At 46.1% G+C, this 104,195-nt stretch overlaps 1 protein-coding gene across 11 annotated transcripts; it reads right to left on the bottom strand.

Annotated features, from left to right (window-relative positions):
- Window positions 1–29,663: 29,663 nt before the first annotated feature.
- On the bottom strand, window positions 29,664–98,936 carry IL1R1 (interleukin 1 receptor type 1). 11 transcript variants are annotated; one of them, XM_036355318.1, is made up of 12 exons: window positions 86,057–86,139; window positions 65,822–65,888; window positions 49,638–49,739; window positions 46,518–46,752; window positions 46,220–46,409; window positions 43,977–44,145; window positions 42,602–42,667; window positions 40,485–40,602; window positions 39,354–39,505; window positions 33,594–33,737; window positions 32,739–32,906; window positions 29,664–32,212 (listed from the first exon to the last, which is right to left on the bottom strand). In XM_036355318.1, exons 2-12 carry the CDS (start codon window positions 65,880–65,882, stop codon window positions 31,821–31,823), a joined length of 1,797 nt encoding a protein of 598 aa, XP_036211211.1. In that variant the 5' UTR covers window positions 65,883–65,888; window positions 86,057–86,139; the 3' UTR covers window positions 29,664–31,820. The 11 variants fall into 11 exon arrangements, with proteins under 11 accessions (XP_036211211.1, XP_036211210.1, XP_036211213.1 ...); XM_036355317.1 differs by lacking the exon at window positions 86,057–86,139 and adding an exon at window positions 85,636–85,765; XM_036355320.1 differs by lacking the exon at window positions 86,057–86,139 and adding an exon at window positions 85,636–85,765 and having other exon boundaries at window positions 49,638–49,736.
- Window positions 98,937–104,195: the final 5,259 nt, after the last annotated feature.

Raw genomic sequence — 104,195 nt, 5'->3', positions numbered from 1 at the left:
ACTGTTCTACAAACAACTGCATACTCATAGCCAATATTTGGAAATCTCTTTAATGTCTCACCTAATAGAAGAACGCAGGGTTCTCGAACCTGCTTCCGCATCTAATTGCTTCTGAGGGAGCATGTCTGTGTAGCCCTGCACCCCCAGGTGCACTGGAGAGCGCTGGGTGGCAGTGAGTGGAGGCCTTATTCTGTTCCTGCAGCACTAGGGGAGTTCCTCTGCACAGACACAATTTATAAGGCGGATGCCCCCCGCACACGCCCCAAAACAAAACAAAGGTGTTACTATCAAAAACAGTCCAGTCCTTGCACTTAGAGCTGTTGTTATAAGCAGTGTTGAAAGATGTTCCTAAATCTTTTTATTTTGTCCTTTTCAGTTTCTACTTTATGAAGAGACAAACTTGTGCCCCATCTTGTTACGGTTTGAGGGTGAGCATTGTGCCAAGTCTAACCAGTACAGGGCCCCAAAGTGTATGAAGTTAAGAAGGGCCATCCCAGCCCCTTCAGTATCTCTCTCTTACTGGATATTCCTGACATTTCACTTTGCCAGTGAAGCTATGGGCCTATCACTTGGGGACTGTGAGCTTTGCAATTGAAAAACCAAAGTCCAAAATTTACTACAGGTTCTCAATTACGTTGGAAAAATTGGAGAAACTGGAGCGTTGTTTGCAAGGAGAATGGGAAGGAAGGAATTCAAACAGAATTTATTTATGGAGGTCCCAGGTGAAGACACTCAGGTTTGCTTTGTTCTGACCACAGGAATGCTGTTTCATGCTGAAATTCCCTAAGTTGAATTCTTTATTTTTTCTCTCTAATTTTCACTTTTGATGTTTTTAAATACAATATTTAAGAGCTAAATAACTCGCCCTGACCGGTTTTGCTCAGTGGATAGAGCATCGGCCTGTGGACTGAAGGGTCCCGGGTTCAATTCCAGTCAAGGGCATGTACCTTGGTTGTGGGCACATCCCCAGTAGGAGGTGTGCAGTAGGCAACTGGTCGATGTTTCTAACTCTCTATCCCTCTTCCTTCCTCTCTGCAAGCAATCAATAAAATATATTTTTTAAAAAAGAGCTAAATAACTCAAAACAGGTCATAGGTTATGTAAGCAAGACCCAGCAGCAGAAATAAGAATTAGCAGTTTTTCTCTATACACTTCTCCCACCCACTAAATGTACTATCCTCAGCATGATGCTGCTTATCTTAAAATGTGTGTGTGTGTGTGTGTGTGTGTGTGTGTGTGTGTGTTTCTTAAGCAATACAAAGTATTGTTGTTAGTCTTTACACAACTCTACACTGGTAACTTGCTTTTCTCACGCGGCATTCTATCTGTGAGACCAAGCACTTGGAGGAGTATAGCTCTCATTCACTTAGAATGCTGTATCATATTCCACTGCATAACTAGACCCCATTTATATATCCACCGCCTTTGGACATTTAAGTTGTTTCAAATTTATATGTTGCTCTTAAAAGTAGTGCCGTGGTGCAGGTTTCTGTAATGTTCTGTGCGGGTTTTCAGAGTGAAATGGCAGGATCATTGGGCAGGTGCATCTTCAATTATATTAGAAAATCCCTGACTTTCTCCACATCTGTGTCCTTTGAACGATAAGGGTTTCCCACTTCATGTGCTTGCCAACATAGTTGGTAATGTCACACTGTTACATGTTGCTAGTTAAGTCAGCCCAATGCTGTAAAAGCTGTCATCTGATTTTATTTTGCATTCCACTATTCACTACTCAGGTGGGACATCTTTGGCCAAGTGAGTGTTCTCTGTAAGAAATTCCTTCTCATATGTTTGCCCTTTTGCCCACTTGGCTTGTCTTCCTCTCATTAATTTGTAGAAAACTCACTGAGTTCTACCTTTGATGTCGCATGAGGGCACGTCCCAAGGGACATGCAGACGTGCGTCCTGGCCTCTCCCTGAAGGAGCGCAAGCCAGCAGTGCCTCTTCCTTACAAGACAGGTGACGAGGCCCACTTCTCAGAGGTGACATTTGGGAAACGTCCTTAGCAGAGTGTCTGAGGTTACAGATCCCCGATGAACCAGGCTTCTTTATCATCATCTTCTCACCAACTCCTCCTGTCGCAATCTTTCCAGTTGCAGATGTTTTTGCAAATATTCTTAGAAGCTTATGCTGTTAGTCACAGGGATGGGTCGTTTCCGCTGTTAGTCACAAGCAGGTGAGGGACTCTTCCCATTGGTTGATGTTTTTAATGAAGTGAAGCAACTTCCTCTGCAGGTCATCACCTCCTCTGGAGAGCAGGCCGCAGCGTAAAGCAGTACCCTGTGTGTTCTGGAGTCATTGCTCAGTTCAGGTTTGTTGACTTTTACCTTCAATCTATTTGATCCTCAAACCAGGATATCATACATATTCAGAAGAGTTGCAAGGCAGTTATTTATATTAGAGATTGTATACTCTGATGTATATTTTATACATAGTACCTTTTATTTGTTTTAACTAAACATCAGCGATTTCCCAACTCTAAAGAGAGAGTTTATAGTGAGAATGAAGCAGAAATATGTTTGCGTGTCGTGGTCAAATCAGGCCGGGCCGGGAGGTCGGGGCTCCACAAAGCTCTCTACACCTTAAGGCTCTCCCTCCTCCCATTTTTCCTGAGACACTTGAGAATACACAGCAGCAACTCTATAGCATCCTTTTGTTGCTGAAATGAATGAACTTCTAGAGATGTAAGAAGTACAGGGGTGACAGAAGAATAATACTAAAAACATTTGGTTTCCAGGGGTTCTAGGCCTAATTTCTCCCTCAGCTTCCATTCATCAGTCCATCATTCACTCAAGTATTTGTACCGTTCCTCCAATGTGCTGGGTACTCTGTGTGCCAGAAGCCATGCTGGGGAAGAGGCGGCCCCCTCAGAGCTTGCAGTCTAGAGTTGAGCCTGTGGAGTGGGGAATGGGAAGGTGTAGGGAGGGGGGACACTGAGTAAGAAAACTTAGAAGATTTCAGGTTAGTGAGAAACATGAAAGATATGGAATCTGGTGAAGGGGTAGTGAGGGTGTTTGGAAGGCTTTCCTACGTAATTGACAGCGTAGCTGAGGCCTGAGTGATGAGGAGCCACCAGGTGGATGAGCACACGGATGAAGAGCTCTCCTCACAGAAGAAACAATAAATCTCCGAAGGAAGAAAATTTGGAAATTTTAAAATAATAGAAATGAAGTCTGTAGAATACAGTGACTAAGCAAGAGTGTTGATGGATACAGTCACTGAGGCAGGAGGAAGCCCAGGGCCTGTGGGCAATAAAAAGAAGATTAAATTTTATTCTAGGCAAAATTAAAAACTATTAGGCAATTAAGAGCATAAAAGAGATATCATGCTGATGATTAAAATCTCACTAGAATGGCGAGTTACAAAGAGTGACAATACCAAGTGTAGAGAACATGGAATGACGGAAGTTGCCACGCAGCACCTAGGAAAAGGATTTGGTATTATCTACTCCAGCTAACTCAGCTAGTCCCTGAGGGATACACCAGATAGAAGTGCATACATACTAGTATATTCAACAAAAGAGATACTTGCTAGAATGTTCATGGCAGGAGTATTCATAACATTAAAAAACTAGAATTTACTGGAGCAACCAAGATGGCGGCATAGGTAAACACCGGAGTTTGCTGCCTCGAACAACCACTTCAAAAATACAACTAAAAGATGGAACGGACATCATCCAGAACCACAGGAAGGCTGGCTGAGTGGAAATTCTACAACTAGAAGGAAGGAGAAAAGCATACCAAGACTCAGAGGAGGCGCAATGTGGAAGTAAAATACTAAGGTGCGGAGGTGCATGCGGAGCAGGCTGGCGGCTGAGGGCTCGGTTGTCGTTTTCAATCGGGAGGGAGTCTCAGGCTCTGAGCTCCAGTTCCGGGCGAGTCTCTGTGGACCCAGACTCATATGGGAGAAGCGGGACTGTCTGGCATGGGTCGGGACTCGAGGGCAGCTTTCTCTCCGAGGGGCTTGCAATGATTACCGGGACACTGAGAAGCAGAGCCTCTGAGGGTAGGACTGAGAGCAGCCATAATTGCTAGCCCCACCCTGTTGATCCCCTGGGACCTGCCCCACCCAAGCCCTGCAGGGAGGTTTTTGCTGGATAGCCTCAGGCAAAGGCTAGATTAGCACCTCCCTAGAGATCAGGAGCCAGTGTACCCAGAGGTCAGAGTGGGACCATCCAGTTTGCAGCTCTGTGGAACCATAAAGGACACACTCAGGGGGCAGACTCAGTGAGCACCAAAGCCCCATTGAAGCAAGCCTTGCCCCATAGGGTGTCTCCAGCACAGAAGTTCTTCCACTGCAGACACAGCTGATTCTCACAGCCAATTGGCCTGGAGGTCAATTCCTCCCAGTGATTCCTACAACAATCAAGGCTTAACTACAACAAGACTGTGCACAAAGCCCACAAGGGGGTGCACCAAGAGTGTCCTCCTCAGGTAATTTGGGAGGCTGAACCACTGGGCCCTAGAGGACACTTAGCACAGAAAACCACTTTATCAACACAGGGAAGCATAAAAAATGTGGAGACAAAGAAAAAGGACATAAATGACAGAAATGGAGGAAAGCAAACTACTGGATATAGAGTTCAAAACCACACTTTTAAGGTTTTTCAAGAATTTTCTAGAAACTGCCAATAAACTTAATGAGACCTATAAGAAATCTAATGAGACCCTCGAGGTTGTGATAAAGGACCAACTAGAAATTAAGCATACACTGATTGAAATAAAGAATATTATACAGACTCCCAACAGCAGACTAGAGGATCGCAAGAATCAAGTCAACAATTTGAAATATGAAGAAGCAAAAAACACCCAACCGGAAAAGCAAAATGAAAAAAGAATCCAAAAATACAAAGAGTGTAAGGAGCCTCTGGGACAGCTTCAAGCATACCAACATCCCAATTATAGGGTTGCCAGAAGAAGAGAGAGAGCAAGATATTGAAAACCTATTTGAAGAAATAATGATAGAAAACTTCCCCTACCTGGTGAAAGAAATAGACTTACAAGTCCAGGAAGCACAGAGAACCCCAAACAAAAGGAATCCAAAGAGGACCACACCTAGACACATCATAATTAAAAAGCAAGAGTTCTTCCAAAATGGGGACCAGCAGGAAGGTAGGGAGGGAGAGAGTGTGAGAGCACAAGGAAGTGATAGAGGAGTGTGTGGACATGTGTGGTGTGTGTGTGTGTATGAGCTAGGGACAGTTAGATTCTGCAGGTCTTCTAAGGGGCTGCTAAACCGGGCAGTCTTAGGCGAAGGAGTCCTGCTCCCTGCGCAGACACTCCTGGGGGGCCAGCACAGGCACGGCGACCACGCCATCTTGGGAAACAGAGCTGCTTGAGACTACAATCCTGGCCTCAGCACCACCCAGTCTGATCTCAGACACATACCAAGACCTTGCAGCCACCGGGGACAGAGACCTGTGACCACAGCTACAGACCTGCGGACACCAAAAGTTCAGAAATCCCCGCGGCAGATCCGTGAGTAACAGAGCCCATCCCCCCTTCCTGAAGGCTTGTGGGCAACGCCAGAGTAACTAACTGATAGACCCACCCCTTGCCGGGGCCTCAGCGCTCCAGGAACTTTAGCCTGGAAGTGCCCGAGCACCTTGGAACTGAGCCTAGGCGCACTGCCGGCTTCTGAGCCCTGGGCTGGGAGCAATCGCGCGAACAGCCGGAATTTGTCCCACATATCACAGGCCCAGGGACACCGATTCTCTGGGCAGGTGGCAGCACCAAGCACCAGGGACTTGACTGTGTTTCTTTTCACCTGCGCCTGAGATCCTGATTTCCTGTGCATTCATACTAATCCAGTGACTCCAATTCCTGGTGCAAGGGCACACAGGGACCCTGATTCTCAAGGCAAGGTCGCGCGAAGCAACAGAAACTCTGATACTGGATTCTGGGGAACTCTGACTCCTGGCGCACACTAGGGGGTCTGGTTTTCAAAACGCTTCAGGGGGGTCTCTATTTCAGCATGGTGCAGGCAGGGTCCCTGATTCTAAGGGCGAGTACAAGGCCACAATGAGCGCTGACAACACTGACTCTGAGCGAGCCTGGTTCCTACCAACCCACAACAACCACACATCTTAGTGTCAGAGCTCTTCAGTGACACTAGGGTGGTGGGAGGCTCCCACTGCACACGGCCCAGGCCCACGCAACTCGACGTTTGAACCATCGGGAGATAATCAGAATGAAGAGACGAACCAACACCCAGAGAAAAGACAATGAGGAGTCACTAAGAAAGGACATTAATGAAGTTGAAGCATGCAACATGACAGAAAAAGAATTCAGAATAATGGTTGTACAATTCATTCACCGGATGGATGAGAAAATCAACAACCTATGCAAGAATCAGGAAGAAATGAAAAGTGATATAGCTACAATCAAAAACACCATGGAAAGTTTCAACAGCAGACTAGAAGAAGCAGAGGACCGAATTAGTGAATTAGAAGATAAGGCAGAGAAACAAGCTCAATCTGAACAGCAACTGGAGAAAAGAATTAAAAAGCAGGAGGAAAGCCTAAGGGAGCTTCGGGACAACATGAAACGAAGTAACATACGCATAATAGGGCTGCAAGAAGGACAAGAAGAGCAGAAAGGATTAGAAAATCTATTTGAAGAAATAATGTCAGAAAACTTCCCTGATATGGGGAAGAAAAAAGTTACACAAGTACAGAGAGTCCCAGGCAAGATGAACCCCAAAAGACCCACACCAAGACACGTAATAATAACGATGGCAAATGTACAAGACAAAGACAGAATCTTAAAGGCTGCAAGAGAGAAACAGAGAGTTACCTACAAAGGATCCCCCATCAGATTATCAAATGATTTCTCAACAGAAACACATCAGGCCAGAAAAGAATGGACAGAAATTTACAAAGTGATGCAAAGCAAAGGACTGAATCCAAGAATACTCTATCCAGCAAGGCTATCATTAAAAATTGAAGGGGAAATAAGAAGCTTCACAGACAAAAAAAGGCTAAGGGAGTTTATCACCACCAAGCCAGCAATGCAAGAAATGCTAAAGGGACTGGTGTAAAAAGAAGAACTAAAAAGCCCAGAAAGAAAACAGCCACACAAAAAAATAGAAATGGCTACAAACAAGTACCTTTCAATAATAACTTTAAACGTAAATGGACTAAATGGTCCAATCAAAAGACATCGAGTGGCTGAATGGATAAAAAAACATGACCCATATATTTGCTGTCTACCAGAGACCCACCTCATTAGAAGGGACTCACACAGACTGAAAGTGAAGGGATGGAAAAATATCTTTCAGGCAAATGGAAATGAAAAAAAAGCTGGGGTAGCAATACTTATATCAGACAAAATAGACCTCAAAGTGAAGGCCATAACAAGAGATAAGAAAGGCCACTTCATAATACTAAAGGGATCAATACAACAAGAGGATATAACCCTGATAAACATATATGCACCCAATGCAGGAGCCCCCACATACATAAGAAAACTCCTGGAAGATATCAGGGGAGAGATCAACAACAATACAATCATAGTAGGGGACTTTAATTCACCACTGACATCACTGGATAAATCAGCTAGACAAAAACTCAGCAAAGAAACAGCAATCCTAAATGACTCACTAGATCAGATGGACTTAATTGACATCTTCAGAACACTTCACCCCAAAGCCACAAAATATACGTTCATCTCAAGTGCTCATGGGACATCTTCAAAAATAGACCACATATTGGGTCACAAACAAAGTCTCCCCAAAGTCAAGAAGATTGAAATCATACCAAGCATCTTCTCAGACCACAAGGCCATAATATTAGAAATAAACTACAACAAAAACAACTCAAAATACTCAAACACTTGGAAGCTGAATAGCACGTTATTAAATATTGATTGGGTTACCAATGAGATCAAAGAAGAAATCAAAAACATCCTGGAAACTAATGACAATGAAAACACAACAATCCAAAACCTTTGGGATGCAATGAAAGCAGTCCTGAGAGGGAAGTTTATAGCTCTACAGGCCTATCTCAACAAACAAGAAAAAATGGTAGTAAATCATCTAAATCTACAGCTCAATGAATTAGAAATAGAGCAACAGGAAAAGCCCAGAGTGAGCAGAAGGAAGGAGATAATAAAGATTAGAGCAGAAATAAATGACATAGAGACCAAAAAAACAATACAGAAAATCAATGAAACAAAGAGCTGGTTCTTTGAAAGGATAAACAAGATTGACAAACCTCTAGCCAGGCTCACCAAGAAGCAAAGAGAAAGGACCCAAATCAACAAAATCAGAAATGATAGAGGCAAAATAACAACAGATCCTACAGAAATACAAATGATTGTTAATTAATACTATGGACAACTCTACTCCAACAAACTAGACAACCTGGAGGAAATGGACATATTCCTAGAAAAATACAACATTCCAAAACTTGATCAGGAAGAATCTAAAAATCTCAATAGGCCAATAACTATGGAAGAAATTGAAGCAGTCATCAAAAAGCCTCCAGCAAACAAAAGCCCAGGACCTGACGGCTTCACAGGGGAGTTTTACCAGACATTCAAGGAAGAACTAAAACCTATCCTCCTCAGACTACTACAAAAAATCCAGGAGGAAGGAACACTTCCAAGCTCATTCTATGAAGCCAGCATCACCCTAATACCAAAACCAGGTAAAAACAACACAATGAAAGAGAATTACAGGCCAATATCCCTCATGAACATAGATGCCAAAATCCTCAACAAAATCTTAGCAAATCAGATCCAGCAGTACATCAGAAAGATCATACACCACGACCAAGTAGGATTTATCCCAGGGATGCAAGGATGGTACAATATCCGCAAATCAATAAACGTGATACATCACATAAACAAATTGAAAGGAAAAAACCACATAGTCATATCAATTGATGCAGAAAAAGCGTTTGACAAAATTCAACACCCATTTTTGATAAAAACTCTCAGCAAGGTGGGAATTGAAAGATCATACCTCAACATAATAAAAGCCATATATGACAAACCCACAGCCAACATCATACTCAATGGACAGAAACTAACACCATTTCCCCTAAGAACAGGAACAAGACAGGGATGCCCACTCTCACCACTCCTGTTCAACATAGTACTGGAAGTATTAGCCATTGCAATTAGACAAGAAGAAGAAATAAAAGGCATCCAAATTGGAAAAGAAGAAGTAAAACTGTCCTTATTTGAAGATGACATGATATTATACTTAAAAAACCCTAAAGACTCCATCAATAAACTATTAGACTTAATAAAAGAATTCGGCAATGTAGCAGGATACAAAATTAACGCCAAGAAATCTATGGCATTTCTATACACCAATAGTGAATGTGCAGAAAGAGAGACTAAAGAAGCAATCCCATTTACCATCACACCAAAAAAATTAAGCTACCTAGGAATAAACTTAACTAAAGAGGTAAAAGACCTCTTCTCAGAAAACTACAGGACGTTGAAAAAAGAGATAGAGGAAGACATAAAGAGGTGGAAGAACATACCATGTTCTTGGATTGGTAGAATCAACATCATTAAAATGTCCATACTGCCCAAAGCAATCTATAAATTCAACGCACTTCCCATTAAAATACCAATGGCATATTTCACAGACCTAGAACGTACTCTCCAAAAATTCATCTGGAATGAAAAACGACCCCGAATAGCTGCAGCGATCCTGAGAAAAAACAAAGTAGGTGGTATCTCTTGATACCAGATATCAAGCTGTATTACAAAGCCACTGTTCTCAAAACTGCCTGGTACTGTCACAAGAACAGACATATAGATCACTGGAATAGAATAGAGAGCCCAGTAATCAGCCCCAACCAATACGCTCAATTAATATTTGACAAAGGAGGCAAGAACATACAATGGAGTTAAGATAGTCTCTTCAATAAATAGTGTTGGGAAAATTGGACAGATACATGCAAGAAAATGACACTGGACCACCAACTTACACCATACACAAAAACAAACTCAAAATGGATAAAGGACTTAAATATACGATGGGAAACCATACAAATACTAGAAGAATCCAAAGGCAACAAAATCTCAGACATATGCCGAAGCAATTTCTTCACCGATACAGCTCCTAGGGCATTGGAAACTAAAGAGAAAATAAACAAATGGGACTACATCAAAATAAAAAGCTTCTGCACAGCAAAAGAAACCGTCAACAAAACAATAAGAAAACCCACTGTGTGGGAAAACATATTTGCCAATGTCATATCTGATAAGGGCCTAATCTCCAAAATTTATAGGGAACTCATACAACTTAACAAAAGGAAGATTAAACAATCCAATCAAAAAATGGGCAAAGGACCTAAATAGACACCTTTCAAAAGAGGACATTCAGAAAGCCAAGAGACATATGAAAACATGCTCAAAGTCACTAATCATCCGAGAGATGCAAATCAAAACAACAATGAGGTACCATCTCACACCTGTCAGACTGGCTATCGTCAACAAATCAACAAACGACAAGTGCTGGAGAGGATGTGGAGAAAAAGGAACACTCGTGCACTGCTGATGGGAATGCAGACTGGTGCAGCCACTATGGAAGACAGTATGGAGTTTCCTCAAAAAACTACAAATGGAACTCCCATTTGACCTTGTGATCCCACTTCTAGGAATATTTCCCAGGAAACCAGAAACAACAATCAGAAAGGATATATGCATCCCTATGTTCATAGCAGCACAATTCACCATAGCTAAGATCTGGAAACAGCCTAAGTGCCCATCTGTAGATGAATGGATTAGAAAACTGTGGTACATCTACACGATGGAATACTATGCTGCTATAAAAAAGAAGGAACTCTTACCATTTGCAACAGCATGGATGGAACTGGAGAGCATTATACTAAGTGAAATAAGCCAGTCAATGAAGGAAAAATACCACATGATGTCACTCATTTCTGGATAATAAAGACCAGTATAAACTTATGAACAAAAATAGATACATAGGCAGAGCTGCCTCGAACAGACTGTCAAACTACAGGAGGAAGGCCGGGGAGGGTGGGAGGGTAGGAGGGGGGTGGGTAAGAGATCAACCAAAGGACTTGTATGCATGCATATAAGCATAACCAATGGCCATAAGACACTGGGGGGTAGGGGAGGCCAGGGGATTGTCAAGGGCGGGGGGAAAAAAGGAGACATATGTAATACTTTTTGTAATACTTTAAGAAATAAAAAAAATAAAAATAAAAATAAATAAAAAGCAAGAGCAAAAGACAAAGAGAGAATCTTAAAAGCAGCAAGAGAAAAACAGTCAGTTACCTACAAGGGAGTAGCCATAGGACTGTCAGCTGATTTCTCAACAGAAACTTTGCAGGCCAGAAGGGAGTGGCAAGAAATATTCAAAGTGATGAATGCCAAGAACCTACAACCAAGATTACTTTATCCAGCAAAGCTATCATTCAGAATTGAAGGTCAGATAAAGAGCTTCACAGATAAGAAAAAGCTAAAGCAGTTCATCACCACCAGACCAGTATTATATGAAATGCTGAAAGGTATCCTTTAAGAAGAGGAAGAAGAAGAAAAAGGTAAAGATACAAATTATGAACAACAAATACACATCTGTCATCAAGTGAATCTGAAAATCAAGTGAATAATCTGATGAACAGAATGAACTGGTGATTATGATAGAATCAGGGGCATAGAAAGGAAGTGGACTGACTATTCTTGTGGGGGAAAGGAGTGAGGGGGATGCGGGAATAGACTGGACAAAAATCGTGCACCTATGGATGAAGACAGTAGGTGGGGAGTGAGGGAGGAGGGTGGGGGAGAACTGGGTGGAAGGGAGTTATGGGGGAAAAAAGAGGAACAAATGTAATAATCTGAACAATAAAGATTTAACTAATCAAAAAAAAAAAAAGAAAAGGGAAATAAAACCAAAAAAAAAAAAACCCAAAAAACAAACAAACAAAAACTAGAATTTACCAAGTTGCCATCAACAATAGAATAGGTAAGATGACATCAGTACCATCCTGGGGAAGTCAGACCCCTTCTGTATCTCCCTTTCCCTCTACAACTAGTTGGGCATTTCTAACCCAGCAAAGGCCCCTCTGCTCAGGACATCGAACCACCTGAAAGATCCTCACATCAATACCTTTAAGGCAGGTGTTTGGGCACACATAGTGGGGGCAGGAGAGGCGGAAGGACAAAGATGAAGCCTGTATCCCCAGTTCTTTTGGCTTAGACTCAGCCTCAGCAAACGTGATAGCAAAGGAGTTGGTGTACAGCACCCACACCACAGCCGAGCAAAGGGTCAGCAGGCAGAGTAGTGTCAGCACACAAGAACCCAGTGCCCTTCTTTGATTGCAGTGGTGCTCACATCACCAAAGAGCCTGGCAGCAGTGGCCATAGACACTAGGGTAGCAACATAGCAGGGTTGCAAACGCAGCTCCTACACACACACACACACACACACACACACACACACACACACACACCTGTCACATCCCCCTCTCATTATGCTGGTGGTGCCCCAAGTCCCAGACAACCCAGACACATCTGGTATTCCCATCCCCTTGGTCACCCAGGCAGCCAGGGAACTCAGAGACACAAGTAAGAGAAAACTAAAAGTTGCACTATAGCACCATCTACTGGGAAACAAATAAAAAGACCTTTATCAATCTGCTAAATCATTAAAAACAAAATGGTACCTAAATAAGAAATGAGTTCACTACTTCAGATGCTTTGACACACTTCGAACAGAGGAGAGGACACACTATTGCAGAAAGCAATGCCAATTCTCCAGAAACCACTCAAAGCTATGGAAGATTGTGATATAAACAATAGAGAATTCAAAATAGCAGTAATAAAGAAACTCAACAGGATACAGGAAAACTGAGAAAGGCAGTTCAGTGAGCTCAGGAATGAAATTAATGAAGATGAGTACTTTAACAGAGATATTAAAACTCTGAAGAAGAACTAAGCAGAAATTTTGAAGCTGAAGAACTCAATAAATGAGATAAAGCAGATCATATGAAAGACATAATTTGTGAGCTCAAAGATAGAAATCTAGAATTGATTCGTGTGGAAGGGGAAATAGAACTAACACTTTTTTAAAATGTAAGAATACTAGGGAGAGATTAAAAATGGCAGCAGAGGCCCTACCCAGTTTGGCTCACTGGATAGAGCGTCGGCCTGGGGACTGACGAGTCCCAGGTTCGATTCCGGTCAAGGGCATGTACCTTGGTTGCAGGCACATCCCCAGTAGGGGGTGTGCAGGAGGCAGCTGATCGATGCCTCTCTCTCATCAATGTTTCTATCCCTCTCCCTTCCTCTCTGTAAAAAATGAATAAAATGTATTTTAAAAAATGGCAGCAGAGTAAGTGTAAGCCACACTAACACTCTCCCAGGACTAAACTGGAAATACAACCAAAATACAGAAAAATCAACTGTTGATTAGCTGGAGAGAAGCTGGGAATCAAGGATGGAGAGTGAAGACCGCACAGACACGGGTAGGACATGCAGAGGGGTGAAAGGGCTGGCTGGGCTCCCACCGACAGCAGCGGGAGGTCCAGAGGGCTATCTCAGCTGTGGGGGTTCCCACTGAGAACTGGAAAAGAAGCCCACAGAACACCTGGCTGTGAAAAGCAGCAGGGTTGCTGTCTGCCAGCCAGAGATGCTGGAAATGCAGGCACCCTTTTAAGGGGCCAATGCAAAAATTTGGTGTGCAGCTACTCACCTTGGGCTCCAACAAAGGGGGAGCAGAGTGGACTGAAGCTGTGTGAGGAGAGTTCAGGGTTGGGGGCTCTGGGATGAAGCTCAGAGGGCAGCCACCCAGTTTCCTGTGCTGAGTCATTCCTTCACTCTTTGGAGGACATCTTTCTCGGGCAGACCTTTCTTATCCAGATGGCTTTTGCTGGAGGAAAGGCAGTTATCCCACCCTGTTGGAAGACCAATGGCCCCACCCTGTGGTCGATAATGGGAGCCGAATTAAGACGCTGAGAATAACAATCAGACTGCAGGCAGAGGCGGACCTCTGGAGGCTTTGAGTCTTGTCTGATCTCCTTCTGGGCCCGGGGCTAAGAAACGCAGAGCCTGGTGCACAACTTGGCCCTTTCCAAGGCACTCAGCCCAGCAGAGGGAGCCGCAGCTGTGGTTTGCTGATAGTTCCAAACAGGACCCAGGACCAATCAGAAACAGCGTCTGACATTGTCCTGCACAAGAGATTGGGAGTCGTAAGATATGGACTTAATACATAGACACAGACCCAAACAGGCATCCAAAATGGGGAGACAAAAATAACCCAAATGGAAGAACAAGAGAATTCTCCAGAAGAAGAAATAAACGAAATGGAGATAAGAAATTTATCAGATATAGAGTTGAGTATAATGATGCAAAGTTGCTCAACAGCGTGAGAAAAGATATAGTAACTGTGAAAAAAGAACAGTCGGAAATAAAGAATGACATAGCACAAATAAAGAACACATTGGAAGGAATGCACAGCAGATTAAGGGAAGCGGAGAATCTAATCAATGAATTTGAAGACAGGGTCTTCTAGAAAAAAATTACTCTATCAGAGAACAAAAAAGAAAAAAAAAAAACAGGAGGGCAGTTAACCCATTGTACGCCATAAGCATCTATAGACAAAAGCAGTGGACCTTCCCCGCACGCCACATGCGTCTATAGCTACAAATCTCGCACATCAACTCTGGTCACCCAGTTTTGAAATCAGACTTGTTAGTGACATCTCTGGGTTTGTAAGGAAAATTATGGTAACTTAAATTGGTAAATATTCCAGCACATATGGAAGAAATTCCAATATCGATATACAGGGCTGCCACTCAGATGCATGAGAGATAAACACTGCGACACTTGAGATTTTTTTGTTCATTGTGACACTTGAGATTTTTTTTTTTGTTGCCATGAATTTCATGCCTAAAATGGTAAACATGGTGTGCATTCTTCATTATTTTTTTATAGATTTCATCTTTGGAACATCAACAAAATTTAGTGTTTTGGGGGCTTTTCGTGTCAATGGTTTATTTTTATTTTGTGTTCGCTTTTGTTGATATTTCCATGGAATTGAAAATTATCATTATTTTATTATTGAATTTTTCGTTGTAATCTACACTAATAAAAGAGAAACATGCAAATTGATGTCACTCCTCTATGCCCACCAGCCAATCAGAGTGAGTATGCAAATTAACCCAAGTAAGATGGCAGCTAATTTGCATACACAGACACTGAGTGAAGACTGAAGGCTCTGGCGGGACTGAAGACTGAAGACTGAAGACTGAAGAGGCTTGACTTTTCCGCTGCGGCCGGACCAAAGGCCTGGGCCCTGGGTGCCAGAGGAAAACCAGTGCTGGCAGCCAGGGGAAGGAAGGCCTATTGCATGAAGCTTTGTGCAACGGGCTTCTAGTCTCTAATAATAAAAGTGTAATATGCAAATTGATTGAACAACTGAACAGCAGAACAACCATCCGGATGACCATGCTATGGCACCTACTGGCACCAGGCCAGCTAAGGCAGGTGTGATGCGATTGGTTGGGGCTCGGCCATTGCCCCATGATCGCCCTGCAGGGGAAGGCCCAGGCTACCACTGGCGGGCTGCAGTGGGTGGGTGGGGCTCCCTCTGTGGGGCGATTGATTGTGGGGCTCCTGGACTGTAAGAGGGCACAGGGAAGGCTGAGGGTCCCTCCCTCCCAGAGTGCACAAATTTCATACACCAGGCCTCTAATATATTATATTGTGCAAATAAAATTCAATCCTCATAAATGGCATCAGATGAAGAAATAATCAAACCAAGCACCTTGCAAGAAGAAAAAGATGACATCCTTTATTCACTCCAGAGTCAGATGATTTTTTAAATTAAATTCAAAATATTACAGGTGTACCAGAAGAAGAAACAGTAAGCAAGAGATAGAGAACATGTTTGAAGAAATAATGGCAGACACCTTCCCCAACCTGCTGGCGTAAAAAGTCAGACAAGTACAGGAGGCATAGAGAGTCACAAGCAAGAAGAACCCAAACAGGCCCATGCCCAGACACGGCATAATTAAAATGCCAAAAATTAAAGACAAAGAGAGAATCTTAAAGGCAGCAAGAGAAAAGCAATTTGTTACCTACAAAGGAGCTCCTATAAGGCTGTCAGATGATTTCTCATCAGACTCTATAGGCCAGAAGGAAATGGCATGAAGTACTCAAGGTAATGGACAGCAAGGATCTGAAACCAAGCTTACTCTATTCAGCATGGCTATCATTCAAAATAGATGGTGAAATAAAGAGCTTCCCAGACAAAAAAAATAAGGCTAAAAGAGTTTATCACCACCAAATCAGCACTGGAAAAATGCTAGAGACTGCTGTAATGAGAATAAGACATAGAAAGAGAGATGTAGGCATACAGAATTAAAATGGCAATAAATAAGTACCTATTAATAATAATCTTAAATGTAAATGGATTAAATGCTATAATAAAACACATAGGGTAGCTGAATAGATAAGAAAACATGACCCAACTATATGCTGTCTACAAGAGACCTGCCTCAGAACAAAAATCTCACACAGGATGAGAATGAAAGGATGGGAAAAAAATTTCCATGCAAATGGAAATGAGAAAAAAAAAAAAAGCTGGAGTAGCAATACTCATATCTGACAAAATACACTTCAAAATGAAGGCCATAACAAGAGACAACAAAGGTCACTACATAATACTAAAGGGATCTATCTAACAAGAGAATATAACCCTGGTATACATATATGTGCCCAATACAGGAGCACCTAAATATATTTTAAAAACTTCTGGAGGATTTAAGGGGAGAGATCAACAGCAATACAGTCATAGTAGGGCACTTTAACAACATGCTGACTTCACTGGATAGATCTTCTAGACAAAAAAAATTAACAAGAAAATAGAGACTCTGAATGACATACTGGATCAGATGGATTTAATCGACATTTATAGAACATTTCACCCCAAAGCTGCAGAATATATATTCTTCTCAAGTGCACACGGGTCATTCTCAAAGATAGACCACATGTTAGGATGCAAAACAAGTCTCTACAAGTGCAAGAAGATTGAAATCATATCAAGCATCTTCTCAGATCACAGTGGAATGAAATTAGAAATCAACTACAGGAAAAACACTCAAACACATGGAGGCTAAATACTATGTTATTAAATAATGAATGGATTATCAATGAGATCAAGAAAGAAACCCAAAACTTCCTGGAAATAAATGAAAACAAACACACAACAACCCAAAATCTCTGGGACACAGCAAAAGCAGTTGTGAGAGGAAAGTTCAGGACTACCTCAAAAAATAAGAAAAAGCAACAATAAATTATTTAAACCTACAACTTAGAGAATTAGAAAGAGAACAAGAAAACCCAGAGTAAGTAGAAGGAAGGAAATAATAAAGATTAGAGGAGAACTAAATGACATAGGGACTAAAACAAACAAACAAACAAACAAATAAATAAATCCAAGAGCTGGTTCTTTGAAAAAATAAACAAGATTGATGAACCCATTAGCCAGACTCATCAAGAAACAAAGGGTGAGGACCCAAATAAGTAAAATCAAAAACGAAAGCAGAAATAACAACTGATACAACAGAAATACAACGGATTATAAGAAAATACTCTGGACAACTATATGTTAAGAAGTTGAACAATGTGGATGAAATGGGCACATTCCTAGAAAAATACTGAATCAGTGAGAATCAGAAAACCTTAATAGGCCAATAACAACTGAGGAAATAAAAGCAGTAATCAAAAAAACTCCCAGCAAACAAAACCTCAGGTCTGGATGGCTTCACAGGGGGTTTTTACCAAAAATTCAAAGAACTAACACATATACTCTTCAAACTATTCAAAAAAAAAAAAAAATCCAAGAGGAAGGAACACTTCCAAGCTCCTTTTATTGAGGCCAGCATTATCCTAATTCCAAAACCAGATAAACATACTACAAAGAAAGAAAAATACAGGCCAATGTCCCTGATGAACATAGATGCTAAAATCCTCAACAAAATATTAGCAAATCAGATGCAAGAACATATTAAAAAGATCATACACCATGACCAACTGGGATTTATTTCAGTGATGCAAGGGTGGCAAATCAATAAATGTAATACATCACATAACAAAATGAAAGGCAAAAAACCACATGATCATATCAATAGACGCATATAAAGCATTCAACAAAATACAACACCTGTTTTTGATAAAATCTTTCAGCAAAGTGGGAATAGAGGGACCATACCTCAACATAAGACAGCCATATATGAGAAATACACAGCCAACATCACACTCAAAGGGAAAAACCTAAAACCATGTTCTCTAAGACAGGAACAAGGCGGGGTGCCCACTTTCACCACTCTTTTTCAACATAGCACTGGAAGTCCCGGCCACGGCGAGCAGATCAAAGGAGAATTAAAAGGCACCCAAGTTAGAAAAGAGGAAGTAAAACTCTCATTATTCACTGACATGATATTGTACATAGAAAATCCTAAAGACTCCATCAAAAAGCTATTAGATTTAATAAATGATTAGGCAACGTAGCAGAATATAAACTTAACACCCAGAGATGTATGGCATTTTTATACACCAATAATGAACTCTCAGAAAGAGAAACTAAAAAGCAACCCCATTTATCACTGCAATAACAAAAAATAAGATACTTAGGAATAAACTTAACCAAGGAGAATTACAGGATATTGAAAAAAGAAATAGAGGAAGATATAAACAAGTAGAAGAATATGCCATATTCATGGATTGGTAGACTCAACATCATTAAAATGTCCATACTACCCAAAGCTATCTATAAGATTCAATGCAATCCCATTAAAATACCAACAGCATACTTCAAAGGCCTAGAACAAACTCTCCAAATAGTATATGGAACCAAAAGAGGCCCCAAATAGCTGCAGCAATCCTGAGAAAGAAGAACAAAGTTGGAGGGATCACAATACCAGATATCAAGCTATATTACAAAGCCACTGTTCTCAAAACTGCCTGGAACTGGCACAAGAACAGACAGACCAATGGAACAGAACAGAGAACCCAGAAATCGACCCAAGCCATTATGCTCAATTAATATTTGTCAAAGGAGGTAAGAGCATACAATGGAGTCAAGACGGTCTCTTCAACAACTAGTGTTGGGAAAATTGGACAGATACATGCAAAAAAATGAAACTAGACCACCAACTTATACCTTACACAAGAATAAACTAAAAATGGATAAAAGACTTAAATATAAGTAGTGAAACCATAAAAATCTTAGAAGAAACCATAGGCAGCAAAATCTCAGACATCTCTTGTAACAATATGTTTACGGATACATCTCCTAGGGCAAAGGAAACTAAGGAGAAAATAAACAAATGGGACTGCATCAAAATAAAAAGCTTCTACACAGCAAATGAAACCATCAACAAAATGAAAAGGGAGCCCACTGCATGGGAGAATATATTTGCCAATAATATATCTGATAAAGGGTTAATTTCAAAAATATATAAGGAATGCATACAATTTAAGACAAGGAAGACAAACTATCCAATTAAAAAATTACCAAAGTATCTAAATGGACACATCTCCAAAGTGGACATACAGATGGCCAAGAGACATATAAAAGCATGCTCAAAGTCACTGATCATCAGAGAGATGCAAATCAAAAAGACAATGAGGTCTCACCTCAAACATGTCAGAATGGATATCATCAATAAATCAATAAATGACAAGTATTGGCAAGGATGAGAGAAAATGGAACCCCAGTACACTGATGGTGGGAATGCAGACTGGTGCAGCCACTATAGAAAACAGTATGTGGTTTCCTCAAAAAATTAAATATGGAACTGCCGTTTGACCCAGTGGTCCCACTTCTAGGAATATATCCTAGGAAATCCAAACACTAATAAGAAAGAATGTATGCACCCCTGTGTTCATAGCAACATTATTCACAATAGCCAAGATCTGGAAACAGCCCAAGTGCCCATCAGAAGATGGGTGGGTAAAGAAGCTGTGGTACATTTACACCATGGAATTCTATGTGGCTGTAAAAAAAATAAAGATCTCCTATCCTTTGGGACAGCATGGAGAGACCTGGAGAGTATCATGCTAAGGGAAATAAGCCAGTCAGAGAAAGGCAAGTATATGATCTCACTCATATGTAGACTCTAATAAACAAATAAACTGCTGAACAAAATATGTCCAGAGACATAGAAGCATGGAACAGATGGATGAATCTCAGAAGGAAGTCAAGGGTGGGGGCGGTGGGAGAGATTAACCAAAGAACTTGTATGCATACATGCACAGCCCATGGACACAGACAATAGTTGATGAAGGCCTGGCAGGGGTGGGTGCGGGGAAGAGGGGGGTCAATGGAGGGGAATATTAGGGGCCATCTGTAATACTTTTAACAATAAAGATAAATTTTTTAAAAATTTTATCTATTTCATGAAATTGGATACAAACAAACAAAAAGATGGGGTAGCAATACTTATACCAAACAAAATAGACTTAAAACAAAGGCTATATCACAAGAGACAGAGAAGGGCCCAATATTTCCACTTACGGGTATTTATCCAAATGCACCCAAAATACTAAATAGAAAAGTCATTGACAGCCATATGTTCCCTGCAGCATTATTTCCAATAGCCAAGATATGGAAGCCACCTAAGTGTCCATGTACAAATAAATGGAAAAGACAGGCGGTGCAATGGAGTGTGACTCAGCCATAAAACAGAATGAGAACTTGCCATCTGCACCTGCATGGGTGGGCCTAGAGCAGCCGTGGGCAAACTACGGCCCGCGGGCCGGATCCGGCCCATTTGAAATGAGTAAAACTAAAAAAAAAAAAAAAGGACTGTACCCTTTTATGTAATGATGTTTACTTTGAATTTATATTAGTTCACACAAACACTCCATCCATGCTTTTGTTCCGGCCCTCCGGTCCAGTTTAAGAACCCATTGTGGCCCTCGAGTCAAAAAGTTTGCCCACCCCTGGCCGAGAGGGTACTGTGCTGAGTGAAATGAGCCAGACAGAGGAAACCAAATGCCTTATGATTTCACTTATATGTGGAATCTGAAAAATAAAAGAAACAACTAGAAGAACAGAAACAGATTCTTAGATACTGAGAACATTTTTACATTTTCCACATTGGAAGGGGGTGGGGAAAGATGGATGAAAAAAGTGAAGGGATTAAGAGTACAAATTGGTTGTTACAGAATAGTCATGGGATGTAAAGGACAGCCTAGGAATATAGTAAAAAACATTGTAATCACTATGCATGGTGTTTGATGAGCACAAAATTTATCATAGTGATCACTGAGTATGTTATATAATGTCTAATCACTGAGTTATACACCTGAAACTAATGTAATATTGTATGTCAACTACAGTTGAAAAATATACAATTATTTAAAGTCAAATTTAAAAAACACAATAGAATATGCCTTGGCTGGTGTGACTCAGCAATTAATGTGTTGGCCCGTGCACCAAAGAGTCATGGGTTCCATTCCAGGTCAAGGGCACATAGCTTGGTTGCAGGTTTGATCCCCAGCCCAGGTTGGGGTAATGTGTCTCTCTCACATCAATGTTTCTCTCTTTCTTTCTCTCTCCTATTTCTCTCTCTCCCCCCTCCCTCCTTCCCTTCCACTCTCTCTAGAAATCAATGGGAAAAATATCCTCGGGTGAGGATTAACAACAACAATAACAAAAAACACATTAGGATAGATAAAACAAGTGTGCTAGATCACACAATGGAATATTATGGAGCCATGAGAACTATGTACAATATAGACAATTATAATATGATGAATATCACAGGCAGAGTGTTGAGCAAAAGAAAATAGGTTTTTTAAAAAGTTCACAAGACGTGATTCCATTTACATGAAATTCAAAATCAGGTCAAATGAACGTATGCTGCTGAAAGTCAGGATGGCGGCTTCCCTTGGGGCAAGGGCACTGAGTAGCTTGAAAGGCACAGGACAGGGATACAGGACAGGGATACAGGACAGGGATGCTCGATGCTGGTCATCTTCTCCCCCTTCCCCTTCCCCTTCCCCTTCCCCTTCCCCTTCCCCTTCCCCTTCCCCTTCCCCTTCCCCTTCCCCTTCCCCTTCCCCTTCCCCTTCTCCTTCTCCTTCTTCTTTTTTCTTTGTTAATCATCACCCGAGGATATTTTCCCATTGATTTTTAGAGAGAGTGGAAGGAAGGAGGAGACACAGAGAGAGAAACATCCATGTGAGATGCATCGATTGGTTGCCTCCTGCATATGCCCTTGACCAGAATTGAACCCAGGACTCTCCAGTCCGTGGGCCACTGAGCCAAACTGGCTAGAGCAGCCATGGGCAAACTACGGCCCGCAGGCCGGATCCGGCCTGGTTGAAATGAATAAAACTAAAAAAAAAAAAAAGACCGTATCCTTTTATGTAATGATGTTTACTCTGAATTTATATTAGTTCACACAAACACTCCATCCATGCTTTTGTTCCGGCCCTCCGGTCCAGTTTAAGAACCCATTGTGGCCCTCGAGTCAAAAAGTTTGCCCACCCCTGTGCTAGAGCCACCTTCCCTTCTTAATATGGGTGTTGGCAGCTTGCATACATCCTGTGAAATTCTATGCAGCTGTTCTCTTATGTGCTTTTTTCTAAATATAGGTTATCTATAATAATAAAAGGGTAATATGCTAATTAGACCAGACGTCTTCCTGGTGTCCTTCCTGACCAAGTTGGGGCCAGAGCGAAGCCAGCCTGGGTCCCAGGTGCCTGCGGGTGGCCCGAGAGAAGCCAACCCGGGTCCCAGGTGCTGGAGGATGGCCAGAGGAGGGAAGCCTGGGTCCGGAGTGCCGGCAGCTGGGGGAAGGAAGGCCTACTCTTGCACAAATTTTCGTGCATCAGACCTCTAGTACTTCAATAAAAAGGCAAAGGAAATTCACTCTCGATGCTGTGTAAAGCATTGTTTTTGAGGGTTGGGGTGGCAAGGGGAGAAACATGGATGCAGCTCCGAGGCTCCTAGAGGAGACGGGGAGAGTCGAATCCCATGACAGTGGGGAGAACATGTGGAGGCCTGTTTGGGATCCATTTGAATGTTTCTCTGTTCCTTTTTAATCTTAAATAAAATTGAGAGAATCACAAAATCACAGGATGGAATCAAACCTAAGGTGCAACTACCATTTGGGTACAGTGAACACCCTCCTGTGCACGGACACTGCATGGTGCAGCGGTCACCACTTACAGCCCTCACAACGCCATGACTTGTATGTTTCACACACACACACACACACACACACACACACACACACACACACACAGCTGTGACGGCACCCCACGCTCCCAGCACTGGTGATCTGCTCAGGCACAGACCCCTTTAGAGTCATTCCTGCTATAAGACGCCTAGTTTAATCTCACATCCGGTGTGTAGGTCTCTTCATGGCCCTGCCAAGACTATTCAGCTGAGGCTTGAAGGAACTCATTTCTCCAGGCAGCCGTTCCATTCGGCGACCTCTGAGCAAACCAGTCCCTCCCTGTGGGAGGAGCACGCACCGCCAGGAGGCCTGTGTCCTGCACCTTTGGGTCCAGAAGCACCTGGGCTCCTCAGTGCCTCGCGCCCAGTGCTGCTGACGTTCCTGCAATGACTCCTGTCCAGGCCAAGGCCCCTCGGCTGTGGGCTCGCCTCTGGCCTCTCAAGCATGGCGCTCATCGGAGCTCGCAGCTCGTTAGATTTGTGTTCGTGGGTTTGTGTCACTGGTTTGGGCTTGTTTTGCCCCACCTTGCTCATTCATCCTCCCAGGATCACTGCACATAATATCCTAAAACTGGTCACCTCACTGCCGCTAAGCCGCGCCTCCGGCCCCTGTGCTGGCACTTCCCTTATCGCTGGACTTACACCGACCCTCTGCAAGGCCATCTGGTGACAGTGGTTGTTTAAGAAGACCCTTCTCCTGGAAGCAAAACTCACGGCTCGATTCTCAGGCCTCTCACTAACTAGCTGAAGGTTGTAATTCATTTAGGGGCCATGGGGGCCCAGGAACTATTGATGTGAATTGAAACTTTCAACCACATGCTTTAACTTGCAAAAAATTTATCACGCAGGATACATTTTTCTCTATTAAATTGGCAAAGATTAAAAAATGAGTGTTACAGAACACAGTCAAGAGCCTGCCAAGGTCCACTGCCCTCTGCCCACTGTTCTAGGACTTTGTGCCACGCAGATCACCAGGCAGGGGACCAGCCTGGGCCAAGGGTGACCACTTCACCCGACCTCTGAGAGCAAGCATCATGACTTGTATGTTACACACACACACTGGGTATATGTCCAACCAAAGCAGACAAGCTAAATTATGGACCATCCATTTTGATAGGCTTAGTGATGGCTCAGAGATCATATTTCGAATAATATTAATAGTTATATTTATAGGAATACAATAAAGTGTTAGTACTTATCTTTAGATTGTGAGGTTGAGTGACCTTTTTCTTCCTTACAGTTTTCAGAAATTTCTACATTTTCTCCAACTAATATTGTTTCCATAATACAGAAAGGTTTTTTTCAGTTTACTTAAGGAAATGTTTCTAATACGATCAACTCGCAAAGGGATGACATACCAGCTTCCTACAGCCCCCTAACCTTCACTCCCTCCTATTTACGCTGCAAACAGGGCCCCTCCGTGGACTTGATTCCTAATGTTCGCCCAGCCAAGCGCCCCCCTCCCAGGCACGGATTCCACGTGGCAGACGGCGTCTGTGTGCCGCAGCCGAGGCCTGGCCTGCTCCCGCAGAGGAGCCTGTTTCCGGAGCAGCTTCCTCTCGGCGCTGCTCCAGCTGCATTGCAGTTGTGCTCACTTTGTTGTTTTCAGTGTCTAGTGTAGCCCTAGGCACCTGGGAGGCACTTTTTAAACGACCAAAGGTAACCTGAGAGCGAAAATACTGCCCCTACATTTTGGAATTTGAGGGCAGAGTTAGGGCTCAGTGAGAATTCAGAAGCCGTCAGGACAGTGCGGGAGGCAGGCTTGTGGAGTGTCATGCAAGGGGGGGCCGTGTCCAACAGACGGCATTGTCCAGCACCATCCCCGAGCACCGTCCATGGCCACTGCCCAGGCACTGCCCACGGCCACTGTCCAGGCACTGCCCACGGCCACTGTCCAGGCACTGCCCACGGCCACAGCCCAGGCACTGCCCACGGCCACTGTCCAGGAACTGCCCATGGCCCCTGCCCACGGCCACTGCCCACGGCCCCTGCCCACGGCCACTGCCCACGGCGGGAGCAAAAGGGGCAGCAGGGCTCAGCCTCAGAAGCAGCGAGAGGCAGGGCAGGAGGTTGAGGAGAGAAGGGTGTGGCCAGACTGACATACTGGGGCGAGGGCAGAGTGGGGTTCCCATAGGCCGTTAAGCCGGCCGTGTGTCCCCCCAGCAGCTGAGGGCTCCTCTCAGGGGTCACGGGGGGAAATGCAGGGACCCGGGAGCCTAGCCGGTGCCTCTGGGTCACCTCCGGGCGAGTGTTCCAAGGACCACAGGCTCCGTGACTTTCCGCCTTGAGGGAAGGGATCTGGAAGCGGCTGGGCGGGTGCGAGGAGTCGGCAGGTCCTGCCGGTCTGTCCCAGTCCAGGCGCCCTGCGCATCCTCAGCACTGGCCTCCAAGCCCAGGGAATGCCCGGGACTGAGGAAGGCCAATCAGCCGTGCCTCCCTCAGGAGAAACCTGAGCATGTGAGTTCCGTATTCATTCTAAATAATGTCACCCATTTCCTGTAACTCTTGCTCTCCCAAATCTCTCCCCCACCCCCCTCTCTCACACACACACACACCTTCATATGTTGGTTGTAAAATATATGTTATTACACCAAAAATAGTTCCTTCCCACCTGGATTCCCATGCACATTTCTTCAGGCATAAATCTTCTATAAATTACAGCTTCCTTTTGCTGTCATGTTTTATCTGCATTTTTAGTAAAAAGAAACAACTTTCCCCCTTCAAGGCTGAAAGGGTTAAAGAGAATAAAGCAGGGCAGAGAAAGACTTACTGTGCTTAGCAGATATCTTGCAGGAAGCTTGCAGCCTTGAGCACAGCACAGCTCAGGTAACCAGAAGACACCTGGCATGGGAGGAACCAAGGAGGGACTAGAGCAGTGATGGCGAACCTATGACACACGTGTCAGAGGTGACACGCGAACTCATTTTTTTGGTTGATTTTTCTTTGTTAAATAGCATTTAAATATATAAAATAAATATCAAAAATATAAATCTTTGTTTTACTATGGTTGCAAATACCAAAAAATTTCTATATGTGACACGGCACCAGAGTTAAGTTAGGGTTTTTCAAAATGCTGACACGCCCAGCTCAAAAGGTTCATCCTCACTGGACCAGACCCTTACGTCAGCAGAGCAGCTTGCAGCCAGCAAGGATTAATAAAAACCTCTCTCTCCCTGGTCTCTTCACTGACGCCTTTCTCGGTCTCAGCCCCCCTGCACCCAGGTGTCTGGAATAAAATCTCTTTGGATACATTATGGCCTCATGTCATAGGTGTGCGACCCCAGCCCACTCCAGACCTTTCAAAGGCCCAGATCGTTCTCTGCCCCGCCTGCTACCCCCTCTGTGGGCTCCACACAAGCCAATTGCCACACGCACAGATTCTTGCCCCCAAAGGGAAAAGATTTTCTTCTGACAAATGAGCTTGAGGAAATCTCTGATCTTATAATTGTATAATGATTATACTTCAATTAACATTTGGGGAACCCACTATGTCAAAATATCAAGACAGGATTAACTCACTAAAATTGTATTAAGTAAAAGCTATCATCATTTTAAAAAGTTAACACCAAGATTATACAACCTGCTCTCCCTCCACATCCTAAACCCTAGAATTTGAAAAAAGATACATTTTGGATAAATAAATTTTTCTTTTATCTGTACTGACCAAGAGCTATAATTAAGAAAATATATTTTGTTTTGAGATTCCACCTAAGTTACTGTTCAGGGGCTTTGTCACATATAAAACCGTGAAACACTGGAAGTCCCATTTTACAGATTAGAAAACTGAGGCTCAAAATAGCCAAGTGCGTTGCTCCAGTTTCAGAACTGTGACAGTGAAGGAATGTATTATACTCAGGTCTCCTCCCACCAGTTGGAGAAATTATTCCAAAGACAAAAAGAACATGAAAGCTATTCTAAGGAATAGTTATCTGGTAAAAAGAGGAATAAAAGTCCTCACAACAAAAATAAGACTTTTAGATGGCTGTTAGTATTGACTTTACTGTTTGTTAAAAGAATACATTAGCTTGTAAAATAACCAAAACACTATCTTGGAAAACTCTCTGAATTCTTCCAGGAGAAATTGTTCATAAGCAAGCTTTCTGAAGAGCTGATTCTAACATGTTTATGTTCTTACTAGAGGCCCAGTGCATGAATTCATGCACCAGTGGGGTCCCTCAGCCTGGCGTGCAGGATCAGGCGGAAACCAGCTCTCTGACATTCCCCGAGGAGGGTGCAGGCCAGGCTGAGGGACCCCAACCGGTGCATGATTGGGGCCAGGGAGGGACACGGGAGGTTGGCCAGTTTGGAGGGATTGCGGGAGGGCTCCAGGGTGTGTATGGCCCGATCGGCTGGACCCCAGCAGCAAGCTAACCTACCAGTTGGAGTGTCTGCCCCCTGGTGGTCAGTGCACATCATAGTGACTGGTAGACCAGTCAACTGTCTGCCACCTGGTGGTCAGTGCATGTCATAGCGAGCAGTTGAGTGCCCTTAGCATATAATTAGCATGTTACGCTTTGATTGGTTGAACAGACGACTGGACACTTAGCATATTAAGCTTTTATTATATTGGATATTTTTAATTTTTATTCAAAAATCTTTTAGGAATGTATCAAATCTTTTTTTTTTTATTTAGACCATCAAACAACCTTTAGAGCTGGGGGCTGGCAGAGAGTCAGTGTGAGTGTCAGTTCCAGCCATGAGTGGCCAGTGACCACCTCCTGGGCTGTGGGACCCGAGCTCCCAGCGCCCTCACCACCCAGCGTCAGTGGCTGTCTTCTCCGTTGTCCTTAGTTCCACAACGGCTTTGCTTCCTCTCGTGGTATCAATGGTCACCCCTAGTTTTAACTCCTCTGTACCCATTCTTTCTGCAGATTCTACTATGACTTGAGATAGCAAACTTTATGCATAGAGCTGCTTCTAGCAAAGCTACCATTTTCTGTTTGCTAGGCCCTGTGTGCGTCATAACCTATTTCATCCTTTTTAATCCTTACACAATGCTATGAATTAGGCATTTTGTCCACTTTATAGGTGAGGACACCGGGGCTCAAACTGTTTGTCCAAGTGTTGATACCAAGTGAACGGTGGAGGCGGGTTGAGGGAGGCCCACACCATGTGGAGGTGGAGGAGGGTTGAGGGAGGCCCACAGCATGAGGAGGGGGAGGCGGGGTGAGGGAGGCCCACAGCGTGTGGAGGGGGAGGCGGGGTGAGGGAGGCCCACAGCATGTGGAGGGGGAGCGGGGTGAGGGAGGCTCACAGCGTGTGGAGGGGGAGGTGGGGTGAGGGAGGCCCACAGCATGTGGAGGGGGAGGGGGGGTGAGGGAGGCCCACAGCATGTGGAGGGGGAGCAGGGTGAGGGAGGCTCACAGCATGTGGAGGGGGAGCGGGGTGAGGGAGGCCCACAGCATGTGGAGGGGGAGCAGGGTGAGGGAGGCTCACAGCATGTGGAGGGGGAGTGGGGTGAGGGAGGCCCACAGCATGTGGAGGGGGAGGGGGGTGAGGGAGGCCCACAGCATGTGGAGGGGGAGGGAGGGTGAGGGAGGCGCACAGCATGTGGAGGGGGAGGGGGGTGAGGGAGGCCCACAGCATGTGGAGGGGGAGTGGGGTGAGGGAGGCCCACAGCATGTGGAGGGGGAGGGAGGGTGAGGGAGGCCCACAGCATGTGGAGGGGGAGGGAGGGTGAGGGAGGCCCACAGCATGTGGAGGGGGAGCGGGGTGAGGGAGGCCCACAGCATGTGGAGGGGGAGTGGGGTGAGGGAGGCCCACAGCATGTGGAGGGGGAGGGAGGGTGAGGGAGGCCCACAGCATGTGGAGGGGGAGCAGGGTGAGGGAGGCCCACAGCATGTGGAGGGGGAGGGGGGTGAGGGAGGCCCACAGCATGTGGAGGGGGAGGGGGGTGAGGGAGGCCCACAGCATGTGGAGGGGGAGGGGGGTGAGGGAGGCCCACAGCATGTGGAGGGGGAGGGGGGTGAGGGAGGCTCACAGCATGTGGAGGGGGAGGCGGGATGAGGGAGGCCCACAGCATGTGGAGGGGGAGGGGGGTGAGGGAGGCCCACACCGTGTGGAGGTGGAGTCGGGCTGACGGTGACTCCACAGCGCTCTAGCTGACCAGCACTTGGCGGACCTGCTCTGAGCGGACAACTGCAGGTGCTGGAAGGGAAGGGCCTGATCACTAGAATCTGTGCTCATTGGAGCTTGCAGTTTGACACCACATTTGCCAATTGTAGTTACCTCCTGGTCAAAGAAGAAAATGAAAAGAAACCTTTGTAAAATGTGCAAGTCTATACAGTGTTGTCTGGCCTTGCTGCACGGGTACAGGGTTCATAACCCTAAGACCTGCATTGTTCTCCACAGAGAAGCAAGCAGAGGGAGCACGGCTGAGGCCCCTGGCGGGAGTCGGGGCTCTGTGGGCCCCCAGGCCCTGACCCTCCCCGGCTGAAGGTGCCCTCGCCCCACATCGGGCCTGGCCATGAGAACCCTCGATACCAGGTTTTGACAATTTTATTAGAAAACAAGTACAGCCCACTAATCAATGATACACGCTGTACGTGAATTGGTGTTTTTACTACAAAAATATGTGGTATCTGCTGCTGACATACACACGAGTCTGTAAAAAGCTCCTCATCACTGACCGTTACAGATATAATCATCACAAGCGCCCTTTCACGCCGGCTCCGTACCTGCAACTGCAAATAAGAGAGTCGGGAGGATGGAACAGAAACCCAGCTAAGCCAGTGGTAGCAGCTTGAAATGCAACACTGCAGTGCACGTGCAAACCGCCGTAAGCATTCAGGCTGGAACCTGTTCCATCAGAAACGCAGTGAAATCTAATCACCGAGGAGCCCTGAAAGGACGAGCTTAAAAGAGGTTTTGGGGGAATAGTTTCCAGGGAACTCGGGGGTACGCCTTCCTCTGGGGCTCTCCGCCCTCCTCCGGGCGTGGCCGGGGTTCTCGCCCCTAGGCCCCAGGTGCCAGCCGCTGGCCCTTCCTGGCTGTCCGCCCTCACCCTGTTCCTGGCTAGTTCTCGGGGTCAGAGCGGCCTTCCTGGGACTCACGTGCGCGTATTTCTACAGCTGACCGACTGAACCTCTCAGCACGATGTGCCCCAGCTGCTCGGCCTTTGGGGAGAGGACAGTCCTCCCTGGCACCCCCAAACTGCTGGCCGGGTCTCCCAGGTGAAAAGAAAGCGCTTTCTTTAAAAACAGCAGCTCCAAAGCCACGCTGTGCCCACGACTGCCAGACTGAATCCAAGAGAAATAGGTGGGAGGAGGCGGCAGCAAATCCACTTCTGTCCAGTTCTGATTACTTTTGAGGGAAAAAAATACCAAAGGAAAGTCTGTGTTCGCTTATGATATTAAATATTAAAAACACAAAAACAAAAGGTCTGCCGTGTCCATGTGACCTACCATGTCCCTGTGACCTCAGGAGGGAGCTCACGGCTGTGGCTGTGCAGTGTCCGCGTTCCTCTGAACTGTCCTGGGACAACTATCAAGTGTTAACGTGCTCTTCTACACCAGCAAAACGCAAACACAACTTCTCTCGTTTTTACTTACCAACATGCAGTTACTTTAGGGGAAGAACATATGGAGGCAGAAACTTTTCCGTAAAAATCTACCGTGACTTTTGTTAATTCCAACATTTACAAGAATGAGCTGCGTACCATCCTGGAAACTACCATTTCCTCCAACAAAAGGCAGGGGGCAGGGCAGGTGTGGCCGAGGTCACACCCTCGGCCGCTGCCCTGGAAGCAGCCCGGCCAGCCCCGCGCTGAGTGGCTGCCTTCGGCAGCTGCCGGCTTTATAAAATCCAGGCATCAGGCGGGCACTCTGCAGGGAGCACCGCGCAAACCAGCCCGGAGCCCCCAGTGGGCAGCACAGCCCCGCAGTGAAATGCTAATGGTAGCCCGGCTTTGCTCCTGAGCCAGGAGCGCCGGCGCTGCCGCTGAGAGGAGAGCAGTGGTCAGGAAGGTGGTTAATCTGTGGGTCGTGTGCGTGACCCAGTGGAGGAGGAAGTGACCTGGAAGTTGTCCTTCCAAAGTAAAGAGCCAAGTGAAATGCAGAAGAACAAGGTGGGGCAGCGTGGCCATCCCAGGGGCAGCAGGAGAGGATCCCTTCTCTGCTACTCTTGCTTTTGACCTCTCCCCAGTGGAAAGCTAAGGTTATTTTAAAACCTTCAAATCCTGGAGAATCTCTTTTTTTGTTGAAATGGCAGTTTTAAAGGTCTAAACAATGAAATTCAGTCTTTGGAAACGGCTGCTGGCTGCAGATGTGTGTGAAAAATGCAAGGCCAGTGGCCAGTTCTCCAATGTCTTCGCACGCCCCGGCCGCTCAAGGGGCCCTGCAGTCCCGTCTGGGCACAGCCCCTGGAACTGTGAGTGACTCCACAAATGCATTTCCTGAATGTTCTTTCCAGTTGTTGGCTCTCCCGGGCCTTTTCTCGGCAGCTCACACGTCCAGAGGGCAGCGACGGCCTCTGGAAGGCCTTCCCCGCCCCTCTGCTTTGAGTTGCCCGGGCTGCTGTTGTCTCCGTCCTGCCCTTACCCATCCGACTCCAGGTGGCCTGGGTGAAGGAAGGGTCATGCAAGTGCACCCTGTGCCTGTACATCAGCGAGGCCAGCCCAGCCCAACGCCACAGGACAGGCATCACCTGCTCCCCGAGAGGCACGGGGCCCTCCCCTCGCAGTCTCTCCCTGGAGTTGGGCCTTGGGGCTGCTGAGCAGGCATGTGGTAGCGGACCTTCTTCCAGAACCTCGTCTTTGCAGACTGTGACCTCTCCGCCGTCCAGTCCCCTGGCCAGCGGATGGACCCCTGCTTCCGCTTGAGGAACTGGATGGACGCGGGCATTTTCTCATAGTCCTGGATCTCCTCCAGCTCCAGCAGGACGACTTTGACCCCTTCCTGAACGAGGGCGTTGTACAGCACGATGTGCTCTTCAGACGAACTCCCCAGCCAGCTGAGTCCCGACGTCTCTCGGACCAAAATAATAATCAGCCTTCTGCTCTTCTTTATGTTTTCATTTGTGACCTCAACAATGTCTGAGAGACACAAAGCACGGCAGAGTGAGGGCAACTTCTATTTACAGTCATTCTTCCCGGAGCCAAACCCCGTGTCCCCTAACACTTGCCTTACTTAGGGTTAAAGGAGGGTCCCACTTAGAGACCAGCTCTAAACACTGGCCCCAGAGGCTGAGCCTTCTCTTAGGACTCAGAGCACTTTCAGCAGGAATTTAAAATCTGGTTGGTAAACCAGTTGACCTACTCCTCTTTTATTTTACTGTATCGGCTGTAAAGCAATTTTCAGATCTAACTAGCAATTACGTTTTCCAAAACGAAGTACAACTTAATTAATTGTTGTTTCAACAAAATATGAGAAAAGTAAATATTTTGCATTAAATAATGTGAAAATCATCATTATGCACCACTGAAGAGGGTCTTAAAATTGTCAAATATGTTACCTATGCTAGTCATCTAGAAAGATGAAACCCAATTTAATTAACCCGGTTAATTTAATAGATAAATTAGTTTCAAAATGAGATTTTTACTTCTCCCTTTACGTTCATACCTTCCCCAGCGTAGTCATCCCTTCCATAAATGAACAGCTTGTATCCACACTGTTTTTCTAAGACCTCAGGTAAGATTTTAAACACAAAAATATCTGAATTAGAGGCGGACGCTTCCCCAGGGGTCTTTGGATACAGTATGTATGCGTCATAGGTCTTTCCGTCTGAATCTAAAGGGGAAATGTGATATTTTAGAACCACAAGGGAGAACAAGAGGTTTGGTAAAGTCGATATAGCAAACACGCACTTCCGAATGAATTACTATTTCATATGGTGGTATGAATGAAATTTCAATACAAAACACAGCACACCTTTTCCAAATGCTGTACCCTGACAAGTGTCTCTTTGCTGAGTTTACTGTAAAGCTGTTCTTATGTTACTGAGGGCCACCCACATGCAGCGCCCTCCACCTCTCTGCGTGGGCATGACCTCCAGTTCCCGTCTCCCTCCCCACGCCACAACACCCAATTCTACCATTCTCCCATCTATGTATTATTGCAGCTTCATTTTTTGCAAGATTTAAACAAAAGAGAGAGTGCATGCATGAAAATTGAGTCCTTTCTTTGATTTGATAGCAATCTTGGGTGGTCTGTGTTCTGCCCAGCACAGAGCGGGTCCTGAGTGACCGGGTTTATGAAGACGCTCTCAATACCATTGACCCCACCACTATGAGCCTAAAGCAGTAACTTGGAAAACAATGTCAGTCTGCTCAGTTATGAAACTGTAATTATATATAAGAATAACTACTATTTTTATATATGTTACATTTCATTTTAAAATTTAAGTAAAAACTCTCTTAGTTATCTTCTATATCTCTTAACTATCCCCTCTCTTCAACAAGAAAATAAAAATTGTACCTTTTTTCGGGAGAAAATCATAGCAAGAATCCCTGTACCAAAGCACAATGTCAACCTTGAAGATTTTATAGATGAAAACAGAGCTGGTAATAACTACTGTTAACATGACGAATATACCAATCAGGTGCTTCTGGAAACTGGGGACTAGAGCAGAAAAGAGAGGAAACCAAAAGGATTTATTAGAACCAAAAGAATTAAACATTTGAGCACAACAAATTAAACATCATCATCCCAGAGAAACCATATTTGGGACTGGCCTGTAATCCCAAATTTCAGATAGTATTAATCCATTCATTACCACTTAAGAATGGATATTAACGTACAAAGACATCTAGAATGGATACCATGTAGAAAAACTACAGTGCATTGTACTAAATTTCCACCTAAGTAGTATAATATACAATCTCACAGAAAAATAACAAAGACCATAGGATAGAGCACAATATAGTAAAAAGAGTCTAAGTTACTCAAAAGCCAGCAAAAGTTCCTAGAGGTAGAAGAGTCAGGAGGGAAAGGTGAAGGCTAGGGGGAAAGAGAAGGGTGAGGGATGCCACACAGAATGTTTAATACTTGGATATTCTCCAGGCTTCACTGGCTAATTATTCATCCAATGATTGATTACAGAGTGGGGGGCAGAGGAGGAAAGTGAAGGAAAGGTAAGGAGAAGGGGGTAGAGAAGAAGAAACAAGAAAGGGACTTGCAAATGTCAGGGGTCAGGAGGAGAACCAAGATGGTGGTGTAGGTAAATGCTGGTACTCACCACCTCAGATAATAACATTAAAATTACAACTAAAATACAGAACAACCATGAAATCTGGATGAATAGAAATCCTATAATGAGAGAAGTAAATAAGAAAGTACACTGAGATGGTAGGAGGGGTGGAGACATGGAATGGGTTGGTCCAACACCTATGTGTGGTGTGGTTTTAATCAGGAGGGAGGTCATCTCTGTGGAGGCCTCCCAGGAGGAATAAGAGTCCCACCCCACATCAGACCCCCCAGCCCAGGGTTACAGAGCTGGGAAGAGATGTCCCTGTAATTTCAGGTTGTAAAACCAGTGGGAATTGTGGCTGAGTGACTCATAGGCAGCTGGAGACCCACATGTTCTTCTTAAAGGGCCAGAGCACGAACGTACTCGGACTTGATTTCTCTGAGCTCCAGCACTGGAGCTGCAGCTTGAAAGGAACCTGGGACATTCAGGGAGGAATTGGATTATCTGGCCTCAGGGCAAGAATTCAGGGGCCGTTTTCTTCCAGACAGGAGGGCTCATAGAGGTCATTGTCCCTATGCTGGGACCTCCCCCTTGCAAAACTGACTGGCAGCCATATCTGATTTCCATCAGCCTGGCTCACACTGTTCAGTCTGCCGTGGTGATTTCCAAGATCCCGCCCCATCCAATTTGCAGTGCCATCCAAACTGTTTGCAGTGGCTTTTCTATAGGAATGGCCTATCCTGGCTCAGGCTTCAGACTTTCTTAAAATCTCTTAAACAAGCAGCATCTGACATCAGTGTGCCCCAAATCGATCAATAAGAAACCTAAGACTGCCTTGCTTCACAGCTTGACCTTGCCTGGGCATTTCCAAGTAACAGCCATCTGCAGATCTCTCTGTAGCTCCTGCCCAATGGCCCCAGGCGGTGGTTGACAGTTCCAGACCAAATTAGATTACAACTCTACACATCCACAGTGACACACTCAAGGGACAGACTCAGTGAACACCAAAGTCCCACTAAAGCAAGTCCTGCTCCATAAGGGTGTCTCCTGCACAGCAGCTCTTCCACTACAGTCACAGCTGGTCTCCACAGCCAATTGGCCTGGAGGTCAGTTCCTCCCAGCAACACCAATAGCAATCAAGGCTCAACTACAACAAGATTGTGCACACAGCCCACACAGGGGTGCACCTAGAGTGCCCAGCTCAGGTGACTGGGGAGGCTGAGTCACTGGGCCCTATAAGACACCTACTACACAAGGCCACTCTACCAATTCCAGGAGACATAGCAGCTCTACCTAAGACATAGAAACAAACACAGGGGAGCAGTCAGAATGCAGAGACAAAAAAACATGTCACAAATGAAAGAACAGAAGAAATCTCCAGAAAAAGAAGTAAATGAAATGAAAGCATGCAAACTACTAAATACAGAGTTCAAAACAATGGTTATAAGGTTGCTCAAGGATCTTAATGACAACTTCAAGGGACTTAGTGAAACTTTCAAGGAACTTAGTGAGAATTTCAAGAACCTTAGTGAGAACATCAAAGACATAAAAAAGGACCAGTCAGAAATTAAGCTGAAGGTGGTGTCTGCCAACTAAACTGAAGGTGCAGGATTTTAGACGTTCACAGATTGAAGTTTCTACAGTATTGCTTGCTAATGATCTGAGTGCATTGGTGATTATTTGTGTCCTCACTCTCTCACCTGAGAGAACGAGACCTTTTCCAAGTGGTGTTTCTCAAGTCCTTTGGACCCGCAGACATGTGGGTCTGGGTGGTGCGTGTGCCCTTCCCATTGTGCCAGTTTATTGGTGTAGACGTGCTGTGTTTTCAGCTGTATTTATTGCTGAATTTCTCAGCATAAACTTATCCCATTGTATTTTTTTTAATATATATTTTATTCATTTTTTACAGAGAGGAAGGGAGAGAGATAGAGAGTTAGAAACATCGATGAGAGAGAATCATCGATCAGCTACCTCCTGCACATCTCCTACTGGGGATATGCCCGCAACCAGGTACATGCCCTTGACCGGAATCGAACCTGGGACCTCTCAGTCACAGGCCGACGCTCTATCCACTGAGCCAAACCGGTTTCGGCCCATTGTATTTTTTATAAATAAATATTTTCAACATGAAAAAAAGAAATTAAACATACACTAACTAAAATAAATAATAATTTATAGGGATTTAACAGCAGAATAGATGATTCCGATAATCTAATCAATGATTTGGAATATGAGGTGGCAAAAATCAACCAATCTGAACAGCAAAAAGAAAATAGAATCCAAAAAATATGAAGATACTGTAAGGAGCCTCTGGGACAATTTTAAGAGTATCATCATTCACATTATGGGATGCCAGAGAGAAGAGAGAGACAAAGATATTAAAACCTATTTGAAGAAATAATGACAGAAAACTTACCTACCTGGTGAAAGAAACAGACTTGTAAGTCCAAGAAGCACAGAGTCCCAAAAAAGAGAATCCCAAAGAGGCCCACACCAAGACACATCATAATTAAAATACCAAGAGTTAAAGACACAGAGAAAATCTTAAAAGCAGCAAGAGAAAAGCAGTCAGTTACCTACAAGGGAGTACCCATACGACTGTCAGCTGATTTCTCAACAGAAACTTTGCAGGCCAGAAGGAAGTGGCAAGAAATATTCAAAGTGATGAGTAGTAAGGACCTACAACCAAGATTACTTTATCCAGCAAAGCTATCATTCAGAATAGAAGGTCAGATAAAGAGCTTCACGGATAAGAAAAAGCTAAAGGAGTTCATCACCACCAAACCAGGATTATATGAAACGCTGAAAGGTATCCTTTAAGAAGAAGAGGAAGAGGAAGAGGAAGAGAAAGAGGAAGAGAAAGAGGAAGCAGGAGGAGGAAAGAAGAAAAATAGGAACAATAAAATGGCAGTAAATACATATATATCAACAATTAAATCTAAAAATCAAAATACATGAACAAGAAATCTAATCAACAAAATAGATTGATGGATAAAATAGAACCAGAGGCATGGAAACATGGAATAGACTGACGAATGAATCTCAGGGAAGGGAAGGGGGGACAGAAAGAGATTAACCAAAGATCTTATATGCATATATACAGTACCTATGGACACAGACAAAAGAGTGGTGAAGGCCTGGAGTGGGGTGGGAGCTGGCTGGAAAGTGGTAATGGGGGGTTGAAAGGGGGGTATCTGTAATACTCCCAGCAATAAAGATTTTTTAAAAATAAAATAAAAAATAAATGTCAGGGGTAAGTAGGCATCAAGAAAGAGAACCTGTCCAGACAATGTGCTCAGTGGTTGAGCATCAACGCATGCACCAAGAGGCCATCAGTTCAATTCCCGGTCAGGGCACATGCCTAGGTTGCAGCCTCGGTGAGGGGTGCATACAGGAAGCAGCCAGTCAATGTTCTCTCTCATTGTTGTTTCTAGCTCACTCTCCCTCTTCCTTCCTCTCTCTAACAACAAAACAAAAACAAAAAAACAAAACAAAACAAAAAAACACAAAGAAACAATAGAAACATATTTTTTAAAAAGAAAAGAAAAGAGAACCTAAAAGCTCTCTTATTTTACTTTTTCAATTTAGGTCTTTGACCCATCTGCAATTGACTTGGGTATAAAGTAGAAATCAAGATATACCATTTTCTAGACCAATAGCTAATTGGCTCAATTGATAGGTTATGTTTACAATCTTCAAAACTGTAGCTTCATACAAGATCATGGTATCTATAGTATAAATCTTATAAACTTGTCATTTTTAAGACCATCTTGATGTTCTTGACTCTTTACATTCCCATATGACTTTTAGAATAAGCCTGCCCATAACACACACACACACACACACACACACACACACACACACCCATACTTGCACAAACAGTGCTGAGATTTTGAGTGGGATGGTTTTTAATCTATAAATTCACTTGGGGACAACTAACATCTTTACAATATTGAGTCTCTCAATCCATGAACATTGTGTATTCTTCCATTATTGAGGTCTTCTGCAATTTACTCAATAATATTGTTGTTGTTGTTAGTTTGTATTACAGAGGTCTTGAACAGCTTTTGCTAGCTTATTCTATGTCTTTGATAATTCTTGATGCTACTGTAAATGATACTTCTAAATGTAATTCTATTGGTTTGTTGGTATTTATAGACATACATAGAAATACTAAATATATATATAGACTAGTTTTCTTGCTAAATTCATTTATTAAGTCTAATAGTTTGTTCAGATTTTCTCCCATGTACACATTCATAAATACCCTATTTTAACTACAAATAATCTTAAAATATTTCACAAATACTCTCAATACTGTGTCTTAAGATTATATAACTCATGAAAATCAATAACTTCTGACACTCTCTCTGGAAAGTGGATATTTAAACTTCCCCTGCAGTCCTAGCTGGTTTGGCTCAGTGGATAGAGCATTGGCCTATGGACTAAAGGGTCCATGTTTGATTCTGGTCAAGGGCACATGCCTGGGTTATGGGCTTGATCCCCAGTAGGGGGCATGGAGGATGCAGCCGATCAATGATTCTCTCTCATCATTGATGTTTCTATCTCTCTCTTCCTCTCTGAAATCAATAAAAATATATATTTTTAAAAACAACATTTAAACTTCCCCTGCACATCCATCATTCACCTAAAAATATTCATTAGATACCTACTGCGACCAGACTTAAGTTGCTACTAGTTTTGGAAATAGGATAGTTAGGAAGATAAGTGGTCTGCAGCACCTCAGGAATTACAGTCAAATAAAGAAAACTAAGTCTGACAACTCCCGTGGCGGGCAGGGACCAGAGTGCCAGGGAAGCACGCAGCAGAGGCCCCCCCCACTTCCGTTCTGGAAGAGAGCAGCACAGAAAGGCTCCCCGGCAGAAGAAGCAGCTCAGCGGAGAAGTGAGAAAGGGAAGCTGTTCTCCAGGTTAACAGGAATCCCAGAGCATTCTGGGCAGAGGGAATGGCCTTGCAAACCTCAAGGTCACAGGATCTTACCATGGTAAAATAAAAGCACATTTCCAATAAACAGTTTTACTGTTTACCTGGGTGTATTAATTGGATATATGCTGCATTTATTCCATATTTATTCCTGGCTACACAGATAAATGGATACAGATAAAATTTACTTTTCACTTCTGAAATATTGAGTATTAGGATGACCGTGTTCCTGTTTTTGGATGCAGGATTTTCCACTCTGTTCAAAAGAGAGAGAGAAAGAGAGAGAGAATAAGTTGTTTTAAGTAAACTGCATTAACAACAAGTAAGCCACGTGCATGGTCTTTCTCTTTATTTGTTGCATAAATGAAGGCAGAAACAACCACCAGCCTACGCACAGGTATAACCATCAGGCTGTTAGCAACATTGATCGAGATGTTATGGACCTACGTCCATTACCAGTAAAAGACGCAGTAGGAGAGAAACTGAATAAAAATCACCAGCTTCCAAGAAGAAAAATATGAACATATGCATTTTGGTCTCCATGGGGCACAGGAAGGAATATATGGAACAAGAGTAGAGTAGGCAGACGGCACAGGGTTTGAAGGTGAGGCTAAGGAGTCAGGAGTTTATCCCTAGAGAGGTTCCAGGAGCCCTGAGGACTTGAGCAGCGGAAGGCGTGATTCTTGGCCCATTTTATGCGTCCTTTTTAGGTTACTTAAAGAGTGGAATAACATGAAGATTGCTTCACCGGAATGTTGCAACATATGTAACTAATTTAACAGAAAGCCTTCCAAGTTGTCCTGAATTTGCACCACGATGACATGCATTTTTATCTTAAATGTACAAGCTCTTGTAAATCCTGTTTAGCTTAACGAAACTCAATATGGGTGGCAAAGGGTTAAGAACCAATCAACCACCAAGTAACTTTTGCTATTCCAGTGGTCGTCAAACTGCGGCTTGGCTCGCGAGCCACATGCGGCTCTTTGGCCCCTTGAGTGTGGCTCTTCCTAAGCCTTAGGAGTACCCTAATTAAGTTAATGACAGTGTACCTACCTATATAGTTTAAGTTTAAAGAATTTGGCTCTCAAAAGAAATTTCAATCGTTGTACTGTTGATATTTGGCTCTGCTGACTAATGAGTTTGCCGACCACTGGAAACCATCAAGACTGTATAAAGTATGACGTGCAATTTAACACCAAAATGTCTCTGCTGTGGTTGGCGCTCAGCATGCTTACTGTATGTAGTCTTCCGCCAGCACCGGGTCGTCATCATCAATCAGTGACCCGTTCCACTTCCAGTAGACAAAGTTAGTTACAGGGCCAGTGACGTTGCATACCAACTGCAGCTGGGATCCTGCGAAGCAATGCATTTTAAAGCCTAACATTAATTAATTTTCAAGTGATCCATTTATCTATATTAACAAGTGGCTACTGAATAAGAATCTTAAATTATAGGAAAGCACAAAGAAAAAGAAAAATCACCCTTACACTTACCACCTATAAATAATCACTATTAGTAAACATTTTGTATCTCATTCCTTATCTTCTCTGTGTACACATGCAATTATTTAAATGGGTGTTATTATCTACTATTTGTAATTATTATTGGGTTGGGAACGTTGGCTCACAAGATTAGCCTTCCAAAATAGGCCCCTTCGTGGCTGGCTCAGCATTCCACAATCAGACAGAATATGATGATCATTTTCCCAGTGCTAAACACAATCTGTTCCTAATTTTTCATTATTATGATTACTATTCCATGAGCATTCTTGTACACCAATATTGTACATTTTCCAAAACAGCACTCCGAGTGAAAATCCAGACGTAGAATCCAGTTAAAGGAGATACATTTTAAAAGCCAGCCCCTCTCGCCCACACAAGACTGCACTTCCCACTCGCCCGGCATGAGTGCCATGCGTTCACCCCAGGTGCCCCCACGAGTCAGTGCCGACTCAGAGAGGAAAAACATTCCATTCACATTTCGCCTGCGTTTCTTGAATTAATGGCAAACTAACATGTTTTTTATAAGCTTAGCGTTCCTTTGCCTTTAAGGACTGCTGGTTATCCCTGCCCGTTATTTCCTGGCATCACTGTGGTAACTCATCACACACGACAACTCAAAAACCCTCGGTGTTGCTTGCTTTCATTTCATTCTTATGGAAATCCTTTGGTAAAGATATTTTTATTTTTTGTTTGGTCAAATTTATAACTGTTTATCTGTTTTCACTATTTTTTTCTAAAATCTCCCTCTACCACCAAATCAGGAAAATATCATGTACATTTTATTTGGGGCATGTCATACTTTAATTGTTTTATCTGTTTAAGGGGCCAAGGAAATCTTAGCTGTTGCAAGGGTTTGTGGCCCTCAAAGGGCCATAGTACATCGACAGACAGACAGAATCTATGATGTAAGTCCTGAGAGAGGAGCAGGGCTGAAGGGAAATGTCTTTTTAGGCTCCCAAAGGGGCACAGTCATGAGAAAGGATTGGGAAATTCTGCTCTCGATTCTACAGGCCCATATATAATTATGAGTTACACATGTTTGTTAGCTTATATCTAAGAATTTCTTTATATTACCATACATCCTGAGTAACAAATTAACAGAACCCACAGGTCACAACTCTACCTTCTAATCCTTGTCTTCTTGCAGTTACTATTACAGACGAGAATTTTGTACACTAACATGATTTTTGATCCTCTGGTACCAAAACCTGCTTTTATGCTTAGACCAGCGGTTTCTCATGGAACAGTCAGTGATGATGAAAATGTGCTCTATTTGTGTTAACCCTGAAGTCACTGGTCACATGTGGCTACTAAGCTCTTGACTGAGAAACTAATATTCACTTGAACTAAATTAACTTAATTTAAATTTACATATGCGTAACTACATGTGGCTTGCGGCTATTGCACTGTATGGGGCTGGGCTGGATGTTTATAAGATTTTATTCTTGGACTAAACTATGTAGAAGTTAACTAACTTGTGACAGTGTTTTTCTAGAATGACATCCTTTTGCCTGCAGTCTAGCTCTCCTGCCTAAAAGCACCAGAGGCGCCCTGTGCACCGGGAGTCACACTTCCCACCCTCGGCCTGCTGAGGCTGGCCTCTGGCTGGGGTTCTTGTGCGTAATCAGTCTCCGCAGGAAAGCAGGGACAGCCCAACCAGGTGTGGTTCGATGTGTGCCATAAGAGGCAAGAAATCCAAAGGAACATTTAATATGCAGCCTGAGCCACTTTCTCTCTAATTACAGGCATGTCCAGTGAACAGCTTAGGCTCTGTGCAGTAAAGGCACAATTTATCTTCACCTCGAACTCAGAATAATTACCGCAGCCTGTCCTGACCAGAGGCTACTCACCCGGGACCACTTCCATCGTCTCGTTCACCGGACTCACAATCTCAGGGCTCTGGGGCCTGTTCTCCTCTGAAATAAACATCCACAGGCTCAGTCTCGCACAGATCAGCGTCTCAAATGATACCCACACTTGGCAAGTACACCAAGCTATACATGGCGTCCAGCAGATATTCCCTCAAATGTCGGGAGCAGGAGACAGAGGCAAGAAGTGAAAGAGGGAGCCAGCACGAAGGCCACAGCCAAATCATGACAACCCACTCCAAGCCTGCGCCCTCTGAGCCCAGCAGCTTGGGCCCCGGCTGCAGACAATGGCTCTCCCAGAGCCAATCAGGACGAGGAGGGGGCGGTGCTTCCCTGGGGAGCACCACTCCCCAGAGGGCCTTCGGTGCTGGACCTGCTCATACACAGGACCTTTACTAATGACCCAAGAATAGAATGTCAAGCAATTTGGCATAATTTATTAGAACAGGATAAAAATAGTAAGTAGCTCCAGAAATTAATCTGACTGTTATTTACAAGAAGATTGGCTTCAAGGGGTAACCTGTGGCCAACCCTGAGAAACTATGAACTTAAATGCCAGCTCCATAAAGCAGGATCCTGTCTCTTTGGTTTGCTAATACACGTACATCTAGAACAGTTCCTGGCACGTAGTAGATGCTCAATAAATAGTTTTGAATCTTCCTTTAGAAGAATATTTAAAAGTGACCTCACCCCTGATTAAGTACAGTGTGTCTACACAAGGGCTCAGAAAGGGAGAGGAAGAATAGGTCTGCTGGTCTGGTTGCTACAAGTCAGGAAGAACCAACCAGAGCTCCACAAGGACCAGAGGGAGGCTGCTCAAAGCTCAAGACGGTTGTGACTGTTGAAAACTATGATTCCCTGATACTAGTGGGAATTAACTCTGATTCAACAAAATAACAAACTTTGAAAAAGTAAAGTATGATGGAAGTAAGAAAGCTCCGCTGTAAGTCAGGCGGTCCGGTTCTGGGTCCCTGCCCTGGGACACGCCCTCCTGTGCGTGATTCCCAGCATGATTCGCAGTAGAGACCCCTTTAACTGTCAAACCCCCGCGAGTGACCGTTATCACATACAATTTATGGAGCTCTCAGAAAGAACCATCATCAGCCATCCCAAAGAATGAGCCCCCTTGGTCAGATGGAAACCCGACTCATATCCGTCTATTTAATTAGCACTTCGTCTGAAGCAGGAGGGAAGCCATTTACATAGTATTTAGCAACAAAAGTTAAAACCAGGTGACTTTTGGCAAGTCATCCAGCTTCTCATGGCTTCAGCTCCTCCGTGGACATGCAGATGATAGTAGAATCCTGATCCCTGGGCCTTCCCTGGTGGGAAGTCTTAGGACAGAGCCGTGACTCACCAAGAGTTAAAAGCTTGATCACCCGGCTGATGTGATACTGCTTTCCCAGGAGCATGTAGGATGCGCGGCAAGTGTAGTTCCCTTTATGTGCTTCAGTCACATTCATGATGATGAGTTTATTTGATTCTCCAATGAAGTTTGCATCGTCAAGAAGTAGAGGTTTGCAGTCCTAGATAGAGAGCAACAGGAAGAAAGTATTGAAAACCAATTAATAACTTTCTCCAGTCTGCCAGGAGGAAACATTCCACTTTTCCATATCAGCAAATGTTTTATACATATGCAAAATGTACATTATATTTTATATATATTCATACATATATATACAAATATGTACTTACACACACACACACACACACACACACACACACATATATATGAAAAGAAAGATTCCTTGCATAACAAATTTTAATGTGATTTTTGTGGCAAAAGTCATAATTATACTCCTAGGATATTAAATGCTTACACCTATGAGCCTTGCACTTGGAAAACAAATTTATTTGGAAATAAAGAAAAACACAGTGGAGGAAAGAACGCTCACACTATATAGATTGTCTGTGATGCTGTACTTCCTTTCTTCACAGATATTATTGACTTTGTGTTTCTTCCCCTGCACAGCATGATTCCCCAAGGAAGCCCTAACAAGCTCGGTAGATCAAAGGTAGCAAACTGATAGTTTCCATGGAGTGCGAGCCAATCTCTTCCAAGACAGTTACAGAAACTACTGCCCTGGGCGCTGTGGCTCAGTGGTTTGGCACATCCTCCCGGACACCGAAAGGTCGCGGTTCAGTCCTCGGTCAGGGCTCAGCCCCAGGTTGTGGGTTGAATTCCCGATTGGGGTGTGTGCAGGAGTCAACCTATTAATGCTTCTCTCTCTCAAATCAATAAAAACATATCCTCCAGTGAGGATTAAAATAATAGAAAGAAACTATTAAGTTATTTAAGGACCACTTTTTTAAAATATTTTATTGATTTTTTACAGAGAGGAAAGGAGATGGATAGAGAGTTAGAAACATCGATGAGAGAGAAGCATCAATCAGCTGCCTCCTGCACACCCCCCACCAGGGATGTGCCTGCAACCAAGGTACATGCCCTTGACTGGAATCGAACCCGGGACCCCTCAGTCCGCAGGCTGACGCTCTATCCAGTGAGCCAAACCAGCTAGGGCATGGACCACTTGATATTTTAATAAAACACAAAAGAATAAATTTTGTGCCCTGGCCTGTGTCACTCACTCGTTAGAGCATGGGCCCATGTACCAAAGAGCTGCAGGTTTGACTCCCAGTCAAGGACATGTACCTGGATCGCAGGTTCGATCCTTGGCCCCAGCTGGGGTGTGTATGGGAGGCAACAAGGGATGTGTCTTTCTCACATTGATGTTTATCTCTCTCACCCTCCCACCTTCCACTCTCTATAAAAATCTATAGAAAAAATATCCTTGGGTGCCCAGCCGGCATGGCTCAGTGGTTGAGCGTCGACCTATAAACCAGGACGTCACCATTCAACTCCTGGTCAGGGCACATGCCCAGGTTGCAGGCTTGATCCCCAGTGTGGGGTGTGCAGGAGGCAGCCAATCAATGTTTCTCTCTCATCATTAATATTTCTATCTCTCTCTTCCTCTCCCTTCTTCTCTGAAATCAATAAAAAATATATATTTTTAAATGTATCCTTGGGTGAGGATTAACAAATAAATAAAAAAGAATACTTTTCAAAAAATAGTTATCTCTTAAAAACCCTAAATTTATACTGCCTTATCTTTAAACTTCTTTTATTCTTACTATACTCTTCTTCAACTATATCTTCTTAAGAAAAATAACAGAAAGTAAGCTTTTAGTAAGGCTGCAAATTAAATATATGCAGTCTTACAACTTTTTTCAAATGTCCTATTAAGTTTCACTACTCAAAAGTAAATGATATGCCAAATGAAAATGTACTTTGCAGATTCAACATATTGTCTGTGAAAGAAAACTACTTTATTTGCTGGAAAAGTAAAATACTATATTTAATATAACATTGCGTGAGACATAGAAGCATGAACAAACTGTTGAACCTCAGAGAGAAGGCAGGGAGGGTGGGTGGGAAGAGATCAACCAATGAGCTCTTGTGTATATATGCGTGGGGTGGTGAGGGCCTGGGGCGGGGGGCGGGGACAGGAGTGGCTGGAAGAAGTTAATGGGGGAAGGAGGGCCTATGTAATACTTTCAACAATAAAGATTTAAAAATATATATATATATTAAGACATTACCTTATCCCACTCTATCTTGGGTAACTCATTGTTTTCATCCTTAAAATAATCCAAATAAGGACACACAAGTTGTCCATTTCCTGCAATAATTAGTTTCTGTTCGAATATAGCTTGTGCACTGTAACACAAGTCAGGTTCATGTTGTACAAACTTTGCAGTTACTTCAATCTTGAGGCAGTAAGTTGAATTTCTAAAATAAATCAAAATAGGTGAATCAATCATTATTAAAGGACATTTCTGTCTTAACTATTGTAGGTACACAGAACACATGTCTGTATCAAAGTAACTTCTTCCTTACCTCACTGTGCAATAGTAATTTCCTGAATCCTCGACCTTAGCTGGAACAAACCAAAGCCTATCTTTGTACTGATGGATCCGGGAGCCTCTTTCCATAGGTATAGATGTGTTGCTGTCATTTTTATACCAATTTATAGTGCCTTTGTTTTCATTTGGGTTAAGAGGACATGGACGAACAGCAATTTCATAAGCAGAAGAAACTAAAATTATTGGTCCTTTACGTTCCTCACATTTACCTTTAAAAGGGAGAAAGGAAAAGGAAATTCTATATGAAATCTGTCAATGTCTCTTAATATAATATCTACATATAAATGTATCAATTACTCAATACATTAATTCATATTAAATATTTACCAGCCTTATGGTTAACACCGTTATCTTTGAAGTCTGAAATATTTATATCCAAATTCAATTGTATTACTTACTACCTGAGTGCCCTTGAGCAAGTTATGTAACCTCTCATCCCCTCTTGAGCCATCTAAAAATGGGTGAAAATTCGGCAGGTAAGAGACATGCTTCAGTACAAGATGGGAGTGGATTTACCCTCCCACCTGAACAACTGAAAAATGGGCAATGTTTATGAAACAATAATGTTCAAGACATTGAACATAAAAACAGAAATATCAGAAAGGTGGGAGTCAAAGGAGGGAAGCCCTAGAATCTTCCCAAATTGCTGCCTAGCGAGACCAGGACCGTGGCGTTGCAAGGAGGAAAGCTAGGCAAAGTCTCCTGATCTCTGAGTGAGGACATGGAGCTGGGAACCCAAGGAAACCAAACGTGTGCAGGGCAGAGCACCAACAGGCCCACCCTGCACACAGAGCGAGCGCGAGAGGAAGTGAGCAAGCACTCTGCTGACCTACAGAGCCTCCCTCAAATTTTCAGCTGAGTATTGATTAGTTTAAGTTATATAAGAAAAACCACCCAAGGTCAGAGTGAGAACTGCCAAAAGGATTAGAGTAAATTATACCTAACCCACACACAATTCTGGAAATAGTTGCTGTTTACAGCTGGAATGGAAAACCTCAATAATCATGGGGCATCAGGTAAAATATCCAGAAGGGTTTTGACTCAGTAGACGGGGAAAATCAGGCCTAGAATAAAACTTTTTCTGATCATAAGTAATAAAGTTTGAAAGCAAGACCTGAAATGACAATAATAAACCTATGATAGAGCAAACTCAAGAACATTTTTCATAATACAAAAATATCCAGCAACCAGAATGGTGGAAATAACAATGTCTAGCATCTATTAAAAAAATTACTAAGCATGCAGAGAAGCAGGATAATATAACCAATAACGCAGAGAAAATAATCACTGCTGACCCAGAAATGACAGAGGTGATAGAATAAATAGAAAATTAAAATAATTATTACTATTGTGTTTCGCTTGTTTGAGATACTAGATCAAACCTGTTGAGAAGAGACGTGAGAGTTGTTTTTAAAAAACTTAAATCAAATTTCTAGAAATAAAAACTACAATGTTGACTTAAACACGCTGGATGTGATTAATGGCAGATTTGACATTGCAGAAGAAAAGCTTGGTGACTTTTAAGACACGGCATTAGAAACTATTCAAAATTAAACACAGAGAGAAAGAGAAAAGAACAACATTAACAGGGCAGTGTTTAGCTGCTGGACAACTTCAGTACATGACATAGGAATCCCTGAGGTAGAGGAAAGGTGAGTGAAACAGAAGAGTATTTGAAGTCACACAGGTGGAAATCTTTCAAGATTTAATGAAAACGAGGAGCTCACAGACTCTAATATCACAATGAAACCCAGGCAAAAGCAGCATGAAGAAAACTCCACCAAACAAAGAAAAAGTAATGCAGCCTTCTTGCCAGAAAAAATACAAGCCAGAAGAAAGTGGCATAAAGATAAATACTGAAAGATAAAAAGTCAACCTAGAAGTAATACTCAGTGAAAATATTTTTCAAAAATAAAGACAAAATAAAACTTTTCTGTGTATTTATAAAAGCTGTAAAAATTCATCACCAGACCTACACTATTAGGAAAATATAAGAAGTCCTTTGGAGATAAAGAAAATAATATTGGATAAAAATGAATCTACACAATGGAATAAATACACCAGAAATGCTTACTACATGGGTAATTATAAAATGACTAGTGACACGGTGCATGAAATCACGCAGACCTGCCTACCCACGCCCCCTTTGACACCCTAACCTCTCCACCCAGAGCTCAAGCGTGCCTGGCCCCGCCCCCGACCCCCCTGGCCTTCTCTGGCTGCTTCAAGGCCCGCCCTCAGTCCTGCGAGCCACCTCGGCTGGTCCTGCCTCCTCCGGGAGCCTCCCAGCTTCCGCCCGTCTCTGGAGCAACCACCTCGCAGCACAGGCGCACGCCGCCTCCTGCCGATGGGCTGTTACATGTGAGGGCGTCCTGACCATTAGCATATTAGCTCTTTATTATATAGGATTTTTCTTACTCTTTAGATCTCCTTTAAAATAACTGCATGTTTAAAGCAAAACCGATAGTGTATAGTAAGATTTATAACATATTAGTAGCCCTGCACACGAATCTGTGGGCCAGTAGCTCGCTGCCACCCTCCAGTAGCTCTCCGGCCGCTGCCCCGCTCTCCTGTAGCTCCCCCTGGCCCCTTCCCCTGCCCCGCCCCATAGCTTGCTGCCCTGCCCCCTCCTGTAGCTCTCCACCGCCCACTTGTAGCTCACTGCCCACCCTCCTGCTGACCCGTGATCCGGTTCTATGTGGTCGGTCATTACACTTCACAGAGTAATGACCATTTGCATATTGCATTTTTACTATTTAGGATAAAGCTGTAAAAGGCCTGGGAACAATGGGGCTAAGTTGTAGAATGGAAGTATACTGCCTTATGTTTCTTATACTCTGTGTGAAATGGCATAGTATTACTTAAAGGTAAACAGTAATAATTAAAGATGGATACCAGAAGCCTGAGAGCACTTATTTTTTTATTATTAATTTCAGGGAGAGGAAGAGGGGAGACGGGGTGGGGGGGGGAGAGAGAGAGAGAGAGAGAGAGAGAGAGAGAGAGAGAGAGAGAGAGAGAGAGAGAGGAAGAGAGACATAGATGTGAAACATCAAACAGTTGCCTCCTGCACCCTGACCAAGGATCGAACCCATACCTGGGAATGTGCTCTGACTGGGAATGAACCCGCCACCTTCTGGTGCATGGGCTAATGCTCCAACCAACTGAGCCACACTGGCCAGGGCTCCAATAGCACCTACTTAAAACAAAAAGTTACTTAGTATAAGCCAACACAGGAGATAAAATGAATCATGAAAATTCTCAATCAATCCAAAGGCCAGCAAAAAAAGAAAAAATAACAAAGAATTAATGGGACAAATAGAAACTAAAATATGATCCTGAAATTAAATCCAAATGTATTAATAACGATATTTTAAAATATTAATGGTCTAAACATCCTAATTGAAAGGCAGAGGTGGTCAGATTAGATAAGGTGAGAAGAATCCAACTGTATGCTGCCTAGCACAGATGTACACACATACATGCATGCACACACGCCATCATGCTTACACACACTTTAAATAGAAAGATGCAAAATCATTTCAAGTAAAAAAAAAATGGTAGGAGCCCACACCAGGTTAACACTAATCAAAAGAAAGTTTACATGGTTGTTACATTGATAACAACCAAACTAGATTTTACAGTATAGATTATTAACAGGGATAAAAAGGGTCATTTCATTATGATAAAGAAGTCATTCATCAAGAAGTACATAGTAATCCTAAATGTTTACTAAGCTACTACAATGCTTCAAAATACTTGAAGCAAAAATATTAGACTGCGTCCTAGCTGGTTTGGCTCAGTGGATATAGTCTCGGCCTGTGAACTGAAGGGTCCCGGGTTCAATTTCAGTCAAGGGCACATGCCCAGGTTGTGGGCGTGATCCCCAGTATGGGGCGTGTAGGAGGCAGCCAATCAATGATTCTCTCTCATCATGGATGTTTCTATGTCTCTCTCCTTCTCCCTTCCTCTCTGAAATCAATAAAATATATATATTTTTAAAATGTTAGACTGCAAGGAGAAATAGAAAAACCCACAATTATAGTCAGAGATTCCAATACCCTACTCAAACAATAATTGATAGAACAAGTAGAACAATTAGATAAATCAGTAATGATATAAAAGATTTGAACAAAAATTTTGGTGTAATTGATATTTATAAAAAATCCTACTCAACAATAGCAGAATACACATTTTTAACACAAAAACTTTACCAACATATACAATATTCTTGTTCACCACCAAATAATTGATGTATTTAAAGGGATTCAAATTAGACAAAGTATATTTTCTGGTGATAATAGGATTCAATTAGAAATCAAAAACCAAAAGCTATCTAGGAATTCCCAATATGTTTGACAAGACATTTTAAATGAATATGAAATACAGTGTTAGCTGGGAAGCCATACTACCCTAATTTATCAGTTCTATAAAGTATCAGCAGATTTGAACATAACTTCCAGAGTGTGCAGAATGCAATCATAAAAAAACATTATTTGTAAAATAATAAAATAAAACTAAAAAACACACTTCTAAATAACCATGAGTCAAAGAAGAAATAAAAAGAGTAGAAGGTATTTTGATTGAATGGTAAGGGAAATACATGTCAAAATTGATGATATTCAATGAAAGCAGTGGGTAGAGGAAAACTGACAGCACTAAATGCCTATAGAAGGAAAAAGATCTCAAACTGATGACTTCAGTTTCCACCCAATAAATTAGAAAAAAATGCACCCAATGTAAGTAGAAGATTAAAAAAATAACATGAATCCAAAAGACAATCAGTGAGCCCTGGCTGTGTGGCTTCGGGGTTAGAGGGTTGACCTGTGCAACAAAAGGTCACAGATTCGATTCCTCGTCAAGGGCATGTACCTGGGCTGCAGGTTGATCCCTGGCCCTGGTTGGGGTATGTGCGGGAGGCAACCAATGGATGTGTCTCTCTCACATTGATGTCTCTCTCTCTCTCTCCCCCCCCTTTCCTCCCTTCTTCCCTCCTCTCTGTCTCTCTCTCCCTCTGTACCCCCCCCCAATCCCTTCCTCCCTTTTACTCTCTCTAAAAATCAATGGAAAAAATATGCTCAGGGGAGGATTAACAAAAAAAATCAATGAAATGGAAAATGAAAAATAACAGAGAAAAATCAGATACTAAAAGCTTGTTCTTTCAAAAAATATGATTGATAAAATCTCCATCCAGAATGACCAGGAAAAAAGAAAGGTGTTATCTCTCAAAGGAGTAATAAGGAAATATTAAGAACAAATGTATGCTAATAAATTCAATAATTTATGTGAAACAAGAAAATTCCTTAAAAGGCACAGACTATAAAAGCTCCCTCAAAAAGAAATAAATAACCTCAATAGCCCTACAGATACTAAGGGCTATTAGTATCTGGCCTTTTAAAGAAAATGAATTTGCAGCTAAAATCTTACAACAAAGAAAATTTGGGGCCTAGATAGCGTCACTGGAATATTTATGGAAGAAATTTTAGGTAAACTCTTGCAAAAAATTGAAGAGTCAGTAACATGTCCCTATTCACTCTATGAGGTCAACATTACTCTAATAATAAAACCTGACAAAGGCATTACAAAAAAAAGAGAAAACATAAGCCAATCATTATAAACATAGATGCAAAATTTCTTTAAAACAGTTTATCAAACTAAATCTTACAATATATTAAAAAAGGATAATATATTGTGATGTATATAACATCATAGAAATGCAAAGTTGGATTCACATTCAAAAAAATCAATCAATGAAATTCCATATATCAACAGAGTTTAAAAGAAAATCTATATAATCATCTCAATAGACCCAGAAAAAAAAAAATGACAAAATCCTACATGAGTAAACTAGGAATAGAGGTAAACTCTCAGCTATGAAAAACCTACAGCTTTTATCACAGCAAGATTAGGAGTGAGGCCAGGATATCCACTCTAATCACTTCTATTCAATAGTTTAGCAGTGGTTCTCAGCCCTCCTAACGCCGCGACACTTTAATGCAGTTCCTCATGTTGTGGTGACACCCAATTTCATTGTTACAAATTGAACATAATTAAAGCATAGTGATTAATCGCAAAAACAATATGTAATTATATATGTGTTTTTCGATAGACTTAGGTGACCCCTGCAAAAGGGTCGTTCGACCCCCAAAAGGGTCATGACCCACAGGTTGAGAACCGCTGGTTTACTGGAAGATCTAATTAGTACATTAAGTCAAGAAAAAAATAGATGGCACCCAGTTTGAAGGGTAAAGTGAAATAGCATTATTTGCAGACAACATGATCATCTATGTGGAATATACTATAGAAATCTACAAATGATCTAGAGCAGTGGTTCTCAACCTTCTGGCCCTTTAAATACAGTTCCTCATGTTGTGACCCAACCATAAAATTATTTTCGTTGCTACTTCATAACTATAATGTTGCTACTGTTATGAATTGTAATGTAAATATCTGATATGCAGGATGGTCTTAGGCGACCCCTATGAAAGGATCATTCGACCGCCAAAGGGGTCGTGACCCACATGTTGAGAACCACTGAGAGGATTAGTAAATTATAATGTAACTAGAGGCCCAGTGCACAAAAATTTGTGCACTCGGGGGGAAGGGGGGGGTTCCTCAGCCTGGCCTGTGCCCTCTCGCAGTCTGGGACCCCTCGGGAGATAACGACCTGCTGGCTTAGGCCTGCTCCCGGGTGGCAGAGGGCAGGCCCAATCCCTAGGTGCAGCCCCTGGTTGGGCTCAGAGCAGGGCCGATTGGGGAGTTGGGGCGCCGCCCCCTGTCACACTCAAGGCAGGGTCGATGGGGAGGTTGCGGCGCCACCCCCTGTCACGCACAGAGCAGGGCCGACCGGGGGTTGGGGTGCTGCCCCCTGTCACGCACAGAGCAGGGCCCATCAGGGGGGTTGGGGCTCCTTACCCTGTCACACACAGAGCAGGGTCGATCAGGGGGTTGGGGAGCTCCCCCCTGTCACGCACAGAGCAGGGCCCATCAGGGGGGTTGGGGAGCTCCCCCCTGTCACGCACAGAGCAGGGCCCATCAGGGGGTTGAGGAGCTCCCCCCTGTCACTCACAGAATAGGGCCGATAGGGGAGTTGGGGCACCGCCTCCTGTCACACACAGAGCAGGGCGGATCAGGGGGTTGGGGCACCGCCCTCTATCACCCACAGAGCAGGGCCAATCAGGGGGTTGGGGCGCCGCCACTGTCACACTCAGGGCAGGGCCGATGGGGAGGTTATGGCTCTACCCCATCACACACAGAGCAGGGCCCGTGGGGGGGGGGGGGAGGTTGGGGCGCCGCACCCTGTCACACACAGAGCAGGGCTGATCAGGGGGTTGGGGCGCTGCACCCTGTCACACACAGAGCCGCAGGGCGATCAGGGGGTTGGGGAGCTCCCCCGTATCAGGCACACAGCAGGGCTGATGATGAGGTTGGGGCGCCTTCCCCTGTCACGAACAGAGCAGGGCAGATAGGGAGGTTGTGGCCCCGCCCCCTGTCACACACAGAGCCGCAGGGCGATCAGGGGTTTGGGCGCTGCCCCCTGTCACGCTGATCCTGGTGCTGGGAGGCCGCTCGGCTCCGCTGATCCCGGTGCTGGGAGGCATATTACCCTTTTACTATATAGGATATAAGCCTGGTGCATGGGTGGGGCTGGCTGGTTTGCCCTGAAGGGTGTCCTGGATCAGGGTGGGGGTCCCCACTGGGATGCCTGGCCAGCCTGGGTGAGGGGATGATGGCTGTTTGCAGCTGGTCACACACCCTTCAGGGTGGGGGTCCCCACTGGTGTGCCTGGCCAGTCTGGGTGAGGGGCTGAGGGCTGAAGCTCCCAACTGCTCCTTTTTTTAAAATTCTGGGCCAGCTTTAGCTCTGGCTCCAGCTCTGAGGCCTCTGCTGCTCAAAGCAGGTATCTGGTTTGTTTGTGTTCTATAATCGAAACAATGTATAACTCCAGCTCTGAGATCCCGGCTCGCTGAAAGCAGGTTTCTGGGGTTTTGTTTAGCTTCTATATTTGTTACAATGTTTCAAACTGCAGGCTCAGAGGCCGGCAAGGCAGGTGGGGAACGTTGGTTTCCTCCGTCACTGAAGCAAGCAAGCCTCATGTTAGTTTCAAGCTGCCTGGCTGCCGACTGCCATCTTGGCTGGCAGATAATTTGCATATTGCCCTGATTCGCCAATGGGAAGGGTAGCGGTCATACGCTAATTACCATGTTTCTCTTTTATTAGATAGGATATGAGTATGCATGATTGAATGGGTTTTCAAATACTAGCTAAGAACAATTAAAAACTGAATTTTTAAAAATACCTTTTCTAATGACAGTAGAATATATGAATAGAATATTAAGGATAAATCTGACAAAAGATGCATCAAAGCTATCCAATGAAAAATATAAAACAGTGCTTAAATAAACTAAACAAGATCTAAATAAATTATCATGGATCAGAACACTCAATATCATTAAGATGTTAGTTGTCCCCAAATTGGGTTATATTCAACTCAATCCCCATTAATATCTGAGCAGGACTTTTTGTACTAATTAACAAGCTGATTCTAAAATTTATATATAATTAGTCAAAATAACTTGAATTTTAAAAAGAACAAAGTTGATTTACACTGCCTTAATTCAACATCCTATCTAATAAAAGACAAAAAGGGTAATTAACCATACCTCCGCTACGCTTCCCATTGGCTAATCAGGGCGATATGCAAATTAACTGCCAAGAAAGATGGCGGTTAATTTGCATATGTAGGCTCAATGATGGGAGGCGAAAGGGGAAGCATGGAAGAACGGTGCTTTTTCCATTCTGCCTTTGCCCTGCCCCCTGCCCTGGATCCGAGAACTGGGGCAAAGACCCAATCCCCAGCTGGTGATTGGTGCCCCGCAAGGCAGGGAGGGACCCAGAACGGGGAAGCCGTCCTGCCTGGCCACTGGGGACCAGGTCACGTCCCTTGCTGCGAGACAGGGAGGGACCCAGAACACGCAGAAGCCATCCTGCCTGGCTGAGGGGGACCCAATCTCATCCCTGGCGGCGAGGCAGGGAGGGACCCAGAACATGTGGAAGCTGGGTCTTTTTTTTTTTTTAGATTGTGTAATTATTTATTACAAATAAATGATGGTTTCACATCTGTCAAAAACGGGTCCTGTTTTTACATGTGTGTGCAGATTCTGATGTACAAGAAAGGGTCATGTGCTTAGTTCGTCCATGCAAAGCTCACAGGTACATCACTAAATACTTTAAAAATAGAATGATCTCTTTTTGAACCAATCTGTTTAGATTCAGGATTAGTAAAACAGTATGAAACTAATGAAATACAGTGACAGGAATTAGGAAGTACAACACTGATGGTTCTGGGCATGTGAAGGGTGAGGGACAGAAGGGTACACATGGTCTTCCCTTCAGTTCTGCTGGAGAGATGAGCTCTGAGGGCCGGAGCTGCTCCATGCCCAGAGGAGGTGGGTGTGGTCAGTGGCTCTGTTTCAGAACTTCCTGCCAAGCAGAGAGCTTACCCGACCCACAGGAACCTTTTTACTCCAGAAAACAGAAACAGCCAGTTCCCAATGGGCATGGGAAAACCAGTGTCCCCTCCTGTGCACTGTGTCCTGATGGGGTGACGGGGGAGGTGGGCGAGGGGAGCAGTGCAGAGTTGTTAGGCAGCTGGAGTGGGAGTGAAAAGGCCATGAAATGTCCACAGTCCTGGCTGTGCCCACGGCCTGGACTGCTCCTCCAGGCCCTGGCTGAGGGTTTAGGGCTGATTCTCTCAGGAAGGGAATATTCCATGGGTGGAAGATTTACAGGCTCAGGGTGGGCCGTGTGTTAGTTTGGGGCAAATCCCTCAGCATTCCTGCTGCCAAGCCATCCAAGGAATGAGGCAGAGGCACCCCTCACTCCCAAGACCCCTTCGTGGACATTTTAGCATCTACATGATTTTTAATCCCTTCAGGGAGACTTTCTATCCTGCAGTCCCATCCTACCCGACTGTTGCTGTTTGTCTGCCAGCTGGGTCGAGCATCAAGGGGAAGAGGGGTTTATACTTACTGAAAGACTACTGATCCTACTGGGAAACCAACCTGTTTACTGTACTGTTGTAAATATCGTACCCATTATATCCTGTATATTGGCTTCTTTTAAATAAAGTGAAATGTCTTAGAAAAAAAAAAGGCAAGGCAGGGCGGGACCCAGAAGACCCATATAGGGAGTGCCACTCAGCCAGAAGCTGGCTCATGGCTGGCCAGTGCAGTGGTGGTGGCAGGAGCCTCTCCCACCTCCGTGGAAGCACTAAGAATGTCCAACTAATGGTTTAGACCTGATCCCGTGGGGGCCTAAGTCTTTAGTTGGACATCCCCCAAGGGCTCCCTGGCTGCCAGAAGGATGTCTGACTGCAAGGTTAGGCCTGATCCCCCGGGGAGTGGGCCTAAGTCGACAGGTGGACATCCCCCAAGGGGTCCTGGACTGTGACTGGGCGCAGGCCAGGCTGAGGGACACCCCCCCCCCCGCCCCGAGTGCACAATTTTTTGTGCACCGGGCCTCTAGTTTATTATAAAACCATATGAATTAAGACAGTGTAGCATTGACATAAAGATGAATAGGTCACTGAACAGAAACCTCAGAAATAAATTACACAAACATATTCAACTGATTTTTTTACAAAGGCACAAAGGAAATTGAGCGGAGAAAAGATAGCCTTTTCAATAAATTGGATATCCTTATTAAAAAAACAAAACACACAAAATCTGATCTTTTGAGGCAGGATTTCTAGAATGGCAAGAATGAGGGTCTCCATAAATTCACTCCATAAAAATAACAAAAAGCCTGAAAAATTTTCAAAATCAAAGGGATACAATAATGAGAACATTTATTTTAAAATAAAACAAAACAAACAAACAAACAAACAAACAAAAACAGTGGCAGCTGAATCTCAGAACAGCGAGATTTGTAGCTTTGTAATTTAAACTACTCTCATCCACCTCTCTTTCCAGCTCCACTATAAACTCGAAAACCAGCAGCCTTACAAACACAATAGCTATGAAAGCCAGCAGCTTGCAAGAGTGAGCCAGGTTTGGAGCCTCTCAAAAAGTACCATTCCTGCGCATTGCCACAATTTGACCCGATTGGCAGCTCTGTGGAAAAGTCACACTCACAGAGTGGTGTTTTTATTGCCCTGACTCAGAGCTCCACAAGAAGTGCTATCCCAAGAGTGTTTGTATAAAAAATCAATCAGTGGCAAATGTTTGATTCTGCAGCTGCCTGCAGCCATGATACCTGTTGAGACAAACAAGAGTCTGGCCAAAAGGAAAAAGAAAATCTGGGGAACTAAAAGACCATAAAGAGATTTGAAAAGCTCTAATATATTCCTGGGTAATCCAGAAAAGTGCCTATGTATGCAGGGCTGTGTACATGCCCAGGGAAGACCAGAGAAGGCACCTTAAGGTCATGCACAGCAGGAAGTGAAGACTAAGAGTTGTGAGCAGCCTAAGTGTTGAAGGCATACCTCAACACATACATGGCCCCTCCGCAAAGGGTAGAAGGCTTGTTGGGTCAAGTAGTCTAAGGAAATTTCTGACCAATCATTAGATGACCAAGCAGAGACTTACGTAGCTGTACACTACAGGAAACACAGATCACAGGAAACTTTAGAAAGCAATGAATATATATTCATTATCTTGATTGTGATGATTTCAAGAGTGGATATGTATGTCAACACACCAAATTGTATACTTTAAACATGTGTGGTTTATTATATGTCAGTTATTAACACAAGCTGCTAAGAGAAACATAGACTTGAAATAAAAGGGGCTAGGCACTTAACATAGAACCTGTGCAGAGTGAGGACTCTAAGTATTTAGATAATGGGAATAACAGTAGCAAAAGCAATAGTAATCTATCTATATAAAACCCTAATATGCAAATCGACCGAATGGTGAACAACCGGCCAAATGACTGGTTGCGATGACTCGCACTGCCCCCAACCCACAGACCCTGACTGGCGGCAGGGGGGGGCGGGGCCAGCAAGTGAGCGGCACCAGGGCCACCAAGGTGGGTGGGAGCAGAGGCCCCAATCACACCACCGGTGGCCCCACAGATCAGCCCTTATATCTGACCAGGCCTAGGGATCCTACCCATGCATGAATTTCATGCACCGGGCCTCTAGTAATAATAATAAAATGAACAAAATAATGTCTCAGCTAGATATACACTTCTATTTATCTGGAGTTTGACCCACCCATCCACCAAAATTGTTCTTATTAATGTCACCTATGACTTTTAAGTTTCTAAATCAAATAAACAACTTCAAACATCATCTTAGTTAGCATATCTTCAGATAACATATATTATTAACCAAATGACCTCATCCCTTATCATCTCCCTCATTTCTCACTTGGTTCCTGCCGGAAGCCGTTCCATCCTTGCTGCTTGACACAGAAACATCTACACAGCATATGTTCCAAGGGACCTGGCGTATATGGCATACTGTTCTTAATATGTTTGTTCCCCTTCTTAGCGCTATTTCTTAAAAAGCAATGAATGTGTTTTCTCCCAGCAGTTTTCCTGACAGTCATGGTATAGCATGAAAAATTCAATGACCAAATTAAAAGTAATTGATTCCATGGTCAAGACTAAATCCTTTGATGTTAAGAAGTGTTTTTAAGTGTTGATAATTTTTAAATTGGATACATGTTTGACAGTTTTCAAGAATATAATCGAAGGACATTTTGTGCATCTCAAAAGGCCCTGAGATTGTGCAAAAGGATTTAATTCTTCTCCCAAAAAAGAAATAAACTAAGTTAGACCAATACAATATACTTGATTGCATAAGGAAATTCTGCCAAATAAAAGAAAAAATTGATTTATTAATAACAACGTTTTTATTTAAAATAATATGCCTTCAATGTCATTAAAACTTATTAAGTGTATTGCACAGACCCACAATTTTTCTAGTCTCTTAAATCTAGAAAACCCTGCCTTCCTTAAACTAAGGACAATTAAAGGTTAATGATTTATATTTTCCCTCCCTAAACAAAAGTTAAATAGCTTATGTTAAAACACTTAAAGGGACGGATAGCAGTAATCCAATTAGTGTTATTTACTGTTAACAAGGACAAGGAAAGGTAAATAATGAGCTTTCTTTCAAATTAATTAAATTGGCTAATTGAAATGAATGAATATCCAAGAACACTTAATTGTACTATACAGGAAACTGTTCCTGAAATATTAAACATTTTTATTGATGGTTCATCTGATAGTGATAATTATTTAGCATTTAATCAAACCAAAGCAGTCATATCTCTATACAAGAAATTAAATCTAGAGTCATCAAGACTGCATTAAATAAATTTTTTCAAAAGGCTCTTCATATTATTTTTAATACAATATAGAGGAATAATAGAATATTTCCTGTAAGAATATTACATTAAGCCTGAAGTATTTTTAAATTGTTACTTTATAATTGATTTTCATTTATAATGCCTATAGCAGGATACCTGTGAAAGTGCACTGGTTTCAAAGTGGGCCAAAAGGAAAACGGTCTAGTTAAAATAAAAGGATCTCAAATCTAATTTATAGGGAATTCCCTCTTAACATTTGGTCGAGGATATGTTTATATATTTCCAGAAAATTTCTTGAAGCTCGTGTTGATTCTTGCAAAAAAAAAAAAAATTAACTGCAACGTGGACCCAAGAGAGAAACTGGCCAACTTAAAGAGGAGTCTGCACCTGGAGCCACGCCTTACAGCTGCAGACAATCAACTGCCCGGCCCACAGATAGCAATGATCCCAAGCAGCCCACTGAAGATAAGAAGTGGGAAGAGGACGAAGTGGACAGCAAGGAGCCCAGAAGTGACCAGGAGCCCAGGAACACCTGAGAACATCCTTCTTGCCAGGTTAGCAGTAATCAGCTGTACGGTAATCTACCAGGGCAAATGGGGAGGTATTCTGGACTTATGTTCCTGACCCAACGTGGGTAAGACCCCTTACGTGGGCTGATATTCCACCTAACATAGTTACTAATGATACCAAAAACCTTGGTCATCCAGGAGGACGACAGGTGGGGCAAGGAAGCCTATGGGCAAAGTATAATTACACAGGTGTTGCCACCCCGCTTCCCTTTTGTATGACTCTAAATCATACAAGCCACTGCTCCCTTGTGTGTAAAATTAAAGAGAGGTTTTTAGCCAGCCTGGACCCCAAAGAATGGGGAAGAAAAGGCTCAAATATGTGTATTATCTCTACTTGCTCCGGGGAAAGGTGCAGAAAATGTAAGTGTGCTAAGGCACATTCCCACCCCCGCCAACTAAGCCATTATGTAAAAGGTCTTATGAATGGGGTCCCACTGAGGAAGAAGTTAATTGGCAAGACTGTTATAGTAATTATCCTACCACCAGCAAACTTAATAACAATTTTTTCTTTATAGACTGGAGCCCTTATGGTTCTCTGTATAGTAACAACCGCACCCCTAAATGGGAAGGGAATGCATCCTATCTATCTGCTGAAGAAAATCACTCCATCTCATGGCATGGAGGAGACTTTGTTGGGCCTCAATTACAACATGACAACTGGCCTCTACAAATCACGCAGTGGAAATTAGCTGCTGCACTTGCAGCTATAAAATGGTATAGTTTCAATTATAGCTCAAATAATTCCATTTCTGCTTTACGAGGAGCTCTCAATAAGACAGCGTTCGCTACTGCCTGTGTGTTTGATCCGTCTGTGCTCCTATCAGGCCCCATTCAGATACGTCTTAATGTTACAAGCCACCTGTATGAGGTGTCATGCACAGATTGCACATTGTCCCATTGTATTAATTCTTCCTTTCAAAAGAAGTCCCTCATGATTTTAAAACAACTAGCTTTTGCTTGGGTTCCCACTAACTTAACTGAGCCTTGGGAATCTCATCAAACCTACCAACTGTTGCGTGATCTAGTAAAAATCTTAAAAAGACAAAAAAGATTTCTTGGAATGTTAATTGCAGGAATCTTTGCCCTAGTAATGTTACTTACTTCTGCGGGCATTGCTGCTTCATCTATGGTACGGACTGTTCAGACCTCTCATTTCGTACAACAGGTCAAGGAAAATGTAACTAAGACCTTGCCTATACAAAAAAGAATTGACAACCAGTTTGAAAATGAAAATGACAACCAGTCAGCATTAAAGTCTACAGTCCTGTGGCTGGGTGATAAAATCCATGGCCTAGAGCAAAGAATATCTTTACAGTGTCATTATAATTTTTCCCATATTTGTGTTCCCCCTGTTCCCTATAATAGTACCCTGCACCCTTGGGAATCAATAAAAAATCATCTTCTTGGTGCTTGGGGTCTAGGTAACACAACCCTCGATATTTTAGAATTACAACAGCATATTGTACAGTTGTCCGAGGCAAACTTACAAACTAATTCTTTGAAAGCCTGGCAACAATTTATAGAGAACTTGAAAGAATTTAACCCCTTCCACTGGATATCCTTGCATTTACCTCTCAGCATAACCACTATTGTTTGCCTCATTCTTGTTCTCATATGTTTACTTCTAGTCTGAAGATGTGGAATGAAGAGTCTTAAAAGGACTCAAACCCTTCAAGCAGCTCTCACTTACCAAGATTTATTACGGAAAAGTAACAGGGAAGGGTGCCTAGCACATAGTTAATTATTGCCTTTACGGTACTAGGACCTCCCTTAGAGCTAAAAACAGACAATGGGTCCATGTACACTAATGCTGTTTTCAGTATTTTTGTCAGCAATATCAAATTTATCATAAAACTAATATCACTTATGATTCTCAAGCTATTTGAAGTAAGCCAATCATATTATTAAGATGCAATTATTAAAATAAAAAGGAGGAGAATCGGATGAATTCATTCAGCAAAGAATAACAACTTCACCTTTGCTGTGGGTCCATCTATATGTTTTGACATCACTAATAATATCACATTCCAGGCTGTTTAGGAACCTCACAAAAAAACCCTGTTACTGACTCCCCCGCAGGAAAACCTAATCGATGGAATATGTGGGCTCTCACCCGTCAATCTCCTGGGTGCAGGACCCGCCTCTTATGGAGCAGGGACCTTACCCCGAGTGAAAAATCCAAGGCTTTGTAGAACATCTTCACAATCAAAGGACACTGAGGAGGGCCCACGGCCATTCGTGGAGGAAAGCACAGGGCTCCCTCCTTGGTGGTATTGTAGACATCCAGAACCTATTCCTTTTCCTTTATATCAAAGCAAACAACAGATTTTTGACTGGCCTGTACCTAACCCCACTAAGAACTGTAGGGACTATCTTAAAGCTTCCGCTAACTTTCACTGGCAGGAAGCTTTTCTCGCCCCAGGAGACCCTGTCACTCATCGGCATTCTAATGGATGGGTCCCAGCAGTCTTAACTTCTACAGTTAATAATCATTCTTATACTCACCATCACTTGTGAAGAGCAATTGCCGCCACAGCGCCTATAACTCTTGATAGAACCCAGCCCCCGCCTTATGGCAAAGAAACTTATCATATTAGAGCTTGTCTACCATCCCCATATGTCTTTCTACTAAAAGATTCTCACAGTAACCGAGGTGTGACAACAAATGAAACCACTTTCACTGTTTCCTGTCACAAATGTATTTTAACCACATGTATTGATTCTAGCTTATCTATTCAGACAATTTTTATTGTAAAGCGACCTCCTTATCTAATGTTACCTGTACAATTGCATACGCCATGGTATGATGATTCTGGGTTACAAGCTATTAGAATAATTACCAATGCTTTAACGCGCTCAAAAAGATTTGTAGCAGAATTAGTCTTAGGCATAACTGCACTCATTACAAAGTCCATACAGCTCAGCATGTAGATCAATTAGCAAAGAATGTTTCTCTCGCTCTAGCTACCCAAGAAATAATAGACAAAAAATTAGAAGCCAAGGTTAATGCTCTTGAAGAAGCCCTTATACATATTGGAAATGAAATTGTTACACTTAAAGTTTGTCTATCATTAAGATGTCATCGAGAGTACAGATGGATCTGCATTACTCCTTTAGAAGTTAATCAGTCAGCAATAACTTGGGACAAAATTCAACATCATATATTAGAATTTGGAATAACAGTAATTTAAGCCTAGATCTACAAAAGTTACATCAGCAGATTCATGGCATAAGCCAATCGGGCTCACTACTTGATCCTTCCCAGGTTGCATCTTCCTTTTTTAGCGGTTTACAAGGATACATCTCTAAACAAAACATTATCCCCATGCTTTTAAGTGCAGGCTTATTTTTATTCATAACTTTAATAATTATTTGTCTTCTCCCAGTCTTCTTCTGAGTCTTCACGCAATCCAAAAGGTGGCTGCTGATTTACACATGCTACATTTAAAAAATAAGAATGGGGGAGATGCCAGAAGCTGTTCCATCCTTGCTGCTTGACACAGTCGCTGCAGGGAAGAAACATCTACACAGCATTTGTTCCAAGGGACCTAGCGTATATGGCATACTGTTCTTAATATGTTTGCTCCCCTTCTTAGCACTATGTGTTCTAACCAGGGCCACCTCCCCAAGAAAGGTTGTTTCTCCAGGTGGGAATGTTTCCCTGGAGTTAGGGATTAATGGGACTAGGGAAGGGAATAAATCAGTAAAACCCCCTAGTGTTACAGAAATACCGTGTACTACTTATGAGGAACTTAGACTGTTAGCAATAAATTTAGGACTTGCTAGGCCCACGTCCCCAGGGGTCTACCCACCAGAGAAAGTACCAAAGCCTATACCCCTAAAAACCCGCCGACACAGGGAAGTCCCAAGGAAGACCACCAGCAAGGCTAAAAGGACATAACCTTTACTTAGGCCATAGAATAGGAAAATCTCCTTCAGTTATTTCCTTATAGCTTAACAGTAGAGCAGTAGAATAGTGACCTTGGAATAGAAATAGCAAACTAGCCCTTATAACGGAACACAGAGACTAACCTTTAGAATAGAATGGATAGGATTAAAATCAACAGAGCTAGATAGAGATAAGATTTTTAGCAAAGGTCAGATAAGAAACTATAAACATAAAACAAGGAACTGTAGAAGGTCAAAGGAGGACCCGAAGCATACCATGATGTAACTATAGAGGCATGCTTATAGAATCAAATAGTATAAATACAGTTGTAACAGGACAATAAAAAAGAACCTAACTATGCTGATCATCTATCTGAACGCTGTCTCTGTGTCCACTCTTCGCCGATGCCGTCCATACCTTTGGGAACCCCTGGACCGCTGGGGCTGGACCCTGGCAGGTTCTAACCACAATGGTATTAAGTTCCTGGAACATGCCAGTTCCTTAGGGCCTTAGCACATCTGCCTGGAATGTTTCCCCATCCTCAACTTCAGGGTTGACTTAAAAGTCAACTTCTCAGTAAGTGTTCTCTGGCCACACTACCATAAAATTTAACTTTCTGCCACCTGCACATTCCTATAACTATTTTTTAAATATATTTTTATTGATTTAAAAGAGGAAGGGAGAGGGAGAGAGAGATAGAAACATCAATGATGAGAGAGAATGACTGACCAGCTCCCTCCTGCATGCCCCACACTGGGGACCAAGCCTGCAACCCGGTCATGTACCCTGACTGGGAATCGAACCATGACCTTCTGGTTCATAGGTTGATGCTTAACCACTGAGCCATATCTGCCAGGCCCAAACTTTATATCTTCCTTTCCTGTTGTTTTTCTCTCTACACGTACCACAAATGACATAATAAATGTTTACTTTTCTAAACCTACTGGAATGTAAACCATCTGCAGTCAGATTTTCTGTCTTGATCATTCACTTCTGTATCCTCAGCACCTAGTGCCTAGCACAGGGTAGGAGCTAATGCATTGTAGTAAAGGGAGGGAGAGGGACAGAGTGAAAATGAATAAACAGAGAAAAGAAAGAACTGTCTCTTGATGGTTTTCAGCTGAGGGTCCATTAAGATCACATTTAACGCCTCTTCCTGATGAAAGCCAGGCTTTCTGTGTTATACTCTTTGATCAGCAATACAGTGGGAAGAGGCCTGGACTAGACACAGTTTATTCTTAGGCATAACTCTAGACTTGCTCTGAAACTAGAAACATGGCCTTGGGCTCTTAACCTCACTGGGTCTGTTTCCAAATATGTAAACAAGAGAATGAGGAGATGCTGAAAAGAATACTCATCACTACAGTTCTGTGACCAGCAGGCTCTGTGTATTGGGATTCAACAGAAAATATAAGAAAAATGATTCTGTTAGATAAGGTACTTCATGTATTCTAAATAATAGATTCTCTTAGCAGATAATAACAAGTGGAAATGCTTAACTTACCAGCTTCCAGAGAAGAAATCAGTAGAGCTATGAAGCAAACAAGCCTGAGTAACACTTTCATGTTCTCCTAGAGAAACAGGAATGAAAGAAAAACAAAAATTAGAAATGTTACTATTCCAGAGACTTTCAAGATGGCAGTAGAGCAGGTGAATCTTGAACTGACCTCCTCCCTAAACCAAACTGGAAATACAAATAAATTGGGGAACAATCACCCTAAATAACCAACTGAGAACTAGCTGAAGAGGAGTCTTATGCTACTAACCAAGGATTTGCAGCAGAAGGTGCATTGAGACTGGAAGGAAGGGTGGAGATGCAAGAGGGACTGGCCCCACTCCCACGGACGCAGCTGAGGTGCTGGAGAGATCACTTAGCTACAGAGGCTTTCTCCTGGGAAGTGCGGGGCCTAACCCCAGGCCAGGCTCCCCAGCCCAGAGGCTCCCCAGCCCAGAGGCTCCCCAGCACAGAGCACCAGAGCACCAGAGCTGGAAAGAGGTGCCCACATAACATCCAGCCGTGAAAGCAGCGGGGTTTCTGTCCACCAAGGAGAGGCGAGTCTGCTGGAGACACCGGCTCCCTCTTCAAGAGCAAACTTTAAGGAGAGAGGGTGGTGCTGGCTGGAGTCGCCTGAGGAGAGTCTGGGGTTTGTGGCTCTAGGGAAAGATGTGGGGGGGCAGCTGCCAGGACACCTGTACCCAGTCATTCTTGGATACCGCAGCAGCCACCTTTCTAAGGCAGGGCAATCCCCTCCGAGAGCATCAGCCTGGGGGAAAGCAATTACCCACCCCGGGAGTCCCTCGCACCCCACCCTGCAACGAGCCACAGCTTAGGGCAGGGAGTAGAAGTCTGGGCAGACTTTGGGTGTCAGTGACTGGGTTTGAGGCGAGGCCATATGCCTGAAAGGGCGAGGACTACGCCCTCCATCTTGCCTTGGATTCTCCATTTTTTGGCAGCCATGTGCTCGGCAAGGCTTCTTCCCAGAAGCCCAAGCCTCTGCTAGCCACACCCAGGACTTCTTTAAACTCACCAATGACAACCAAGGGAAGTGCACGCCATAGATATGACCACATCCTGTGTAACAAGACACCGACTTGCGCCTGGCCAATCGGCAGGGCCCACAGTCCTTTCTCCTCCCCTTACTCCAACCCCCTATAAAACCCCTCTTCCCACAGGGCTAGCTCTGTCTCTGCCACTTGCTGCTGCGTCAGTAAGGAGGGTAGGGGAGCCAAGCCCAGGCTTGAATAAAGACTCTTATGCTTTTGCATCGGACACGGCTGGCTCCCTGGTGTGGTTTCTTGGGGATCCTGAAATCTGGGCATAACAATGTCCACTTTTCCTGTGAACCAGACTGGTACTTCCCCATCACAGGAGGCCCCACAGACACACCCTCCAGCTCTTGACAGACCCAACTTTGGGCTCCCGAGGCCCCGTCCTGAGTACTAGAGCGTCCACCCTGCTGAGCTCAAGGCAAAATCCGGGACAGACTCAGTCACCCGGCTCTGGGATGGGACATGCCCACCACCTTCCCTGAAGTGTGAGTGGCACCCCCCTCACGAAGACCCACTAGCCCCACCGCTGGAGGCTTTTTCAGTGAGTGAGCCTAACGGGCAGCCAGCAGACAAGGAAGGCAGAGGCGGACTGCGGGTGCCCTGGCACCGGTGCCGGTCTGCCCCAGGGCCCAGTGCTAGTGACATCCGGCCTCGGGGCACAGCTTGGTCCTTCCTGTGTGCAGCCAAGCCCAGCAGAGGCAGCCATAACTGTGGACCAGGCGCCGGCAGCGTCTGACACTGGCCTGCACCACAGTCCTTCCCAAAATGACCAAAAGCAACACACGAAGCGTCCAGCTCAGGCAGCACTGGAGCAGATCCAAAAACTCCACAAACAGCAGACTGAGCAGGCACTAACCTGATGAGGTGAATGCCACTTTTTTCTTTTCCGATTTTTTTTTTCCTTTCTATTTCTTTATTTGATTTTTTCTTATTGTTTTTTATTTTCTTATAATTTTTCCTTATCCTTTTTATTCTTTCTTCTTTTCATATTCTTTTTATTTCCTTTTTATATTATTATTATTATTATTATTGGTCAGCATCTGTACAGCAACTCACATACCATGGTTGGGGGTTGAGCGTCATAATTAGACAGCCTAATCCCATGCATGAACAGGCCAACAGCAATCAAGACTCAACTGCAACAGGAGGGCCCATAGAAACCACATAACATTCCTAGTGCATCCAGTTCAGAGAACAAGGAGACTGCACCACTGGGTCCCACAGGACGCCTACAACATAAGGCCAACCTATGAAGACTGAGAGTCATAGCAGATATATTTAATACATAGAAACAAACACAATGAGGCAGCAAAATGGGGAGACAAAGAAAGAGACCCCAAATGAAAGAGCAGACGGAATCTCCAGAAAAAGAGCTAAATGGATGTAAGCAAGCAATCTATCAGAGACAGAGTTCCAAGTAATGGTTATAAGGACTCTCAAGGCACTTACTGAGAACTATAACAGCATAAAAAAGGACATAGAAACCAGGAAAGGGAGCCAGTCAGGAGTGAAGAATACCATATCTGACAACAAGATACACTGAAAGGAATAAAAAGTAGGCTGGGTGAAGCAGAGGATTGAATCAAGGATTTGGAAGACGAGATAGAAAAAAAGACAATCACAAAAAGGAAAAAGATGTTTGAAAAACAAGGATAGCTTAAGGGAACTTTGGGACATGAAGCATAAGAGTATTCACATCATAGAGGTTCCAGAAGGAGGAAAGAAAGAACAAGGGATTGAGAACCCATCTGAAGAAATAATGACCAAAAAATCCCCTAATCTGGTGAAGGAAAATGGCATACAAGTCCTGGAAGCGCAGAGAGTAAGAACAAAATGAACCCAAGGAGGCCCACACCAAGCACAGCATCATTAAAATGGCAAAGGCTAAAAACCAGGAGAGAATCTTGAAAGCAGCAAGAGAAGGCAGTCGCTTACTCTCAAGGGAGTGCCACCGACTGCCAGCTGACTCGACAACAGAAACATGTCAGGCCAGAGGGAGCAGCATGAAATATTCAAAACGATGAAAAACAAGGACCTACAACAAGGCTACCTCACCCAGCAAGGCTATCATTTAAAACTGAAGGAGAAAGACAGCAATTCCCAGATAACAAAAAGCTAAAGGAGTGTGTTATGCGAAAATTTAAAGGGCTTGCTTTAAGAAGCAGAAGAAAAAGGGGGTAGGGGGCACAATAGAAGATAGTTAAAAATAAAATGGCAACAAATATGTGCCTACAATGATCACTGAATGTAAATGGCCTAGATGTTCTCATTAAAAGGCAGAGGCTAGCTGGGTGGGTAAGAAAACAAGACTCATGTATATGCTGTCTTCAAGAGACACACCTAGAAGGAAAGGTACACACAGACCAAAAGTAAAGGGATGGAAAGAGATAATTCATACAAATGGAAAGGGGAAAAGTTGGAGTAGTAATACTTACATCTGACAAAACCAGCTTGCGGCTACTTGTGTAGATTTGTTCCGTATCTGGACTGTACCCCATTAGTAGGACCCACTTGCAAAAGTCTCCCTAAACTTCCAGATCCACTCTTAGCTCACACTTTCATCTTGCAAGGTAAGACATTAAATTATTTGTATAAAATTACATAGCTGTATGAAAATGCACCAAAAAAGACTAAAAAACATAACAACATATTAAAATTGGGTTGTTCCTGCCGTTGGGTGGTTTTCCCCTTCCCTGTAGCTTTCTATCTAAAATTCCTATAATGAGCATGTATTAACTGTATCACAAAGTGAAAAACAAAAGCAAAACCTTCACGGCCCCCGCCCTGGTGTGACGTAGATGGCGGACCAACCTAGCACCGCCTACAACAGGTACAGGCTGGCGATGAGATCACATATGAAGCGAGGTCCCAGGGATGCAGCTTAATTATATGACACTTTGTCCACACACATGGCGGGGGCGCTATCGCCTCCGGCACCGGCTGCACGCTGCAAGGAGACGCCACCACCGCCTTACCTACAAAAGCAACGCCACCCACACATGGCCAGTGGACGCGGACAGGAGAGAGGTGCTCCTGCCGCCTTCCCCAGCTTCTCCAGCCCGGGGAAGCCAAGGCTCAGCAGGACCTTTTCCTTCCCCAGTTCCTGCTCCCAGGACGAGGCCACACGGCCATCGCCCGCTCCTGAGGGCACCTGCATGTGCGGCAAGTTCCAGCCTCAGACCCCAGGGGACCTGCGCACAGATCTGTTTGAGGGCCCCGAGGACCTCAACCTCAACAGGCCCCAAACCAAGCTCTCTGCCACACCTGCTCCCCACCCGTGACAGGTGCAGCACTGCCCTGCACTCCCCACTGTGAGGACACCCTTGTCCCCTGCACCCTCCACCTAAGGGCAGACACACTGCACCCCCAGCCCCCAGCACTGTCCTGCACCTCCCACCGTGAGGGCACCCCCCAGTCCCTGGCACTGCCCTGCACCCCCCACCGTGAGGGCACCCCAGCCCCCGGCACTGGGCGTGGAACTCAGAAGCCTTAATGAGTCCTCATGGAATGAAAGAAAAGTGAATAAAAGGTGCGGTTACCCTCCTGCCACTTCAGCAGCGTGTCCAGGGCAGACCATGCTTTGAAAACTCTGCCCTTTGGTTTACACAGGAGATTGCACTGGCCTGTGCTCTTATCTGTAGCTCTAAGTTAATTGCAAACACAAAATATTTTACCCAAGACATCACTCATTCAGACTCTAATGACATGCAACCATCGGAATAGTACCCAGAAAATGTTCTATTAAGAAGTGGTGTTAACAGGAATGAAAATGTTACACTGTGCTTTTTAAATAAATGGAGGAAAACGATCCCTATGCCTGGCTCAAGCCTGGAAACTTTCCTGGAGCAGTAAGACTGCGTTCCTAAAATGTCCTAACGCTAACTTCTATTCGAAATAACTTGGCCTTCTCCCAGCTTAGCCTAAAATTGCATTCACAGTATTATCATGTTGCCTTTAAACTATGCCCCATTATAAAACAAGGTCGGAGGTGCTGCGCCTCACAGCCTGGCCACCGCTCCCCGCGCTGTAAGGAGGTGTGCTTCCCCTCTGCCGGAGAAGGAAATCAAGCCTTCAAATGGTTCCCAGGTCCAGGCAATCAATTACTCACGTTAGTTTATCAAAAACAAAACGAAGGTGCGGTAAACCTACTGAGCAGCACTAGCGCCTGGCTGTGCGCAGCGGGAGCAAGGGAAGGCCCAGCTGCGTCCACACAGCACATTTCAGACACATTTCAAATGAGCTTTGAGCACAGAGCATGTGGCAGCTGCAAGCCCAAAGCCAGCGGCCGGCTGCACAGGCGCCTGGCCTCGGCCATGACCCTCTGGCCCCAGTGCCTCAGGTACGCGAGGTGGGCGACAAGTCCGACAACCTCAGACCCTTTCCTGTTCCTAGAGCTTGTAAAACTCGGAGCCCAGGGCAGGGTCCGGGCTTACTCAGCCGCCCACACCTGCTCTGGGAAAAAGCCGGCGGGGGCGGGGCCACCCTGCAGGGGGCTCAGTCCCAGAACCCAAGGCTGGCGGGCGGGTGTCGCTCCAAGATATGGAACAGGTTAGCGTCACATGACCAAAGAGAATAGGGGCAGTGGGAGGGGAAATGGGAAAAATGCACCCAAGACTAAACCATGCTCCCAACAAAAATCAGCATAAACCCCGTGGCACCCAAAGTGACAGAAATTCCAGGTGCGAAGCCAAGCCCGACCTACTCCACACCGCCAGGCCGTCGGTGGCTGAGCCCAGGTCTCACACTGTGCTCTGTGTGCCCGCGGGAGTGCTGGGCCGAGGCAGAAACAGTCAAGGGTGAAAGCAGGCCTTCTTCTCCAGACAGTCACGGCGTGGCCACACGCCCAGCCTCTCCCATGTGCCACACAGGGCTGAAGACACGGTATTCATGGGCGTTTGCCGTGAGGATCACACGAGCTGTCCTCATTTAGGGCTGAGAAAGTTGTCCGTGGTAAAGTGCCTCGTGCTCTGGGGACAGAGGCTGCGGTGATGTGCCCTCAATGTTCATTCATGTTCTTGTTCACTCATTGCCAAACTTGACCAGCTTATTGCATGTCCGCCACAGTCCCGCCTCGCGCTTGCTCTAAGCAAAATAGACATAATGCCCAGGGCCAGGCTCAAGGAGCTCGTCCGGCAGCAGGGACTGGGCATGTTTACAGAGAATGACACATCATGGGGAGTGGCCTCGGGCACAGAAATGCCCAGGGCATGGGGGAGGCCGCCTGGAGGCCTCTGGGAGAGGCGCTGGGGGCGGGGGGTGGGGGAGGTGTTGAAGGAGATGGTGTTTGGACATAAGCCGAAGGTCAGGTCGGGTGAACATGCCCCAAACGGAGAATGTTACTGAGGCACTGGGACTGCACTTCGTAGGTGGCCAGAAAGTTACTGAAAGGTTTTAGGCCGCGGGTGGGATACGTGAGAGGATGCAGAGGCCAAGTCGCGGGTAAGAGCACTTTCTCATTAAACGCACACCTGGTACTTCCCACAGGGGCGCAGAAAGGCAGCCACCACTGGGGCCCCCAGCCGAGGCGTGGAGAGTGCACTGTGGCTCTAAGCTGGGAGGAGCGCACCGAGGCCAAAACAAACCGCCCTGGCCCCTGGGAGAGGCCCCCTCAGCCCCACCTCCCCACCTGGCAGGGACCCACCTGCACTGCAAATCGTCATTTGAAAATCTCCCACTCAGTGACGGTGACGGTGACGGTGACGGTGAGCACCTGGGGGTCTGGGGTCGAGTCCAGATCACTTCCTCAGGCTCAGTCTGTGGCCCTGACTGCCCACCAGGGAGCAGCCGCCTAACACTCCGCCGACAGAATGAACGGACACCTTGTTTCTCACTCACTTCTGAGACAGACACAGCACAGCCGCCAGGCCCAGAGGTGCAGCGGCTCATGGACAGGACCCTAGGCACCATGAAGTCAGAGGTCAGAGAAGGCGCCATGTCCTCCGCTCACTTCCCACCGGGGGTGCTGTCCCGCGTCCGGAAAGGCCTGCGCTGATGCCAGGGCGAGCGAGGAAGAAGGCCCAGGGGCCTTCCCAGAGGAGCCGGCACCCCAGTCCCCAGGGCACTTGCCGGATCCTTTGCAAGAAAGGGCCGATCTGCCTCCTCCGCCTCCAGCCACTGCTCCTAGCACTGCCCACTGCCTCCTGTGCTCTGGGACCACTGCCCAGGCTGCTGCCCAGGCCGCCACGAGCTCGGTCCCTCAGCTCAAAGGGCCCTCATCCCCATTGCATTGGACAGCTCCAGAGCACCTGGCCTCCCTGCTCCTACCTGACCCCTGGGTGAGGCGCCCCTCCTACCTGACCCCTGGGGTGAGGTCCCCCCCTCCTACCTGACCCCTGGGTGAGGCCTCCTCACCCTCCTATCTAACCCCTGGGTGAGGCCCCCACCTCCTACCTGACCCCTGGGTGAGGCCCCCCACTCTCCTATCTGACCCCTGGAGTGAGGTCCCCCCACCTCCTACCTGACCCCTGGGTGAGGCCCCCCACTCTCCTACCTGATTCCTGGGGTGAGGACCCCCACTCTCCTATCTAACCCTTGGGTGAGGCCCCCACCTCCTACCTGACTCCTGGGGTGAGGCCCCCCACTCTCCTATCTGACCCCTGGAGTGAGGCCCCCCCTACCTCCTACCTGAGCCCTGGGTGAGGCCCCCCACTCTCCTACCTGACTCCTGGGGTGAGACCCCCCACTCTCCTATCTGACCCCTGGGGTGAGGCCCCCACCCTCCTACCTGACCCCTGGGAGGCGACTCCTGGGTGCCTCTGTGAGCCATTGCGGGGGTGCTCATAACCAACCAAGGGCACAAAGCCCCAGCAGCAACTCGCAATTCCTCCTCCTTGGCTGCTAACCTCTGGACACTGCAGTCATACCAATCCAGAGTGCAGGACCTCTGAGTCTGCTGCCCCGGCAGGCAGCCCCTGGGCCTCTCTGAGCCACTACAAAGCACAACCCCAGCTGCCAGCATCCAGTCCCCACAGTAGTGCTGCTCCAGCACGCAGGCCCCCTGAGCCCACCACCCCAGAAGACGGCTCCTGGGTGTCTCTGTAAGCCACCACTGGGCGCATGTATCCAACCAAGGGAGCAAAGCTCCCAAAGCAGAAACTGGGACTTCTCCCTCCCCAGGCTGGCGTCTGGATACCATGACTGCACACCATGACTGCGCCACTCCAGCATGCAGGCCCCACGAGCACACAGCCCCAGCAGAGGGCTCCGGACCCCTCTATGAGCTACCACTGGGCATGTGCCTCTCCAACCAAGGGTGCACGACTCCCTCAGTGGAAACCATGACATCCCCCTCCCAGCTTCCTACCTCTGGACACCTTGGTGAGTTACTGAGGAGTTGCCTCCAGATGAGGTCATGTTGTTTCAGCCAGAGACTCCAAGATTCCCACATCCCCAGCTGCTGGGTCCTGAACCCCCTCGTGATTCAGAAAGGGAAAATACTTTGGCCAGAGTCCCACTGCCTCAACTGCAAACTAAGGGACAGCTGCCCCCCACCCTCAGTCTCCAGGACCCTCATAGTGAGTTGCAGAGTGACACTACCCCAGCAAGAGTCACACAACACTGGCCAAAGTCACAGAACCTGAGCCTCAGGCCCCAAGACTCCTTCCTCCCAGGCCATGGGCTCCGAGAACTCACAGGGAGCACACACCAGTGAGACCTCAGACAACCCTTTCCACAAGAGCCAGAACCATGATCACATCCACAACTGCTCACACAATGAAGCTGAAGGTGAGGCACATTGCCAATCCGTGATGAGACTTCATCCACGAATAAGAAACTAACATTCAAGACCCAACTATATCAAGAGAACCCAAATAGCTCAGATAGGGGGCTCCACTAGATCACCAAGCCCAGGAGATCTGAGAGACTGCACCAGTGGGTCCCAATAATCACCAACTACATAGCACCACCCCCAAAAGAACCTGGGTAGCAAAGCAGTTGGATCTAAGACACAGAAACAAATAAAACATTACAGCAAAAAATGGGGAGACAAAAAACAATCCCTAAAGGAAAGAAAAAGAGAAATCACCAGAAAGAGAATTAAATGAAATTGAGGCAAGTAACTTGTCAGAGAAAGAATTCAGAGTAATTGTTATAAGGATGCTCAAACCCCTGGATGACAAATACACACAACTCAATGAGAATTACAAGGAGCTAAATGAGAATGTCACCAATATTAAAAGGAATCAAGAGGAAATGAAGAATGACATAGCTGCAATAAGAGCACAATGGAAGGCTTAAACAGTACATGAGAAGAGGCTGAGGACCACATCAGTGAATTAGAAGGCAAGGTAAGAAAAAATACACAAACACAGAAGCAAGTAGAAAGAAAACTTAAAAAGCAGGAGGACAGCCTAAGGAAGATTTGGGACAACACAAAAAGAAACAACATCCGTGTAATAAGCGTACCAGAATGAGAGGAAGCGGAGCAAGGAATAGAAAACCTGTTTGAAAAAATAATGACAGAAAACTTCCCTGATGTTGGGAAGAAAAAAAACCACACAAATCCAAAAAGCACATACAATACCAAACAAGATGAACACAAAAAGACTGACACCAAGACACATCATAATTAAACTGGCAAACATCAACGACAAAGTAAGAACCTTAAAGGCTGCCAGAGAGAGACAGAAAGTTACCTACAATGGATCTCCCATCAGACTATCAACTGATTTCTCAACAGAAACACATTAGGCCAGATGCAAATAAAATGAAATATACAAAGTGATGCAAAGCAAGGGACTGAATCCCAGAATACTATACTCAGCAAGGCTACCATTCAAAATTGAAGGTGAAATCAGGAGCTTCACTGACAAAAAAAAAGGCTAAGGGAGTTTATCACTACCAAGCTAGCAATGCAAGAAATGCTAAAGGGACTGCTGTAAAAAGAAGAAATAGAAAGGGAAGAAGGAATACAGGCATAAAGAATAAAAATGGTGACAAACAAGTACTTATCCATAATGACATTAAAGATAAATGGATTAAACTCTCCAATAAAAAGACATAGGGTAGCTGAATGGATAAGAAAACATGACCATATATTTGCTGTCAACAAGATGCTCACCTCAGAACAAAGGGTTCACACAGACTGACAGTGAAGGGATGGGGAAAAAACCTTTCAGGCAAATGGAAATGAGAAAACAGCTTGGGAAGTAATACTTATATCTGGCAAAGGACCGCAAAGTAAAGGCCATAACAAGAGATAAGGTAGGCCACTTCACAACACTAAAAGAGCAATTCAACAAGAGGACCTAACTCTGGTAAATATATAAGCACCCAATACAGGAGCACCCAAATACATAAAAAAAACTTCTGGAAGATATCAGAGAGAGATAGACAGTAATAGAATCATAGTAGGGGACTTTAATACCCCATTGACACCACTGGATAAATCCTCTAAACAAAAAATCAGCAAAGAAATAGCAATCCTAAATGACTCACTAGATCAGATGGACTTAAGTGACATCTTCAGAACATTTCACCCCAAAGCTACACAATATACATTCTTCTCAAGTGTACATGGGACATTTTCAAAAACAGACCACATATTAGGCCACAGGCAAAGTCTCTTCAAATTCGAGAAGAAAGAAATATACAAGCATTTTTTCTCAGACCACAATGGCATAAAGTTAGAACTCAACTACAATGAAAAAAAATCAAACACTTGGAGGCTAAATAGCATGTTATTAAACAATGATTGGGTTACCAAAGAGAACAAAGAAGAAATAAAAAGCATCCTGGAAACAAATGACAATGAAAACACAACAATTCAAAATGTATGGGACACAGTGAAAGCAGTCCTGAGAGGGAAGTTCATGGCTCTACAGGCCTACCTCAAAAAGACAAGAAAAAATGGTAATAAATTATCTAACCTTTGAAACTGAAAGAATTAGAGAGAGAGCAACAAGAAAAGCCCAGAGTAACCAGAAGGAAGGAAATAATAAATATCAAAGTAGAAATAAATGACATAGAGACCAAAAGAAATTAATAATAATACAAAAGATCAGTGAAACCAAGAGCTGGTTCTTTGAAAGGATAAACAAGATTGATGAACCTCTAGCCAGGCTCACCAAGAAGCAAAGAGAGAGGACCCAAATAAACAAAATCAGAAATGAAAGAGGGGAAGTAACAACCGACCCCACAGACATAAAAGGATTTTAAAAAATACTACAAACAACTCTATTCCAACAAACTGGACAACCTTGACAAAATGGACATTCCTAGAAAAATACAAGCTTCCAAAACTCAAGCAAGAAGATTCAAAAAACCTGAGTAGGCCGATAACTACTGATGAAATTGAAACAGTAATCAAAAAGCTTCCAGCACACAAAAGCCCCAGACCGGATGACTTCACAGGGGAGTTTTACCGAACATTCAAAGAACTAAAACCAATCCTTCTCAGACTATTCCAAAAAATTCAAGAGGAAGGCACACTTCCAAGCTCTTTCTATGAAGCCAGCATCACCCTAACCCCAAAACCAGATAAAGACACTATAAAGAAAGACAATTAAGGCCAATATCCCTGATGAACATAGATGCTAAAATCTTTAACAAAATTCTTGCAAACCGGATCCAGCATTACATTAGAAAAATTATACACCATGACCAAGTGGGATTTATTCCAGGGATGCAAGGCTGGTACAATATCCGCAAGTCAATAAACATGATATATCACATAAACAAATTGAGAGACAAAAATCACATAATCATATCAATTGATGCAGAAAAGGCATTTGACAAAATCCAACATCCTTTTCTGATAAAAACTCCCAGCAAAATGGGAATAGAGGGATCATACCTCAACATAATAAAAGCCTTGTATGACAAAACTATAGCCAACATCATACTCAATGGGCAAAAACTAAAACCATTTCCCCTAAGAACAGGAACAAGACAGGGATGCCCACTTTCAGCACTCCTGTTTGATATAGTACTGGAAGTGCTAGCCATAGCGATCAGACAAGAAGAAGAAATAAAAGGCATTCAAATTGGAAAAGAAGAAGTAAAATTGTCATTATTCGCAGATGACATGATATTGTACATCAAAAACCCTAGAGATTCCATCAAAAAAACTACTAGACTTAATAAATGAATTTGGCAATGTAGCAGGATACAAAATCAACACTCAGAAATCTATGGCCTTTTTATACACCAATAATGAACTCACATAAAGAGAAACTAAAAAAAAAAAATCCCATTTACAACTGCAACAAAAAAAAGTACGATATCTAGGAATAAATTTAACCGAGGAGGTAAAAGATCTGTACTCGGAAAACTACAGGACACTGAAAAAAGACATACAGGAAGAATATATTGTGTTCATGGGTTGGTAGAATCAACATCATTAATTGCTAAAGCAATTTATAGATTTAATGCAATCCCCCATTACAATACCAATGGCATATTTCAAAGACCTAGAACAAACTCTCCAAAAATTCATCTGGAGTAAAAAAAAAAAAAAGACCCTGAATAGCTACAGCAATCCTGAGAAAGAAGAACGACGTTGGAGGGATCACAATACCAGATATCAAGCTATATTACAAAGCCACTGTTCTCAAAATTGCCTGGAACGGGTAGAAGAGCAGACATATAGACCAATGGAACAGAACAGAGAACCCAGAAATCGTGATATATCACATAAACAATCGACCCAAGCCATTATGCTCAATTAATATTTGACAAAGGAGGCAAGAGCATACAATGGAGTCAAGACAGTCTCTTCAATAAATGGTGCTGGAAAATTGGACAGATACATGCAAGAAAATGAAGCTAGGCCACCAACTTACACCATACACAAAAATATACTCAAAATGGATAAAGGACTTAAACATAAGACAGGAAACCATAAAAAGCTTAGAAGAAACCATAGGCAGCAAAATATCAGACATATGTCATAGCAATGTCTTTAGCAATACAGCTCCTAGGGCAATGGAAACTAAGGAGAAAATAAACAAATGGAACTACATCAAAATAAAAAGCTTCTGCACAGCAAAAGAAACCATCCACAAAACAACAAGAAAGCCCACTGCATGGGAGAACATATTTGCCAATGTTATCACCGATAAGGGTTTAATCTCCAAAATTCACAGGGAACTCATACAACTCAACAAAAGGAAGATAATCCAATCAAAAATGGGCAAAGGACCTAAATAGAGACTTTTCAAAAGAGGACATACAGCAGGCAAAGAAACATAAAAACATGCTCAAAGTCACTAGTCACCCGAGAAATGGAAATCAACATAACAATGAGGTACCATCTCACACCTGTCAGAATGGCTATCATCAACAAATCAACAAATGACAAATGCTGGTGAGGATGTGGTGAAAAAGGAACCCTCTTGTACTGCTGGTGGGAATGCAGACTGGTGCAGTCACTGTGGAGAACAGTATGGTGTTTCCTCAAAAAATTAAAAATGGAACTTCCATTTGACCCAGTAATACCACTTCTAGGAATATATCCCAAGAAAACAGAAACACCAATTAGAAAGGATATATGCACCCCTATCTTCATAGCAGCACAATTTACAATAGCTAAGATTTGGAAACATCTAAGTGCCCATCAGCAGATGAGTGGATTAAAAATCTGTGATACATACACAATGGAATACTATGCTGCTGCAAAAAAGAAGGAATTCTTACCATTTGCAACAGCATGGATGGACCTGGAGAGCATTATGCTAAGTGAAATAAGCCAGAGAAAGATAAATATCACATGATCTCACTCATTTGTGGAATATAATGAACAACATGAACTGATGAACAAAAATAGAACCAGAGCTATAAAAACATGGAACAGACTGTACAATCTATGAGGGAAGACGGGGGTTGAGGGGGTAAGAGATCAACCAAAGGGCCTGTATGCACGCATATGAGCATAACCAATGGACACAGATAATAGGGGGGCGGTGAGGGCTTGTGCTGGGGGTGGGGGTGGCCAGAGAGAGGTCAATGGGGGAAAAAGGAGACTCACGTAATACTTTAAACAATAGAGAATTTAAATTTTTTAAAAAGCCAAAGAACCGCACGATTAAAGAAAACACTTGAGAACCCTGTAGTTACCCCAAGGAGGCATTGCAGGTGGCCAGGCACCGGGGCCTCCCTCTTCCTGAGCTGCTGATCTCCCCCGAATAATTTCAGGGGGCGGGGGGACATCCTTTTTACATTTTGTGTAATCTGGCTATACCATGAAGTGGGAAGAAAAATCTTCAGGAGATAAAACACGAGGCAGCAAAGCAGCAGCTCTGAAAGGGAGGCTCTGACCGCACAGCTGAGGGCTGCTCTTCATTTCCCAGGAAGTCCTTTGGCGGGAACATCTGAGAGGCACTGCCCTTGTCAGTATCCACAGTCCTCTCTCTCCTCCGGACAAGAGGAACGGAAGTGCCGGGTCCCACAGACTCCCTCCCATGGGGCCAGCCAGGCAGAGCGCCTCCCCTCACCACTATGGAGGCTCCAGGATGAAGGAGAACATGGCAGTGACCTCAGAGGAGTCTCCAGCTGTGACATGTCTGTTCCCACTAGCACGTATGAGTGATATACACTCCTCCACACACAGACACCCTAATCAACAGCTGTGCGGCCGTCACAGCTTTCACAAATGTTCCCCCGAGAGCTATGAGCGAGCAAAACTACCCACCACTGGGCTTATTATCAAGGTAAAATATGCATATAGTAAACACACAACACAGAAACACGCACAGCTCCAAAACCCGGAAATCCCGAGAAACACCGAAAGCTTGCAGTCCTCTGATCAGCAGGTGGGGCCAAAGCCCAGCTCCCAGTAGATTTATGCGATTTATTTACCCGGACAAATGAGGCCAGGGACACTCTTTAATCATCACAGGACCCCGTGCTCAAGGATGTGAAGATAAAGCAGAGACGGCCGGAGTTTGGGGGTTGCTAGGAGATGGAAGTGTGCAGCCATGACGAGGCCCGCCCACCACACTGGCGCTTCACAGGGGTGTGAAGGGCCCAGGGGGAAGCAAGCACAGGAGGCTGCAGACAGGAGTGGGCTCGCCCAGCCTCCTGGGCCTGGGCGGGAGTTCAACAGCTCCCCATGCTGCCCCTTCAAACCTCCTAGGGCTGCTGGACAACAGGAACCGGACCCGAGGCGAGATGGTCCTGGTCTCGTGTCTCCGCCCTTGCAGATGCTCTGCCTGCCCTCCAGCTTCTCCCAGCCGCCAGCGCAGCTCCAGGCCCGGCCGGAAAAGGCGGGGACAGTCCTGCTGTGGACTTGTCACAAAGCTGACCGTGGCCATCCCCGAGCACCGCCTCCATCAGGCGGGGCAAGGGTCTACAGGTAGTCTCAGAGGACCAGGCTTTCTCCAAAACAATGTCATTGCTTTCATTTCTGTGGGTTTGTTATCGAGGTAAAATATGCATATAGTAAACACACAACACATCTTAGGTGTGCAATGCCACTAACTGGAACAACTGCATACACCAGCAATATCCTTTCAGGATATAAACCACTTCCACCCGTAAAGTCCCCTTGTGTCCCTCAGTGTCGCCCCTGCACAGGGCCGCAGCGTTCTAGTTTGTATCGGCATTTTCCAGCTCCTTGGACAGTTCGCATGGGTGTGCCTGGGGCTCGCACCCAGTGCCCTGCTTCCCGGGCAGGTGCACGCTGCTGCACTCCCTCCCGCGTCCCAGCCCAGCAGTGGTTCTCAGGGCAGTGTGCCCCGGGGGAGCGCGTGGAGCTGGCGGGAAGCGCCCCGGGTTCGGGTGCTCACAATAATGCTGCAGCGCCGGGAGCCGGGGTGCCAGATTTCCAGAGCAAGGGAAGGCAGTTCTGCCCAAGAAAGACTTGCCCTGCACCCTGCATGGCTGCCAGGCACCACACAGCCATTCGTGCCGACGGAAAGTGTCACTTTTCATTTCTGAACCCAGCACCTGACGCCTTCCCACACTAACGTAAAACATACATGCATTGTTGGCACACGTGTCATACACACTCAGTTCCCCAGCAGTGCAGCCGCTGTGAGCACTGAGAGGCTGGCCTTTGACTACCAGTGAGACCTGACCGCGAGTCGCCCATCGCTCCGTGGCCCTGGGTCTCAGGACTGGTCCGCTCAGATGCAGTGGCGGCTGCTCTGGGCCGGCCCTGTCAGTCCACAGAGGCACTGGCTGGTCGCATGGGGTTCCAGCTGGCTCTGCCCAAACATCCACACACCAAAATATACAATTTTAATACAGATTACCTTTACATCTCGCTCCTATGTTGATTATTTGGAAGCTATGCTGTAGGTAAGTTTTATTATACTACTTCAGGAGTTTTAAAAGGGTGTTTTAAAACACTGGCATTAAAGGGGTATTGGGCTGAGAACGAGGTGATGGCACTCATCTGGGTCTCAGCAGGCAGCCTGGCGGCACTGCAGGGCTCCGTGAGTCCCAGTCTGGAAAGCCAGGTGTGCGGAGCCCAGGTGCCGTGACCCCACCCGCTGAACCCAGCGCCTGATCCAGCTGAGATGCGTCACCAAACTCCACTTCACTGGGAGTCACCACAAGCGACAGCCGCAAACTCGATCGTCAGCAGGGCCCTCGGGAATGTCCTGCTCCTCTCTGCGCCAGGAATGCTCTCACTTCCCAGCTCTTCTCTTCCCGCTGGAAAACACGGACCACCATGCCCGCCAGGCGCCTTCTCCACTGCCTGCACACGGGCATCAGTGCTACCAGCCCGGGCATCATGCTAGACTCCCCTGGGGGCTAGAGTCACGGGCATGCCCCTGAGCATGCAGAGCTGTTTCTCCAGGTCCAGTCCTGGTAAATCTGAGTGCCGAGGTGCAGGCCAGGTGGAGGCACCAGGCTCACCTCCACATATGCAGCCCCATGTGGCAACTTTAGATTTATATATAAATATATTAAAAATATATATATTTATATATACATATATATAAATATATATGTACAGTACAGTGAGGTTCACATTTCACAGTAGTTCTCCCTTACCCACGGGGGTACCTTCCAAGACCCCAGTGGATGCCTGAAGCCTGGGACAGCAGCAAACCCTCTATTGATTAAGTGTTTTTCTATATATACACACCTTCTCCCTTGAGGGGAGCACTGTAGGGCTCCCCTTTGGCATATCTGATTGCCAGCACCACACTCTTGTACTTCGGGGCGTCATTAAGGTAAATAGGGTGACCTGAGCCCAGGCACTGCGACACTGTGAAGTGACGGACGGACGGGAGTGTCCACAGCGTGGAGACGCTGGGCTAAGACGTGATTCCGTCCCGGCAGGATGAGTGGGATGGTGCGTGATTTCATCACACTTCTCAGAGCAGCGCACAATTCACAACTTATTTCTGGAACTTTTCATTTAATATTTCCAGACTGCGGTTGATCGTGGGTAACTGAAACCGTGGAGGTAAGGCCGTGGGTGGGGACGACTGATTCATTTCTACACTTGGCTCCATGTTGTCTCTGCTCTAGTTTCTGTCGTGTCCTATTTTTAACTTATGGCATCTTATATGTCCTTTCCAGAACAGGCAGGAACAAAATGACTGCCTCCATTATTCTGCCACATGCATGAAAAGAAGAGGTGGTGCAGAATCCGAAGGTGTGCGGCAACCAGGGGTGGGAGGAACTCCAGGCCCCTTCGACACGTGGTGGGATCTCTGGTGCCAGGACCCTCTGTGTTCCCAGGTGCCTCGGCCAAGAACCTGCAGCCACACTTCTGGGCCCCGAGAGCCAGCAGTGCAGACACAGCCAGGCCACATAAGCCTGGAAAGAGGAAGACGAACCGACGCCTGAGGACAGCAGCCGATGGAATGAGGGCTAGCCCTGCCAGTGAGTCGAGTCCTTGAAAGTGGCACGTCCGTCATGTAGCAAGCATCCTTATCATAATCTCTGCATCTCCCTACCCCCCAGGCTGTGTGGTTTCACTGACATGCCCCAGAGGACATTCTCTCCACAGCACCTGCATCTGCCCCCAGGCGTGCACCCACCTCCCCCTGCTGCATCCCCTCTGCCTGGTCCAAGCCTCAGAGTCTAGCTCAACTCCCTGCCATTCTTTAGGAAACCCAGGCGCCGCGTCCCTGCCCACCGCCCTCCCGTCTCCACTGCAGGAGCGGAGCAGCATCCGGCGATGAGCAGCCAGCGGGCCCCATCCTGCCCACAGGGGCCCATTTCTCCGTGTCTGTAGCTAGGCCCCCAGGGGCCTCCTCGAGCTGGAGGCGCACAGGGGCCATCAGAGGGCACGGTTTCCATCTACCTGAGCCGCCTGCTCTCCTCAGCACTTCAGACAGCACCTGGCACACGGCAGAGTCGGTAAGCACGTGTTAGGTAAGTAAGTGAATATCGGTGCTGTCAGAAATGTTTCACCAAGGGGAAAGGAATGACTCAAAAGATGCTACTTGCTCAAAGCCATAAAGAAAGCCTAGCGCACAGCATGCCACACCAGGCTCAGCAGGGCCTGTTAGAAACCAGGGGTTTGGTCATGTGAGAATCCAGGTCAATTACCCTTTCTGAGGCCACAGGGAGGCCCCCAAGAGCGGAGGACAGGGGCTGCTCCACAGGGGCAGCGTGTCAGCTAGCCAATGAGAGGACATAAGCCAGGGGTCCACACCTCCTCCCACCAGATCCTCATCCCAAAGCCCCCCTTTGTGTAGCACACACCATAATATAGGCCATGCATATAGAATATTAAGTGAAATCATGAATAGGATATTAAATAAATAAGAAATTAAAGGAGTCAAGGGAGGAAAAAATCCCCACAGCTGCATAGTAATGTAGAGAGGGAAAAGGGTGCCCGAGCTCCCAGCAGCCTGCCTCTCCGAGTTCCTCACAGGCAAGGAGCATCGTCCTGAGGTCCGCCTTCCAGAAGCCGACCCCGCTCTGTGCCAGGCATCCCCCGCGCGGTGCGTGAGCCCAGCTGACCTTTCCCGGGCGCGTCATGGCCCTTGCTCCTCGCTCTGGGTCTAAGCGCTGGAGCTACAACCACCGGGAGGTGCCATCAGACCAGCACCCCTGCCTCCTGGAAGCACTAGGACAGCGGGGCAGGAACTGGAGTTCGCACCGGCTCAGCAACATTCCTCCCTCCCGGCTGGGAGGGACCTGGGCTGGGAGGGACCTGGCGCCGTCTTGCCTCTGAGAAGGCTGGGGCTTGGAGCCCAGGGCGACGGCACGGGCTCGGGCTCTGGCTCCGCAGGCAGCACGTGGCCAAGCTGCTTGCTCTGATGTGAGAGACGGGTGACAGCACCCCTCGGACTGGGGGAGGGTGCGAGCATCAGCAGAAAGGGCCGCGCACACGGTAAGGTGTTGGGCACGCCTGTTGGAAGGAGTGCCCTCTTGGAGTCCCCCAGGGTCACCCTTGACCGGGAGGCTCCACAGTGGCCCGTCCCCTGTGCGCAGGGCCTTCATCCCTGTCCTGTCTGGGAGCCGGACCTTCTGAGCCTACACCCTTAGGAGCTAAACTCCTGAACCCCTACCCCTACGAGGGACACGCCTAAACCAGTTGAACTTGGCCGGATTACAAGGCCTGGAAGCAACGTACACACACACACACACATACACACACACACACACACACACACACGCCACCTGCGCACACACCTAGAACAGGCAAAGCACGCCTTCAAGGGACCCAACAACCTTACCCTGCTCCGAACAGGAACAGAAACAAGCAGGCACCCCACGGATGAACCGCCCCCGCCCGCCCCACACTCGCCGAGACCAGGGTGGCTGAGAAAGGAGCCTGCTGTGCGCTGAGGACTCGCGCAGGTGTCCGCCTCGCGCCGCCCCACCGGGTCGCCCGCCCGCCCCAGCCTCTCCTACCTGGGCGGCCCCGCGGGACCTGCGGGTGGCGGCCCTCCCGCCGGGCTCCCCGGGAGCCGAGCGAGGGCGCTCGGGGCGGCGCAGGGCAGTCACATTCCCGCACGTCTGCGGCGCCCTCCTCGAGGGCACGATCCCTCCTGAGCCGCCGCGCTCCCAGCCGTCGGCTGCGCGAGCAGCGCCCGCCCTGCGCGGGGACAGGACGGCGGGACTTCGGGCGCGGCTCCGGCTCCGCGGGGGCGGGCGGAGGGCGGAGACTGCGAGGCCCGGGGATGGACGCGAGGGAGCTGGCCGGGCGCCCCAGCCTCACCCCGGTTCCGGCCGCCGCCGCCCCCGCCCGCCCCCCGCGGCCCTCGGGCGCCAGGACGCCAGGAGGCTGCGGGGCGGCCGGTGGTACCGCCCTAAGTGCGCGGGGACTCCTCACCTTGACCTCGGGATTGGGCTGCCCGCCAGCCAGGCCCCGGGCCTGAGCTCGCGGAGGCCGACGCTGCTGGCTCCAGCCCTGTCTGGCTGACTGTGAACTCCGACAAGGCGCTAATTTCTTTACACCCCGGTTTCCTGTTCCATGAAAAGGGATCATAACAGCTCCCACCTCACGGAGTGACGCGAGAGATCCCACGAGCAATTACTGCAAACAGCGCGCAGCAGATCCGACTCTGGAGCCCTGATGACTGCTGATTGTCATGCGGCCGATGGCACAGCCCCTTAAGGGCGCCACAGCCTTGAGGGGGCTTCTTGGCCAGATGGACTATTCTGTTACGCTTAAAACCCACTTAGTCCAGGGACTGATTTTGCAAATGAGCTCTCACTCAGAGAGATGCAATGAACGGCTGGGAGCACACCTCAAACCCCACGCAGGTGCGGAGGAAGGGCGCCCTGCAGCAGGCCCCGGCCAACAGCCAGGAGCGCGGCCTGCTCTCCCCTCCACTCTCTGCGGCCAGGCCAGCGCCAGCAAGCAGCTGCAGCTCGGCCTGCCTTGAGGGTTCCTGGGCCCCCTTCCCAGGAGGCACAGAGTAAATGATTGCTTCCTTCCTGCCACAGCTCAGCAGCCTTGCCTGCGACCCTCCGGGCTGTCTCCCTGCCCCATCCTTCCATAGCCCCATCACCTGCATAAAGGAGCAGGCAGCAATAATCCGGAGCCTAATATGTCTTGTAGCCTATTACAATTCCCCATTTGTTTTATCTGGTTCCAGAGCCTGCATGAGTCCTCTTTCTCAGGGGAACAGGTGACATAATACTATGAGAATTCGTCAGAAGTTCCCTCTCTTTAGGGTTCTGGTTCTCGCAACCTGTCTACACATTAGGAGCCGGGGGAGACCTGACTTCGGACACCCAGATAAGCCATATCCGAATCCGGGGGCTGAGGCACATTTGGGAAATTCCCGGGCGGTTCCACTACGCAGCCAGGCTGTGGGCAGCTGTTCTCACAGCCCCCAGCAGAGCCCTTCCCCAGCCTCCACCTGCGCTCCTTCAGCACCCTGTCCACAATGGGCGGCTGGCCCCCGCTGCAGCCCCAGGCCAGGCGCCACATGCTGGGGAGCATGGATGGGTCCCACCACTTGTGTAGTGAAGGTTGTTTGCAAGTAGAGAGAAAAATTGACTTGTGCAATGATGTGGAAGTGAAGGTATACTTTCCTTTTCTTTTCCTTTACATTCTATCACCTCCTACCCACTCCTACCCCAAGTTCCCTGATAACACATAGACCCAGGTGGGCTCTCACACACGCGCGCAAGTGGGAACGGGTTTGAAGACCTTCCCTTCTCACCTATAACCACTCTCCTCTGGCGGCCCTGGGCTCCCTCCCCCTCCCTCAGTGTGCAGACAGCTTTCCCTTCTCCACCACCACCCCTCCCTGTCCCCTTTCCTTGGCACCTCCGGGGCCCAGCTGCCTTGCTCACCCCCTGCGGAGCGGCTGTCCCTCCTACTTCACTCTCTGCTCCACTGAGCACCACACCGGTGCTCTGAATGCGAGTGCGTGCTTCAGTGACAAACACACCCCACAGGGCGACAGGCAGAGGCGTCTGACAAGAACGTGTGGGAGCAGAAAGCACCTCTGAGGCCTTGGGACACCTGGCGGAACGCGCCTTCCTCGCTGCCCTCCCCCCAGGATGCACCGTGGGAAGACTGGACGGTGTGCCATCCCAGGCCCCTTCCTGCAGAGCAGCCTGCTCCCTGAGGTGGCCAGTCTCTTACCTGTCAAGCTGCTCAGAGCACAGCCGACTTTGAGGAGGAAAAACTAGCAATGCCCACGACATGTCACAGTGACCTGAGCAGCCTGACCAGTGATCTGAGAAACAGAAATAACGGTGGCCTGCGGGGCCTATGCGTCCTGTGTGCCCTGTGTGCCCTGTGCGCCCTGTGCGCCCTGTGTGCCCTGTGTGCCCTGTGCGCCCTGTGTGCCCTGTGCGCCCTGTGTGGCCTGTGTGCCCTGTGTGCCCTGTGCGCCCTGTGTGGCCTGTGTGCCCTGTGCGCCCTGTGTGGCCTGTGTGCCCTGTGTGCCCTGTGCACCCTGTGTGCCCCGTGTGCCCCGTGTGGCCTGTGTGCCCTGTGTGCCCTGTGTGCCCTGTGCGCCCTGTGTACCCTGTGTGCCCTGTGTTCCCCGTGTGCCCTGTGTGGCCTGTGTGCCCTGTGTGTCCTGTGTGCCCCGTGTGCCCTGTGTGGCCTGTGTGCCCCGTGTGCCCTGTGTGGCCTGTGTGCCCTGTGTGCCCTATGTGCCCTGTGTGGCCTGTGTGCCCTGTGTGCCCTGTATGCCCCGTGTGCCCCGTGTGCCCTGTGTGTCCTGTGTGCCCTGTGTGTCCTGTGTGCCCTGTGTGCCCTGTGTGTCCTGTGTGCCCTGTGTGCCCTGTGTGGCCTGTGTGCCCTGTGCGCCCTGTGTACCCTGTGTGCCCCGTGTTCCCCGTGTGCCCTGTGTGTCCTGTGTGCCCTGTGTGCCCTGTGTGCCCTGTGTGCCCTGTGTGGCCTGTGTGCCCTGTGCGCCCTGTGTACCCTGTGTGCCCTGTGTTCCCCGTGTGCCCTGTGTGGCCTGTGTGCCCTGTGTGTCCTGTGTGCCCCGTGTGCCCTGTGTGGCCTGTGTGCCCCGTGTGCCCTGTGTGGCCTGTGTGCCCTGTGTGCCCTATGTGCCCTGTGTGGCCTGTGTGCCCTGTGTGCCCTGTATGCCCCGTGTGCCCCGTGTGCCCTGTGTGCCCTGTGTGTCCTGTGTGCCCTGTGTGCCCTGTGTGTCCTGTGTGCCCTGTGTGCCCTGTGTGCCCTGTGTGCCCTGTGTGGCCTGTGTGCCCTGTGCGCCCTGTGTACCCTGTGTGCCCTGTGTTCCCCGTGTGCCCTGTGTGGCCTGTGTGCCCTGTGTGTCCTGTGTGCCCCGTGTGCCCTGTGTGGCCTGTGTGCCCTGTGTGCCCTGTGTGGCCTGTGTGCCCTGTGTGCCCTATGTGCCCTGTGTGGCCTGTGTGCCCTGTGTGCCCTGTGTGCCCCGTGTGCCCCGTGTGCCCTGTGTGTCCTGTGTGCCCTGTGTGGCCTGTGTGCCCTGTGTGGCCTGTGTGCCCTGTGTGCCCTATGTGCCCTGTGTGGCCTGTGTGCCCTGTGTGCCCTGTATGCCCCGTGTGCCCCGTGTGCCCTGTGTGCCCTGTGTGCCCTGTGTGACCTGTTCCCCCCGGAGAGCACCAGTGACCCTCCGGAGACAAAAGGCGTCTGGAGAGGGAAGAATTTTGAATGATGTGCTGCTACCCCAAGGAGTGAAGTAATCGTGGAGCTTAAGCAACTGAATTGGAAGATGGTTTTCCTGGCAGCAGATGGAAATGAAGGTGCATGAGCTAAGTTGACTTTAATTGTGGCAAATAAAGAAAATGACCTCTTTGCCCACAGGGCCTCTGCGAGTCTGGCTACAGCTATTTTTGTTATTTATGGAACTGCCAGCCACCGCTCACAGAACCACAGCGTCCTTGCGATAGGCTTAGAAACCACTGGCCTACATGGACTTCCTTCACAGCCTTGTTTTCTGCTCCTTTCACACATTTTCCATCCGCTGGCCTCCACGGGACCGGTTTTAAACCTCATCCTTCACTACTTTCCACCCTGCAATGTCTCAGTTCTGAGCAGCTCAGCACTCTCCCTCTCTCAGGCAGGGCTGTGTGGCTTCCTCCGCCAGCATGCTCTGTGCTCCGCGGGCTCCATGCCTATGCAAGACCCCAACCACGCAGCCCTGTGAAGCAGGTGAGAGCTGCTGGGACAGCATGAAGTCAGACAAGATGCCTTCTCTGCCTCACCTCAACACACTGCTTACTCACAGAGGACTTTCTGGACTATCTCACCAGCAAACAAAGGAAAAAGGAGAGTTAGGAGATGGCCAAATAGATTTAGCTTCAAACACGCTTAGAAATTTTAGACAAACATTTTTTTGAATGAAAAAAGTAACTATAACTTTGTTCTTTTCAGCAAATACTAACTGCAAGAATGATTGTTTCTAGAGTTGTTATTCGAGGATTTTCCGAGAACTAGTGTGCGCAGGAAGACAGGGGCTCCCCCGCAGAGGTGGTTGGAAGAGTGAGGAGCATCACTCCTGGCCACAGAAGCAGAGGAAAGGCCTGCTCGGACTCGGAACGTCATGTTTGGTGATTCATTCGCCTGATGTCCAAAGATGATGTTACCACTTAACTATTCCTTGCTCTCCTCTTTCTCAGAACAATTTGGCAACAATGCAGCAGCAAGTGAACTGCTGTCCAACGATAATTTATCCATGGCTGCCCTGGGGGAGGGTGGGAACTGGGACCGTTCTCAGCCTTGGGTTCAAGGGTTGGGAGAAGAGGCCAGAGTGCCAGCGATTTCTTCTTCGCTCCTTGCATCTCCATAAGTAAATTACTGAACAAGAGCCTGGATGTGTGTGTTGACATGTTCTACTCCAGGACAGTTAGATCTGCTGATGAGCTCGGCGCACCGTCTAGAGCAGTGGTCGGCAAACTGCGGCTCACGAGCCACATGCGCCCACATGCGGTATTTTGTGGAAGAGCCACACTCAAGGGGCCAAAGAGTTGCATGTGGCTGGCGAGCCGCAGTTTGCCGACCACTGGTCTAGAGCACAGCTGGTGTTGTCCTCAGAGGAAGAGTAGAAGCCTGAGATCTCAGTCCCCCAATAATGGCATCAAAGACCAGACTTGGACAGGAAGCACAGACAGTCCCCTCAGGGAGACACGCATGGGCTCTCTGAAGGCAGATTCCTCTAGATATGTTATCCGATCCATGTAGCTTCTAGAAACACGAAGTATTTAAATCATTCGTAATTAAACACCATTAAAGATCCAGCTCCTGAGCTGCACTCGCTATGCCCACTGGGGGCACCACAGTGACTGTCTCCACCGCAGGGCATGGTTGCTCTAAAGTCTGAGACAGCTCACCCTCCACCGAACTCATATTTTTGGATAAAATGTTTTTATCCAAAGTAGACATTTTGCTTGTTTGAAATGTCCACCTGAGCAGATAGCACCTTCCCAGCTCCCCTTTCCTCCCCTCCAGCCCTGTCGTCAGGCGCCCCCTCTCCTCACTCAGCCGAGTCACACGCCAGAACCTCCCTAGTGAGGAACCTTGGTCTGCGGTCTTCTCTTCTTGTCACCGTCCTGTTGGGGTTTCTGTGTGTGTTTTATTTTTATTTTTATTATTACTACTCCAGAGAGAGGAAGAGAGAGGGAGAGGGGAATAGAAATATCACTGATGAGTGAGAATCATTGATCTGCTGCCTTCTACTGGGGATCAAACCTGCAACCCGGGCCTGTGCCCTGACCAGGAATGGAACCATGACAGCCTGGTTCATAGGTCAATGCTCAACCACGGAGCCACGCCGGCTGGGCTCCTGTTTGGTTTTGATATCTGGGCAATGCTAGCCCATGGAGTTGGGAAGAACTTAGGAGTTGGAAAGTGTTTACTGTAGACAAATTGTCTGAAAGAAGACACCTAACTCAAGAAGAAATAGGTAACTTGAAGAGCCCTCTATCTATTAAAGAAGTTGAGTTTATAGTTGAAAATCTTCTTGCAAAGGAAACTTCAGGCCCAAATAACTTCCTTGATGAATTCCACAGAACACTTAAGGAAGAAGTAATATTAATTCTGCACAAACTCTTCCAGAAAATTAAAGAAGAGTAAATACTTTCCAGCTCATGCGGTCTTCCAAACTCCATGAGGCTAGCAAGCCAAAAGGCTACAGACCAAGATTCCTCATGAGAGAAGGTGTTAACAGGTGTGATTTCACTCATATGTGGAATTTAATGAACAGACTGAACTAACACAAAAAATAGAGACTGACTCATAGATAGAGAGCAGGCTGACAGCTCTGGTGAGGGAGAGTGTTGAAGGATGGAGGGATTGAGCAAAAAAGGAAGAAAAAGAGAAAAAACTCATGGACATGGCCAACAGTGTGGTGACTGCAGCGGGGAGGGGGAAGGAGAGGTGGAAGAGGGCATGGGAGGATAAATGGTATTGGAAAAGGAAAAGATACTATATAACAAAAGCCTAATATGCTAAGTGTCTGGTCAACCAGTCAGCCATTCAACCAATCAAAGCGTAAGATACTAATAATATGCTAAGGCCGCTCAACTGCTCACTATGATGTGCACTGACCACCAGGGGGTAGATGCTCCGACTGGTAGGTTAGCTTGCTGCTGGAGTCCAGCTGATCAGGACTGAACGAGAAGGGCCAGCATGCCCTGGAGTCCTCCTGCAGTCCCTCCCCAGCTGGCCAACCTCCCACGACCCTCCCTGGCCCTAATGGTGCACCGGTGGGGTCCCTCGGCCTGGCCTGCGCCCTCTCACAATCCAGGACCCCTCAGGGGATGTTGGAGAGCTGGTTTCAGCCCGATCCCACAGGCCAGGCTGAGGGACCCCACTGGTGCATGAATTCGTGCACCAGGCCTCTAGTAATTAAATAAGCAAAAAAATTGTCCATTTCACCTCAGTTTCAATGTTTTTTGCATAATTTTTCCCAATAATCTGTTATTATTCTTTTAATATTTGTAGGGTAGTACAGTGATATCACTTAATTCCTGAAATTCTTAATCATTCTTGCCAGATATTTGTCCATTTTATTGATCTTCTCAAAGAAGCAGCATTTGGTGTCACTGAGTGTTTCTATTGTGTTTCTGTTTTCTATTTAATTGCATTCTGCTTTACTCTTTATTTTCTCTTTTCCTCTGTTTGCTTTGGGTGTAATTTATTCTTCTTTTTTAGTTACTGAAGGTGGAGGCTGTAGCACTGACTTGGCACTTTTCTGCCTTTTAAGTTAGGCATTCAGTGCTGAACGCTTCTCCACGGTGACACATCAGTTCCCATGCCCGGACCTTACAGCACTGCGCTTCCATTTCTCCCGCGGGCCTGAGTGCTGTGTTTGTCACTCATTTCACTTTTACATGTTATCAGCCTAACACTATGCTATTATGAGTTCTATTTAGAGAGTTAATTTTCTTTTAAAGAAATTTAAATAATAATTTCATTGCCATTTCCAGTGCTTTTTATTCTTCTGGATATATCCAGAGATTTTTTTTTTCCTTCTGCCAAAGGGTTTTGTTTAATATTTCTGTAGTGGAGTCTGCAGGGGAGGAATTCAGTTTTTTATGTTTGAAACAGTTTAGTTTTGCCATATTTTTTAAGGATACTTTTTACTGAGTATAGAATTCTAGGTTGACAGGTTTTTTTTCTTCAGGACCTTAGAAGTAAGGCCCCAAAGTCTTCTAACTGCTTTGCTTCCACAGGAAAGTGCCTGTCTTCTCATCCAGGCTCCTCCGAGGGATGTTTTCCCTCTGGCTGCGTTTAAGATTTTTTTTTCTTTTTATCACTTTAAGTAATTTATTATGACACATGGTTTCATAATTTTGATAAAACATAATTTTTCGTGTGTTTCTTAGGGGTCATTGAATTTCCTGGATCTGTGGATTTACAATTTTCATCCAATTGGAAAAAGTTTGGGCCATTAATTTCTAATCTTGGTTCTGTCACTTTCCCTTCCTTCCCTTTGGGGACTTCGATTACACGTGTACTTGTCTGCTTGAAGCTGTCCTGCAGTTCACGGGTGCTTTGTTTGAGTGTTTGCTTGTTTTCCCTCCTCTGTGTTTCATTTGGCTAGTTTTTATTGCTCAGTCTCTAAATTCATTCATCTATCCTTTTGCAATGTCTAAACTACTGTTAATCTCATCCAGTATATTTTTTATCTCAAATATTGTAGGTTTCATCTCTAAAAGGTAGAAATGGGTCTTTTTTGTTTTGGGATCTTTCATTTTTCTACACAGCTCTTTGAACATATAGCACACAATTATAATGACTATTCTAATGTCCTCACATGTTAATTTTAACATGCGTGTGTTTTTAGTTGATTTTGATTGATTTTTCTCATTTTCCTACTCTCGGCATACATGGTAATTTTTGTTGTTTTTGTTGTTCATCTTCACCCAAGGATATTTTTTTCCATTGATTTTTAGGAGTGGAAGGAGGGAAGGAGGGAGGGAGAGAGAAACATCAGTGTGAGAGAGACAGCCCTAGCTGGTTTGGCTAGTGGATAGAGCAGTGATGGTGAACCTATGACACGCGTGTCAGAGGTGAGTCGCGAACTCATTTTTTTTGCTTGATTTTTCTTTGTTAAATGGCATTTAAATATATAAAATAAATATCAAAAATATAAGTCTTTGTTTTACTATGGTTGCAAATATCAAAAAAATTCTATATGTGGCATGGCACCAGAGTTAAGTTAGGGTTTTTCAAAATGCTGACACGCGGAGCTCAAAAGGTTCACCATCACTGGGATAGAGCATCAGCCTGCAAACTGAAGGGTCCTGGGTTGGATTCTGGTCAAGGGTATTAAAATTAAAAAATTAATAATAAATAAATAAATAAAAGTGAGAGAGACACGTTGATTGGTTGCCTCCCGGACATACCAGACCAGGGCTAGAGGATCAAGCCTGCAACCGAGGTAGGTGCCCTTGACCAGGAATTCAACCCACGACCCTTTAATGCAAAGGCCTACATTCTAACTCCTGAGCAACACCAGCCAGGGCCATGTTTTAGAAATGCTTTGATTCCTTGAGTCTTCTTTTATGACTTGTTAGGCAAGGCTCAGCAGCCTACACCCTGGGGTTCACTTTGTCTGACTTGACTGCTGAGGCACGATCCTCTTCGTCTTCCTCTGAGGGCCTGTGAATTGGAGGCTTTCTGATCTGGCAGGAGGGATAGAATAATTCCTGGCCTGCTGCACTGTCCACTGTCCTATCTAACTTTAGGGCAGTTCTTTTTCTGGCCTTAGTAGTTTCTTCACATACATGCACTGAATCTAAAAGGCAACCCTTCCCATCTGAAGTCCTCGCTAGTCCTCCGCTCCTTCCTTACCTCCCCTCCCTGGAACCTGGAGCCGCTGTGATCTCTCTTGGCTCAGCCCTGTCCCCTTGATTCAGGAGGATCTGAACTGTGCCTGGGCCCCCTGCCCTGTGGAAATGGCTGGACATGCTTTTGTGGCTGGACACTCCCAGCCGGCAAGCAGGAGCAATGGGAGGGCACATCCCCTTTGGCTTCTGTCCATTGGCTGATTTCCAATGTCTTAAACACTGGAGTTTCACGTACTTCATACAAAACTGTGTGGTTACCACAAAGCAAATCCAGGCCCTATCGCTCAACCTCAGCCGGAGACAGAATTCTGCTACTTTTCCGAAATTGGCTCTGAGCATGCCTAACACTTTTGCACAACTCAAAAATTTTTATTTTTATTTTGCTTGGGAAAGTTTTTGAAATATTTATAAAACCTAACCCAGAATTAATCATTGTTAACCACGATCAAGACTTTCAAGGAAGTGAACTGTGAATGTTGTCAGGTAAGAGCCAGGCCACTGTCCCAGAGCCAAGGCCCTCTGTGAGGCCCAGCCTGAAGGGAGGACTCCCAGGTGTGTCACAAAGTCCGGAGGGAAGCCCAGGCAAGAAGGAAGGGGTGAGGAGGAAAGGTAGGGAGGAAGGAAAGGCAGGGAAGGAGGGAGAGGAAGCTGTATGAAGGCCAAAGAGCACTCCCCTCCATGTCCAGGTTTGCCAAGCCAAGCCTTTGGAAGAAGGACCACTAGCTGTTGCGATCATTGGTTGAGTGCAGCCAGGAGGAGGGAAAAGTTGAGAGGAAATTCTAAGAACTTAAAAAATGTGAAAGAGGAAGTGATATTCTGCATGAGTGTCTCCCAAAAGTCCCTGAGACCTTTCAAGAATCCACAAGTCAAAACTACTTTAACGCCCTCACTGGTTTGGCTCAGTGGATAGAGCATCAGCCTGTGGACTGAAGGGTCCCGCGTTCAATTCCGGTCAAGGGCACATGCCTGGGTGGGGGCTCAATCCCCAGTAGGGGGCGTGCAGGAGGCAGCCGATTGATGATTCTCTCTCATCTTTGATGTTTTTCTCTTTCCCTCTCCTTTCCTGGCTGAAATCAATAAAAATATTTTTTTTTTAAAAAAAACTGCTTTAACAATAGTTCAGACAGTGTGTGCCTTGTCCACACACGTTCCCTACAGAGAGTTCTGGAGCTCGTGAGGCACCCCTCAAAGGCTGGCCACGGAGGTGGACCTGCGCTGCCCCACCTTCTGGAGACAAGTGGGAAAGAGCTTTCCATTCAATGTGAAACAATGCACTTGTCTAAACTTTTTGTTTTCAAAATACATCTATATATGCTAATTAACGGGGACACCATAATGGGTCAACTGGATAAGAGGCTACGCACGCAGCATCGAAGGCAGGATGGCAGGGGCCTCAACGTGCCTGCACTGGGGGAGGGCCTGATCAGCAGCGGCCGTGGCTGCTTCAAGGGCCAGAGAGGGAGTGGGCGGCACCGCATGATTTCAAATAGCATGCTGGGCTCCTAGACTACACTAATAAAAGACAAAGATGTTAATTGACCATGCCTTTGCTACACCAAAGCCACGCCCACAGCCAATCAGAGCGACTATATGCAAATTCAGCCAGCCAAGATGGCGACCGGCAGCCACAGAGCTGGAGCAAGCAGGAGGCTTGGTTGCCCCGGCAATGGAGGAAGCCAAGCTTCCTGCCTGCTCTGGCTGGCTGTGGCCTCTGCAAAAGGCAACAATGTTTCAATTATAGAAGCTAAATAAATCCTAGATACCTGCTTCCAGCCAGCCTCCACTGGGAGCTTAGGTGGCTGGGGGCTGTGGCCAGCCTGCAAACAGACATTAACCCCTCACCCAGGCTGGCCAGGCACCCCAACAGGACTCCTCTCCCTGAAGGGGATGTGGCCAGCCTGAAAACGGCCCTCAGCCCCTCACCCAGGCTAGCCAGGCAACACAGCAGGACCCCCACCCTGATCTGGGGCACCCTTCAGGGCAAACCAGCCAGCCCCACCCATGCACCAGGCCTCTATCCTATATAATAAAAGGGTAATATGCAAATTGACCCTAACAGCAGAAAGACTGGGGATCACTGGTCATTATGACACACACTGACAACCAGGGGGCAGACGCTCAATGCAGGAGCTACCCCCTGGTGGTCAGTGGACTCCCACAGGGGGAGCTCTGCTCAGCCACAAGCCAGGCTGATGGCTGCCAATACAGCGGTGGTGGTGGGAGCCTCTCCCGCCTCCTCAGCAGCGCTACGGATGTCCGACTGCAGCTTAAGCCTGCTCCCCACTGGCAAGTGGACATCTCCCGAGGGCTCCCGGGTTGCCAGAGGGATGTCTGACTGCCAGCTTAGGCCCAATCCCCCAGGGAGCAGGCCTAAGCCAGCAGGTGGTCATTCCCCTAGGGGTCCCAGACTGCGAGAGGACACAGACCAGGCTGAGGGACCCTCCCAAGTGCACAAATTTTTGTGCACCGGGCCTCTAGTATTTTATAAAAGGAATCTTATTTATGTTAAAGGTAATGAACTTATTGTTATTTTAAATTATCAATAAAAATTCATTTTTAAATTTTTTTTTTCCTGACACAATGAATGTCAGTAGAGCAAACCATAGAAACAAATCTCTGTAGCGCTCTCACCAGGTTTAAGAGTGTGAGGGTCCTGAGCGCAAATCGGAGCCACTGCTCTCCAAGCCAGCGTGGCAGCCTGTGCACCCCTGGGAGGTGCAGGGAGAGAGCCATCAGGAAGCTGATGGAAGAGTCAATGACCCCACCCAGCTCTTCGCCCAGTACCAGCTTCCAGCTTTGATGTGAGGCCGCCCCCCCCGCCCCCCTCCCCCAGCTATCAGCCTACACGGTGCCAAGTCTGAGCTGCTTTTGGGTGGCAAGGCCCTACCCCGCCCGGCTTCCTCAGAGGCTGTGTGAACCACCATGCGCTTCCCACTTATTTCACCAAAACATTGTCAGCTGCTCTCCCGCCTGGCCTGCTGACTGCTCATTCACGTAGGAGGAAGCACATAAATGCTGGGCACCTACTAGTGTCTGCCGATGAGTCAGAGTCTTAATAGGACATGGATTTCATGCTCCCATAGGACAGCGGTATCACTACCTGCTGTTTCATGGACAGGCAGACAGGCCAGAACCTGAGGAGCTTGCCTTGCTCCGCTGCTCTCCCAGCGACTCCCTCGCTCAGCTGCTCTCCCAGCAACTCCCTCGCTCTGAGGCTGCTCTCCAAGGGACTCCCTCGCTCTGAGGCTGCTCTCCCAGCAACTCCCTCGCTCTGAGGCTGCCTGCCTGTCCACGCACACTGTGCCTTGCAGGGTGGGTGTCGTTGTCTGCCAAGGAAGAGCCCCCTGAAACAGGCAGGAGCAGCTGCAGGCCACGCCCTCCACCCACCAGTACCTGCTGGGGTGCTGAGCAGCCACCTAGCTCTCTATGCCTTCGTCTCCTTGATGATAAAATAATATCATAATAGTCCTTGCTTTATGGGTTGCTGTGAGGACTGAATAAGTTAATATGTTAACACATTTAAGCATTGTCTGACGTAGTGAGCGGCAGAGATGCTCATTATCCGCCATCTGTTTGTTTTACTTGGGCAACTTACTCGAGCTTTCTGAACCTAGGAAATGGGTATAAGAATTCCTGCCCAGGGCACTGGCGAGTCATTGAGAAAATCACAGTCAATGCACTGACAGTATTTGTAACTGCAGCATATTATGCAAATAAGCAAGCGTGACAGGAGCTTTATGAGGCACACACTCCTCCTGTGATGTCATTTGGGAACGGTGTTTCTGGTAAAGAGTGGTCGGTATTTCTGGCTAAGAGAGTCACACTCGTCACCACCGCTGATCAATTCCTCATTCGAAAACACAGCCAAACCACAGAGAAGCTGGGGGTTTCTGCACAAACACTCAAGTCCACAGGAACCCGGGGGAATGGGAGGGCCTACCGTGGTCCGGGATCGGGCGCCTCATGCAGTCCTGAGTCCATCAGGAACTGAAACCTCAATAGTCCGCGGGAAGGAGGGACTCGAAGGGAACAAAAGGTCAGTTTGCAACCAGCAGTTTCTCAACCTTCCTGCGTAAACGCCGACTTTAATCATTACCAGGCGAGTGGCTGCGGCCCCAGCTCTCACTGCCGAAACGTTTGGTCCAAGCTGGAGTCACTTCCTGTCCTGACAGCTGCGGCATCTCTTCCCGCCCCCTGCGCTGCCGACTTCAGGCCCTGCCCCCAAGGCTTCTCTCCCGCTGGCCACCTGGGCATCGCCAGTCCTTAGATCTCAGCCTGTACACGCACACGTGCCCTCCCACGCACGTGCACACTCCCTCCCATCTGAAGCCCTCATTGGTGCTTCACAGCACGTCACCACCAACTTCCCGTACTACTTTGTGATTTTGTTTATTAACCTCTGTCCCTACTGGAATGTGAGGCCAGGAGGGAAGGCCTGGGTTTGTTTTATCCCGCGCTGTATATCATTGTCGGGAAGAAAGCCCGAGAGTGCTGAGTGCATTTAAATTATGCACTGAATGAACAAACGAACGAACGAATGAATGAATGAAACACTTGACTCTACACAGTGAAAGTCCTGGTACTTGATTTCAGGTGTTTCATCCTCTCCGTTTAAGAAGAGTTTATCTTCCTTGCCCCAGCTCTTTTCACAGCGGCTGTCTGTCTGTGCAGCGTCCGTGTGTCTCCCCACAGCCTGTCCGTGCACGCACGCGGGCCGTCAGTTTCAGGGCAACTTTGCTGTCCTGGGTCCTCCTGAAGGTGGCGGGAAGCTGACACAGCGGACGGGACGTCAGAAGATGGGACCTGGAGAAAGCGTTTCTCGGGCTTGAAAACGTGGGGCCTGAGCGTGCCAAGAAGACAAGCAGAGAGCTGAGTCTAGTCACCAACCAGCTGTCTCCAAGGCTGCCCCACCCGACCCAGAGGCAGGGCCCGCACAGGGGCTCAGAGCAGCAGCCCCCCAGGGCTGGCCTCTGTGCTAAAGGGGCCTCACCCTCTTTCACACCCAGGCTGAACAGCCACCGGCCCCGTTCCGGAAACGCTACCTCGTGAATCCCATAGAGGAACGGCTGGCCCAGTGGGCTCACACCTGCTGCGCTTCAGACTCTCCCGGACCTTCTAAAGCCCTGTCTCCTGGGCAGACTCGATGGTACCTGGGAACCTGTGTGTTTAAGGAGCTGCCAATGCTCCTTAGACAAACACTGGGTACCCAGCAAGACACAGAGCCCCAAAGGCAATGGTTCTCAACCTTCCTGATGCCGCAGCCCTTTAATACAGTTCCTCATGTTGTGGTGACCCCCAATTTCATTGTGACAAATTGAACATAATGAAAGCACAGTGATTAATCACAAAAACAATATGTAATTATATATGTGTTTTCCGATGGTCTTAGGTGAGCCCTGTGAAAGGGTCGTTCGACCCCCAAAGGGGTCGCGACCCACAGGTTGAGAACCGCTGCCCTAAGGGCTCCTCCAGCCCATGCGCGAGCGGCAGGGGTCCCGGGGGAGGGGTGGGGTGCAGAGTGGGGGCCTCAGGACAGGTGGCAGTGCCTCCGGGTGCCTGTCTGGGAGCCACTTGCTTAGCAGACAGAAGCTAAGGCTGCTAGAAGCCCTGTGGTACTCAGGACCGCGCTGCATAAGAACCCCCTGCCCCCCCCCCCATTCTGCAGAACCTTCAGACAGCCCCCCAGGCCGGAATGGGGCAGAGCTCCACCGGAGCCCCCTGCTCTTCACAGATCCCCAAATCCTTTGTGTACAGTTTCAGTGTGTTTGAATTTTCCAGGAATGCAGCCACCGTGAACATTGAGGGGAAGTAGAACCTCGTATATACATATACTGTATAGCAGAGCTTTAGACAAGGTGAGAAAATCACCTCACCGAAGGCAATGCCTTCATGATATCTGAATCTCCAGAGAGCCCACTGCTCCCATCGCCCGCACAGCCTCCTCACTCAGAGCTCCGAGCGTCCTGCACCGACAGCTCCTCCGTCTCTTCCAGGCCAGCTGTGCCCACTGAGTACATAGAGGACTGGTGATAGAGGATTGTCCCTCCCCCTCGCACGATGGTTACTATAACACCATCGTGCTAAATGTTTCATGTCCTGTGATAGGTACGTCTGTGATCAGTGAGTTTCATTATAGGATAGTAAAGAGAGTGTTATAGAATATTTAAGAAAAACAGTGTCACCCTGGCCAGTGTTCCCAATGATTAGACGTCAGCCCACGTGTGGAAGGGGTTTTGTTTCCCATCCAGAGCATGTACCCGGTGGGGCACATGCAGACATGCAGAAGGCATCCATCTCTCTCTCTCTCTCTCTCTCTCTCTCTCTCTCTCTCTCTACCTTTCCCTCTCCCTCTCTCCCTTCCTTCCCCTCTGAAAAAGCAATGGAAAAAAATATCCTCAAGGTGAGAATTGACAATAACAAAAAATAGTAGTAGGTATGATGAAATTAAGAACCATTGACCTAAATCTTTTAATTCATCCCTCAAACAAAGCTACTGCCTTAGCAGGTTTGGCTCAGTGGATAGAGTGTCGGCCTGCAGACCAAAGGGTCCCAGGTTCGATTCTGGTCAAGGGCACGTACCTTATTTGTAGGCTCCTCCCCAGCCTGGGCCCTGGTCAGGGCTTGTGCAGGAGTCAACCAATTGATGTGTTTCTCTCATATCGATGCTTCTGTCTTTCCCTCTTTCTTCTACTCTCCCTTAAAAAAAAAAAAAAGCTACTGCTTCAAGATAAAGACACTATTTTCTTTGACTTGTCCTCGTCTACTCGTTTGTCCTTGGCCTATTCCATTCTTCAGACACAGTTTGTGGATACAGACAACAATGTTGTGAGGGCAGGGTCTGGGTGGAGTGGGGCAAGGGGGAAGAAAATGGGGGAGATCTTAATAATGTCAACAATAAAAATAAAATATAATTTAAAAATAAAATAAAGTGGAACTACAAAATTAATTAATTGATTAATTTTTTTTAAAGAAAGGCTTGGCCCAACAATGTTGGTTGACGTCTCTGAGCAATAGGTTGCACAGTGGAGCTGGAAGGTCTTAACATATTGTCCTTCTCCCTTTTCAACGTCCTACTCCCACTCCTCACCTGTGCTGTAGTGTGCACTTTGGCTGCTAAATGCTACTTAAATCTGAACTCACCTTTGTGACTGCCCTTCATTCATGTCAGAAATGCTTCCCTTCACTTCCTCAAGAGCTGTCAGTCCGAGAAACAATAATAAGGCTACCAAGAGAGATGACCAAAGGGAAAAGGAGACATTGTACCAGGCTAAATCCCCGCTAAGAAACAGTCTTCATGCGGAGATGATGAAGGAAGTGGCCAGAGTAGATCCTCTACTGTGGTTTCCGACGTGGCTGTGCAAAGAGAAACCAGCACATGCTCAATGAACAGTGAGTTCTAGACCCATTTGTGTGTGTGTGTGGATAGTAGCCAAGGAGGCGCCCCCGGGAGACCCTCCTCGTCATCAGCCTCCAGGGCGAGGAGGCGGCCACTCTGCCCCATGGCCCGCCACCCTGTCTGCGCGTCCTCCGTCTCAGTGGCGGGCAGCATCTGAGGGCTTTGCTCGGATGATCTCCTCTCCCTCCTCCCCTTTCCACCTTCCCCCTTTCCTCTCCTTATTCTCCGTCTCCCCCTACAGTCTCTTCCAAGTCTCATTTCTCAATCTCCATCAACCAAGAAAGACCTATATGAGATCCCCTAACCATATTTCTATATTTTCATGGAAATGTATTAGTAGACATTATTTTGAACTGCAATATTTTATTATTCCATATTTGAAAAGCATTAATATAATTCGGAATGATTCCCCTAGCCCAGTGGTTGGCAAACTGCGGCTCACGAGCCACATGCGGCTCTTTGGCCCCTTGAGTGTGGCTCTTCCACAAAATACCACATGTGGGCGCGCACGTACAGTGCGATTGAAACTTCGTGGCCCATGCGCAGAAGTCGGTATTTTGTGGAAGAGCCACACTCAAGGGGCCAAAGAGCCGCATGTGGCTTGCGAGCCACAGTTTGCCAACCACTGCCCTAGCCCATTAATGGTAAATTTTGCTTTGATTTACTCAGATTTGTTTCAAGCATAGAATTCTGGGAGTACTTGATTCCAAAATAGCTAAATATATTTGTAAGAAAACTCAACTTGCTTCTCAAAGGCTTCCCCTCCTTCGTAAGGCTTTCCCAGTAAGATATAAGCACAACTTTACATGTAATAAGGTAACATGGCATTGGTATATCTGTGGTTAAATGGCTTTGATTGATGAAACTGGCATTGTATTATATCATCCTTTTGCACAACACACCTTAGATTAGAATGCAATGTTACCTTAAGGAAATAGACTGGATATACTGGAATATTTAACTCAACGCCACAGTCACTCTTTCTCTGTTTATATAGGTGTCTTTGGGTTGGCATTTCTCAGTGTATCGCATGCTTCCATTTCTCAGGGAAGCAAACCAATCTGCTGACACGCCCCTCCCCCACCCGTCTCATAGGTGTGGGCCTGGAAGATACCCCAGACCTGGCTGGCTGCACATCGAGCCTGAAATGCACAGAGCTGATTTCTATGTTATCAATGAGTCAAAACAAAGAAGGTACTGTTCTGCTTTGAACTCCTTTTGAGAGATGCAAGGTGTCATTTTTCCTTCATACAAACCAGAAAAGCCAAGAAAGCCAGTTTGTAGAAAAAGAGAAAAAGCAAAAAGTGGCGAGAAGACTCTGAGAGACAACCTCCTGGCCGCAGCATCCTCGCCCAGCGCTGCATGAGGCCCTACAGAATGCTGACTATGAGGTCTCTTTTCTCTTGATCGAAGTTGCACATTCAAACTAACTCGTGTTTCTTGTAATGGCCAACTCCTATTGCCTGTAATCTCCAACCTCTAACTAGGTGTCTCCTGCTCTAAAAGAGAATCTTTTTCTTAGATTTGGTTGTTATTGCAAGATTTGGCACGTCTTCATTTCCTGTTCACCCATTCATTATTGTGTATTTGTGTGTGTGTGTGTGTGTGTGTGTGTGTGTGTGTGTGTGTGTGAAAGAGAGAGAGAGAGAGAGAGAGAGAGAGAGAGAGAGAGAGAGAGAGAGAGAGAGTGTGTGTCACCGGCAGAGACAGAGACGGACACAGGGAACTCTAACCTAAGCATAACAGTTTTAAGAGAAAGGCTTTGTACCTGAAAGAACGTCTGGCTGACCCCAAAGTGTCCTGCCAGATGCCCCTCGCCTGG

This window comes from Myotis myotis, unplaced genomic scaffold (assembly GCF_014108235.1).
Source record: "Myotis myotis isolate mMyoMyo1 unplaced genomic scaffold, mMyoMyo1.p scaffold_m19_p_22, whole genome shotgun sequence".
Lineage (NCBI taxonomy): Eukaryota > Metazoa > Chordata > Mammalia > Chiroptera > Vespertilionidae > Myotis > Myotis myotis.
The sequence above is the reverse complement of the archived record's forward strand: the minus strand, read 5'-3'. Positions and strand labels throughout refer to the sequence as shown.

What these genes read in the sequence shown, in the direction of transcription:
- IL1R1 (XM_036355318.1), bottom strand. Translation starts at nt 65,882, where the DNA reads ATGAAAGTGTTACTCAGGCTTGTTTGCTTCATAGCTCTACTGATTTCT. An exon ending in GATCAAGCTTTTAACTCTTG is followed by an intron (nt 42,668 to 43,976) that starts GTGAGTCACGGC and finishes TGTTTATTTCAG; the next exon opens with AGGAGAACAGGCCCCAGAGC. An exon ending in GGATGACTACGCTGGGGAAG is followed by an intron (nt 32,213 to 32,738) that starts GTATGAACGTAA and finishes TGTGTCTCTCAG; the next exon opens with ACATTGTTGAGGTCACAAAT.